Source organism: Triticum aestivum, chromosome 1A (assembly GCF_018294505.1).
Source record: "Triticum aestivum cultivar Chinese Spring chromosome 1A, IWGSC CS RefSeq v2.1, whole genome shotgun sequence".
NCBI classification, from domain to species: domain Eukaryota; kingdom Viridiplantae; phylum Streptophyta; class Magnoliopsida; order Poales; family Poaceae; genus Triticum; species Triticum aestivum.
The window spans coordinates 518377583-518520946 of NC_057794.1; the positions used below are offsets into that span (position 1 = coordinate 518377583).

The 143364-nt window shown below is 44.5% G+C and overlaps 9 protein-coding genes, 1 long non-coding RNA gene and 1 pseudogene across 11 annotated transcripts; 5 read left to right on the forward strand and 6 right to left on the reverse strand.

Moving 5' to 3' along the window:
- The first annotated feature begins 2157 nt into the window (after nucleotides 1-2157).
- LOC123061958 (photosystem II reaction center W protein, chloroplastic-like) lies at nucleotides 2158-2941 on the forward strand. Its single transcript, XM_044485253.1, has one exon. The coding sequence runs from the start codon at nucleotides 2317-2319 to the stop codon at nucleotides 2863-2865; it is 549 nt and encodes a 182-aa protein (XP_044341188.1). The 5' UTR covers nucleotides 2158-2316; the 3' UTR covers nucleotides 2866-2941.
- Nucleotides 2942-17461: 14520 nt separating this feature from the next.
- Nucleotides 17462-24631, forward strand: LOC123061969 (putative rRNA methylase YtqB). The gene is made up of 3 exons (XM_044485265.1): nucleotides 17462-17922; nucleotides 22350-22505; nucleotides 24254-24631. The coding sequence occupies exons 1-3, from the start codon at nucleotides 17888-17890 to the stop codon at nucleotides 24375-24377; spliced, it is 315 nt and encodes a 104-aa protein (XP_044341200.1). The 5' UTR covers nucleotides 17462-17887; the 3' UTR covers nucleotides 24378-24631.
- Nucleotides 20554-21870, reverse strand: LOC123061977 (uncharacterized). The gene is made up of 3 exons (XR_006429452.1): nucleotides 21778-21870; nucleotides 21226-21528; nucleotides 20554-20780 (listed from the first exon to the last, which is right to left on the reverse strand). It is a non-coding gene; the product is annotated as an uncharacterized lncRNA (long non-coding RNA).
- A 10581-nt stretch (nucleotides 24632-35212) lies between the features above and the next one.
- Nucleotides 35213-36219, reverse strand: LOC123170176 (agglutinin isolectin 3-like). Its single transcript, XM_044588042.1, has one exon. It carries the CDS (start codon nucleotides 36175-36177, stop codon nucleotides 35542-35544), a length of 636 nt encoding a protein of 211 aa, XP_044443977.1. The 5' UTR covers nucleotides 36178-36219; the 3' UTR covers nucleotides 35213-35541.
- A 5007-nt stretch (nucleotides 36220-41226) lies between these two features.
- Nucleotides 41227-42001, forward strand: LOC123041347 (citrate-binding protein-like). Its single transcript, XM_044464002.1, has 2 exons — nucleotides 41227-41517; nucleotides 41618-42001. The coding sequence occupies exons 1-2, from the start codon at nucleotides 41227-41229 to the stop codon at nucleotides 41999-42001; spliced, it is 675 nt and encodes a 224-aa protein (XP_044319937.1).
- Nucleotides 42002-47933: 5932 nt separating this feature from the next.
- LOC543215 (agglutinin isolectin 1-like) lies at nucleotides 47934-48945 on the reverse strand. The gene has a single exon (NM_001427951.1). It carries the CDS (start codon nucleotides 48909-48911, stop codon nucleotides 48273-48275), a length of 639 nt encoding a protein of 212 aa, NP_001414880.1. The 5' UTR covers nucleotides 48912-48945; the 3' UTR covers nucleotides 47934-48272.
- A 23155-nt stretch (nucleotides 48946-72100) lies between these two features.
- On the reverse strand, nucleotides 72101-75409 carry LOC123041454 (DNA repair protein RAD51 homolog 3-like; annotated as a pseudogene).
- A 2086-nt stretch (nucleotides 75410-77495) lies between these two features.
- Nucleotides 77496-81374, forward strand: LOC123061985 (NADH dehydrogenase [ubiquinone] flavoprotein 2, mitochondrial). Its single transcript, XM_044485281.1, has 10 exons — nucleotides 77496-77717; nucleotides 77813-77881; nucleotides 77975-78040; nucleotides 78450-78566; nucleotides 79383-79460; nucleotides 79540-79645; nucleotides 79765-79811; nucleotides 79981-80058; nucleotides 80673-80738; nucleotides 80848-81374. The coding sequence occupies exons 1-10, from the start codon at nucleotides 77619-77621 to the stop codon at nucleotides 80953-80955; spliced, it is 834 nt and encodes a 277-aa protein (XP_044341216.1). The 5' UTR covers nucleotides 77496-77618; the 3' UTR covers nucleotides 80956-81374.
- A 679-nt stretch (nucleotides 81375-82053) lies between these two features.
- Nucleotides 82054-88215, forward strand: LOC123061994 (multisubstrate pseudouridine synthase 7). Its single transcript, XM_044485292.1, has 20 exons — nucleotides 82054-82323; nucleotides 82412-82612; nucleotides 82697-82971; nucleotides 83226-83298; nucleotides 83390-83446; nucleotides 83833-83912; nucleotides 83996-84058; nucleotides 84374-84461; nucleotides 84552-84654; nucleotides 84743-84846; nucleotides 84952-85025; nucleotides 85461-85525; nucleotides 85687-85847; nucleotides 85929-85996; nucleotides 86098-86158; nucleotides 86557-86594; nucleotides 86818-86886; nucleotides 87089-87413; nucleotides 87777-87880; nucleotides 87967-88215. The coding sequence occupies exons 1-19, from the start codon at nucleotides 82153-82155 to the stop codon at nucleotides 87804-87806; spliced, it is 2106 nt and encodes a 701-aa protein (XP_044341227.1). The 5' UTR covers nucleotides 82054-82152; the 3' UTR covers nucleotides 87807-87880; nucleotides 87967-88215.
- A 138-nt stretch (nucleotides 88216-88353) lies between these two features.
- On the reverse strand, nucleotides 88354-91679 carry LOC123062004 (protein tesmin/TSO1-like CXC 3). Of its 2 annotated transcripts, XR_006429456.1 has the most exons (7): nucleotides 91379-91637; nucleotides 91197-91265; nucleotides 90063-90240; nucleotides 89873-89968; nucleotides 89734-89797; nucleotides 88993-89625; nucleotides 88354-88613 (listed from the first exon to the last, which is right to left on the reverse strand). XR_006429456.1 is itself a non-coding variant. In XM_044485305.1 (6 exons), exons 1-6 carry the CDS (start codon nucleotides 91576-91578, stop codon nucleotides 89114-89116), a joined length of 1119 nt encoding a protein of 372 aa, XP_044341240.1. In that variant the 5' UTR covers nucleotides 91579-91679; the 3' UTR covers nucleotides 88863-89113. The 2 variants fall into 2 exon arrangements, 1 of the variants encoding a protein (XP_044341240.1); XM_044485305.1 differs by lacking the exon at nucleotides 88354-88613 and having other exon boundaries at nucleotides 88863-89625; nucleotides 91379-91679.
- Nucleotides 91680-94258: 2579 nt separating this feature from the next.
- LOC123062012 (signal recognition particle 54 kDa protein 2) lies at nucleotides 94259-98010 on the reverse strand. Its single transcript, XM_044485316.1, has 9 exons — nucleotides 97633-98010; nucleotides 97421-97520; nucleotides 96536-96689; nucleotides 96304-96454; nucleotides 96073-96221; nucleotides 95508-95608; nucleotides 95275-95432; nucleotides 94838-94952; nucleotides 94259-94752 (listed from the first exon to the last, which is right to left on the reverse strand). The coding sequence occupies exons 1-9, from the start codon at nucleotides 97861-97863 to the stop codon at nucleotides 94418-94420; spliced, it is 1494 nt and encodes a 497-aa protein (XP_044341251.1). The 5' UTR covers nucleotides 97864-98010; the 3' UTR covers nucleotides 94259-94417.
- Between the last annotated feature and the right edge of the window lie 45354 nt (nucleotides 98011-143364).

Consider the following 143364-nt stretch of genomic DNA (forward strand, 5'->3'; position numbering starts at 1 on the left):
GACGACCAGTCCAGCGCCGGTGGCATCACGACCTGATCATACCGTCATATTCTTCTTCTGCCTGCCGGCCTCATGCGTGAAAGCTTTGCGTGATTTACCATCAACCTATGAAGCATGGATGAATATTGAATACCGAGCTATACTAATTATGGTATAGTAGTACTATGATGACAATGTTAAATACTACTTCCTCCGTTCTTAAATATTTGTCTTTCTAAACATTTCAAATGACTACTACATACGAATATACGTAGACATATTTAAGAGTGTAGATTCACTCATTTTGCTTCGTATGTAGTCACTTGTTGAAATGCCTAGAAAGACAAGTATTTAGAAACGGAAGGAGTAGTAACTAGTACTCCCTCCGTAAAGAAATATAAGTGCTCTTACATTTCTTTACGGAGGGAGTACCAGTTGCAGTCGTACTGGGTGTGACTTTGCAACGCGGATCTCCTTGCCACTATGCATGAAGCAAGTTCAGCGCTAGTAGCTGTATTAATCTATCGTCTAGTTGTGAGTTGTCACGGGCAAGGGTTGTAATAACTAGTTTAAGCTGTGTTATCACATCATTATACTAGCCCTGTCATCAGCAAGGACGTTTGTTTCGCTTCTTGGACAACAAGTGAGCTGAGCGCAGTTGGCAAGCTCCTACATCTCATAGCTGAGCTCGAGAGTTCGAGCCACCCCACACCCGAAAAAGACCATCGTTGTGATGAAACGCTCCGTGGCAACTTGGGTCGCCGCATGTACACCTGAATCTTCAGGTGATATTGAGCAAATCTGAACCTTGGTCTCTTCCTTTTTTTGTTTTTTTGTTTTGAAGGTCGTTGGTAGCTCCACTCCTGAAGTGGACTGGGGAAGTCTAAATTATCCTTTTTGTACCTCTGTCATCAGTTCCCACCTGCTCGTCCTGCCCCAGGCACTGATTTATTTTGGATTCAGAAATGCTATTCTCCTGCGTATACTTTTACAAAAACTTTTACGTATTCAAAGAGGGATAGTAATTAACCACCCTGGAGCTAGACATGGCAATAACCGTCATTCGATTGTACTGGTGCGTACGATTTTTGCAGATGGGTTACAAAAAATAGGATTGCTCTTTTTGATCTACGCCTGTAAATTTGGGTGTTGAAGAAATGGGAGTACCTTCATTTGTCCTTACACCAGTATGAACCACTCGGATAGAGCTGGGTACTCTATTCTTCATCTTTAAGAATCCACTAATATAAGATGTAAGAGCATTCACAACCGGACTCCCCATACCCGCCTCAAATGTCCGGATGGGCTGTTTGGTCAGTGTCCGGGCGCAAAAACGCCACCCATTCAGGCTCCCCACAACCGGCCCCAAAGCCGGGACTGACCGCCACTCCTCATATTCAGCCCAAATCTAAGCCGGATATGGGAACGCCCAGACGCGTTTGGGCACCTCCGTCACGTCGGATTGACCTGGAGGGCCCGTGCCAATTCGCCTGTATTTGTCCTCCCCTCCTTGATACTAAAGGTCAGCGCCACCGGACTTAAAAGAATTATGTGGTCATCAATGTACACTTTCAGATGAAGATGAAGATGTCGAAAATGATTAATAAACTTTTATAAAAGCAAGGCCATCTATGCTTGCTTTGTAAGGAACATGGACAGTCATGATGTATCTTCTCAGTTTATGAATAAAGAAGATTCATAGTGACAGTCTACAACCTTCAGAAAAGATATGTTGACGACCGAAGCTAACTGCTTTGGGAGGACTCGGCTATTTAAGCCGGCCGCGTCACTCCTCACCGCTCTGCGAGGTGGGACTAAATCCCCAATCAAGCCGGCCCAACACTGTTCCTGCAGGAGCATATAAGCTTGCGAGTAAATACCCCGAGTCCCTAAAAGTCCCTTTCTCAGCTCGAGCTCAAATGCTCCTGGTGTGAACACTAAAATATCAAACAATTCTACTATTTGTACCATTTCCGTTATCTGTCTTTCGTCGTCCATTGGTCCCTGTCGTGCCAAATCTATAGCGCTCTTGCTGTGCGTACCCTGCCTGCCAACCGTGCTGATTATACCTGACGCCCAACGTCCACAGTTGCTTATTCCGGGAGCCAGGTTGGTCGCGGTCGGACTCGTTTGACAGTGCGTGTTGCCTACCAATCTCCGGCGAATTTGCAACAGGAATCTGTAATGTCCAAATTCCAATGCAAGGTGGCAAGTAGCTAGTGACCCATGAACCATGATGATGCAATATATATACTGGACTGCCCTCTGCCTGGATACACATCCAAATAATTGGCTCTCTTACGATCAGAGAGCGCTACACATCTACAAGCATTAGCAATGGCAACCATCAGCGCCACGGCCGTCTTCGTCGCCGCCGGACCGCCGTGGTCTCCAGGTAAGCAAAAAGCTTGTCATCCCCGCAAAAATGCCGGCCATGTGCAACATGTTAAGTTGCTACTAACTGACAATGAGACGCTGCTGCGCACAGGGCTGCCTCGGCTGAGAGTGGCCAAGACCGCGAGCAGGCTGAGGTGCAGCTGCTCCAAGGACCTCAAGAATAAGGCTTCTTCGGCTCTGGCTATGGCCGTGGTCAAGGGCGCGCCGCTGCTCGCTGAGGCGAAAGCCATGGCGGTGGCGGCGGCCCCGGTGCTGGCCCTGGCGCTGGTTCTGGCGCTGGTGGACGAGCGGATGTCGACCGACGGCACCGGGCTGAGCCACGACCTGCTGGGGTGGATCCTGATGGTTGCCTTCGGCCTCGCCTTGTCCTACACCTACTACTCCTCCATCCTCAAAGACGACAACGACGACGACCACTCAGCGCCGGCGGCATCACGATCTGAACACCGCACCGCCATCTTCTTCTTCCGCCTGCATGGTTACCAGTGATATACGTATGAAGCATGGACGAATATTGAATCCTAAGCTACTGATTACGGTGGCCTGCCATGGGCATGTCATTGGATCTCTGTCCGATCTCGTCGCCGCTATGAAGCAAGCTAAGTTGTATTAATCTGTCCTCTCGTTGCCACATGCCCCGGGTTGTACTAATAATCAGTTTATGTTGTGCTTGTTAAATCATTATTACTGGCCCCGTTCAGCACAGCGCAGTAATGTACTGCCCATGATTTATATGGCCCTGTCACTTGTTTCTATGTTAGGTTGTTTGTGTGACATCAAAGTTTAAACAGCACAATTCTAGTGCTGTGTTGGCTTGAACCATCGTTGAATTCATGTGAGATTATAAGAGTATCTACAGCCGGGCGCCCCAAACTGGCCTCAAACGTCCGGACGGCCCGTTCGGTCACTGACGGGTCATGATTTTTTGACCCAGACGGATGCGTCAAACGGGCCTCAAACACCAGGTCTGAACGACACCCCTCGTATCCAGCCTATATATAGGGCGGACATGGGGTTGTTCGGGCACGCCCGACCCATCACCGACCCAGGGTTGTCCTACAAAAAAACCCATCCGAACTCATCGCACCGAAACCCTAGCTCACTCACACTCTCCTCTCTCGATCTGCCCTCTCCTCTCCTCGTACCAATTACGATCGAATCCGGCGCAATGTCAAGCTCCGGCAGCCGCTCTGACTCCAAGCTGGATCCGGACTATGAGCTTGCCCTCCGCATCGCCTTGGAACAGTCCAAGGTGGAGACCAGGGAAGCTCCGGATCTGCAGCCTCGCCGCAGACGCAGCTCAGACGTCGGCGCTGCCCCCCCCCCCCCCCCCGACCCGTGCGCATCTCTGACAGGCGACCTACCACAATCAACGTCTCCCCTACGCCGTCCCCTGCCCCCGCCTACTGCTGCTCCCCGATGCGGGCAGCAGTGGGTGCTTGTGCCCGCCCCGCCGGCATGGACGCGCACGCCGGAATCAGAGGCACGCGCCGCCCGCCGCGGGCGGCAGTGGAAAAGGAAGAGGAGGGAGGCGGAGCAGTCCGTGCGCCACCGCCGTGGGATGCAGGCGGAGCCCGACGAGGACGCACGGTCCTCGAATGGGTCTACCACCGATCGCTTACAAGCGAAGACGGGCGCACGGCGGCTCCGCCGGAAGAACGCCAAGGCGCTCCGGATTGCCATTGAGCAATCCGAGTGTGAGGCGGCGGAGGTGGCTCGGCTCACGAAGCTTAGGCGTAAGCGGGACAAGAGGATCTGGCGGCTGTAAGGGCTCATCATCCTCTCCTACACCTCCGCCGACGACCACCACCATGGCTCCTTGTCCGACGACTCGGACGATTCGCCACCAGCAGTCGACACCTACAGCTGCGCCGGCGACCGGAAGGGCAAAGGGCTGGCGAGGAAGTGGTGAATCTACGTTGTCTCCGTCTTCAGTTTCAAGTTTTTAGTAATCTAGTTTGAACTTGTCCGCTGTTCGTGTGAATTATGTGAACTTTGATGATCTTTTGCACATCCACTGGTGATCTTTTGGTGATCAAAATGTGCATTTCTCTGTCCGATTCTATGTTTGTGTGATGACCTATATTATTTTTTTCTATGTTGCATGCTAGTATGGATATGAGGGACCGGATATAAGATACACGGATGTGAACGACAGAATTTGAGAAGTGCCCAGTCGCGCCCGCGGGTGTTTGAGGGCCCGGGTTTGCAGATCAAGGCTGTAGATGCATGTAACATCTGAAGCTCGGGCATGCGTTGTACAGAAAATGAGGCACCGGCCGGCCTACATACGGTGAGGCAGCCAAACTGCAGTCCACAATATTAGCACGGAAGGCCGGTATGGATCGGTGTTACGTACGCGCCTATGCATTTCCACACTCGTGTAGGTCTGTTTGGTCTGAGGTGCAACTTGTCTAGTGGAATGGGAGATAAATAGCAGCCTGTGTCCCTACGTGTGCATGGAAATGGAGAGCAAAGCATGCATGATGTGCTTTTCCGTCTAGTTAAATTGGCCGTTCCCTTTAATCTTTCTGCATCCGTCGGTCCCCTGTCGTGCCAAACCTGCCTGCCAACCGCGTTAACTGTTCCTATACGTCGTGGTGCCAAACCTCGTTTCTTTCTTTTTTTTAGCATCAGTACAGACACAAGCGCTCATATACACGCGCATACACTCATCCCTATGAACGCACACACGCACACCCCTACCCCTATGAGCACCTCCGAGAGACTGAGCCGGCATATCATCTTGAGATTTACGAAGCCATCGTAGGCGCCTCGTCGTCGACGGGAACGTCTCCTCCCACTGAAAGCGCATCGCCGGAAATCCTGAAATAAATCCAGGAATAATGCGAGCACCAGAATTTGAACCCTGGTGGGTTGGGGATACCACTGTCCACCTAACCAACTCAACCACAGGTTGATTCGCAACCTCGTTTCTTTCTTTTGATGAGCCCGCCCTCTAACTCAATGTGGTTCGCTTATTTACTCTTTTTTCGATTTGGTTCAGTTGTTCAGATTTACTCATCATACCCTTTTGTACGCTTTTCTCCTCTTATTAATGAATGAAAACGGCGATGCTTTCTTTCGTCAAAATATGAAAATGAAAAGTGCGTGACTTTTCCAACGGGTACCTATGACAAAAAAGTAGCTTGGATGCAAATTTTGGTTCGTTTGGTTGCCTGAGTTACAACAACCTCTTGGCCCGCACGAACCTTGAAACATATCTAAGCCTGAATCTGGAGAAATGATCGAATCGATCATTTTTCCAGAGCCAGGCCCGGGCGACGCAACTCGAGACATTTGAGTGGAGGCGGCTGCACACGCGGGAACATGCGAGAGACGTCGGGTTGTTTCTCGAGGCGACACCGCAAATCCCCTCACGGCAAACTCTCCATGCTCTTCTCTCTCACATTGGCACCGGCGAGCGCAAGATTTGAACAACGAGCAGCGGAGCCAAGATCTAGACGACGAGCATCGGCTTCATCATTGCTCAGGCGGGCATTTGTCAATGGCGGTAAGCCCTCTGTCCCTGATGGCATTGATTTACGCATCGATTACCATGGTCGCATTCAATTTACGCATCGATTATATCGTTCATGAACTCGATTTAGGCATCAAATCAACTTCTAGGCTCTGATTTGGGACCAAACATAGCATATCCACTACGGATTTGAGCGGTTTGAATGAGATTGCATAGGATTTTTACTAACGGGGGTGGGGGGAGGGGGTTAAATCGAGTAGAATGCACTTACATCCATTCAAATCCAACCCAACAAGCAAGTAGAGCCTAGCCACAGTGAACCTGCTGGCTTTTTGATTGTGCCTCGAGAAAACATGAAAGGCTTTCTTTGTGACTAAAACCAAGATATGCAATGAAGTGTTGAACATTGCTGAGAAAGACACTTCAGTTGACTTGTGGCACAAGAGGCTTGAGCATATGAGTGAGAAGGGCATGCATGCCCTTGCTCGCATCGAGTACCTCCCTGAGTTGAAAGATACATCCTTAAAATCCTGTGCACATTGTTTTGCTGGCGAACAACATAGGGTTGCATTTTGTACACTCTCTTAACACCGTGCAGAAAATACTCTTTATATTGTTCACACTGATGTTTGCTCCATGATTGAAATGTGGTCTGGTCGACCTCACCTGCCGGAACGCGGTCTCCGGCTCCTCCTGCACCATGTCTGTGTAGTGGGTACATGCCTCGCCCATGGTGATGCTGGCATATGCACCTGCGAGGAGGGTAGCGCCCGTTTGTCCTCGGCTGCATCCTCCATTGGGACATCTGCAGCGCTGGCCTCCATCTACCAGCCGGCTGCAATAGCAGGAATCTCCTTTTTCTGCTTAGATGAGAGGTCGTCACAGACGGCTTTGGAGCTCGAGGAGGTCATGATAGGCGTGGTGCAGACTGTAGAGAGGAGGAAGGGAGCGGCTATGGTCGGGCCTACGGTTTATATAGCAAGGGGATGGCGATGACTTGACTAATGGTGGGTGGTATACGGACAGGTGGCTCGCCGTTCCTCGGCAACCGCACACATGCTTAATGTAGGCAGGCGGACAAGCAGGTTGTCGTTTGAATGCGGGGCACCCGCATGCACTGGGAAGTGGTGAGTGCGGCGCTCTCGGCGACGCACGGTGAGAGGTCGTGCCACTCTAAGCCAGCACGAATGCGACACTAGTGCTTTAGAGCGGCGCTGATCTTTTAGGGCAGAAAACCGCACGGTAGCAGGAGAGGGATTCGTGTAGTCAGGAATGGGCGTGGCAACGGTCCGAAACGCGGGTTGAAAATGCTCTTATTTAACAATGATGTTTGTTTCCCATCTAAAACACAAAGGGATGGTGACTCAATTGGCTAGGGATAGCTAAGAGCATCTCCAACAGCCGCGTCAAAAGACGCGCGCGCGCGGTAAATTGGCTTTATAGCGCGCGAGACGTTTACGCGCGCTCCAGCGGTGGCGCGGAACTACCGCGCGCGGGAAACGATTGCACGCGTGCGGAAAAAGGCGGCCGCTCGCGCGCTACATTTGGCGCGCCGCATCCAGCGCGCCTATAAATTGCAGCGCCTCCGCCGCTCTCTCCATCGCCCTTTGCCGCTCTCTCCGTCTCTCCATCACCCCCTGCCGCGCTCTGCCGCCGACACGCCACCACCGCGCCACGATGCCGCCTCGGCGCCGGGGAGGTACGGGCTACCGCGGCGTCCGCGTGCTTCCGTCCGGCACCTACTCCGCCGAGATTCGGTCGGGCGACGGCATGCGGCTCCGTCTCGGAACTATCTACGAAACTAAATATGTAGTAGAAGAACTATCTACGAAACCAAATATGTAGTAGAAAAAACTGAAATATAGCGCGCCTGCTGAAGCGGCGTGGGCGCGCTTTAATTTGCGGCGGCCGCTGGAGCCAGCGCATCGCTGCGCGTAAAAGCTGGCTAACCCGGCGCTGTATCGCGACTTTTAGCGTGCGACGTGTTGCACGGCTATTGGAGATGCTCTAAGCTTGCGATCCTGAACTCGAGAGTTCGAGCCTCTCTCGCCCCACCACAAAAAAATGGCCATCTGATGATGAAACGCTCAGCGACAACTTGGGTCGTCGCATCTCCACCTGAATCATCAGGTGTGAATCGAGCAAATCTGAACCTGGTCTATCTTTTTTTTCTCCCCCTACACCGGGGTTCAGCCGCCGCCGGCGTAGCAGCCATGCCTCCGCCGTCACTGATGCGCCCTCCTTTCTCCCTACTCCTCCGCCGCTCCCAAACTCCATCCCCTCTCTGACGAATCCCCAGATTCAGCCCGTCCCCTCTGCCCAAGCGGCGGCACCTCTCCCTCTCCGCCGCGCAGCTCGCGAACCCGCTCGTCGCCGCAGGTTCGTATTATCTATTTATTTTCCCCTTAAATGACGCGTGCCCGCCGTGCGATGTCGTGACCGGGATTGGTTTGCAGGGGTGGAGGAGGCGGTGGCGGGCTTCGTCGCCGGCAAGCGCAAGGCCACCGAGGTAGCCCACGCGTAGGTACTCGCTACTCCCCGCCTAACTTAACCCCGCTTCCGCTCCATTGCTGAAATTAGGCCAACTCCACCGCGCGACCCTAAGCGGACGTCCGTTTTGTCCTGTTTTTGTCCCTTTGGGTAGGGATTTGGGGTCGTGTCCGGGCCTGTCCTGGGATGCGGTGGACGTGCGCCCACCGCGCCGACGCATCCTTTTGCCCCATCCTGTCCACGTCTATTTTAAAAAAAGGGACGTTTCAAATGCCAAGCCCCAGTTCACGACCCCAGTTCATCACGCCGGCAACAAAGCCAGCGCCCTACACGACCATCGCCGGCAACACAGCCAGCGGCCGGCAACATAGCCAGCCTCCAAAATGAATAGTTGTCCTCGCCGGCAACACAGCCAGCGGCCGGCAACACAGTCGGCCTCCAAAGTGAATGTTTTTTCGCCGGCACACTGCCAGCGGCCCAGCGGGCGGGCGGCACCCATGCCAGCCTCCAAAAAGAACGGCCACGCCGATCGAACGACCTAGTTCAGGCCTTCGGCGTCGAGCATCTCCTTCTGCTTGGCCTCGAACCAGGCCCTCGTCTTGTCGCTCATCTTCGACAAGTCCACGCTCATGATCGCAAGGGTCACCTCCTTCGCTTTGGTGGCGGCATTGGTGGCCTCGATGTCGAGCTGCCTCTGCCTGGCCTTGACGTTGTCGGCCTCGATGTCGAGCTGCCTTTGCCGGGTGGCCTCTTCCATGTCGAGCTGCCTTTGCCGGGCCGCCTCCTCCATGTCTATCTTCCTCTTCTTGGCCGCCTCCTCCATCTCAAGCTTCTGTCTTTGGAGGTCTAAGCATTGCTTCATTTTCTCGTCCTTGCTTTGCCGCTTCTTCTAGTCCCTCAAATCCTTATGTGACATCATGCCATGCAAAGTCTCATGCAAGGCCATAGTTGAGGCGTCACGTATGTCGTCCACCTTGGAGTTGGTCTTGCCCCTCGGCCTCTTCAACGCCTCGCCATCCCCACCTCCGGTGAACTTGGCCGTTTTCTTGCCTCTCTTCCTTTGAAGTTCACGGTATTGATCCTTGAACTTAGGGCAATTGTTGATGAGCGTCCAACAATGTGTAAGAGTGAATGGCTTGTCATTGTGCCGGGCCTTGAATGCCTCCAAAGATTGAAATGCCTACACCACATGATCAACAACAAGTGAACATGCAAACATATACACGGCCGAAGTATCATGGCCGTAGCAAGGAAAGGGCTAGAAAGAGAAGAGCATACCATGTCCCCAACGCCGAGACCACTCACGGGTCGTGCTTCAACGCTCTCAAATGCGGCACAATACTTGTTGTACTCTTGTTGGATGAACAACCATCTTTTTTGAATCGAACCGATGCCATGGTTGCTTGTAATTTGGTAGGGCTCAAACATCTTCCTTTCATGGAATGTTTTGTGGACTCTCGTCCAAAAAGTAATGCCCTTTTGTTGCGTGCCGGTCCTTGGATCTTGGCTAATCTCCATCCAACATTGACAAATCAACTTGTCCTCATCTTGTGTATATGAACCGGTGCGAATGCTCTTCCGCTTCTTTTGTGCTTCCGCTCTTTGGGTGAGCTCGTCTATGAACAATGGAGCGCCACTAATATCAACATCATTGGCTTCATCTTCATCTTCACTTTCGACATAGATGTCGTCGTCTTCATGCCACGAATCACCATGGTCGTAGTCAGCACGGTCGTCGGCCTCCTCATCGGGCACGTACTGGGCGCGGCCATCCTGACTTTGGGTCTCCTCGGGGTCGTAGGCACGGCCATGCCCACCCTGGAAGATCACGTCCTCCATGTACTGGTTGTAGAAGGGGTCGTCCACCGTCGGCGTTGAGGTTGGCATTCCGTCAAACAACACGCGGGGGGCCGGCATGGTGCCCGTGAACGGTGCACGCGCCTGCTTTCTTTGCATCTCGACGGACGGCCGCCCGCCGCTGCTGGACCCAGGCGTGACGTTGAGATCGATGACGGCCGCGGGGCGTGGTGTGGACGGCGCGAACAAGCCCACGTCCGGCGACGCCGAGAAACGGGTCTGGCCGTCGTGCCTGGGCGGAGGAAAGCCGGGCGACATGGGCGCGGCGCGCGACGTCGGCGACTGGCAGTGCGTAGGCCGGGCGACCGACGAGCCTGTGCTCGCCGGGCCGACGGCCGCTGCATGGAACCCCGCCGGACGGCCCATGCCAAGCATGAGGATGGCGTGCGCTTTGTTGACGAGGTCCTCCTTCTCGTCGGCAGCGGCCTTGCACCACGCGGCCTCCAGCTCCTCGTGCTGGGCGGCGAACTTGGCCGCGGCGGCATTGATCTTGACGGCCGCTCTCCGTTCCCTCCTCTTCGCCGATTCCGCGTCCAACTTGGCGATCTCCTCCGGCGTGCACTCCGACCGCGGCTTCCTTGGCGCCTTCTTGTTCACCTTTGCGGTCGGGTCGACGGCCAGGCCGCCGGAACTCGGCGGGGCGTCGGCCATGGACGGGGGAGAGAGGGGGTGGCGGGAGGGACGTGGGAGGGTTTGGGGGAAATTGCGCCAAATGGGCGTGGGGGGGGGGGGGGTTGGTTTCTCCCACCGACAGGCGGGCCAGGGGAGGACAAGCGCGCGCGTCCCGCCCGTCCGCGCGCTGTCCGTTTCACCCCAAAACCGGCGCAACTTTGGACCGGGGATGGGTCGAAAGCGGACACAAAGCGGACAAAAGTCCGTTTGCGCCCGCGCACTGGACCGTCTCGTTTGTCTCTTTTACCCCAAACGGACGGGGGCGGACAGGATAGGGTCGCGCGGTGGAGTTGGCCTTAAACGCGTGACCTTTTCAACCTGAATCACCTTCTAGCAGGGCAGCATTCTCAAATGATGTGTTAGTGCTATGTACGTATGTCCCAGTTTACAGCCCTTGGAAGTTGAAAAATCATGTGGATTCCTTTGCAGAATTCGTTCAAGCAAGATGTGTTTTAAGCTATTTTTTGGGCGGTCTTGAGGTTACTAATTCTAGCGTTCTTGTCTGAGTAGGGTGTGGAGAAGTATCATTGGGAAAGGAGATGCAGTGGTTGATGCCACCTGCGGGAATGGCAACGATACGCTCGCTCTGCTCAAGATGGTGGCTGATGAAAGCGGGCGAGGGCGTGTTTATGGACTGGACATCCAAGAGTCCGCGATAGATAGCACTTCCTCTTTTCTGAAAATGGCCGTCGACAGCCATGAGGTATGCAACTGCAGAAAACGGTACAAATTGTTGCTGGTTTGAGTGGGGATTACCATATGTGGTTTCTCTTATTAGTTTCCTTTGGGAACGATTATTATGTTGTAGAAATACTCACATAAGATCACCGATATCACTTCTGCATTGTCATGTGGAGCTATTTTACAGTACTCTGGTACTCCAAAACCATACACCGGAGTACTAAGCATATCTGGCCGTCCATGGTCAAGGGCTGTTTAGTCATTTCTTCAAGGGTAATTTGTTTTTTTTTCATCCTCTGGTGGCTACCGTCCCGATCATTCAGCTACCAGAAGAAGAAAATCCTGGAAGAGTGGCGGTGCCGCCTTCTTTTTTTTTTTTGCGAAGGGAACAAAATCATTATTTAAATAGAGTTATTACACTCAAGTTGACATAGAGTCTCAACTTCCTCAGGCGCACAACGCAACCAGACAGCTGTTTTAGGGAGAGAGCGACCCATGCGAGCTAGTACATGACTAGCTTTGTTCTGGGCACGTCCTACGAGCTTTATTTCATGTGTTCTAGAGCTCAGTAATTGCTTAATGTCATTCACCATAGCAGCAGCCGGGGATCTATCAGGAGCTTGGGAAGTAATCATGCGTGCTGCCGCCATGCAGTCCGTCTCGATCAACAGTCGGTCTGTGCTCCTATCCAGTGCGATAGACACCCCTTCCATGATAGCTGCAATCTCAGCTTCAAGCCCACTTGCACAACGAGGGATGAAACGACATGAGGCAAAGATGATGGCCCCTGTACAGTCTCGAAGAATCATGCCAGCTCCACCTGTACTCTCCTCCTCCAACCATGACCCATCAGTGTTAAGTTTCACCGAGCCCAGTGGCGGTGGTGTCCATCGCTCAGGGGGTTTGTCTCGCAAAAGCATTCCATGTGATTTTTGCTTTCTGTCCCGTCCAGCATAGGAGATCACTGTCTTCCCTTTCTCCATATCAGCACTTGGGTGCTGCCATATGTGCAATAATGTATCGATGTAGCCACAAAGGAATCGGCAGGACGCATCAACCGACGGTGCTGGTTTACCATGGTACACCTCATTCCGAACGTACCAGTTTCGCCATAGCGTCATGATGATAGGAAGCCGAACTGCATCCTGACAGCCATCAAGCAAATGAATGATCCATTCTTTGCCTGTGTTGGCAATAGTGTCCACCTTAGGCATTCTCCATATGCCGGCCATAGCCTTCCATAGTCGCTGCGCCAAAGGGCATCTGCATAGGGCATGAAACGAGTCCTCGCATTCCATACCGCAAAGAGCACATGTATCAGAAACCTCAAGTTTTCTTTTCCGTTTGTTTTCAAGGGTGGCCAAAGAATTCGTCGCGACTCGCCAGGCAAAAACGCGTACCTTTGGGGGAGCAGGGCACCCCCACACTGCCTTCCAGACGGCACGGGTGCCGTCCGGTGCCCTGCTCGTGGCGCACGCGGTGGTGCGAGTATGGTCCTCCAACGCTAGCTTGTACGCGCTGCGGACACTGAAAACACCTCTCCTGTCGGGTGCCCAAGAGAGGACGTCCTCCAATCGACGCGGGCTGGCTTTGATCGCCAAGATGCATTAGACATCCGGGGCCAAGAAGTGTTGTTGCAGAAGATCCGTGCGCCACCGGCCATTTATGTCCAGGAGTTCAGACACCCGCCTAAGCCGGCATGTGCCCCTTGGTGTGATCGGCCGGTACGAAGCTGGCCGTGGTAGCCAAGGGTCCCGCCATATGCGGATGTGCTCGCCATTCCCCACTCGCTAGATGAGCCCTTTTTTAAGGAGCTCCAGGCCATGTTGTATGGCATGCCATGTCGGAGATGCGTTCCCTGAAAAAACAGTGTCCTCAAGGGAACCATTAGGGTAGTATTTTGCTTTTAGCACTTGGGAGCATAGCGAGACTGGGTTGATAAGTAGACGCCAAGCTTGCCTCGCTAGGAGGGCTTGGTTGAATAAGCGGAAGTCACGGAAGCCCAATCCACCCTTTCCTTTTGGCTCAATAATTTTATCCCATGCCAACCAGTGAGTTTTCCTCTGTCCTTCCTTTGATCCCCACCAGAAGTTCCTCACAAGTTGCGTGAGATCATCACAAACAGAGCAAGGTAATTTAAACACCCCCATCATATAGGTAGGTATAGCTTGTAGGACAGATTTTACCAAAGTTTCCTTCCCTGCCTGGGACAAAGTGTCTCCCCAAAGCATGATCCACTTAGTCAGACTAGCCTGCAACATTTGAAATTTCCCTTTGTTCATGCGACCATCTGGTGTGGGTAATCCGAGATATTTACCTTCAAAATCTGCAGTTTGAACTTGCAACACTTGTTTGACCTCGGACTGTGCCACCGTAGGACAATTATCACCAAACTGGATGGAACACTTTTGTGGGTTTATAAGTTGGCCCGTAGCCGCCCGTGCGTATCTATGGATAACGTCCTTCACATAATTGGCCTTGCTCAACATTAGCTTTGAAGAACAGTAGGGTATCATCAGCAAATAACAAGTGAGATATCCCCGGCGCTCTGCTGCAAATCTTGACCGGTTGGACAGCCTGTGATTCCACTCCCTGTCTCAGCAGTGCAGATAAACCATCAGCCACAAATAGAAATAAGAAAGGCGATAGGGGGTCACCTTGCCGAAGCCCTCGCGTCGGTGCAAACGAATCCAAGATGGCTCCATTGAATTTAACGGAATATCTCACAGTGGTGACACATGACATTATCCATTGTACCCACTGGTGAGAGAAGCCCAACTTGATCATCGCTTGCTCCAAGAACCCCCAATCCACCCTGTCATATGCCTTTGAAAGGTCCAGTTTGTACGCACAAAAACTATTTTCAGGGTTTTTCTCATGCTGAATAAAGTGCAGGCACTCAAAGGCTAGGAGCGCATTATCAGTAATCAGGCGCCCGGGGACAAAGGCACTTTGGTATGGTGATATGATCTCATCAAGCACGGGACGCAATCTGTTTACTAAACACTTAGCAACAATTTTGTAAATGACATTACAGAGGCTTATAGGCCTGAAGTCAGTGAGGCGAACTGGGTCGTCGACCTTTGGAATTAGAACAATTACTGTATCATTTACTCCTTGAGGCATGTTACTTCTTCGGAAAAACTCTCTGACAGCCATTACAATTTCCTCCTTCATCACTGCCCAGTTTTTCTGAAAAAACCTTGCTGGAAATCCATCCTTCCCCGGGGCTTTCAGTGGCCCCATTTGAAACAAGCTGTCAGATATTTCTTTTTCTGTGAACTCAGCACATAAATGATTATTCATTTCTTGTGACACTTTCTCTTCAAATAAAGACAAAAGCGGCTGCGGGTCAAGACTGTCATCACGAGTAAACAAGTTTTCAAAAAAAGAAGTGGCCATACCCCCCATTACCTTACTATCACCATGGCTGCAGCCCGCTGCATCAATCAGGCGTTTGACCTTGTTCCTGCGTGCACGCCATTTGGCTCAGTTCTGAAAAAACTTGGTATTCCGGTCACCATTTCTTAGCCAGTCAATACGGCTCCGTTGCATCCACAACATCTCTTCACGATATAAAAGTTCCTGCATATGATCAGAGACCTCTCGGATTTCATTACGGTCAGCATTCATATTCATCAATTCTTCCAACCGGCATCTACAACGTTCAAGCTCCTGTGTGATGTTACCAAATTTCTTTTTGCCCCAGGCATGCAGCTCAACCATGAGCTTTGTTAGTCCTGCCCGTACATCACCTAAACTGAATTTACGGCCAGCTTGCTCCCAGACTGCCGCAACTTTCTCAGGTAATGTAGGATCACGTTCCCAAAATGCCTCATACCTACGGAATTTGCATCGGATGTCAGGGGTATCTTCCTTTATACATTCCAGTATGAGCGGTGTATGATCAGAGCACGGCGATACATTGTGCACCACCCGCGCTTCAGAAAAGATGTCACGCCACTTGTTGTCCGCCACTGCACGATCAAGCCTTACACGCACATTTTTCCTTCCATGTTGTTTATTATCATATGTAAACGGTAAGCCAGAGAAACCAAGATCAACAAGCTCACGGACCTCCAGCATATCACGGAATGCCAGCATCTGCCCTTCATTGCGTGGTGTAAGCGAGAAATGTTCAAACGACCACATAGCTTCGTTGAAGTCACCTATAACACACCATGGCAAATCAGATGATTGTTTCAGAGTTCTCATTTGTGTCCACATGCGGTGTCTATTTTCCACACGTGGTTCCCCATACACACAAGTCAGCCGCCACAGAGGGTCATGCTCGGAGAGTCGCACATGCGCATCAATATATCTTTCACTAGCAGATTGAACTTCCACATGCAAACTTTTGCACCAAAAGAGGGCCAGCCCTCCACTCAAACCATCACTGCTAACTCCAGAAAAACCTCTTAATCCTAACCTACCACACAGACGTTTAACTTTTTCCGAACTCTGTTTGGTCTCACACAAGAAAACTAACTTTGATTTTGTAGCTTTTACCATGCCAACAAGTTCGCGAACTGTCGGTTTGTTGGCCACCCCCCGACAGTTCCAGCTTATACAATTCATTGCTCCTGACGGGGCGTCTCTTGCGACCCCGTCAGTTTACCGGCGGCCCCTGAGCCGGTTGCCTCCATGTTGTTCGATCCCATCTCCTCCGTCACCATAGGTACCGCATCTGCATCGCTTGTACCCTTGAGCTTTGGCTTCTTCGGCGTCCCCTCGACCCTCCTGTCTTCCTTGTTCACATTGGTGTGCAGCACCATGGCCGTGCCCTGTGTATCCTTCCACTCCGTAACTGAAAGATCAGGAGCTTTCCTTTTGTCATGTGCTCCTGGATTTATCTGCATGCCCAGGCATACATCATATGCATCATCGGCCACCTCCGTGGTCTTTTCTTCTCCCTGTGTAGCAAAGACGATCGCCGGGGCATTAGGGCTCGCCGCTGGCATGGCCGCAGTTTCCCCCTTAGAAGGCTTCAGGCGGGCGGCGGCCGCTATGGGAGCCCCTTTTTCGCCCCCACCAACTTCCGGGTTCACCTTGGCATTCTCTAGCACGCTAGCAGACGGCAGCGCGGGCGACGTCATCGCGGCCAGGCTTGTCTCAAGGGGAGATCGTCGACTGGTAGAACGACCTCGATCAGGTGGCTCTCGGGATTTGACGTGGATTGCAGCAGCGGGCCTCCATCCCTTTAGGTATGGGCAGGACGGGGCCTCCAACTCCAAGTGCTTGACGGAGGGGTTGGGGTTCGTAGCTCCATCAGACTCCTTCCTCCATATGAAAGATGCAGTCTCAATCTTTGTCTCTCCAATCTGGTGAGTAACTAGTCCGCCACGAGCACGCAGCCCCGGCAGAGAACAGGCGGACATGGCCGCAGCAGGTCCATAGCCCTCCCCTAGGGAGGACATGGAAACGGCGCCGGCGGCCTCGAGGACCGATCCGGCGAGTGGTGGCGGCGGCGCCAGGGTGCCGCCTTCAGCCGGATACACTTCTCCGCCGCACGCTGCTCTGCCCTCCAGCACCGATCGCTCAACTCCGCGGCTCGTATGGCATATCGTGTTGCCCTGGGCGTGCTGATTGATTTGTCTTCGTGACGCTTGCTTGAGATTGATTTCTCATGTGCTGACGTCTGGATCAGGAAAACTAGGAGTACAGATGAAACCAGGGGCAGCAGATTCGTCCTCAATTGATTGCTCCCGAATACTACTGAAGTTGTTAATTCATGTGTAGATGAACTAGATAGAATAATTTGTAGAACGAGTATGGCTGTGATGAAATAGCAGGCGAGACATTTTTCTACTAATTCGTTCATACATCCAACTTAAATTTCTCCCAGGAAACGATCAGCCATGGGGACCTGAACGGCGTCGATTATTTTCAGGTTCATCCCCGGCTCCTCGCCCACTACGGACATGCAGAAGCTGCCTTGGGACAGCATGCAAGTCGCTCCAACCCCAGGGTGGTGGTGCCGTGGTGGTGGCCGGCAATCCAAGCTCCGGCCGCCATGAATAAAATGGGGTTTGGTAAAAACGAATGACTTGTTTAGATGCTGAATACTCGGAGGTTACCGGTGGGAGAAAAAAGATCCAAAAAAGGTTTGTTATGATTACAGTTTTGCCCCTTGGATCAAGGTACTCCGTGACTTTTTTAGTTAGTACTCCGTCTGACTAGTGGTGGAGTACCAAATCACGATCACCATTGGATCGGGAGAAATTGACGGCCCATATTAGTTTCAGGGTACCTCACTTTGTGTCATGTGCTGTCTGACTTTTCTTGTTGCAGAGGGAGCTAGTCAAATTGTTTTGCATATGTCACAGTAGAATGGAGGATATTATTCCGAAAGATTCTACTGTCAGGTGATGAATTTCTTTTACTACTTCATTGGTTTTAATTATGGACCGTGATATTTGGCACACGTGTGCCACATAGCTAAAACTACCACACACCTCCTCTTTCCTCTTTAATTACATGCATAATTGCATTACTAGAATGAATCACCTTTTTTCACGTGCATTCATTACTCTAATTACATGCATGCACTAGAAGACAAAAAAGTTGATCTCATCCTAGATTCTCCTTATTCCGAAAACTCAAAATGTTTTGTAGCTCAAACCATCAGTCTGATGGAAAGATTGTTTTGACATAAAAGACTCGTCGCGACGAGATCTTCAAAACTAGATCCCATGTTGGTATGTTCCGACGATTTTTTTTTCAGATCAAAAGTTACCACGCCTCGGCTACATAAGTTATCACACATGTAGTATGCAACTTACCGTGGTATTTTCACATAAATTACCAAAGGAATAAACATTGTTCTTTTCACATAAATTACCAAAGGAATAAACATTGTTCTCACACCTTCTCCACATGCATATGTATGTATGCACTAGAGCACAAAAAAAGTTGATGTCATCTTAGATTCTTCTTATTCCCAAATTCAAAATGTTTTGTAGCTTAAACCATCGATCTGATGCAAAATCATTATGACATAAATGATTCGTCGCCACGAGATCTTCAGACCTATATCCCATGTTGGTACGCATGTTTCGACGACTTCTTTTTTTGGGTCAAAAGTTAACATGCCTCGGGTACATAAATTACCACCCCTGTAGTATGTAATTCCCCGTGGTATTTATACATAAGTTACTCGGGTTATATTTTTCAGCAATTTTTCCCACTTGGTCAAAAGTTACATCGGTGTTTGTACTTAAGTTATCAGGAATGTAATTCGTGTATTACCGTGCTATAATCACATAAGTTATCAGGGGGAGGGGGTTATGTTTTCAACAACTTTTTCTCTCCTTGGTCAAAGTTACCGCAATATTTGTACGTAAGTTATCAGGTACACGGTTCTTTAATTACTAAATTCTTCTTATTTTGAAAATTTAAAATATTTTGTAGCTCAAACCGTTGGTCTGATGAAAAATCCGTTTTGACATAAAAGATTTGCCGCGACGAGATCTTCGAAATTAGATCCTATGTTGGTATGTTCCGATAACTTTTTTTTCAGGTCAAAAGTTACCACGCATCGGTGACATAAGTTACCATGGCTGTGGATGCAACTTATCGTGCTATTTTCATATAAGTTACCGGAGGGTAGTTCTCCCACCTTCTCCACATGCACATGCGTGTATGCAATAGAGGACAAAAAAGTTGATGTCATCCTAAATTCTTTTTATTCTAAAAATTCAAAATGTTTGTAGCCCAAACCCTTTGTCCGACGCAAAAACCATTTTCATATAAAAGATTCATCGTGCCGAGATCTTTGAAACTAGATCTCATGTTGGTATGGTTTGATGATTTTTTTTCGAATCAAAAGTTACCACGCCTGGGCTACATAAGTTATTGGGGGGTCATGTTTTTCAACAACTTTTTCTCCCCTTGGTAAAAAGTTACTGCGGTGTTTGTACGTAAGTTGTTGGGTATGCGATTCTTATATTACCATGTTATTTTCACATAAGTTATGAGTGGTGTTTTTCCATAATTATTTTTCCTTGTTGATTAAAGTTGCCATAATGTTTTTATGTAAGTTATCAGGTATGCGGTCCATAAATTATCAAGTTATTTTCACATAACTTATGGGGGGCGGGGGGTGTTTTCAACAACTTCTTTATCTCATTGGTCAAAGTTATCGTGTTGTTTGTATGTAACTTCTCAAGTATGTGGTTGGTTTGTTACCATGCTATTTTCATATAAGTTATAAGGGTATGTTTTTAGCAACTTTTCCCCCTCCTTGGTCAAATTTTTGACGATGTTTGTACGTAAATTATCAGGTTCACGATGCTTAAAATATCATGTTATTTACACGGAAGTTATCGGGTATGTTTCATCAACTTTTTTCCCATGGGTAAGTTACTGCGGTATTTTTGACGTAAGTTATCAGGTCCGTGGTGTGTATATGACCATTCTACTTACATAGAAGTTACCAGGGGTATGTTTCAAAAAATTTGTTGCTCGACTCCAAGTTACCATGGTGTTTTCACCTAAGTTATCAGGTCTGCGGTGTGTATTTATCATCCTATTTACACAGAAGTTACCGAGGGTATTTTTTCAACAATTAGTTTCCACATGGTCAAAGCTACTGCAATGCTTGTACCTAAGCTATCAGGTATGTGGTGTGCATATTACCGTATTATTTACATAGAAATTACCTGGGGATCTTTTCAACAATTTTCTTTCCCATTTTTCAAAGTTACCATGGTGTTTTCACCTAAGTTATCAGGTCTGTAGTGCATATATTGTCATGCTACTTACATAGAATTTATCGTGGGTATGTTTTCAGGAACTTTTTTCTTGGGTCCAAAATACCAAGAAATCATCGGAGGTATTTTCAACATCTTTTCCCTCCGACTTAAATTTACCGCGGTGTTTGTACGTAAGTTATGTAGTTTGTGGTGCGTATATTACCAATGCTATGTACACAAAAAAACCAAGGTTATGTTTTTCAACAACCTTTGATGCGCATATTCAAGAGAGAAACATATAAACCCAGATTTGTGGATGCCATTGATCTTGTTAATATATCTGTGCTAAGCATGCAAATACAATATAACAAGAAAAGCATAATGAATTCCCTCATCTGATATACATATAGCTGTACTCTTACTTGTTTCCTTCGGATCAATATTATATGAAGAAGTGATCTTCTTCAGCGCCTCTAGAGGGGAAGCACAAAAACTTGCGTTGTCCAAATTTGGAAGAAAACTACCTGCATCTGAAATAAGAGTAAAAGGGTCATACTAAGAAATATCAAGAGGTTAAAAATACGGCAGGCATTCAGCTTCATGATGAAGCATGCATCATTAATAAAACACCATGCAGAACAAAATAAGACACAGAAAGCGCAGTGTAGAAGTGCATCTGTTAAATAATACCATTGTTGAGTTTACATTTATGATTTAGCCAAAGAGCAGCTCGCTAGTTCTAATGCATAGCTAGATGAGCATTGTTCTCAAGTTTCTTCTATTCCTGAAGGAAACCAGATCCATTGTTGTTGGGTTCATGTACTTGAAATTTTCTATCTGACTAGAGTGACATTGGTCAGCCTACTCGACCAGATTCTCTGGCATTGTGCTAGAAGAGCAGCAGGATCAACCACAGAAAAAAATCATGTGTAGTAAGTTCACTTCGAAGACTGCAAAACATGTATAGCAACTCACTTTCAGGGCCATTGCGGTGACCGACTGGAGCTGCCGAATTGTTCAGGCTTAGGATGTCAAGCGATCGAGGTGCCTGATCACCAACAGCTTGGCCGCCTGCGCCATCTGTGCCATCCTGGTTCTGCAGCCCTGCCGTCTGCTGCTGCCGCTTCTTTTGTTCAAAGTACTACCTCTGCCTGCCCACCATGCTTGTTCCGATAGTCAGTCACAGCGACATGAGAACACTAACTGTGCCGAAGCAACTTTCACAGCTTGAAATCGGTGAGCCTAACAAGGTTACCTGCTCTGTGTCGATTTCCTGGACTGCGCTCATTTCAAGCACCAACACGCCCAACGCAAAGCCGTCAGGTCCCCAAAAATGAATCAAATGTTAGCAATTCGTTACGAAATACACTGCTGCATGCTATGATTATTAGGTCAGCCAGCAGCCGCCGTTGCAATTGCGGCGCAGAAACTACCCAAATACAGATTTCAAACAAAAACAACCCGAATCATGCTAAATCCCCAAATTAAGCGCGGCGTAAACGGGGGGTGGGGGATCCGAGAACTCACGGCATACACCTGCCTCCTGGAGCCTCCCGTCCACTGCAGCATCGCGGGAAAGCGGCCGAGCTACCTCCCCGGGTGGCACGAGGAGGGAGGGAGGCGGAGAGAGGGGCGCGCAGGCGGCTGGCGCGGAGGGAGAGTGGCGGCGCCGCGGCGGGGAGTAGTCGGTTGGGGATGCGGCGTCGAGGCCGCGGCGCCGCAGGCGAGCGGCGACGGGGAGGCGGCGTCGGGTTTTGGGAGCAGGAGCAGCGCGAGCACGGCAAGAGGAGGAGCACGCGGAAGAGAAATGGGAAGAGTCGGGGAGCGTGGCGCCTTGGCACTCCCACTCGGCATCGGGTGGGAGACGGTTCGAGCGAAGCGGGCGACAGAGCGATGGCCCACACACCAGCGACAGACAAACAAAACTGCTCGCTGGAACGTTTCTCGTGCGTCGGATTTGAAATGGACGTCATCCAGGTGGTGTGGCGAATTTGCAATAGGGCACAGGGTTGCCAAAAACATTTTTCGTTTAATTATATGATTCCATTATCCTGAAATTGGCAGTTCAAGTAACTATGATCTTGAACATGTACTTTTAGGCTTGTAGCATTCAATCTGGGCTACCTTCCAGGAGGAGATAAAAAAATAATCACAGTACCTGAGACAACTGAGCTGGCACTACAAGCTGCCAGCAGAATTGTTGGCTCAGGGGGGCTCATAAGTGTCCTTGTCTACACTGGGCATCGGGGTGGAAGGTAAATATCAGTTGGCAACTGCTAATATTGTGTCGAAGTGATCGCTAGCTGTTAGCTTTTTCAGTGATTGCTGATTGCCAGTGTGTCTATCTATTATAGACTCTTTTTTTGAGGAATCGCCGGGGAAATAGATGGCCAAGGCCAGTTAGTTACATCATCAGAAGTAGACGAACAAAGATATAACCTGGAAGAGTCGGTGGCTACCTTGTGAGCCGGCTTAGTAAACAGATGCGACCACAGAGTAAAGTTGTTTAGCAAATTCCGGACAGTAGTGGAGCTGATCAATGCCGCGGAAGATGCACACATTCTTTGCATCCCAAATCTTCCATATGGCGTTGAGAAGTGCGGTATGCCATACTGTTGGTGGTAGAGGTATAGGCGGTTGCACCCATAGTTGCCATGTTTCCGGTACGGTGGGAACGAGGAACGGAAACGGGGGACGAGAGTCGGAGGCTGAAAAAAATAGGGTACAGCGGGGGTATACATCTCTAGAACGATTTTTGTCAAGCGGAAACGCGATCCAATCAATTCCGGTACGATGAATCCGGTACGGTACCATGGAACGAGGAACGTGAATCTTTACTAGTTGGGATGATGAACCCGGTACAATGGTGGATCAACCATACGAACGATGATAAGACATGATATATTTAATTAAAATTTCAGCACGAGTACTTAACAAAATACTTGACTTAACCAAAGTAGCAAACAAGAAAACAGATTGACTAAGGTAACAGACACAATCACTTCAATAGCAGCATCCAAGTGACTCATCTTCCAGGTTTCCAACCAATAAAGTTTCACCAACAGATTAACTCACCATGTACCTTCAATTAAAAGAGAACTATTAGTGACCATAGAATGTAAAGATTGGATTCAATATACTGAAGAGTTCAGATTTAGTACCGGACACTTCCTAGTGTTTCAAGTCCTCTGAATTTTGCGTGGTGGTTCAGCATCAGCTGCTTCATCCTCCAAGCTATCCCAACGCAGCTGCTCAAGCTTCAAGCTTGAATCCTCCAGCAAATCATTCTCAGGCTCAACATCCCACACTTGCACCTCCCAAGTAGTATTGATATCCTGTTGGTGTAGATCGATACCTAGGCGTTGCCAAATCCATGTGGCAAAAGGGCAGTGGAGGAATAAGTGTGCAGTTGGCATCTCAGGCAGGAGCTTGAGAGTCATGAAGAATAGGTTTAGCTTGGTGTTGAGGCGATTGCTGAATAGTAGCCAGCCAAACACCTTAACTTTGTTTGGCACCTTGCTTTGCCAGATTGAGGCGGCGTTTGGATCTATGGCCTCCTCGTGCATGAGGAGGTTGTAGGCATGCTTGATGGAGAAGGGCGCCTTTTTTGAGGAAGCGTCCGTCGTTACCAAGCTCAAACTAAAGTCCTGCAACAAAGACAAGAGAGACTGCAATTCGAGGGAGGCCATATGGATTAGGCGATTCCTCTGATTAGATACTGTCAGACATGATTGAGGATACCCGAATAGGCTTAGTGGAGTGAGAGAAAATATTTGGAAAAGCAGTAGTTGATGAAGCCAAGTATGTAGCCAGAAGAAGGTGGATCGGCCATCCTTCATCATGACGAAGGAAATTTTCGTAGTGTAGGTATTTGGCAATTAATAATATTTGATTATAGACTTGCTTTTAACTTGACATCAGAATCTTGTTGTTTAATATCAAACTCCAATCAACTATCATTTAAGACTGAATCCATTTATCTTCTTCGCTTTTTTATCTGTAGGGATGAACTCGATATTGTTGAATCATTTGCGTCAAGCTTGCCTGCTGATACATGGGTGAGCTGCAAGTTTGAAATGATTAACAGGCCAGTTGCTCCAGTACTAGTTCTCCTGCACAAGAAATGATTGCAGTCCCACTGAAGCTCCACAAGTTTGGGACTCCCTATTCTGGATTTCGGGTCGATGAATGAAATGCCGCAATGCATACTGTGATGCTGAATTTCTGATTATGGTTAATGAGTTAGAGAAAGAAATTCATATTGTTAATGAGTTAGCTGTAACCGGATGATTACGATGTTCTGGTGATTGCTGACAAGAATTTTACTCCACCAAATATCGTTTTGTTAAGGTGTTCCGTGTCTTGCTTTTTATGTACAATTTCTGGCCTGCTATGTTCACTGAAATGTTGTGTAAGTATATGTCTGTATCTTGAATATTGATATGTCATAAACCTGTGCTCCTTTTAAACAGTACCCGCGGTCCGTTGGTGTGACTGATAAAACAGATTGTTGGTTTGGATCGTTTCTGAATTGCCGAACCAAGGGCTGGCACGACCAAGTTGGTAGAATGACACTTCTCTTGTGTTCTTCTTGCATCTACCAATGGAAGCATTGATCTGTCCATTACTCCCTCCGTCCTGAATAATTCGTCTTAGATTTGTTAGACATTTTAGGACGGAGGTAATAGGAGTACTACCTTAGATTTGAACAAATCCGGGAGGTATTTGCGTATAGAATTTTGCAGAACTTGATTGGTTAAATTGAACGTTGACTCCAATAAGAAGAAGTCCATCTCGAATTCACCATGGACGCCCAACATAATTGAAAAAATATGCATCTTGCCTTTTCAAGTGCATGATCGGAAGAAATGTTCAACTGATGTAGGTCCCTGCCTTGGAATGGAAGTGATGTATCTTAGGATAAATATAATGAGGAAACAAGAGTTATTAAGAAATAAATCATCAATAATAATCAGGAAACAAGAGCAAATGTATGATTTGCATGGCGCATTGCACAAACAAAAGGGTGCTGGCGCAGTTGGCTAGCATAGCTAAAACAGATGCCATAGGTTGAGAGTTCGAGCCTCTCGTCACCCGAAGGCCAGCGTAGTGATGAAACGCTCAGTGGCAACTTGGGTCGCCGCATATGCATCTGAATCATCAGGTGAAATTGAGCAAGTCTGAACCTGGTCTCTATTTTTTTTTCTTTTGGTTTTTGTTTTGAGATAAAGGTGGCTCATAGCTCCACTCTGAACTGGACTGGGGGAAGTCTGAATTATCAGAACTACACTTTAGCTTTACGATGATTCCTCCATGTTGTTTCAGTTCTCATGGCACTGTCTACGCTAAGTGCAGAATTATGCTCCGATTTTATATGTTCTCTGACGGGTTGGCAACCGACGGCGGAGGATTCTCACACTTGTATGTAGTTCCTTTAACAGAGATTTGCTGTCCCCGCAAAAAAAAGAGATTTGCTGCTGTTCGGTTCGTGGTAAGTGAGCTGCCACAATGCATACTGTGATTCTGAAAATTGCAGATTATGGAGTCGCAAAAAAAAGGAAAAAAATGACTACGGTTATGAGTTACAAGACAGAGAAAATGTGTAAAGGCTACACATAGAACTGTTGTCAATTGTACAATTTTCTTAACTTCAAGCAAATTGGTTTTTACGGCATGGCATATAGTCTCGTTTTCACCTCCATGTTCTACAGAGTTGTTTTATTTCCCAACATGTCTCTGATACAGATTACCTCGAACCGGAACGAAACCCTTTATAACACGCCACCCAAATGTGTGTACATTGGGTTCTTCCATAATTTATTTCTTCAGCATTTGAGCATAAATCAATATCTTTTCGGTGGTAATCATTAGTGATCAGCAATACTGGAATGTCTAACCAATAATCCATAATTTATTTTCTTCATCATTTGAGCATAAATCAATATCTTTTCGGTGGTAATCATTAGTGATCAGCAATACTGGAATGTCTAACCAATAATCCATAATTTATTTTCTTCATCATTTGAGCATAAATCAATATCTTTTCGGTGGTAATCATTAGTGATCAGCAATACTGGAATGTCTAACCAATAATCCATAATTTATTTTCTTCATCATTTGAGCATAAATCAATATCTTTTCGGTGGTAATCATTAGTAATCGGCAGTACTGGAATGTCTAACCAATAATGTGTAGGCTGATCTTACCGTGTGCAGCCCATGTGTTTTCCCTTGCCAAGCCCACAGATCAGCACTCAATTTCCCAAGTCGAATTTTTAAAACTTAATTGGCATTCACATGCAATAAGTTACCCCGCAATGTCTTTGGAGTACTATTTAATTCTGGAACTTAATTGGTATCCAGAGACAAGCAAGAGTTTGTTGACATTGCAGAGACTATCTACAGAGGAGCTTGCAAGGGTCCTGGTGTGGCGGTTGCTGAGACTATGTTCAGTGAAATTGCCGCTACTCGGGCACGGTGACCCTTGATGCAACATCCGTCAAGTTTCAAAGCGTTGCGTAACTATATGCCGCCATGTTGAATATTGACTAGTAGAATGTTTGTGCGTTACCACGGGCTTTTGAAATATTTTGCCCATCGCCCCCTACCCGAGTTGCCGCCTCCCTCGCCGGCCAACCCTCTAAACCGTGCCACAATCTCTAGCGCCGGTGACCTTCCGCACCACAATCTCAATGGTTGGCAATATTATGAAGAAAAAAGAAGGATCAAGATGGTTCTCTGAAGAAGTCATACCATCTCTTGTTGCACATCATGTTCATGGATCATACACATGCTCTCTTCACTCGGCGTCATTATCATATTTTCAGACTACAAAATCTAACACTTGTGTTTTGAATAATCAGTAGTACAAATCAATTTCAAGAGCATGTCATGGGTGAATCATTTGGGTGCTATACTTTGAAAAATCATTTATGCATGGGAGAGATTTGGCAGGTTACACCGAATGCCATTTAGAAAGCCATACCCAATAGAGAGATCCAATTTTACTATAAAAGAACTATGTTACACACAAAAAATGTAACTTGTAAGCTCAATAAAACTACCTTCTTCTTCAAGTCTTCGCATTGATACTGCGGTTCTTGCTCACGCATACCAGTCCAAAGGAACATTTTTAAAATAAGGAGCATGCAATCTAGGCCGAGGATTATATGAAGTTCATGATTCATCATTATCTTTCTTCCAATGTCAATCTAGCCAAGACTGATGGTGGTTTTTGCATTGTTGAACCTTTAGATGCACTTGTAAGTACATATATAATGAAGCTGCAACAATACAAAGTTAAATTGATTCTTATAAAATGATTAAATAATCTACTCAAGGCATGTCTGAAGATGAAAATTATTTGCAGAAGACCCGTCCGAATTAGCTTTTCACATGTTTTGGTCCACAAAATCTTGTGCACCTAGCCTACAGCAACCCAATGCATCATAAACCAGCGAGAACAGCTCTGATGGAAAATCAACCTAACACCAAAACAGGACGGTACAGACCAGACATGGACCACATCAATTCCTAAGCATACTAAGCAAACATCCAAGCTAAGCATCAAAGTCATTTTCCCCCATTGCACAGCCAACTCTACAGTGCCTAATTAAGTTTTGCATACCCTTTGACCCCAGCGACAAGGAAAAGGAAAGAACGAATGAAAGGAGACGACAGAAGATCTCGGGGCAAAAAATTAAAATCTGCTCCATGTGCCATTATGCAACACTTTTTAGTCCTGTTTTTGCAAACGCCAGAAATAAGATTACACTGAGTTTTTTTTTTGGACCATGAAATTTGGATGTACCCTAACAATGTTCATCATACCTATTTCAGTTCTGCACTTTCATTTTCATCAGATGAAAGTATTTTCTGGTTGTTCTGAAAGCATGAATATTTTTTATTTTGAGGTGTTTTTTTAAATAAAAATTCAAGAATATTTTTTAAAAGGTTATCATTTTTATGGTGATGAACATTTTTTTGAAATATTATATTTCATTTGTAATTTTTTTTGCACTGTTTTTTGTGCTTATACATCCCACAAGAAGTTAAGCAGGCAACAATCTGAAGGCCAAATTGGCAGAGCACTAAGAGCAGCCCACCCGTACGAACCCGATTCCCAATTCTTTAACTTAGCTGATGCCTTACTACGGCGCCGGCCGACGACTCCAACCCTCAACTGGCCGGTGGGAGGAGCAGAATCCAGACTTCAGTATGCTTTTCCCCTGCTCGGTTACTCCCGACCTAGCTGCTGCAACGACGGTGGCGGCAGCGCCGCGGCCGACGGCACCACCAGGTCCATGCAGGGCACCAGCCACCAGCAAGCAAGTCTCCAGCCAAAACAATTAAAAAATCAGTATATAAAATAATTGGTTAGAAAGGTGATTAAAAATTTAGAATATAGAAAAAAAGTATATAATGAATATAAAAACATACCCAATATTTCATGTCCAGATAATGTATTTCTATCAATTGTTTTGTTTTTTGTGCGGTTTGGATGTCATCAAACATAATCTTCCGTACGACCAAATTAAAGCAATCTCGGTCCATGCCTCCATGGGTAAATCATCCTTTAGCATTCCTTGTATATTTTTGAGAGACAAACTAATTGGATATGGCTTTGAACTTGGGATCCATACTTTTCTTATAGTGATAAAATGAAGAAAATAAGTAAGAAATACATATGCCACCTTATACCTGTCTATGTGTTTACTGGACATTCTACTGCAAATTATCACATATCAGTCGGCATCAACAAGGCAATTGTCCCGTAGGTAACTACTAACTACATTTTGGTAGATGGTATTAGGCTACCAGCACACAAGTAGAGACAATACTAAAACCTATATGCTCAGAATTGGATGATGATATTCTAGAATTGTTGTTGTCTATGTATGAGAAACCAGTAATAATAATAAATCAACAGCAGCAGCAGATTTGGCGGTTGCTAAGGTGATATCTAAATTACACAACCAACTATCTTCAGCTTAGATATTCGCCTAAGAGGGAAAATCAGGGATAACCCATGAACTACTACTTCGTCCTTATTCATACAAACCTGAAAATGTTGGCAAAATGTGGTACTCTTGTTACCCCAGAAGTCATGGGCATTGACAGAAAACTGACTAAAAGATCAGTGCCACCTGTTTTGTTCATTTACTGACTGAAGTGTAGCATCCATGAATATTTCAAGCTTGAATCAAATAGGGAGAAACAGAACTTACAATCTGCACGTCGGTATCATCGAGTGTTACTGGTGGCATGTCCGAGAGCCAAACCTCCTTGGCCTTCACCTGAGTTCTATCAGACGCCTTTGGCACCTGCACGTGCACACACAACAGAGACATGACATCAAAAGGAATTATCCTACACTTGAACAACAACATTATAGTTTGCACGAAATTCTATCCATCGATGCCAAAATTCAGAACCAACATGCCCACAAAAACATAATACAAAATATATGATGCAGGCAAGACGCTGCTGCAGCTGAAGCTGGCAAGAGAAAACAATTCTTATTAATTAGTGAAGTAAACACATATGACTCAGCCATGCTAAACAATTAGCAGAAAACGAACTCTTAGCTAGACTGATAAACTGAAGCAATCAACCAGTTACGACTGAACCAATTTCAGTCAGCAGCAACATCAGTAGCGGACGGGATTCATGCATGGTCCCTGATCGACTGGTTCACACTGAAGCAGTAGGAGCAGCCACCGAGAGGATCTGAGCTGAATCACCAGAACAGTAAGGATCAGCCGCCGAGAGGATCTGAGCTGAACTCAACCAGAGCGCACGGGCACGAGCAGGAGCAACAAGGCCACGCACGGGCGTGCGAGCGACAGTAATGGCCGCGCATGGGCTCTCGAACGGCGGCAGCGGCAGTGCACGAGCGCGGCGGCAGCAGCAGCAGGGTTCAGAGAAATCTACTTGTCAGATCTAACTTCAGTGTTCAGAGTTCAGTACATCTCAGGATAAATAACGAGGAAACAAGAGTCATATAAGGAAATAAATCATCCATGATTTGTATTCGTGTCAATATAAAAATCAGGAAACAAGACCAAATCCATGATTTGCATGGTGCTGCAGCCTACAAGGGCGTCAGTTTCGCACAGCACACAACAAAGAGGTGGTGGTGCAGTTGGCTAGCATCGCTAGAAAACGCTCGAGGTTGAGAGTTCGAGCCTCACATCACCCAAAGGCCATCGTTGTGATGACACGCTCAGTGGCAACTTGGGTCACCACATTTACACCTGAATCATCAGGTGAAATTGAGCAAGTCTGAACCTGGTGGTTGGTAGCTCCACTCTGAACTGGATCGCAGTTCTAGTGAAGCTCTACAAGTCTGTGACTCCCTGTTTGGTTCATGATGAATGAACCACCAAAGTGCATACTGTGATTCTGTACAATTCATATCAAGAAAATTGTACAATTGACAAGAGTTCTATGTGTAGCCTTTACATATATTTTTGCCAAAGTGCATACTGTGATTCTGAGTTGCAGATTATGGTTATGAGTCACGAGAAAGAAAAATATATGTAAAGGCTACAGATAGAACTGTTGTCAATTGCACAGTTTTCTTGACATGAATTTTACAGACTTGTTTTGTTTCTCAACATGTCACTTAGGCAGATATGTTTTGTGTAGTCTCGTTTTCAGCTCCACCTTGTACAGAGTTGTTTTGTTTCCCAACATGTCTCTTTTACAGATTATCTCGAACTGGAATGAAACCCTTTATAACACGCCACCCAAGTGTGCGCACACTGGGTTTTTCGATAATTTATTTTCTTCAGCATTTGAGCATAAACCAATGTCTTTTCGGTGATAATCATTAGTAGTAATCGTCAGGATGCCAGTGTGTTGAATATTGATATGTCATAAACCTGTGGTCTTTGAAACATGACCTGCTGTCTGTTGGTGTGACTGATAGAACAGGTTGTTGGTCTGGATCATATGTGAATTGCTGAAGCAAGGGTTTGAACAAATCCAGGCCTGAGAGCTTGCTTTGTACTATTACACTTTTCAGTTACAGCGTTCATTTTGCTCCTAACTAATCCTGTGTCTCGTAGTACTTGTCGAGAATATTTTTTTTGAAAAGACAGGAGCCATCCATGATTTGCATGGTCCAGTTGCTTAATTAACATCGTTTGTATCGCTTGCAAAACAACAAGTGGGGTGGTGGCGCATCTCATAGCTGAGAGTGATCCTGAGGTCGAGAGTTCGAGCCTCTCTCACCCCACCTACAAACGGCCACCGTAGTGATGAAAAGCTCTGTGGCAACTTGGGTCGTCACATGGTCATCTGATTCATCGGATTGATTTGAGTAACTCTGAACATGGTCTATTCTTTTTTCTCTTTATTTATCACCGTAAATTTAACACTGATTTCAAGTTTTCTCGTCTAGTTTCGACGGCTGGTGGTTTGTTAACGCTGAACGTGAGTGGTCTGATCACGAGGGTTCAAGCATCCCATCCAAGAGCAAATGATGAAACTCGTGAGAGCTTCTTGGGTCAGCACGTCCCCATTTCAAAAGAAGTTGTGGACTTACGTATATATGAGCGCTTGCATCTATACTGTGTTAAAAAAAGTTTTCCAAGTTAATTAAACCACCTTCCAGTTTGGTCGACCCCGACCCCCCATCTTGTGTTAATGCAACTCGAAAATATCCCGTAAACTTAACTTCCAAATTCCAAATAATTGGTTATTAGGAGCGTCCCAACAAGAATCTAGGCATTGAAGAGGAGCTTTGCGGCATGGCGGCTGGCTGCTGGTGCTGGAACAATTTTAACAACACCGGCGACAAAAGGAAAGGAGATGGTGTAGGTAGCGGTTATTAGCGTGGAAGTTTCATCCACAAAACAAATCATTTTGCGAGGTATATTGAGGGTGAGCACTTTATCGCAAGTTTGCGAGTCCTTTTTTTGAACTCCCTTTTCTTGGGGGTTTTAAGTACCTTTTGGGAATTTGCTAGAGTGATCTAACTCTCAATAGTAACAATAGTATTTTCTGAGAGTTGAGGGCAGATTCCCAGGCATCGGCTAATAGGACTACAATTAGGAACTAGAGGTGCCCTTAATTTGACAACTAACAGACGAAATGTTCAGTGCGATGGTGACAATTTGTCCTAACACATGCGAGAGAAAAACACTGAAAGGATACGAACAGAGAAACTGATATTGACAAGGAAGGACACTAATTGGTAGCCATTCTAGAAGAGGATGGCTCTAACACTCGAAGTGACTGTGGGGTACGCTGGCTTTGCCATGATGCCATTACCGATCATGCACTCAGTTCTTCGTCAACTAGCTAAAAATGTGAGGGTTTTTACGGTACCCTATACTGCTACTGGGAAGCGAGCAGTATATGTGTGATCCCATCGTGATTTTTAAGGATAGTACTACATACATCTCTGATTCATAAGAAAACTTACGTTGAAAACTATTCTTGTTCATAAAGGGAATTGCTCTGGTGAGCCATCGTGCACGCCGATGACAACGGCGGTGATGACCAGGACACAAGCAGGTCGAGCAATATGCCTGGGTGAGCATTCTAGCACACGATGTGGTTGTCGATCTCACAGCAAAGGTAGATGAGCAGCTCCACGTCCCGCGAGATGCGGCCGAAGTAGAGCACTAGTAAAATGAAAAAAGACGACCATGGGCTCCGCAGAGGCAGAGCAAAAGTTGACGGGTGGTCTTCGGTCCCTCTCTCGCGCTAGGGTTCCCCCGCTCACCTCCCGCCGCCGCCGCCCCTCCCGCCGCCGCCGGCCCCGCCCCCCCGTCTCCGCCCCCTTCCGCCCTCCCCCCCTTCGTCTTGGCCGCCTCGCGTCGCCTCCCCGGGAGGTGGCCGGGGCGGAGCTCGCGCCCCTCGCCCGCGGGACCCCGCCCTCCCCATCTCCCCCCGCCGCCGTCGGTGGGCGCCCCCGGCGCTGGCCCGGGTGGTGCCGGCGGCGGCGGGCCTTCCAGTCCCCGCGCGCCCGTGCTCCCTTCCCGGGGCAGGGAGGCGCCGGCGGTGCAGCCCGGCTTGGCTGCGGTCCGGCGGCCCTGCGGTGGCGGCCGGCGGCCGGCGTGGTGACGGCGCCGCTCCTCGGCGGCGGGGCGGCGTGGTGGTGCCGGGTGGCCGTCGACGCGCCCCCGGCCCAGATCCGGGCACGTCGGGCCCCATCTGGGCCCCTGGGGGCCGGCCCCCCGGCATGGTCTCGTTGTCTGCGGCGCGGTGAGGAGGAGGAGCGGCTCGGACTTGGGGCGTCGGCGTCGATGGCGTGCCGGCAGCAGCGCGAAGGCGGGAGCTTTACGGGCCCACGAGGGCTCGGCCGGGCCTGTGGGCCTACGGGCCTGGTGTGCTCCTGCTATTGCGTCCGGACGGCTATTGTCGCTGACGGTGGAGGTGGGGCCCTCCCGCGTGCCGATGGTGCTGATGCCCTAGTCCCGGCTCTGATTCTTCGTCGTGTTGTTCTCACTTCGCGGTGCCGTGGTGAGACGGCGTGGAGGCCTCATGACCGCGTTGGCGTAGGGTGGTGGTTGGTTTGGTGGCGGGATCCGGAGCGCCCGAGGTGCGGGTTGGGATCGGGGGAAACCCCTGTCGGCGTGGCCGACCCAGGCGCGGTGGCGCCTGTGGGTGCCGCCTGACCTTCCGGGAGGGCGTCGGGGGCTACTCTTCCTATCGCCTCGTCGTGTACCGGGGGAAACCCTTGGCAGCAGCGTCGTCATCGTCGCGATCCTTCCTGGAGGTGTTGATTGGTGTCGGCGCTTCGGAGTCTTGAAGCCTAGTGGATAAGACTGGTGGGCCTAGCGATCGCGAGGCTTCTTCGTTTTTGTTGATCCGCCGTTGTCGGCATTTGTTTCTTTTGCTCTTTCTCTGTTGTTTCTTTTGGGCGTGACTGTACTGCTTCTGCCCCAGCATCTATCCCTGTATGACCCGGTTGGTTGCTTTGTATACAAAGCAGGAGGAAACCCTTTTTCGGTAAAAAGACGACCATGAGCCTAGCGAGGACAGGGTTAGCACGAACTAGCACGAGGTTCCACCACGAGCAATGATACACTTACAGGCAGTTTTTAACAGACTTAAGCTTACGGAAAGGGGTGTCATTAAAAGATTGGAGGGAATGGAGCCCCACCCCAGGATTTGAGGGGAGTGGGATGAATTAGTCGCTGCCACCTCGGTTCCACCACGCTCAGGCACTCACCTAGCCGCAGCTCTTCGGGCGTATCCTGACCTCGTCGTCAACGGCGGCGACCTCGTCCGCGACACAGGGTGGTTTGGCATGTGCTGCCGCCATGCATGAGGCACAGTAAGCGTGATGCTATGGGTGATGATGGGGTGCATGGCGACGGGCCATAACGTCATAACCGTAGAAGCATCTGTCCACGATCATGGTGGCGCAGCGGGCCGGCAGGCGTGCGGTCGAAGAGGAGACGAGCGGCCGGGGGCATCTGTCAGAGGTGCAGAGAGTCACCGATTTAACAAGGAGAACGGCTGGGTCAGGTTGATCAATCTCGCCGGGTGAAGACTGTGATCTCCCCATAATAAACTGCAAGCACATATACCGGTGGACGAGAGTACTGCTGATCCGGTTTCACCAGTACAGATATCTAACTATCCTTGGATCTTTGCCATTGGACGGCCTGTATTCAATACAGGGTACCATAAAAGAGCTCAAAAATGTATTCTAGTCGATCCCGTTATTTCTTTGCAGTGTGTTCATCTCGGAAAACCGCCACACTTGGGTGCATTTTCACCGCCGGTTTTCATGAAACCGGTTGTGATTGTGGAGGGGTCAAAAGTCCATTTTTTCAGTAGTGAAAGAATTAAATATTGCGAAAGTACTTTCCTACAGAAATTCATATGCAAGTATACAGCCTAAACATAAAAAATGTAAATATTTGTAGAGATATACTATACTAGTCTAAATTTCAAATTTTAACCTTATTCTTCCTGCAAAAGCGAGGGGAGTAATAATGTGAGACTCATGGTAATGTATTGCAACGAAATCATGAAGTACTTCAACATTACAACCGGGATGCATGCATCCTGACAACCGAAGGTAACAAGAAAAACTAAATTTGTGGCAACAATAGCACACCCTACATTGCCACACAGTACTTCTCACTGTAATATCTCCATGCATGTACTGCAGCAATATTTTGTTACTGCTGCAGTAACCTGCATGTCATATTGCAAGCTAGAGAATTATTAAGGACTAGTACTACTAAAAGTAACCGAAGGGAAACCGTAGGTGGCAATGAGACTACCACGGATTATTTGTCGTTGCAATACTGCCATGGCGAGATCATTCTTTGAGAAGCGTGGAGGTGGAGTTGGCGGCGATGGCCTCGGCGAATACAGCGCCACAGCCGCCGCTCTGGCAGCCTGCACCGCAGTAGGCCGGGCCAATACCGCAGGATCCCCACTGGCTACAACAATAGTTGTTTGTGCAAGCCCTGCCACCGGCGTTCTTGCCACACGGCTTGTCGGTGCTGCAAGCGCCGTTCTGGCAGCCGACGCCGCAGAACTCGGAGCCGAGGCCACAGTAACCCCACTGGCTGCAGCAGAGGTTGTTCGGGCATAGCTTGCCGCCGGCCTGGCTGCCGCACTTGATGTCGGCGTGGCAGGGGCCGCCCTGGCAGCCGGCGCCACAGTACTCGGAGCCGAACCCGCAGTGCCCGTACTGGCTGCAGCAGTGGTTGTTGGGGCACACTGCGCCGCCGGCCTGGCTGCCGCAGCGCTTGCTGGTGTAGCAGGCGCCGTTCTGGCAGCCGTTGCCGCAGTAGTCGCCGCCCATGCCGCAGTAGCCGTACTGGCTGCAGCAGAGGTTGTTGGGGCACTCCATGCCGCTGCCCTGCTCGCCGCACCTCTGGGCGTGCGTGGTCACCGTGAAGGCGAGGACGACAGACACGCCGAGAGCGAGGGCCCTGGTGCTCATCATCTTCTTCCTTTTTACTTCCTCTCTTGTCGATCTAGGGCTGGTTGTGTGCTTGTGTCTGTGGAGTAAACAGGTGATGATCCCCGCTTTATATAGGCGCTCTGAACTTCTCGTTACAGTCCAATTCGATGTGGCAGCTCTTGCCATGCAATTGCACGCATACACGTGTTTCACTCATTGTCAACGATCTTAACCTGATCGTCGTCTGACCGAGGAGATTGTTAATGGATGCGATGTGATACGATGCCGGATCCGTTCTTGATAGACGTGGCACTGCACTGTACGTAAGATTCGTAATGTTTATATGCTGTTTATGCTTGCATGGGACATGCATGGAGAGCGCGCTATTAGACTAATACTAACTTAGAGCATCTCCAACAGCCGCCCAATGCGCGGCGCCCAAAAAGACAGGTTTATAGCACGTAAGTAGGTTTTTTAGGCGCTAGAAGACGTTTGCTCCAACAAACGCTGCAAAATATGTTGTGCGCGCGAGTCCAACGGTCCCAATCAAGCGGTCTCATCTGCAGCAGTCCAGAGTTTGCAGCGCGCGCGACCGGACGCACTAAATATGCTGCGCGCGCTGCATTAGTTATAGCGCGCGCGTTTTTTGTGCGGCTGCTGGAGACTTCAAACCGGATCCGCGCGCGCTAAAATAGGTTTTTATACCGCGCGACGCTCATATAGCGTTTCTATTGGAGATGCTCTTAGAACTAATACGTACGCATACACATGTGATTACACCTCGTCGTCCCCATCCACAGAAGCACCCCAACGGACACGTCGCGTGCATAGCATCTGATCGATGCGAACGTTGTGCTCTGCGTCCATGATATTGATCATCTTATCTTCTTTTTCTTCTCATGAGAGCAAGTACTATGATGCGAGATGTTAGATGTAGTTTTGAGAGTCGTGTGGGCGTGACATGCATGGAGAGGAGAGCAATGCATGCACGTGACCAGTTAATGGAAAAAATGGCAGTGGCATCTCGCACCGGATATCCTTTGTTAGGAAAAATGGTCGGTTGTTAGGAATATTGCGATGGTAAGGCAGGCCTGATCCACATCTTGGTTCAGTCGATCGAACCATCGAAGTAGTAGTTGGCTACAATTTTTTTTCTCGGGAGAGTAATTGGCTAGAGTACAATTGAATATAAGCTCGAGTTTTTTTTAATATAATACAGACGCAAATGCCCATATACACACAGATACTCCCTACATCTATGATCACCTTCAAGAGACTGAGCGAGCACATCATCTTGAGATTGACGAAGTCATTACAGACACCTTCGTAGTTGGCGAGAACGTCTCCTCCTACTAAGAGCACATTGTCGAAAGGCCTGAAATAAATCCAGAAAATACTTAAATTCTGGTGGGCTGGGAATACCACTGTCCTTCTAATCATTCAACCACATGTTGGTTCACCAATATAAGCTCGAGTTAAGACCTCCTGTAGTGTGAGTATCATAGCAAGTACTCTCAAATTAATGGGTTCAAAATATTCATCTCTTTGGTTTACTCTACAGATCTCAAATATTTTCAATGCTTACTACTCCTTCCATCCCAAAATAAATGTCGTTGATTTAGTGCAAAGTTAGTAGAAGTTTGTACTAAATCAGCGACACTTATTTTGGGACGGAGGGAGCATATTATTACTATGCCCAAGACTTTGTTTTGCCGGGATTGCTTTTAACATGGATTTGCTTGGATTACCCGCTCATTTGTGTGTCCAGATGTATTATGTGTTGTCATATTGGTAACTAAAAAATACATTTGAGGCGAAACAAACAGTAGGTCTTGGCATACTGCATATTTTCCCTGCATTTTTAGTTAAATGTTAAATATAGAGGGTAAAAAGAGCTAACAAACTCTATTGTCTAGTTGACTAGGTGCAGAGTTGTACAAATAAGCACACATGTTAGATAAAGGTCTTGGCCCAATCAGAGAATTGTGAGTATGCTTTCCTTTCCTATCATTTTCAGCCATGTATTGTTAACTATTATTGGATATATTATCTCTAGCTTGGATTTTATGTGCCAATCAATATACATACAACATTGTAGCCAAAGATGCATCTCAAAGAAACATGGTAAATTTTGATAAAATAAACTTCCAATTTAAGTGTATCTTTAGGCTTTAGTCCAAAGTACTTATATTTAATGGCAAATTTATTTCATATAGTAACTTCTTTTATCACCGTTTGTGCTGCCATGCAAAATTATAGGCTTTGGTGATTATCTGTGCATTATATCCTGCCTCCTTGTCCAAAAGTATCCATTCTTCCATCAATATTTTTGATGAGAATTACTTTTCTTAATGTACTTTGCACCTGTGTTGCGCCTTCCCGCTTTGTCATTGTCAAACTAACTAAATTTTTGTGGTCCTACATCCTATGGCACCAAAGCATTTTGCCTAGTTTGGCTACTTAAATCTTGTGTATGTGTGGTCATGCTTTGTTCTATTCTTCAAGAATCGAAATTCAAATGGCTCTCCAATTTACTATCTCTTAATCAAGTGTTCCACCTCTCTAAATACTACCATCCTCAGATTGTTGCATCTCTTGACAATCATCAGTACATGTGTAGCAGATCTTATTTGAAGCCTGATCCTTTGCTACTCAACATGTGTCATGACTCACCACATGATCGGAAGGACAACTTGAGCATGGATGTATATTTGACGAATAAAAACTGAATTGCTATTTGAAAAACATTATGAATTTCATGTCTTCTTGGAATTCTTTTTAAAACCAACTAATTATTTTAGCTATTTGCGAAATAGAACTGTAGTACTCATCCGCCTAGTACATTGATCAAATTGTTCATTTCAAAAGTTAAATCCAATATTTAATTTAGGGAATCCAATTAAACTGATTTAATTGATCAAATGTTTAGGCTGGTCAAAACCATAGTAAAGGAGGTTTTTTTCATATTTATTGTTTAAAAACCGCCATGTGCCAGTCTTGGTAGCCCCATTATGTCAGATATGGCACACTTCTATAGTTTACAGAAGGAGACATGTGTTTACAAACCTCGTGATGCGATTTAGGGACTTAGAAAAACATTTTCTTAGTTCAATCACTAGATTGAACCATACTTAGAAGCCTTGTTTTGAGGAATCATGTGTGTGTGTTGGGCGGGGAGGTCCCCAACTAAAGATATTACTCAAGTTGGCCAAGGCCAATTTGTTACATCATCAGAAGTAGGCAAGAAGAAAGGTATAACCTCCAAGAATTGGTGGTGTCCTTGTGTTCTAGTTTCCTAAACCTATGAAACCAAAGGGTGAAGTCATTTAACATGTATTGTAATGTGGTAGAGCTATCTTGATCAATGTCACTGAATACAAGCATATTCCCAAATCTTTCGATGGGCGTTGAGAATAGCGGTGTTCCAGACTTGGTGGAGCAGAGGTATTGGCGGCTGGAATTCCCAAATACCATTGATATCTTGGACATTTAGGTCAATTCCCAAGTGTTACCATATCCTGACAGTAAAGGAACAATAGAGAAACATGTGCTCTGTTGACTCAGTTTGATGTTGACATCTTAGGAAAGAACTTGACACGACAATATGCTTGTGGTGGAGGTTGAGCTTGTTGTTGAGGCACTTGCAGAATAAGAGCTACACAAATACCTTCACTTTATTGAGCACATACCCAAGACTCCCGGATGAAGTCGACATTTTGATCTATGAACCCCTCGTGCATGAAAAGGCCATAGGTGTGCTTGGTGGAGAAGGGAGCGCCTTTGTTGAGGAAACATTTGTCTTGCCTAACACCAAACAGAAAGTCATGCAACTAAGACAAGAGAAACTATAATTTAAAGGAAGGCACTTGGGGTTAGGCGATTCCTCAGGTTTGGCGTTACATTGTTCAACATGACTGAGATACCCAGATTGTTTTGTCCAACGGAATGGGTGAAAAACAGGTTTGGTATCTAGCCCAAAGACGGTGTAGTGACCATCTTTCATCGTAACGAAATAAACCCATTGTAGTTTAGATATTTGTTGGTTAATAGTATTTGGAAGAAAAGAGTCATGATTCTGGGTGCAAGTGGCATTAGGATGCTGAAGTTGTGCCCAACACACCCAAGGATTGTTGGTAGGTAGGAGAAATTTAATGAAAAAATTCATGAGTATGCAGATATTCTATGTATGGATACCTTTTATTGTTAGACCATCAAATTATCTTAGTTTGCAAACATTATCCCACGCGATTAAGCATTGTCTGGGTTTTTGTTTTGGATTATGAGTTGTTGAAGGATGTCCGCAATTATGATGAATATGTAGGGGGGTGAAGTGGATTGCCCTGGTGTAGATCATGTTTGCAAGGGTAACAGATGCATGTGCATTTACCCCGCAAAAAAAAGCATGTGCATTTAACTCTAAAACGAACTCCACTTAGTCAAATCAAGACTTAGTAAAACAAACCAAATAATATGAAAACACTATATACACATTATTATAGCTCACCAAAGTGGATCATACGTTACACTACTTAATTAGTGACCAATTAGTTCGACAAATCATCTCAGTGCAACTGTCTACGCATTTTTTTGAGATAGTGTTCCGGAAGTTTACTCGACCAGATTCAGCTGGGGATATAACTCCAATGCTCGGAAAAGAGCACACAACGGAGCACCCAACAAAGTGTAACATCGTCACTCACAACATATATACAAAAAACCAGCTCCACTTAGTGAAATCCAGGCCTAACAAAACAAAACAAATCAAATCAAATTAGCAAAGCAGCGGAGCCGCCAATCTTACCTTGTAGGAGTACACTAGCGTAGTGAAGTCGACGGTATATGTTACACTAATTTAATGATCAGTTAGTCCGCCAAGTCCTCTCAGTGTAAACATCAAGAATATATTAGCTACTACGCTAATTAGTTAATGGTCACTTAGTCCGGCAAGTCCTCTTTAGTGTAAGCATCAGGAAAATATTATTTAAGCTTGCAGGAACACTATATATTCGGCAGGGAGCTTGGTTACTTGCAGTTCATCACAAGCCATTTACCTACACGGCTACACGTGTAGAATAACGCACGTACACACACATGGCTCCTCACGCTCTCTCTTGGATTAGTGTGTCTCTGCTCATCTTCTTGGCGTCGTCGTCATGCGTTGTGGCGAGGGGCGCTCGGGCACCCAAAACCAACGACCCGACGGCCGGGTTCACCGCGGTGAGGCTCGGCGAGAGCAACTTTGCGCTGCAGCGGCCGTTCGATGAGACAAGCGGCGCCCGGTACAGTTTCGACGGCACCGTCCGGAAGCTGTGGGTGCTCTCCTCCGACAAGCCCCACGCCCGCCAGAGCCATACCAGCCCAAGAACTGAGATCAGAATGGCAGTACGTGCCAACTATTACTACTTCTACTCAATATGTATTTGGGTATACATAAAATCAGAGATCTTACTGGTTGCTTTTGCTATTCTTCTACCTGCTGCAGGGATACGACTACAGCTCCGGCGTGTGGCAGTTTGAGGGCCACGGCTACGTCCCCTCAGGCACGACCGGAGTGTCCATCATGCAGGTGTTCGGCGCCGGCGAGACAGCCACCACCCTCATGCTGCACGTCTACAACGGTGCGCTGCGGTACTACGACCGCCAGGTCGTGGAAGACGACATCTATGACAGATGGTTCCGGCTTAACGTGGTCCACGATGTCAAGGCGTCGACGGTGACCGTGTACATCGACGGCAAGCAGAAGCTGCACGTCAATGGCCGTGGCGGCGACTCACATTACTTCAAGTTTGGTGTGTACGCGCAGAACCATGACTCCAGCTGCATGGAGTCTCGTTGGAAGGGGATCAGGATCCTCAAGAAAGACTGACGCTTTGATTCAGACTTTACTGCCGATTACATATTTTTCTCGTATATATTTATGTTTTCGCCTTATCATAGTGGCTGTGTATTGTTTGTGGACTTATGATATTTCTTTTGCGAGGTTGTGGACTTTTGATTTGTAGACATATGAGCCTGAGAATGTATATATGTATATCATCTGTTTGTGGTAATTTATTTTTCCTTTAATGTCCGGATGATGTTTTTTAGGGGAACCGGATGATGTTTGAGATGTGACGGATCTAGAAAATCTGTGCTCAATTACAAGGCGTATGAATTTTGTATGAAGTCAAACAGTGTAAATTTGACAACATTTTTAGTAAAAACTATCAACAACTACAACATTAATTAAATAGATATGAAATATATTTACTGTATATTTAATGATGTTATTTGGTACTACTGTAGTTTTAACCAAATCCTTGATGGAATATGCTTTAATGACCTCATGATATATGTGAAAAGAATATTCATCACAGTACGCATACACAATTACTATTCGTGCGGATGCATAAGTTAGTAAATAATATTCAAAATGGTAACAAATATTATTCCGGTTTCTAAGCAGTGTACATTAAAACTTTTGTGAAACATTCTCAAATTTTTACCACAATAAATTGGTGTCATCCGAGGAAACCATGACAAGTTCATGTTTTTCAGACTTCTTTTCATTTTTTGGAATTAAAAACCAATAACCTCCATGTTTGGGATCGAGTCTTGACACCCCATGTTTGGAATTCTTTTCCTTTTCTTGGATAAGGCCTAAACATAGATGAAAGAAAACAAACATGATTTTTTTTCAACCCAATATTGTCAACTTTTTTATGCACTTGCAGTTTGTATTCACTAAATTTCAATTAAATACACGTTTACTTCCCATTCGTGCCCATTTTTTCATACACCTGTACTTGGAATCTGAATTATATGCATTAAATGCCTAAAAAATACACTTAATGTCTTAAAAAAGGAAAGAGAGAGGGAGAAAGAAAATATAAGAAAAATAATGTAGAAAAGAACAAAGGAAAAATGAAAACAAATAGTGTACAAAAGAAATGAAATAAAAGAAAGGAGAAGAAAAATATAAATATTTTTTTTGCCGTGTACCGCGTGGTAGGAACTCGGCAAAGGAATGCCACGCCGAGTGCCACGCGGGCAACACTCGACTAAGCATGGCTTTTCCAAGTGTCCTATCTTTGCTGAGCTTTTTTCTGCAGTAAGTATCACGGACCTTTGTCGAGTGCCTGACATTATGCACTCGGCAAACACACTGGCACTCAACAAAGTTGCCGATTCTGGTAGTGCAACTACAATATTAAATAGGTATGAAAGTGTATTTTGTTATGTATTTGGTGATACTAATCCTACATACCTAAAAAGCCCATCCACACTATCTGATTTCTGCTTACATGCAGCCTATCCATGTCATCACATATGCCATGTAAGCGAGGTCAGCTAATCGACAATTTCCCTTTAGTTTCTTATGCCACCTCGGCAAAAAATTGTCTCTGCTTCTGTCACTTCTTCGCTCTTTCTCTTCTCCGTAACAAACAAACGGAAGACCTTACGTTGCACAACACCACTTCCTCTCCTCCACAATCTCTAGCAAGAAGGAACTAATGGAAGAATCGCGTAGCCCACGTCTAAAATTGATGAAGGGTCCAAGGGGACGTTTGTGCCATTAAAACCAATACTCAGCATGACTCTTCATCCCCATGGACCGTCGGCCATGCTCCACCCAATTATCCATTCGTCCTTCACCACGGCTGGACATTCCTTTTACTGCTCCTATATCCATGGCTCTGGTGTGCTACTGCTACATCTCTCCCTCCATGAGCTCACTTTTCCAATTTGTTAGCTACCAAATGATTTGGACAATACAACTGCCACTATTAATTCATCTACTCAATACCGTTGATGTGGTGTCGAGCTTTCCTCCGGGGGAGCAGGCTGGAGCTATGGAGGTCGGGAGGAGGAGGCTAGCAACGGCGTGGTCCGTGGAGAGAAGGAGCCGAGGATTCGACAACGTGAAGGATGCGGTGTCGAGATTTTTTTCCGGAGGAGCATGCAACAACTCGATGGAGCCATGGAGGTCAGGATGAGGAGGCCAGCGATGGCATGGTTCCGTGGAGAGAAGGAGCAGAGGACCCGATGACGTGAAGAAGAGGGTGGCCAGCGGCCTGCCCGCGTCTTGCGGCGAGGCGCGGGGCGTGCTATGAATTCGGTACTGCCTATTTGGGCATCGATTTCTCATGTGCATTATGTTTTTTAGGGAATCATGTGCATTATGTCCCTTCTTCACCTATGTTTATTTCTACTTAGGTTTATCATTTTACGATTATCTGATCTTTTTATTTAGGAAAAGATGCCAAGGTTTCTCTCTCTCTCTCTCTCTCTCTCTCTCTCTATCTATCTATCTATCTATCTATCTATCTATCTATCTATCTATCTATCTATCTATCTATGTACACTTACCAATATCTATTTGTGTTCTTATGCAATTCCATTTTTAATCTATTAGTTTTTTCTCATGTACTAGCCTTTTTCCTGCTCAACCTACGGAGCAATGGTGACACATGTAACACTATTTTTGCGGCCACAATTTTAGAGATGAGGCAGATTCCACATGTTTTTGTTGCTTATGAGGTACAAACAATAGTCGTTGCTAGATATTTTTTCTTTGAGAAGGAACACATTGCATTCCAATTACCTCGGAACAACCAAATCAGTGGTCACAACACAGGATGCATTTACAGGGAGCTTTGACAGCCACACGTGCTGAGCAGCCATTGCTAGATCTTCTAATATGTGCAATTGTTCCCTAAAAGTACTTTCGAAATCTGCCATGCATTCAGGTTTGTTATGTTCTTTACTTTAAGGGCTAATATTATTTATTCTTTTTTATATGGCTTAATATATTTTTTGAGTAATATAGCTTAATAACTGGACTAGAGCTTACACGCAGCTTTTTCCTTTTTTGCGTGATTTAGGCTATTTTATTTTTTATTATACTTTTATTGATCTCCAGAGAGAATTATTGAATTTTAGTAAATCACAAATGAATTTTGCATTCATCATCTAAATGTTCACATGTTAAATAAGCTCTCATGGGCACAAAACATTCATCAAGTCATACTTCACCATTAGCAATAACAAGAAAAGCACGAACAATATCCATCTTCAAGCAAAAAAGACTTCCATCAGCATTCTAATATGATAATAAGAGGACCACATCCTATTATCCAAATTAAACCAACATTGGCTACAAGGCCTAGTAGCTTTGCTCCATTGCACTATGTTTTTTGAACTTTTACTCTCTACAATTCCCCCTAAATGATATGTAATTAGAAATAAAAAAATAAGCTACTAGGGTTAGAAGGATAATCATTGCTAAAGCATGCATCATTAAGGGCTTTTGGAAGGGTCAAGATAAGGGACGCTACACCAACAACCACTAATTTATAGACTTCGAATTAAAGTTGTTGCATCATCTAGGAAGATCATCAAAACTAACAGGAATAGATGGCAAACTAAATGCACATCTAACTGTATTCTAGATATGTTTAGCCACTGCACATTGAAAAAAGAGATGATCATGTTCATCATTGATGTGGTGTTGTCTCCGTAAAGACATTGAACATTGTTGGTCTTTCCTCAGTGAGCTAGCACTGCACTATCTCCATGACGGTAGATCCTATTCCCCGAGTAGGTAGGTCCGGGAATAGAGATCAATCGCGTACCCCCAGGTGCCTCGTCCTTTGAATGGGTCGTCCCATTACGGGGTTTCCCCAACGGTTTTGGGAAAGTTCTTGAAGCAGGTTTTCTTTTTTTCTTCTATTTATTCTTTCTTTTTATGTTTTTATTTTTCTTTTATGATTTTTATATGTTTCTTCTCTTCATTTTTATTTATTTTCTTTACAAATTTCTAAACTTTTTAAAAACTTGCAACAAAAACATGAAATCATGAAACAATTTTCAACTCATAATTTATTTTTCTAAAATCATGAGCAATTTTCAAATTCACAGACATGTTTTAAAAGTTGTGAACATTTTTCGAATTCACGAACATTATTCACAAACTAACAAACATTTTTTTCAAAGTTGTGAATATTTTTTGGATTCGTGAACATTTTTTGAATTTGTGAACAGTTTTTTAATTTGCGAGCATTTTCTGAATCGGTGAACAATTTTTTAAATTCACAACAATTTTTAATAGGCAGCCATTTTTAAAAATTTGGGGAAAAACTGAAGCTCACAAACATTTTTAAAATTCACAAACAATTTTTAAACATGGGCAGTTTCCAAGTTCATGGACAATTTTCTAAAATTCAGGAACAGTTTTTTAGGTTCACGACCATTTTTTGAATCGGCAATTTTTTTAAACTGGGAACAATTTGTATTAATTTAACAAAAAAGATGAATCGGTGAAGTTTTTAAAAAGTTTGAAGCATTTTTCAAAATTCATGTTTTTTAAAAATTCTGTGAGCATTTTTATTTTATGAAGATTTAAATAGAAAGCGGGCCAAAATCTAAAAAACTGGCAGAAACCTCATTTCTGCAACAAAAAGATGCTGGAAAACCAAGCAAAAAAAGCACATCAGACAAGCTCGATAGCTCTCACTGTCCTAGTTGGTCTGGTCAATTCAGCTTTGCTGAGGGGGGGGGGGGGTGTGCATTTCCATGTTTCCCCTCATAGGTCGGAGAATACGAGGTCCCCTACATGACTTCTTTGGGTCATCACAGTGGCAGAGCTTCATGGGGTCAACCTGGGCCACCCACCCCCCGGCCCATGAAGAAATCTCCTAATACTCCTTAGTATTTGGGCCATAAGTGCCCCTAAAAAAATTGGTTCATAAGTGTAGTAAAAATAACCCAAACCTCATAATTTCGCCCACCCTCAGCCCATTACCCCTCCAGAGATTTGGCACTAGCTCCGCCACTAAGTCATCACATCTCTATATGAATCCATCAGATGGCTTGAGTAAATATTAATTGAACTTGTCCTCGTTTTTATCCCATGCTCTGGATCAACCCATCGCCTCTCCTCGTCGTGCCCAGGCGGCGACGCCTCTATGCGGTGCAGCTCCTCGCCGCATTGTATGGATGAAGGAGACAATGGTTGGCTTCACCACCGGCAATCGCAGGGCCACTGAGGTAGCCCACTGTGTAGGGACTACCCCCAATCATCATAGCGTATTGCGTGTACACAAAAAAATATCACCGTGATGCTAACTATTTCTCCCAGAACATCCCAGAGATAATAAGTGAATGAATTTGAACAAAGAAGTTGATATGACAGGGAATGACAGTAATGGGTTGCCATTCTTGAAGAGGAAGGTGTTAACGCGGGAAGTGACGATGGGGCACACCGTCATTGCCATGATGCCAATCCTGGTCGTGCAATCAGATCTTCCTAAACAAGCTTTAAAAGGTATTTTAGTCAGCCTCCTACTTATTTTTGTGCTCAATATTTTTTGTAGACCGTACATTTCGGAAAACTGCGGCATTTGAGGGCATTTTTGCTGCCGGTTTTCATGAAACTGGCTATAATAAAAGTTTTAAATAGCCGACTTTATCGGTTTGAACAGTGTGTCACTAAATAGTATTAATGTGTGATTGTTCTATAAAATTACAAAATAGCGACATATAGCCTCGCTATGGCTGCGCTATAGTTATTTGAGCAGGGTGCCGCTATTTGGCATAGCCTGCTATTTAAAACTATGGTTGTAGCGAGGTATCAAAATTCATTTTATTAGTACTAAAAGAACTACATATTGGGAAAATATTTTTATAAACTAATCTATATGTATACTTATGGTTTTCAAGTATGCAACCTAAACACAAAATATTTGAACATTTGTACAAATATCTAACAATACTTATGCAAGACTACCACTTTTACTTTTACTGAGCAAAGGGAGTAATGTCGTGAGAACCATGGTAATATATTGCAACGAAATCACGAAGTACTCCAACATTACAACAGCCATGCATGCATCCTGACAACAGGTCATAACAAGAAAACTAATTTGCGGCAACAATAGCACACCCTATATTGCCACACAGTACTTTCTCACTGCAATATTTCCATGCATGCACGACAGCAATATTTTGTTTCTGCTGCAGTAACCTGCACATCATATTGCAAGCTAGAGAATTATTAAGGACTAGTACTCTAAAAGTAAGTGAAGGGAAACCGTAGGTGGCAATGAGATTGCCACGGATTATTCGTCGTTGCAATACTGCCATAGCAAGATTGATCATCATTCTTGGAGAAGAGTGGAGTTGGCGGTGATGGCCTCGGCGAAGACACCATCGCAGCCGCCACTCTGGCAGCCTGCACCGCAATAGCCCGGGCCGATGCCACAGGATCCCCACTTGCTACAACAGTAGTTGTTAGTGCAAACCCTGCCGCCGGCGTCCTTGCCGCACGGTTTGTCGGTGCTGCAAGCACCGCTCTGGCAGCCGCCGCCGCAGAACTCGGAACCGAGGCCGCAGAATCCCCACTGGCTGCAGCAGAGGTTGTTCGGGCACAGCTTGCCGCCGGCCTGGCTGCCGCACTTGATGTCGGCGCGGCAGGGGCCGCCCTGGCAGCCGGCGCCGCAGTACTCGGCGCCGAAGCCGCAGTACCCGTACTGGCTGCAGCACTGGTTGTTGGTGCACGTCGCGCCGCCGGCCTGGCTGCCGCAGCGCTTGCTGGTCCAGCAGGCGCCGTTCTGGCAGCCCTTGCCGCAGTAGTCGCCGCCCATCCCGCAGTAGCCGTACTGGCTGCAGCAGAGGTTGTTGGGGCACTCCATGTTGCTGCCTTGCTCGCCGCACCTCTGGGCCTGAGCGGTCGCCGCGGCGAAGGCGAGGACGGCAGCCGCGCCGAGCGCGAGGGCCCTGGTGCTCATCATCTTCATGCTTTTTGTTTTCTTGGTGCTGGTTGTGCACTTGTGTGTGTGTGTGTGGAGTAAACAGGTGATGATCCCCTCTTTATATAGGGGTTCTGATCACAGTAGTCGAATTCGACGTGGCAGCTTGCCATGCATGGGGCGCAGACACGTGTTCGCCCATCGTCAACGAGATTAACCTGATCGAGGAGAGTACCTGTTAATGCATGCATGTGATATGATGCCAGATCCGTTTTTGATGGACGCGGCAGTACGACTACGTACTTGTGTATGAAGTTTAGCGCTTGCATGAGACATGCATGGAGCGCGGGCTATTAGAGTAGTTAGGACTAGTACACATATGTACATATATGAGTAATGCTACACGTACAAACAAGTTACAAGATTTTATAAAAAGGGTTAATTTAATTGGTTAATAGGTGGGGAGGCGGCCCACCCTCCCCTGAAAATCAGGGAGGACAAGTTTGTGATTGGTTAGTAGATAAAAAAAATCCTAGTCAACATGTAAGTGCGTGTAACTCTTTGTATGTTTAGCATTATTGGTACGTATATGTATGTGCATGTGATTACGTGTAAGAAACTTCATCGTCCTCATCCACGGAAGCAGCGCCCCAACGGACACGTCGCGTACATGTGCATAGCATCTGACCTGATCGTTGTGAACTCTGAGAAACGTTGTGCTCTGCGTCCATGCATTATGTGATCCAGATCTTATCTTCGATTTTCTTTTCATGAGAGCACGAACTATGATGCGAGATGTAGTTTTGAGAGTCGTGTGCGCGTGACATGCATGGGGCATGGAGAGCAATGCATTCACGTGATCATTCAATGGCAATGGCAGTGGCATCTCGCATCGGATATCCTTCTCTCCTTTCTTTTGCGGTATGAGAAATTAGCTAGGTTCTTATTATATTTCCTTACATTTTACCACATCCATCAACAAAAAGATGACCAAAGGCAAAAGAAAACTCGGTTTTGTTAGAGCATCTCCAACAAACACGTAAAAATATCGAGCGCTAAAATAGTTTTACAACGTCACTGTAGCATTTTTAGCGCGCCGTGGCCAACATTGGTTTTTCAGATGTCCAAAAACGCGCGCCAAAAAAAACAAGCGGTATAAATTATGAAGCGTGTGCGGTCCGGCTCCCCAAATTTGCAGCGTGGGATAGTGCTTTTTAACGCATGCTCTATACTTTTTTGCACGCGCACTTGTTTTACAACATCTGCTGGAGCATCTCCGCGCCCAAAAAGAACGGTTTTTAGCGCGCGGAGCAATTTTTGCGCGTCTGTTGGAGATGCTATTAGGAGTGTTGTAATGGCTAAGAGCAACTCTAGCGAAGTCGTCATATGGACGTTCGTCATCCGCCACATAGAGGTCATGGCGGGTGTGAGCAAACACAGAGTCGTCATAATGCGGCCTTCGTTTATTTGATTTTTTTTTGTTGTTGTCTTTATCAAAAGCAGGGACAATTTAAGCTCAAATTAGACATACAGGACGCATGTTTCAACATGATAGATTATAAACTATAAGAGTGGCCAAAATCCTTCGCATTAATTAGCGACTACAAATGTTGTTTAACGGCATTTTCAACCTAAGCAAGGTCGTTGTTCGAGCGACATTGCTATATATACTATCTACACTACTAGGTGGTCGGCGCCCTCGTGGTCGCCGTTGCTGTCTTCCTCCTCCTTCATAAATGAGCTATCCTCCATCCAGGCATAGGGGTCAGACTCACGAGCGGCAATCGCAAGCCGCCGTTGTTCCTCCTAGTCAATGTGTGTGGGCTATCCGTGTCACGGATGATATGTGCCTTGTTGCAAGCTTGGCGGGTAATGAGCTCGAGCACGGCGTTGATCGGGACCTCCGGCTCCGGTTGGGCCGCGACGAGGGTGGTGTCATTCACCCGGACGAGGGAGCAATTGGGCCGATGGGGACGGCGTCCTCCTCATCCTCCTCCTTCACCCGGACGAGGGGGCAGTCTCCCCCCACGGCCGTCGCCAAAAACCACTGGATGCATTGGGTTCACCGCCGCCGTGAGAGGAGGAGCCGATGGCTGCCATGGTTAATTAGTGCTCTGTGGGAGTGTTCGCCCCGCGGTTGCACGACATCTACGACAGGTCGTTCCACTCTGCCAGTGCATTCGGCCAGTAGGTTGCGTTCTGACGTGACAAGATTGCCGCTAAGAGAGGATCGGAGGAGATGATTAGAGGGGGCGACGAGAAGGAGATGGAGATGAGGGGAAGCGGCTAGGGCTAGGTGGATGAGAAGGCCTCGCTGTCGGGCTTTTATAGTCGAGAATGAAGTCGTGTGGCCATTCGAATGTCCACCTTGGGAATCGAGGGAAGCAGTGGCCACCATTAATGGCTCGATGGTTACCGATCACGCACCCCACTCACCAGTGATTAATTGGGACACGGATATGCGTGTATGGCGGTACCACGCTTCAAACCCGGATGTGGCACTGGGTGAAAGAAGCTGAAACTTTCCTCTCGCACTGACGGTTGTTTATGGAGCGAGCTTCATATTGGCATCCCAGCTTCCAAATATGGAGGCTGCAAGATTTCCGCAGACACTTCACAGCCAACTAATAGTCAACTAGTGATTGTGGTATATTTGGAACTGGCTCAAATTTTGAGTGGTGCACTTGGAGCCGGGACTTTTTTGAGTGGCGTATCTGGAACTGACCAAATTCTCAGTAGTATATATGGATTTTTCACTTGTTATTAATGTATCGAAGAGAAGAATGTGTAAAACGATATGGGAAGCGTAGAACCCTTTGTCTCGGGCCGCATGTATATATTGGGCGAAAGCCTTGGCATACAAGTTACAGAGAAAGAGATCGAGAGATTGACCAGGAAGGTCGTTACAGAGAGATAGGGGAGAAGAAGAGATAGGGATGAGGTACATGATACGTCTCCGTCGTATCTATAAATTTTTATTATTCCATGCCAATATTATACAACATTCATATACTTTTGGTAACTTTTTATACTATTTTTTGGGACTAACATATTGATCCAGTGCTCAGTGTCAGTTCATGTTTGTTGCATGTTTTTGTTTCGCAGAAAATCCATATCAAACGGAGTCCAAACGGTATAAAAACTGACGGAGATTTTTTTGGGAATATATGTGATTTTTGGGAAGAAGAATCAACGCGAGACGATGCCCGAGGGGGGCACGAGGCAGGGGGCGCTCCCTGGGCCCTCATGGCCACCCCGTAAGGCGGTTGGTGCCCTTCTTTCATCGCAAGAAAGCTAATATCCAAATAAAAATCGTGTCCAAAATTCAGCCCAATCGGAGTTACGGATCTCCGGAAATTTAAGAAACGGTGAAAGGGCAGAATCAGGGAACGCAAAAACACAGAGAGACAGATAGACAGATCCAATCTAGGAGGGGCTCTCGCCCCTCCGCCGCCATGGAGGCCATGGACCAGAGGGGAAACCCTTCTCCCATCTAGGGGGAAGGTCAAGGAAGAAGAAGAAGGGGGGCTCTCTCCCCCCCCCCCCTCTCCCGGTGGCGCTGGAACACCGCTGGGGCCATCATCGCGACAACGATCTACACCAACAACTTCACCGCCGTCATCACCAACTCTTCCCCCCTCTATGAAGCGGTGTAACCCCTATTTTACCCGCTTTAATCTCTACTTAAACATGGTGCTCAACGCTATATATTATTTCCCAATGATGTATGGCTATCCTATGATGTTTGAGTAGATCTGTTTTGTCCTATGGGTTAATTGATGATCGTGATTGGTTTGAGTTGCATGTTTTATTATTGGTGCTTTCCTATGGTGCTCTTCGTGTCGCGCAAGCATGAGGGATCCTCATTGTAGGGTTTGCAATATGTTCATGATTTGCTTATGGTGGGTGGCGTGAGTGACAGAAGCACAAACCCGAGTAAGTAGGTTGTTTGCGTATGGGAGTAAAGAGGACTTGATGCCTTATAATGCTATGGTTGGGTTTTACCTTAATGATCTTTAGTAGTTGCGGATGCTTGCCGGAATTCCAATCATAAGTGCATATGATCCAAGAAGAGAAAGTATGTTAGCTTATGCCTCTCCCTCAAATAAAATTGCAATAATGATTACCGGTCTAGTTATCGATAGCCTAGGGACAAATAACTTTCTTGTGTGACAAAAAGCTCTCTACTAAACCTAACTTAGTTGTGTCTTCATCTAAACAGTCCCTACTTTTTATTTACGTGCTCTTTATTATCTTACAAACCTATCCAACAACACTGCTACCTCTTGAGCACTGCGTTGGTTTTCCCTTGAAGAGGAAAGGGTGGTGCAGTAAAGCAGCATAAGTATTTCGCTCAGTTTTTGAGAACCAAGGTATCAATCCAGGAGGAGACTACGCGCGAGTCACCTCGTACCTACACACAAAAATAAGAACCTCGCAACCAACGCGATAAAGGGGTTGTCAATCCCTTCACGACCACTTGCAAGAGTGAGATCTGATAGAGATGATAATAATAAGATAAATATTTTTGGTATTTTCATGATATAGATTGAAAGTAAAAGATAGCAAAATAAAGTAGATTGGAAACTTGTATGATGGAGAATAGACCGGGGGGCCATAGGTTTCACTAGTGGCTTCTCTCAAGATAGCATAAGTATTATGGTGGGTGAACAAATTACTATCGAGCAATTAATAGAAAAGCGAATAATTATGAGAATATCTAGGTATGATCATGTATATAGGCATCACGTTCGAGACAACTAGACCGAAACGATTCTGCATCTACTACTATTACTCCACACATCGACCGCTATCCGGCATGCATCTAGAGTATTAAGTTCATAAGAACAGAGTAACGCCTTAAGCAAGATGACATGATGTAGAGGGATAAACTCATGCAATATGATGTAAACCCCATCTTTTTATCCTCAATGGCAACAATACAATACGTGTCGTTTCCCTTTCTGTCACTGGGATCGAGCACCGCAAGATTGAACCCAAAGCTAAGCACTTCTCCCATTGCAAGAAAGATCAATCTAGTAGGCCAAACCAAACTGATAATTCGAAAAGACTTGCAAAGATAAACCAATCATACATAAAATAATTCAGAGAAGATTCAAATATTGTTCATAGATAATCTGGATCATAAACCCACAATTCATCGGATCTCGACAAACACACTGCAAAGGAAGATTACATCGAATAGATCTCAAAGAGAATCGAGGAGAACCTTGTATTGAGATCCAAAGAGAGAGAAGAAGCCATCTAGCTACTAGCTATGGACCCGAAGGTCTGAAATAAACTACTCACACATCATCGGAGGGGCCATGGAGTTGATGTAGAGGCCCTCTGTGATCAATGCCCCCTCCAGCGGAACTCCGGAAAAGGCCCCAAGATGGGATCTCTTGGGTACAGAAGGTTGCGGCAGTGGAAATAGGGTTTCATGGTACTCCTGGATGTTTGCGGGGTATATAGATATATATAGAAGGAAGAAGTAGGTCGGTGGAGAAACGAGGGGCCCACGAGGGGCCCACGAGGGTGGAGGGCGCGCCCCCTGCCTCGTGGCCGCCTCGTTGATTGCTTGACGTCCACTCCCAGTCCTCTGGATCACGTTTGTTCCAAAAATCACGTTCCCGAAGGTTTCATTCCGTATGGACTCCGTTTGATATTCCTTTTCTACGAAACACTGAAATAGGCAAAAAAACAGCAATTTGGGTTGGGCCTCCGGTTAATAGGTTAGTCCCAAAAATAATATAAAAGTGTAAAATAAAGCCCATTAACATCCAAAACAAATAATATAATAGTATGGAACAATCAAAAATTATAGATACGTTGGAGACGTATCAAGCATCCCCAAGCTTAATTCGTGCTCGTCCTCGAGTAGGTAAATGATAAAAACAGAATTTTTGATTTGGAATGCTTCCTAACATATTTCTCAATGTATTTTTTCTTTATTGTGGCATGAATGTTCAGATCCGAAAGATTCAAGATAAAAGTTTAATACTGACATAGAAATAATAATATTTCAAGCATACTAACTAAGCAATCATGTCTTCTAAAAATAACATGGCCAAAGAAAGTTATCCCTACAAAATCATATAGTCTGGCTATGCTCTGTCTTCATCACATAAAATATTAAATCATGCACAACCCCGATGACAAGCCAAGCAATTGTTTCATACTTTTGATGTTCTCAAAATTTTTCAATCTTCACGCAATATATGAGCGTGAGCCATGGATATAGCACTATGGTGGAATAGAATGGTGGTTGTGGAGAAGACAAAAAGGAGAAGATAGTCTCACATCAACTAGGCGTATCAACGGGCTATGAGATGCCCATTAATAGATATCAATGTGAGTAAGTAGGGATTGCCATGCAACTGATGCACTAGAGCTATAAGTGTATGAAAGCTCAACAAAAGAAACTAAGTGGGTGTGCATCCAACTTGCTTTCTCACGAAGATCTAGGGCAATTCGAGGAAGCCCATCATTGGAATATACAAGCCAAGTTCTATAATGAAAAATTCTCACTAGTTTATGGAAGTGACAACATAAGAGACTCTCTATCATGAAGATCATGGTGCTACTTTGAAGCACAAGTGTGGAAAAAGGATAGTAACATTGTCCCTTCTCTCTTTTTCTCTCATTTCATTTTTTATTTTTTTATTTGGGCCTTCTTTTTTTCTTTTTTTCGTCCGGAGTCCCATCCCGACTTGTGGGGGAATCATAGTCTCCATCATCCTTTCCTCATTGGGACAATGCTCTAATAATGATGATCATCACACTTTTTTTACTTACAACTCAAAAATTACAACTCAATACTTAGAACAAAATATGACTCTATGTGAATGCGTCCGGCGGTGTACCGGGATATGCAATGAATCAAGAGGGATATGTATGAAAAAATTATAAACGGTGGCTTTGCCACAAATACGATGTCAACTACATGATCATGCACAGCAGTATGACAATGATGAAGCGTGTCATAACAGACGGAACGGTGAAAAGTTGCATGGCAATATATCTCGGAATGGCTATGGAAATGCCATAATAGGTAGGTATGGTGGCTGTTTTGAGGAAGGTATATGGTGGGTTTATGGTACCGGCGAAAGTTGCGCGGTACTAGAGAGGCTAGCAATTGTGGAAGGGTGAGGATGCGTATAATCCATGGACTCAACATTAGTCATAAAGAACTCACATACTTATTGCAAAAATCTATTAGTTATCGAAACAAAGTGAAAAAAATATGCCCTAGAGGCAATAATAAAGTTATTATTTATTTCCTTATATCATGATAAATGTTTATTATTCATGCTAGAATTGTATTAACCGGAAACATAATACATGTGTGAATACATAGACAACCAGAGTGTCACTAGTATGCCTCTACTTGACTAGCTTGTTAATCAAAGATGGTTATGTTTCCTAACCATGAACAAAGAGTTGTTATTTGATTAACGGGATCACATCATTAGTTGAATGATCTGATTGACATGACCCATTCCATTAGCTTAGCACCCGATCGTTTAGTATGTTGCTATTGCTTTCTTCATGACTTATACATGTTCCTATGACTATGAGATTATGCAACTCCCGTTTGCCAGAGGAACACTTTGTGTGCTACCTAACGTCACAACGTAACTGGGTGATTATAAAGAAGCTCTACAGGTGTCTCCAACGGTACATGTTGGGTTGGCGTATTTCGAGATTAAGATTTGTCACTCCGATTGTCGGAGAGGTATCTCTGGGCCCTCTCGGTAATGCACATCACTTAAGCCTTGCAAGCATTGCAACTAAGGAGTTAGTTGCGGGATGATGTATTACAGAACGAGTAAAGAGACTTGCCGGTAACGAGATTGAACTAGGTATGGGATACCGACGATCGAATCTCGGGCAAGTAACATACCGATGACAAAGGGAACAACGTATGTTGTTATGCGGTCTGACCGATAAAAGATCTTCGTAGAATATGTAGGAGCCAATATGAGCATCCAGGTTCCGCTATTGGTTATTGACCGGAGACGTGTCTCGGTCATGTCTACATTGTTCTCGAACCCGTAGGGTCCGCACGCTTAAGGTTACGATGACAGTTATATTATGAGTTTATACATTTTGATGTACCGAAGGTTGTTCGGAGTCCCGGATGTGATCACGGACATGACGAGGAGTCTCGAAATGGTCGAGACATAAAGATTGATATATTGGAAGCCTATGTTTGGATATCGGAAGTGTTCCGGGTGAAATCGGGATTTTACCGGAGTACCGGGAGGTTACCGGAACCCCCCGGGAGCTATATGGGCCTAAGTGGGCCTTAGTGGAAAAGAGAAGGAGCAGCCCAAGATGGGCCGCGCGCCCCTCCCCTCCCTTGGTCCGAATAGGACAAGGAGAGGGGGCCGGCCCCCCTCTCTCTTTCCCCCCCTCCCGCGAATCCTATTCCAACTAGGATTGGGGGGGGGATCCTACTCCCAGAGGGAGTAGGACTCCTCCTGGCGCGCCTCTCCTAGGCCGCCCCCCCCCTTGAGCCTTTATATACGGAGACAGGGGCACCCCAGAACAACACAAGTTGATCCACGTGATCATATTCTTAGCCGTGTGCGGTGCCCCCTTCCACCATATTCCTCGATAATATTGTAGCGGTGCTTAGGCGAAGCCCTGCTGCAGCAGTACATCAAGATCGTCACCACGCCGTCGTGCTGACGGAACTCTTCCCCGACACTTTGCTGGATCGGAGTCCGGGGATCGTCATCGAGCTGAACGTGTGCTAGAACTCGGAGGTGCCGTAGGTTCGGTGCTTGATCGGTCGGGCCGTGGAGACGTACGACTACATCAACCAAACACTTCTCTTGTCGATCTACAAGGGTACGTAGATCATACTCTCCCCTCTCGTTGCTATGCATCACCATGATCTTGCGTGAGCGTAGGAAATTTTTTGAAATTACTACAAAACCCAACAGTGGTATCAGAGCCTAGGTTTTATATGTTGATATTATATGCACGAGTAGAACACAAGTGAGTTGTGGGTGATATAAGTCATACTGCTTACCAGCATGTCATACTTTGGTTCGGCGGTATTGTTGGACGAAGCGGCCCGGACCGACATTACGCGTACGCTTACGCGAGACCGGTTCTCCCGACGTGCTTTGCACATAGGTGGCTTGCGGATGACAGTTTCTCCAACTTTAGTTGAACTGAGTGTGGCTACGCCCGGTCCTTGCGAAGGTTAAAACAACACCAACTTGACAAACTATCGTTGTGGTTTTGATGCGTAGGTAAGATTGGTTCTTGCTTAAGCCCGTAGCAGCCACGTAAAACTTACAACAACAAAGTAGAGGACGTCTAACTTGTTTTTGCAAGGCATGTTGTGATGTGATATGGTCAAAACGTGATGAGATATAAGTTGTTGTATGAGATGATCATGTTTTGTTGAAGTTATCGGCAACTGGCAAAAGCCTTATGGTTGTCTCTTTATTGCATAAGATGCAAGCGCCAAATAATTGCTTTACTTTATCGCTATGCGATAGCAATAGTTGCAAGAGCAATAGTTGGCGCGACGACCGTGTGACGACACATTGATATAGATCAAGATGATGGAGATCATGGTGTCATGCTGGTGACGATAGAGATCATGACAGTACTTTGGAGATGGAGATCAAAGGCGCAAGATGATGATGGCCATATCATGTCACATATTTTGATTGCATGTGATGTTTATCTTTTATGCATCTTATCTTGCTTTGATTGACGGTAGCATTTTAAGATGATCTCTCACCAATTATCAAGAAGTGTTCTCCCTGAGTATGCACCGTTGCGAAAGTTCTTCGTGCTGAGACACCACGTGATGATCGGGTGTGATAGGCTCTACGTTGAAATACAACGGGTGCAAAACAGTTGCACACGCGGAATACTCAGGTTATACTTGACGAGCCAAGCATATACATATATTGGCCTCGGAACACGAAGACCGAAAGGTCGAGCGTGAATCATATAGCAGATATGATCAACATAGCGATGTTCACCAATGAAACTACTCCATCTCACGTGATGATCGGACATGGTTTAGTTGATTTGGATCACGTAATCACTTAGAGGATTAGAGGGATGTCTATCTAAGTGGGAGTTCTTAAGTAATATGATTAATTGAACTTAAATTTATCATGAACTTAGTCCTGGTAGTATTTTGCAAATTATGTTGTAGATCAATAGCTCGCGTTGTTGCTTTCATGTGTTTATTTTGATATGTTCCTAGAGAAAATTGTGTTGAAAGATGTTAGTAGCAATGATGCGGATTGGATCCGGGATCTGAGGTTTATCCTCATTGCTGCACAAAAGAATTATGTCCTTGATGCACCGCTAGGTGACAGACCTATTGCAGGAGCAGATGCAGACGTTATGAACGTTTGGCTAGCTCAATATGATGACTACTTGATAAGTTTAGTGCACCATGCTTAACGGCTTAGAATCGGGACTTCAAAGACGTTTTGAACGTCATGGACCATATGAGATGTTCTAGGAGTTGAAGTTAATATTTCAAGCAAATACCCAAGTTGAGAGATATGAAGTCTCCAACAAGTTCTATAGCTAAAAGATGGAGGAGAATCGCTCAACTAGTGAGCATGTGCTCATATTGTCTGGGTACTACAATCACTTGAATCAAGTGGGAGTTGATCTTCCAGATAAGATAGTGATTGACAGAATTCTCTAGTCACCATCACCAAGTTAGTAGAACTTCGTGATGAACTATGATATGCAAGGGATAATGGAAACGATTCCCAAGCTCTTCGTAATGCGAAAATTGACGAAGGTAGAAATCGAGAAAAACATCAAGTGTTTATGGTAGACAAGACCACTAGTTTCAAGAAAAGGGCAAAAGGAAGAAGGGGAACTTCAAGAAGAACGGTAAGCAAGTTGCTGCTCAAGTGAAGAAACCCAAGTCTGGTCCTAAGCCTGAGACTAAGTGCTTCTACTGCAAAGGGATTGGTCACTGGAAGCGGAACTACCTCAAGTATTTGGTGGATAAGAAAGGATGGCAAAGTAAACAAAAAAGGTATATTTGATATACATGTTATTGATGTGTACTTTACTAGTGTTCATAGCAACCCCTCAGTATTTGGTACTAGTTCAGTTGCTAAGATTAGTAACTCGAAATGGGAGTTGCAGAATAAACAGAGACTAGTTAAGGGTGAAGTGACGATGTGTGTTGGAAGTAGTTCCAAGATTGATATGATCATCATCGCACACTCCCCTATACTTTCGGGATTAGTGTTGAACCTAAATAAGTGTTATTTGGTTTTTGCGTTGAGCATGAATATGATTTGATCATGTTTATTGCAATACGGTTATTCATTAAAGTCAGAGAATAATTGTTGTTCTGTTTACATGAATAAAACCTTCGATGGTCATACACCCAATGAAACAAGTTCATTGGATCTCGATCGTAGTGATACACATATTCATAATATTGAAACCAAAAGATGCAAAGTTAATAATGATAGTGCAACTTATTTGTGGCACTGCCGTTTAGGTCATATTGGTGTAAAGCGCATGAAGAAACTCCATGCTGATGGGCTTTTGGAATCACTTGATTATGAATCACTTGATGCTTGCGAACCATGCCTTATGGGCAAGATGACTAAAACGTCGTTCTCTGGAACAATGAAGCAAGCAACAGATTTGTTGGAAATCATATATACTGATGTATGTGGTCCGATGAATATTAAGGCTTGCAGCAGGTATCATTATTTTCTGACCTTCACAGATGATTTGAGCAGATATGGGGATATCTACTTGATGAAACATAAGTCTGAAACATTTGAACGGTTCAAAGAATTTCAGAGTGAAGTGGAAAATCATCGTGACAAGAAAATAAAAGTTTCTACGATATGATCGCAGAGGTAAAATATTTGAGTTACGAGTTTGGCCTTCAATTAAAACAATGTGAAATAGTTTCACTACTCACGCCACCTGGAACACCATAGTGTAATGGTGTGTCCGAACGTCATAACCATACTTTATTAGATATAGTGCGATCTATGATGTCTCTTACCGATCTACCACTATCGTTTTGGGGTTATGCATTAGAGACAGCTGCATTCACGTTAAATAGGGCACCATCTAAATCCGTTGAGACAACACCGTGTGAACTATGGTTTGGCAAGAAACCTAAGCTGTCGTTTCTTAAAGTTTGGAGTTACGATGCTTATGTGAAAAAGTTTCATCTCGATAAGCTCAAACTCAAATCGGAGAAATATGTCTTCATAGGATATCCAAAGGAGACAGTTGGGTACACCTTCTATCACAGATCCAAAGGCAAGACATTCGTTGCTGAGAACGGATACTTTCTAGAGAAGGAGTTTCTCTCGAAAGAAGTGAGTGGGAGGAAAGTAGAACTTGATGAGGTAACTGTACCTGCTCCCTTATTGGAAAGTAGTTCATCACAGAAATCTGTTTCTGTGACACCTACACCAATTAGTGAGGAAGCTAATGATATTGATCATGAAACTTCAGATCAAGTTACTACCAAATCTCGTAGGTAAACCAGAGTGAGATCCGCACCAAAGTGGTACGGTAATCCTGTTCTGGAAGTCATGTTGCTAGACCATGACGAACTTGCGAACTATGAGGAAGCGATGATGAGCCCAGATTCCGCGAAATGGTTTGAGGCCATAAAATCTGAGATATGATCCATGTATGAGAACAAAGTATGGACTTGATGGATTTGCCCGATGATCGGCAAGCCATAGAAAATAAATGGATCTTCAAGAAGAAGACTGACGCCGACGGTAATATTACTGTCTACAAAGCTCGACTTGTCGCAAAAGGGTTTCGGCAAGTTCAAGGGATTGACTACGATGAGACCTTCTCACCCGTAGCGATGCTTAAGTCTGTCCGAATCATGTTAGCAATTGCCGCATTTTATGATTATGAAATTTGGCAGATGGAAGTCAAAACTGCATTCCTGAATGGATTTCTGGAAGAAGAGTTGTATATGATGCAACCGGAGGGTTTTGTCGATCCAAAGGGAGCTAACAAAGTGTACAAGCTCCAGCGATCCATTTATGGACTGGTGCAAGCCTCTCAGAGTTGGAATAAACGCTTTGATAGTGTGATCAAAGCATTTGGTTTTATACAGACTTTTGGAGAAGCTTGTATTTACAAGAAAGTGAGTGGGAGCACTACATCATTTCTGATAAGTATATGTGAATGACATATTGTTGATCGGAAATAATGTAGAATTATTCTGCAAAGCATAAAGGAGTGTTTGAAAGGAGTCTTTCAAAGAAAGACCTCGGTGAAGCTGCTTACATATTGAGCATCAAGATCTATAGAGATAGATCAAGACGCTTGATAAGTTTTTTCAATGAGTACATACCTTGACAAGATTTTGAAGTAGTTCAAAATGGAACAGTCAAAAAGGGGTTCTTGTCTGTGTTACAAGGTGTGAAATTGAGTAAGACTCAAAGCCCGACCACGGCAGAAGATAGAAAGAGAATGAAAGTCATTCCCTATGCCTTGGCCATAGGTTCTATAAAGTATGCCATGCTGTGTACCAGATCTATTGTATACCCTACACTGATTTTGGCAAGGGAGTACAATAGTGATCTAGGAATAGATCACTGGACAGCGGTCAAAATTATCCTTAGTGGAATAAGGATATGTTTCTCGATTATGGACATGACAAAAAGGGTTCGTCGTAAAGGGTTACGTCGATGCAAGTTTTGACATTGATCCAGATGACTCTAAGTCTCAATCTGGATACATATTGAAAGTGGGAGCAATTAGCTAGAGTAGCTCTGTGCAGAGCATTGTTGACATAGAAATTTGCAAAATACATACGGATCTGAATGTGGCAGACCCGTTGACTAAATTTCTCTCACAAGCAAAACATGATCATTCTTTGGGTGTTAATCACATATCGATGTGAACTATATTATTGAATCTAGTAAACCCTTTGGGTGTTAGTCACATGGAGATGTGAACCAAACACATAAAGATGTGAACTATTGGTGTTAAATCACATGGTGATGTGAACTAGATTATTGACTCTAGTGCAAGTGGGACACTGAAGGAAATATGCCCTAGAGGCAATAATAAAATTATTATTATTTCCTTATATCATGATAAATGTTTATTATTCATGCTAGAATTGTATTAACCGGAAACATAATACATGTGTGAATACATAGACAAACAGAGTGTCACTAGTATGCCTCTACTTGACTAGCTTGTTAATCAAAGATGGTTATGTTTCCTAACCATGAACAAAGAGTTGTTATTTGATTAACGGGATCACATCATTAGTTGAATGATCTGATTGATATGACCCATTCCATTAGCTTAGCACCCGATCGTTTAGTATGTTGCTATTGCTTTCTTCATGACTTATACATGTTCCTATGACTATGAGATTATGCAACTCCCGTTTGCCAGAGGAACACTTTGTGTGCTACCTAACGTCACAACGTAACTGGGTGATTATAAAGGAGCTCTACAGGTGTCTCCAAAGGTACATGTTGGGTTGGCGTATTTCGAGATTAGGATTTGTCACTCCGATTGTCGGAGAGGTATCTCTGGGCCCTCTCGGTAATGCACATCACTTAAGCCTTGCAAGCATTGCAACTAATGAGTTAGTTGCGGGATGATGTATTACAGAACGAGTAAAGAGACTTGCCGGTAACGAGATTGAACTAGGTATGGGATACCGACGATCGAATCTCGGGCAAGTAACATACCGATGACAAAGGGAACAACGTATGTTGTTATGCGGTCTGACCAATAAAAGATCTTCGTAGAATATGTAGGAGCCAATATGAGCATCCAGGTTCTGCTATTGGTTATTGACCGGAGACGTGTCTCGGTCATGTCTACATTGTTCTCGAACCCGTAGGGTCCGCACGCTTAAGGTTACGATGACAGTTATATTATGAGTTTATACATTTTGATGTACCGAAGGTTGTTCGGAGTCCCAGATGTGATCACGGACATGACGAGGAGTCTCGAAATGGTCGAGACATAAAGATTGATATGTTGGAAGCCTATGTTTGGATATCGGAAGTGTTCCGGGTGAAATCGGGATTTTACCGGAGTACCGGGAGGTTACCGGAACCCCTCGGGAGCTATATGGGCCTAAGTGGGCCTTAGTGGAAAAGAGAAGGAGCAGCCCAAGATGGGCCGCGCGCCCCTCCCCTCCCTTGGTCCGAATAGGACAAGGAGAGGGGGCCGGCCCCCCTCTCTCTTTTCCCCCCCTCCCGCGAATCCTATTCCAACTAGGATTGGGGGAGGATCCTACTCCCAGAGGGAGTAGGACTCCTCCTGGCGCGCCTCTCCTAGGCCGGCCGCACCCCCCCCCCCTTGAGCCTTTATATATGAAGACAGGGGCACCCCAGAACAACACAAGTTGATCCACGTGATCATATTCTTAGCCGTGTGCGGTGCCCCCTTCCACCATATTCCTCGATAATATTGTAGCGGTGCTTAGGCGAAGCCCTGCTGCAGTAGTACATCAAGATCGTCACCACGCCGTCGTGCTGACGGAACTCTTCCCCGACACTTTGCTGGATCGGAGTCCGAGGATCGTCATCGAGCTGAATGTGTGCTAGAACTCGGAGGTGCCGTAGGTTCGGTGCTTGATCGGTCGGGCCGTGGAGACGTACGACTACATCAACCAAACGCTTCCGTTGTCGATCTACAAGGGTATGTAGATCATACTCTCCCCTCTCATTGCTATGCATCACCATGATTTTGCGTGAGCGTAGGAAATTTTTTGAAATTACTACGAAACCCAACACAAAGTACTACGCGCATGCTCCTATGGGGATAGATTGGTAGAAAAAAGACCATCGCTCGTCCCCGACCGACACTCATAAGGAAGGCAATCAATAAATAAATCATGCTCCGACTTCATCACATAATGATTCACCATACGTGCATGCTACAGGAATCACAAACTTCAACACAAGTATTTCTCAAATTCACAACTACTCAACTGGAATGACTCTAATATCACCATCTCCATATCTCAAAACAATCATCAAGTATCAAACTTCTCTTAGTATTCAATGAACTTATATGAAAGTTCTTATTATGCCTAAAAGCAAATTGCCATGTTGTTCTAAAGGACTCTCAAAATAATATAAGTGAAGCATGAGAGATCAATTATTTCTATAAAATAGAACCACCGCCGTGCTCCAAAAGATATAAGTGAAGCACTAGAGCAAAAACTATATAGCTCAAAAGATATAATTGAAGCACATAGAGTATTCTAATAGATTCTAATTCATGTGTGTCTCTCTCAAAAGGTGTGTATAACAAGGATGATTGTGGTAAACTAAAAATCAAAGACTCAAATCATACAAGACGCTCCAAGCAAAACACATATCATGTGGCGAATAAAAATATAGTTCAAGTAAAGTTACCGATGAACGAAGACAAAAGAGGGGATGCCTTCCGGGGCATCCCCAAGCTTAGGATTTTTGGTGTCCTTGTACTTTAACTTAGGGTACCATGGGCATCCCCAAGCTTAGGCCCTTGCCACACCTTGTTCCATAATCCATCAAATCTTTACCCAAAACTTGAAAACTTCACAACACAAAACTTAACAAGAGAATCTCGTGAGCTCCGTTAGCGAAAGAAAACAAAGCACCACTTCAAGGTACTGTAACGAACTCATTATTTATTTATATTGGTGTTAAACCTACTGTATTCCAACTTATCTATGGTTTATAAACTCTTTTACTAGCCATAGATTCATTAAAATAAGCAAACAACACACGAAAAACAGAATCTGTCAAAAACAAAACAGTCTGTAGTAATTTGTAACTAACGCAAACTTCTGGAACCCCAAAAATTCTAAAATAAATTTCTGGAAGTGAGTAATTTATCTATTAATCATCTGCAAAAAGAATTAACTAAATACGACTCTCCAATAAAAAATGGCAGCAATTCTCGTGGGCGCTAAAGTTTCTGTTTTTTACAGCAAGATCAAAAGGACTTTCCCCAGGTCTTCCCAACAGTTCTACTTGGCACAAACACTAATTAAACACCAAAAACACAACCAAAACAGAGGCTAGATAAATTATTTATTACTAAACAGGAGCAAAAAGCAAGGAATAAAAATAAAATTGGGTTGCCTCCCAACAAGCGCTATCGTTTAACGCCCTTAGCTAGGCATAAAAGCAAGGATAGATCTAGGTATTGTCATCTTTGGTATTAGGAAAGAAAAGAGAAAATTTCTTTTCTATAGCATTTATCTTTCTATTTTGAGATAGCACGTGGCCATTGATAGTGGAAGAGAGATTAAGCACGTTACGGAAATTGGCATCTAAGCTAGCCCTCATTTCTATGATAGTTTCATTTTGGTAAAAGCACAAAAGAGAGGTAGATTCAACCTTCTCACTCATGGGGTGCCCAAATATAGTTTTCATCCTTTCATAAGTATCAATGGGATCCCCCACAAGAAAACCTTCTTCAAAGATAGAATCTAGAACTTGCTTGAATGAAGAGGGTAAACCAATATAAAAGCTTTTCAGGTAAACCTCAATTTGATATTGGAGCACATAGCTAGCTCGAATTCTTAATAGCCTATCCCAAGCGTCTTTCAAAGATTCATCAAGTAAATAACGAAAAATTCCGGGATCATATTCATCAAAATTATTCAAACTCTCATTGATTACCCCAGTAGGTCTCTCCATAGCATCATTATTTATGAGCTTAGAGAGGACAGAGGGACTATCCAAGGTAAAACCCGGGAGAGAACCCTTAGCCCTTTTCGAATCGGCCATGGTACAAGAAAACAAATGGGAAAGAGATGAATAAAATGGCAAGGGTGAAGTGGGGGAGAGGAAAACGAGAGGCAAATGACAAATAATGTAATGCGAAGGATAAGAGTTGTGATGGGTACTTGGTATGCCTTGACTTGGCGTAGATCTCCCCGGCAATGGCGCCAAAAATCCTTCTTGCTACCTCTTGAGCACTGCGTTGGTTTTCCCTTGAAGAGGAAAGGGTGGTGTAGTAAAGCAGCGTAAGTATTTCCCTCAGTTTTTGAGAACCAAGGTATCAATCCAGTAGGAGACCACACGCGAGTCACCTCGTACCTACACACACAAATAAGAACCTCGCAACCAACGTGACAAAGGGGTTGTCAATCCCTTCATTGCCACTTGCAAGAGTGAGATCTGATAGAGATGATAATAATAAGATAAATATTTTTAGTATTTTTATGATATAGATTGAAAGTAAAAGATAACAAAATAAAGTAGATTGGAAACTTGTATGATGGAGAATAGACCCGAGCCATAGGTTTCACTAGTGGCTTCTCTCAAGATAGCATAACTATTACGGAGGGTGAATAAATTACTGTCGAGCAATTGATAGAAAAGCGAATAATTATGAGAATATCTAGGTATGATCATGTATATAGGCATCACGTCCGAGACAAGTAGACCGAAACGATTCTGCATCTACTACTATTACTCCGCACATCAACCGCTATCCAGCATGCATCTAGAGTATTAAGTTCATAAGAACAGAGTAACACCTTAAGCAACATGACATGATGTAGAGAGATAAACTCATGCAATATGATGTAAACTCCATCTTTTTATACTCGATGGCAACAATACAATACGTGTCGTTTCCCTTTCTGTCACTGGGATCGAGCACTGCAAGATTGAACCCAAAGCTAAGCACTTCTCCCATTGCAAGAAAGATCAATCTAGTAGGCCAAACCAAACTGATAATTCGAAGACACTTACAAAGATAAACCAACCATACATAAAAGAATTCAGAGGAGATTCAAATATTGTTCATAGATAATCTGGATCATAAACCCACAATTCATTGGATCTCGACAAACACACCGCAAAAGAAGATTACATCGAATAGATCTCCAAGAGAATCGAGGAGAACTTTGTATTGAGATCCAAAGAGAGAGAAGAAGCCATCTAGCTACTAGCTATGGACCCGAAGGTCTGAAATAAACTACTCACACATCATCGGAGGGGCCATGGAGTTGATGTAGAGGCCCTCCGTGATCAATGCCCCCTCCGGTGGAGCTCTAGAAAAGGCCCCAAGATGGGGATCTCTTGGGTATAGAAGGTTGCGGCGGTGGAAATAGGGTTTCGTGGTGCTCTTGGATGTTTGCAGGGTATATGAATATACATAGGAGGAAGAAGTAGGTCGGTGGAGCAACGAGGGGCCCACGAGGGTGGAGGGCGCGCCCAGGGGGTGGCGCGCCCCCCTGCCTTGTGGCCGCCTCGTTGATTGTTGACGTCCACTCCAAGTTCTCTGGATCACATTTGTTCCAAAAATCAAGTTTCCGAAGATTTCATTCCGTTTGGACTCCGTTTGATATTCCTTTTCTACGAAACACCGAAATAAGCAAAAAACAACAATTTGGGTTGGGCCTCCGGTTAATAGGTTAGTCCCAAAAATAATATAAAAGTGTAAAATAAAGCCCATTAACATCCAAAACAGATAATATAATAGCATGAAATAATCAAAAATTATAGATATGTTGGAGACGTATCAAACACCTACAAAGCACTTCTAGTTTCATACTTGTTCTAGGTAAAGCGAACATTAAGCGTGCGTAGAGTTGTATCGGTGGTCGATAGAACTTGAGGGAATATTTGTTCTACCTTTAGCTTCTCGTTGGGTTCGACACTCTTATTTATCAAAAGAGGCTACAATTGATCCCCTATACTTGTGGGTTATTAAGACCTTTTTCGGACGCCGTTGCCGGGGAGTTATAGCGTGGGGTGAATATTCTCGTGTGTGCTTCACTACTAGAGAAAACCCTAGCAGTAGCACGGGTATTTTTGCCTATCAGTAGCGCGGGAGGACGCGCTACTGATAAGGCGCTACAACTATTCCTTAGTAGTAGCACGTGCTACGTGCGCTGCTGCTAAGACATATAGCAGCAGCGTTTCTTCGCTCCAGCGCTACTGTTAATACAGCTAGTTGTAGCGTGTTTAATCTCCATCGCTACTAGTATTCTTTTTCTCATTTTTTTATTTTTAGTGTATTTATACGCCGTTATATAAATTTTGGTACAATACCAATTATGAGGTTATTATATCAATATGTCCATAACAGTGTGTCAAATGAAGGTGGATTAGGTTTAAGTGGAGGGAACATCTGGTGCATGTCAAAAGTATACTACTAATCCAAACTTGATCTAGTTTGGACTAGTAGTACTTTCAATGTGCACCACATGTTGCCTCCACTTGAATCTAATCCGCCAACACAAGCTATTTAATCATCATCATAGTCATTACCACCAACAGTAGCTATTTAATCATCATAGTCATAGTGCATCACACATCATCATCTTCAAACTCATTCTAGCTAGCTAATCACCATCAACACTAGCCGCGGTAGCTATCTAATCACCACCAACACTAGCTAATAATAATCATCATAGTCATTACCACCAACACTAGCTATTTAATCATCAGAACTCATTTCTAGCTAGCTAATCACTCCTACTGCTCTCTCTCAACTAAAATAACATAAAACATGTGTAGCACTCCTGCTTCATCAAGTTGGAGCATGCAGATGAACCTGTCTCCTAATCATGGGCTGCGCTTCTGATTGCTGCCCCCTAGTACTTCTCTACGATCGTTCACAATTTTACTTCATTCTTTCACTATTAAGCATTTCTCGCTATTAGAAATCCTGAATGCACTAAAGTGCATTGTAGGAAATCTTGGCAGTAAGCTAACAATTCTCATGCGACCTTTAGTCTCGATCCAATGAGGCACAACATTCATCGGGAGTCCCTGTTGAAGAACATCATATAGTAACATACTTAGCAATGAAGTTTAGCTTAAAAATAATGTATGCAAAAGATGCACTAAGGACAAATAGTAAAAATCTTACCATCTTTCCTAAATAGATGTGACCGTAGTTCAGTACGAACACTATTGGTCGCACGTTTTGAGTACTAAGATTTTTAAGTCCAAAAAAACAATTTGTCTTGACAGTATGAAGATCCTCAAGCCATGAAATATAATGACTTATCTCCTCGCAGTTTAGTTCAGCCCCGGGACAGTAGTAGGTCATGTCTACCAAGCGTTGGACAGGTTTGCTTGAACGGAAATAAGTTGTCAATAGAAATTAGTTGTCAACTATTTTTTAATAAACAATATCAAAGACATAAATATGGTTGAGAAACTCACATAATGGTATAACTGGAGGCGTCTGCACATCGACCCAGATGTCGATATTACCTTTAATATCATCTTCCGGACGAATATCAAAGGTGATAACAATATTAGGCTTAAATGCATAAGTCTTGCATAGTACTTGTCAAGTTTTGCATTCAAAATAGGTGTAGGTGTCTGCGTTGTATAATTTTGCGTGGAAAGTATAACCATGCTCGGTCTTCAAGTAAACTCTCTTTACCTCCATAGTATTTTTTTATAGAACTGAAACCTATCATATCCAAGACAAAAACTCTTGCATGGCAGGGGATACGCTAGTAGAATAGTAAAAATTTAAATTATAAGTTGAAGCAAATGAAGCAGATGTCATGCTTAATTACGAAAAAAGACTTGTCGTTGTGATTTACTGTATCCACTTCGAAGTTCTCGTCCAGCTTGATTCTGAAGCGCCTATCATCATCTAGGAAGATTCTGTCGTACAGGTCGTGCTCGTCTTCGTAGTATTCGCAAATACTGAAATCCATTTCGTCGTTTGACATTTCCTATGTTCATAGTTGAAACATTAATTGAAAATCGATCGAAGGCAACTACCAGGATACTCCCTGAGGAGCGAGCGTCGCTGGTGTTGTTGTTGAAACCGCTGCCGCCGCTGGTGTTGTCCCCTCCCCCACCAGAGCGAGCGCCATCTCCCTGAGGAGCGTCGCGTCCGCGCCCACCGCCACGTTGCCCCTGGAGGGCGGCCATGGGAGGCAGAGTTGACGGAGGATTGCCGAAGGTCGCCGCCATGGAGGAGGGTGAGGCGGGCATCAAAACTGAGCAGCTGGTTGTAGAGCTCCTAGACGATGATGGGCTCCACCCTGGCGGCGAGCGGAGAGACCAGCGGGTTGTACTCCATGTCCAGGCCGGCGAGAATTTTGGAGACGATCTCCGGATCAGAGAGCACCGCAGCAGTGCTTGTGACTTCATCGGTGAGGCTTTTGATCTTACCAAGGTAGTCAGCCATGGACATATTACCTTTCTTGAGGTTGGTGAGCTCGATGCGAGTGTTGATCGCTTGGGCTTAGCTCTGAGCAGCGAACATGGCGTGGATGGTGCGCCACACCTCGGCCGACGTCTGGAGCATGGCGATCTGGGCAAGAATCTCATGGGAAAAGGAACCCATCAAGTATCCTTGAAGTTGTTGCTGCTGTGCATACCAGAGGGATCTCGCAAAGTTGACAACTTGTTCTTCTTTGCCGTCCTTGGTGATGGTGAGAGTGGCCGGCGGTGGCGGGCTCTTCTCGTCTAGGTGGTGCTCCATCTATCCGCCGGTGGTCGTTACTCCTGGCGGGATCTAGACTGGCCCCACAGATCAATACTAGTCTTTTCTGCGCACTTTGTCCTCACTCGTGCGCACCCGGGAGCAACTTCCCGGTCGGTCACCCATCCTGAAACTACTCCAAGCTGAGCACGCTTAACTTTGGAGTTCTGTCTGAATGGGCTCCTGAAAAAGAAGAAATTCCTTATTGATATGAGTAGTCTATCATCCCTATTAAGCCAGGCTATCACATTGGCGTCATGGCAGCGGCGGTGGTGGACATGATCTCGGTCGCGGAGGTAGCTAGATGCAATCTCTTTCGATCTAATGAGGAAGATGCTCTGTTACCATGTAAAGAAGCATAGAACCCTTTGTCTCGGGCCGCATGTATATATTGGGCAAAAGCCTTGGCATACAAGTTACAGAGAAAGAGATCGAGAGATTGACCAGGAAGGTCGTTACAGAGAGATATGGGGAAAGGAGATAGAGATGATGTACATAATTTAAACAAACTCCTAACCCTATACATCTCCTATATGTTTATTCTAACAGAATGAAGCAGGATACAATAATGTACTACAAACTGATCAGGTAAAGGAGGCAAGTAATGAGAAATAGATGTGTTGTTGCCAAAGCATGCAAGAAACACCAGGTCATACCGGGACAGCAGCAGAGTATCACCCCAAAATGTATGTGTTCCTTGTAAATGCTGACATTTATGTGCATAGAAAAAAATCCATTTACTCGTACTGTCTCAGTATAAGATAGATCTCAATTAATTAATAGGAACTGCTATATGGTTTTCTCAACTCAACTAGCACAATTTTTCATAGTTTCAAGTTATATGCCTTTGAAAGCTTCATCAACTTCAATGATAATCCACTGAGCATTCTAGTCCTCAGAGCCAGATCATCGAAATCTTATCGAAAGTGGAAAGTAACACTATCAATAATAACTATCCTCACCTGTAAAGCATAAAGAAAAATAATGGTTATTTGGTAACACTCAACCAATTTTGGTAGATCCTACTAAGAACGGAAGGGTGGAAAACCATTTCTGTAAACATAGAACTGCCGGAAAACTCATCTTGGGGGAAAATAGAGGTGAGGGACAAAACATTGGACATAATTCAGGTGATTAAACTTTAAGACTCAGTTGTTCAAGAATACTCCCTCCATTCCAAAATATAGTGCGCCCGCGCTTCCCGAGGTCCAACTTTGACCATAAATTTAACCAACGAGACCAACTGCGGCGGGAGAAAAAAATATATAATTGAAAACTTTTTCCGAATACGAATTCACTGATATAATATTTGCTCCCGCCACAATCGGTCTTGATAGTTAAATTTACGGTCAAAGTTGAAGCACGGGGATAAAGGAAGCACTACATTGTGGAATGGAGGGAGTATTACATCTTTATGTTCTCCGAGGAATTTCTTCAGATAGTTCCTCACCACAATGTATTCAGTGTAGCTGCATCTATACCTCTATAAAAAGACCCAAAAGGGCAGATCCAAACCATCTCGACCATCAAATCATGTTATCTAGCGGTTCAAATCGCTTCAATGGTGAGCACCAAACACGTTTAATGCTCTAATTACCCACCACTGCCATTGGTTATAAACACGTTTTGACTCAACGATATCTCATGAAATCTGACATGTAATTAACATCCTACCATTTCCCGCGAAAAAGTAATTGATGCCTTACCAAATACCAACATGCAACAGATATATCTTACCTAATATAACGTGCAACTAATATCCTACCTAATATAAACGTGCATTATATGTACATTATTACTAGTATTCAGAAGTAGTAGATGCCTGCTAGGAAAGGCTCAGGCTGCAGATTTTCTTGTCCAGATGAAGCCTTGTCATGGTGGCACGGAAAAATACTCCATTATGTCACTGATACACCCTTCAGCAGTTTGATAGACACGTTCAACCATGAAACTGCCCTCTGTGTCTGTTACAATGACAGTAAATATTGTTAACAGTTTCTCAACAGACACATGACACAATCACTCTCTGTCAAACAAGTATACCAATATAAAATGCTTTGTCGCCAAGGCCACCATAGCGCACGAGAATTTGGACGTTGATTGCTAGCTGAATCCTCCAAAAGTTGGCACTTAGCACGGTAATTTTCTTCTGAAATTGCAATGATTCGGTAGTAGGAGCAACATACCCCAGTTGAGTTTTACCCATTCCTGGAACACCACCTGAATAAATCTAGTAGCTGATTAGTCTAGTCACCACAGATACATCAATGGACATGGCATTTTACATAAATAACTCAACAGAAAAGAATTGAAAGCCCTTACTCAACAGATTAGTCTAGTCACCACAGATACATCAATGGAGTATGAGATGTTGATGCACAAGTGAGAACAAGAGTAGAACAAAGACTCACTAACTTTACACGATTACTCAGAACAGTAGAAAAATTTGACAACACTATTGCTAGAAGACAGGAGACCAAGAAACAAGATATAGAAACAGAGCTGAATGATAAACTGACTATTATATGGTTATTAACCAAGAGTGCAATGCATTCCTAAAGCAAGAAAGGTGTTAACTATCTCAGTAACTTCCTTTCAATGAATCCCTCCACCAAGTATGTCGTTCAGGTCACCAGAGCCAGTAGTGATGTGTTTCCGTGATTGCTCCTCGGGCAACACGTCCCACGCCTTTTGGGCTGCTGTCACATACTAGTATTTGAGTGAGTGAGAAGCAGTGCTATTACAATCCGTTATCATATCAAGGATATACAAAACATGAAGAGAATTAAGAGCAACAGGTACAACGGTTCGCAAAGCTATCGAATCGCGTGACAAGTTACCAGCAGGACATATCACAGTTCACATATGGGTAGAAAATAAATTCACATGTTGTTAGCCAGTTAAGACAGATCAAGGTGAACTATATTGGCCTCGGATAAATCCACAAGAACATCTAAATAACTAAGACTAGAACATGAATGCAATTATATAAAATATATCATTATCATAGCTTCACAATTACCTTACTCGATTCCCAAAGGGATCTGCATGCAGGTGCGGGATCCCAGGCGCAGTCTGGCGCTGCATGCGTTCCAGAGGGATGGGTGGCCAACAACCACCAGGTGCGGAGCCCACTGGCCAAATCGATGCGGGTGGGGACGACTCGTCCGATTCCACGCACTCGCCTGCTGGGCCCAGCGGAGCCCGCGATGGGGTGTGCACGCCCGACCACGTCTCTGGCGCCACCCTGAGCGGCGCTCTTGGGCGGAGAAGTCCGAGGTCGATCTCACCTACGGCACATATGACCTTGGATCTGGCGATGGATGCTGGGGCTGATGTGTCAGGATCTTCTGTGGCAGGATCACCAGCTACAGAACCTGCCTCCTTTGGATCTTTTGTGGTGAGGTCTACAACAACACGAACAGCAGCACCCGTGCTTCCTCTTCGACATACAAGATCTCAGTCAGGCATTATAAAGGAAAAAAAGTACACCGATGGTACGGTCAGGTATGATAAAATCAAGCGTGCATTTTTTACTAGCACCGGTGAGCCAACTCATTTACATGATGCACTTGCTCATAAAGATTGGAAGAAGGCTATGGATAATGAATATGATGCACTTGTTAAAAACAAAACTTGGCATTTAGTACCACCAAAAAAGGGTGATAATGTGATTGATTGTAAGTGGGTTTATAAAATCAAAAGAAAGGCTGATGGCAGTATAGACAGATACAAGGCTAGATTAGTTGCAAAGGGTTTTAAGCAAAGGTTTGGTATTGACTATGATGATACCTTTAGCCCTGTTATTAAAGGAGCTACTATTCGATTTGTTCTGTCTATCGCTGTTTCCAGAGGATGGAGTTTGCGACAGCTAGATGTTCAGAACGCGTTTCTTCATGGTGTTCTTGAGGAAGAAGTGTTCATGCGGCAGCCACCAGGATATGTAAATAAAAGCACACCACATTATGTTTGCAAGCTGGATAAAGCTTTGTATGGGTTAAAATAGGCCCCAAGAGCCTGGTACTCAAGATTGAATACACAGTTGCAGAAGCTTGGGTTCACACCATCAAAGGCAGATACCTCATTATTCTTCTACAGTAAGAACAATATTACCATGTTTGTTCTTGTTTATGTTGATGATATAATTGTTGCCAGCTCAAATCCAGATGCCACTACTTGTCTACTCAAGGATCTGAAACTAGAGTTTGCTCTTAAGGACTTGGGAGATCTTCATTACTTTCTTGGAATCGAGGTCAAGAAGGTAACAGATGGCATACTTCTTACTCAGGAAAAATATACCACGGATATTCTCAGAAGGGTAGGCACGGAAAAGTGTAAGTCTGTTAGTACACCCATCTCTACTTCAGAAAAACTTACTGTTGAAACTGAAGAAGCACTTGGTTCAGAGGATGCAACAAATTATAGAAATGTTGTAGGTGCATTACAGTATTTAACTCTTACACGTCCTGATATTTCCTACTCGGTGAACAAAGTATGTCAGTATTTACATGCTCCTACTACAACTCATTGGACTGCAGTAAAACGGATCCTAAGGTATCTTAAATTTACAAAGGGACTTGGTCTTCAGACTGTCAAGTCTCCATCTCTTTTTGTATCTGCCTATTCTGATGCAGATTGGGCAGGGTGTGCTGATGATAGGAGGTCCACAGGTGGCTTTGCTGTGTTTCTGGGAACAAATCTTGTGTCATGGAGTGCAAGAAAACAGGCTACAGTCTCAAGGTCAAGTACCGAGGCAGAGTATAAGGCTTTAGCTAATGCTACAGCTGAAGTGATGTGGATTCAGACATTGCTTCATGAACTTGGAATTAAAGTTCCACAAGCTGCAAGATTGTGGTGTGACAACATTGGTGCAACCTATCTTTCAGCTAATCCTGTTTTCCATGCACGTACAAAGCATATTGAGGTTGATTTTCATTTTGTCAGAGAAAGAGTAGCACGCAAGTTGCTTGATATAAGGTTTATTCCAACAGGTGATCAACTTGCTGATGGCTTCACAAAACCTCTTACGATGAGAAGGTTAGATGACTTCAAATACAATCTCAACCTTGGTAAACTTTCATAGGGTTTAGATTGAGGGGGGGTGTTAGACAAGTTGTATAGGATAGGGACACTAGTTTAAACTTGTACTCTGTTCTATCCTTTCTTCTGTCCAAACTCTTCTGTAATCTTGATCGATCTGTCTACGATCGACTTCTTTCTTGTACGCCACGGCAAACCTTCTATATAATACAATGCGGCCCAGACGAAGGGTTCACGCTTCCACAAATCCTTACACAGGTCGCCAGAGCCAGCAGTGATGTGTTTCCGTGATTGCTCCTCGGGCAACACGTCCCATGCCTTTTGGGCTGCTGCCACATACTAGTATTTGAGTGAGTGAGAAGCAGTGCTATTACAATCCGTTATCATATTAAGGATATATAAAACATGAAGAGAATTAAGAGCAACAGGTACAACGGCTCGCAAAGCTATCGAATCACGTGACACGTTACCAGCAAGAGGTATCACAGTTCACACATGGGTAGAAAATAAATTCACATGTTGTTAGCCAGTTAAGACAGTTCAATTAGATGAACTATATCGGCCTCGCATAAATCCACAAGAACATTTAAATGACTAAGACTAGAACATGAATGCCAATTATATAAAATATCTCATTATCATAGATTCACAATTACCTTACTCGATTCCCAAAGGGAAAATCAACCGGGCAAGCATAACAAAACAGGGCGAGCGGAATCATAACACGTTTTACAAGCAAAAAAATAGCCAAGAAACGGCATCTTACAAGGAGTGCGTTTCTCTGAGAACGCCGCTAGGCTCCTCCGGTCCCTTGAACATATTAGACTTTTTTTTGTTGATAGCCTACCAAGATGACCACTTGGTTTGAACATATTAGACTTGGGGCAGCGGGCAGATAAATCAAGAAAGAGAGGTCACCTTCGGCAGCGGCGACCTGGCCATCGCGTCCAGCCGGGGTTGAGGAAGGAGAAGCTGCGAGGCGGGGGAGGGGCCAGGTGCGGCGGCCTGCACCGCGGCGCCTCCTCAACAGAAAGGGGCTGGCTGGTGGGTTCTATGGGCTAATAGGCCCAGCCCACTTAATTCCGTTCCTGTCCAATCGGAGCCCACTAAAGCAATGTCAGTGGGTGGGCTGGCTAGTCCCACTTTCACGTCGACGTGCCCTTGTTGTTGGCCGGTAAGGAGAGGTCGGTCTCTCACACACAAGCCAAGCGACCACCCGCCGATACCACCACCGCCGCTCCCTCGCTGGCCGCCATGCTGCCCCCGGCCGCCCGCCTCGCGGCCCGCCGCCTCCTCGGCCTCGCCTCCGCCTCCGCCTCACAGTCGGCCGCCCGACGCCTCTCCCCGTCTCCGGTTTGCGCGCCTCCTCCCCCTCCCCTCTCGAATCCATTCCCCTCCATTTCCCCCAAGCCGATCCCCTGATCCCGTTCGCCGAAATTTCCTTGCAGATCTCCTCCCCCGCGGCCGCGGCCGCCACGGGTTACTTCTCCCGGACCTTCTCTTCCGCGCTTAACTACGTGAGCGCTCTCGGATCCGCTTCTGCGGTTGTCTGATCTGTTTTGCCGCCGACGACGATTGAGCTAGATTTATATGTTGTGTTGTTTCTGTAGCACATCGATTCGCCGGACAACAACCCGAACATGCCGTGGGAGTTCACCAAGGCCAACATGGAGAAGGTACTGTTCTCCCCCCGGTCTGGGTCTGCGATGCGTGTGTAGCGGGGGACTGTTGGGGTCAATTGGCTGGATTTGAAATAACTGTGACATACCTTGTTAAATTGTGTGCTCAGATGTTCAGATATGGTTCTTAGGTTAATATTTGCACTGGTAATGCTGCATCCATTAGATAGATACTCTTGAATGATAGTCTCCAGTTTAACATCCTTTTTTTCGGCTAGTGCAACGGGGCAGTCTTGTTAATTTCGTTTATTCCTGAATGAACTATTGTAACAGCACTATGGGTCGTAATGTTCCATTTCTTACAGGAGAAATGGGCTTAGTGAATGCAGTTAATATGGCTCATCCGACTACTGACACGCTTCAAGTTTGTTATTACCTGGACTAATTTTCCGTTGAATTGTTGCAGGTTAACGAAATCCTATCTCATTACCCAAGCAACTACAAGCAATCTGGTATTATTCCAATGCTTGATCTTGCACAGCAGCAGCATGGTGGATGGGTCCCGGTTGCAGCAATGGACGCTGTAAGTTCAAATTCGCGCAAAATTGTGACCTTCCAACGTCAGCATGTTATGTTGTATTCCGTTTCCATATAAAGGGTGAAATTGTTATGAGTTAATGTACCTTCTTTAGTTAAAAACATGTGTCTTGTACTTGTAGAAACTATGCAAAACCTTATTGCCCCTTGTTTATCGTTGTATATGCTGTTCTTTTCTGCATACTCTTCTGTCCATACACTATGTCTGGAACACTAAATTATATTCTGTATAGGTGAACAGAAAGATATCATGTGTATATTGAGTAGTCGGTTTAGCTTATGACTTGCACAGGTTTGTTGGTCTTTAATTTTGACACCCTAGAATCAAGTTACATCTTGTAGAACAAAACATTTGGAAGTGGCAGTTACAACCATTGGGTAACTACAAATTTATCCTGGATTTGATAATCAAGAAAAATAGCTTTATTAGGAGACATGGGGTCCCTATTTTTAATTAAGAAAGAACATGTTTGTTTGTCGACATACTAGTTGAAACCTCTTATGATCATGTTTTTTTTTTCTTTTCTGATGAAGCTGATTTGATGGAAGTCTAATATATTCATCTGGCAGGTCATATTATTGATATAGCATATTAACATATAATGCATTCAAAGCTGCAGCATATCCTTTCTCACCATGACCATTATGTTCACAATTTTGCTTCAAGTATCATAGTCTTTGTTACACACTGATCTAATATATTTTATGCTTTCTTAAAATTTCTGTTGTTTTCCCCCCTATCTTGGAAAAGTGAACACTTGACATTTTCAGCGTTCCTGACAATAATTTGTCTTCTTTTCAGATTGCTAAAATAGTTGGAGTTGCACCGATCAGGGTCTATGAAGTTGCAACATTTTACTCAATGTTCAATCGGACCAAGGTACCTTGATGCACGACTGCCTACTCTGTACTCATTACTACCATCTTTTTTTACCATGAAGTCGTTTCATGCTATGTAGGTGGGAAAATACCACCTTTTGGTGTGTGGAACTACACCTTGTATGATTCGTGGTTCGCGTGATATCGAAGATGCCCTGTTAAAACACCTTGGAGTTAAACGGAACGGTTTGTATATTGCGTAATTATTCTGATATCTGTAAAATTGTTACCACAAACTTTGTCCTCTGAGCAAGAGCTTCTTATTCTGTTTCTGTGATGTAATTAACATTTTTTTTCATTTGCAGAGGTGACAAGCGATGGTTTATTTTCTGTTGGGGAAATGGAATGCATGGTAACACCGTGATCTTTAAATATTTGTTTTTACTTGAGTTTATACTTTCCAATATATAACTGTACCTTCTTCTTTGTCTGTAGTATGTTTGTAACGAATAGTTTTAAATGTTTGGTTATGATATATCCTTAAAACCACTTTTATTCACCTTCTGCTCGTTTGTTCACAGGGTTGCTGTGTGAACGCTCCCATGATTGCTGTGGCTGACTATACCAAAGGTTCAGATGGTTACACATACAATTATTATGTAAGTTTATTTTGCTCTTGATAATCATACAATTCAACGTTTCACTATTCTGTTATCCTAAATTGTATCCTCTAGTACTTGCACTTGCTGGTATTAGTCAGTATCAATGACTTTATGCTGGCATAATGCGGGGTGAACTGTGCCAGAAACAGCATGACACATCTTATAGGACAATTGGTTCAACGTGATCACTGATCAGAAACAAAAATTGGGTAATGGAAGAACGTAATCACTGTATAGGAGTATATTGTTAGGAAAGGGGTGATGTGATTACAAGTGGTGCATGTTTGAACAGTAGTTTTACTTCTAAATTCATGTATATGCATAGATCAGAACTTGTCTACTCGATACACTCAACTTGTATGTCATTGCTTGTTGGCTCTGTACTGTACCTTCTTCTTTGGGGACATTAGAGAGGTAGAAAGTTGCCGTAGTTATCTTTTAAACTAAATTTCTGTTCAATAGAATTACTGCATCACTAGAGACGTAAAGTTGCTAGCCTACCAGGATGGTTTATTAAAACTCGCATGCCTTTTGCTAATGGAAGAGGCTTTGAAGTAAACTTTTCTGTCTGATGTAACTTGAGCTTCTTTTTTTCTACTTGCCCTTCACAGGAAGACCTCACTCCCAAGCGAGTCGTTGAGCTTGTTGAAATGCTGAGAAGAGGGGAAACGCCCCCTGTAAGCTTTAGCCCAACTTAACAAGATTCTCTTACTATGTCTGGCCACATGTTTTATCTGGTCTAATTCCAATATACACCTGTTCTGACGATCTGATAAACATTTGCAGCGTGGCACCCAGAACCCAGAGCGGAAAAACTGTGGTCCTGCTGGAGGGATGACCACCTTGCTAGGCGAGCCAAAGCCTCCCCCATGCAGGGACCTAGATGCCTGCTAGGTTTGCTTTGAGTTGCAAGCACACAAATAAGTAGGCCCGGTTGCACTGTATGTTGCGGAAACCGCGAAAGCGATTTGATCTCCTGTTGTTCTCAAAGCTTTCTTGTGGCCAACAATGGACATGCGATTTGATTGATCTTGTTGTTGTCGAAGCTTTCTTTTGTCTGACAATTGGATGCGTCAACCTGTCACACACCATCTCTTCTTTTTTCCTTATCATCAGCTAGACTGCCCACTGATAAAGATAGTGCTCTTCTGAAGCTGCAGCTTTGTATCCGGCATAAGAATCTGGGGCACTGGATCAATTGCTGTTATGCTACTCCTGCAGTGTTATATTCCTGTTGTTCATGCATTAATGTTTGAATGAACACGGACCTGGTACATTGCTGATTTTCGGGGAGAAACTTTTTGATATACTAATTTTCTTATTCTGTCATCGTATTACGTTTTCTCTTCGATATAAGAGTGTTATAAACATCGATTTATATGGTGTGTACTGCACAATGCGCCCGGTGTCGCAAAGTCCCTGCTCTTTCCCATCTCTTCCCAGCACCTAGTGGACATTGTTTGACTGTTCTGACCTAACATTTTGCACCACTTCCTCTTTACAGCATGTAAGCATGCAGATTTAGAACCTTGAGGGTACCCTCCAACCCTCTTTTGTTCAACTAAATGAAATAAAATATTAGAATTCACTTCATCTTTGAAACTTAGTTCATCTGATTGAACTAAGTAGGTACCCTGAAGGTTTCAAATTTGCATCCCCAACCGCGTCCTTGTGTGCTCGCAACAGGTGATGATCCTTATTAACACTTCGCCTCAGATGAGCCCTTGAGCCTTCTTCTGTTGAAAGTGCTTGTTGGACCTCTAACCGGGTTCCCATGATAGCATCAAATGATTAATGGACAAATAGTTACATTGAATGATGATCAGATTTCAATCCCTCAGAGCGATAAACCGGCATTTGTGGCCACCCAAAAAACTAAAAAAGGGACAATATTGTTTTGCATCTTAGTTTTGTTTGGTTGCCATTCAATTGATCTAGGCCATCCACGATGATCCAACGGCAGAGAAGGTCGCCAGTGGCCGATGCGGCCCCACCTATCAGAGGTACAGCCAGCGGCTTTCCCCCCGGCTAAACCCTCTCCGCCATTTCCCTCCCAAAACCCTAGCCCCCAAATCAGCCCACCCCGCTCCCATGGCGCGCTCGAGCTCCGTCACCGAGGCCGAGGTCGGCATCGCCTGCTTCACCTCCGCCCTCCCGGGCTTCCGCGGCGTCCTCAAGCACCGCTACTCCGACTTCATCGTCCACGAGGTCGCCCGCGACGGCTCCGTCGTCCGCCTCACCTCCCTCGATCTCCCCGACCAGGTAGGTACTCGCGCCCCCCCCCCCGCGACGTCTGCTCGGTGATTCCGCGCGCCCGGTCCCGGTTTCACCCACGGCTCGTGCATTGCAGTGCGTGGATGCCAAGGAGGAGGAGAAGGCGGCGCCGGCGGCCGACGCCGACCACTCCAAGGCTCTCGAGTCGTTCAGCGGGCTCTGCGGCGAGGCCGACTGCCACGCGCTGAGGGGGCTTCTGGAGAAGGTCGCGGCCGGCGGCGAGGGCGAATTCTTGCCGGTCATGCTCTCGCCCGATGCCGACAAGGCTCATCGATCGGTGGGTTTGGTTCGGCGGTGCTGCTTGTCTTGTGTGGCTGAATTTGGGGGAACTGTCTGATTTGGAGTGTTTATTTGCTTGCAGGAGGTGCACAACTTTTTCAAAAGAAACTTCAAGTTCTTGGTCACAGACACAGTGGAACACAGCGACGGGGTTCAGAAATACATCAGGGTACGCGTGGGGTCTGAAGCTGGAGGAGGGCGGGGCCGTGGCGGTGGAGGGAGGGGCGGTGGTGGGAGGGGTGCTGGTGGCAGAGGAAGGAAGAGGAAGAACATGAATGGTTCTGATTGGGGAGACGACAGGCCATTTGACAGTAGAGGGTCGTCTAGTTGGCCAGCTCATGCTGGGAAGTTCCTGAGGTGATGAAATTCTGTTTGAATTGATCATCTGTTGTCCTACCCAAATTGTTATTAGTGTTTGCGCTATAACACATTCATTCCTCGTGTTTGGCATAGTTGACAGGCTTGTTTGAATTTGGTAACATGAGTAATGTAGCTATAACAACTCCTCTATATTTGTGTAGTAAGGAATATAAATGTAATGTTTGCGTCGTGTCTAGTTTTGCTGCTAACTAGTTCTGTAACTGGAGCTACCATTCTGTGACACTGATCAGGTTTCACCTTTGCAAAGAAAACAAGGACACCCAAGATGCATTGGGAGTAATAGGAAAAATGTTAGGACTCCAGGTACATCTTGGTTGCTATTTATCTCATTGATGGCATCATTCAGTAACCGTTCTTTGCCAACCGAGTAATGACTTGATTATGCTTTTTGCAGTCACGCTCATTTGGGTTTTCTGGAACAAAGGATAAACGTGCTGTTACGACGCAACAGGTGTTTATTATTCCTATGTAAACCATCTCTCTGAATTTAATTCATGTAATGATGGATTTGCGTTTTGGGATAAAATAGCTAAACTTTCATACATGGGTGTGGACGAAAAATACTTTAGGTGATTTTATCTATAGCTATAAGTGAACTGTATCTGTATGTGTAATTATGTATGCTATTATGGTGTTACAACCAGTTAATAATTTCGTGTAAAATTTAATATGCATTCGTTCTAGATTTTATTATTAGTATCATTGATCAAACTAGGTTATGTAGTTTGTTTCATGATTTTCTGGCTATTTGGTAGATTTGGTTATAATTTCTGTTTCATGGTTATGACCCTTTGCATGTAATTGCCTTGGCTACTGATCTAATTCTTTTCCTATTAGGTTACCGTTTTCAAGGTGCCAGCAAATAAAATCGCTGCACTTAATAAGCGACTATATGGCATCAAAGTTGGAAACTTCTGGTAGGTGATCAATTGATTTTTGTAGGATCACTGGAATATAGCTGTCCTAAGTGATACTTTAGCAACTAACGTATCCTCTCTAGTTATGTAAAGGAGGGACTTGGTCTTGGTCAACTCATGGGAAATCGGTTTACAATTACCCTGAGGTATCATATCTTCTCTTTTTTCCATATAATTTAGTATATAGAAGCGCTCCTGCTCCAATGCTCTTCTGAAAGTGTAACACAAAATTTAGTGCTATTGTAGGCCTGATTTGATTTGCATCTACACAGTAGACAGTACACACTACCTCACCACTATCAGTTATTTTATAGTTTTGCCCTTTGTGGTGTAGTATTAGTATATTTTTTGAAAATAGTAGTATTAATATATTACTTAAGCCCACATGCATGGAACCTTGTATATTTTGCTTTAACAAACTGAGAAAATTGGGTAACTTATGTTTACCTGCATTTCTTTAGAGGTGTTGTTGCAGAATCGGAAGACATGATAAAGGCTGCTGTGGATGGCTTAGGAAAGAACGGATTTATCAACTACTATGGTTTGCAGGTACAGGCCTAGGAACTTCTGCGTGTGCTCCAGAATTTATTTTGCTGTTATTTGTGAACCTTATTGAGTTCATCTATTTTGTATGGTTAGCGCTTTGGAAGTGGTTCAGTACCAACCCACCGTATTGGAGCTGCTTTGCTTAGAGGAGAATGGAAAAATGCTGTAAACTTGGTTCTTGATCCAAGGGAAGGAGATATCCTCAAATTATTTTGTTTGTATCTAATTAGGATTGCATGTTGTGCTGTGCCAACTTTTGTTCAACATAACTCGATACTCCGAACAGCGTGATGACATAAAGGAGGTGCGTGAACATTACAAGCAACATGGTGATATTGATATGGCTCTGAGGAACTTTCCTCGCCATCTTGTGGCTGAGAAGGCTATTGTAAGTGTAGTCCTTTATCATTTACATCAAAATATCCTTGTATTAGATGAATAAGTGCGCCTTTTGTGGAAATTAAACTAATATCCATCCATGCACTATTTTCAGCTTCAGTGTTTGAGGAAATGCCCTGAGAACTATCTACAAGCATTAAAGGGTATACCAAGACCGTTAAGAATGATGTATGCCATATATCTTTATCTTGTATGGATTGCTTTTTCTTGATATAACTAGTTACTTCAAATTAAACGACATTGGTGGTTTTCTTCTCCGAGAATATGATAATTGTAGAATGCAGAAAATTGTTTTATAGTAAGTATATACTCCCTCCGTCGCAAAATAAGTGACTCAACTTTGTACTAGTTTTAGTACTAAGTTGAGTCACGTATTTTGGGACGGAGGGAGTATATTTCTTTATAATCAGTCACTTTAGATGTAATCTGACATCAACAGTAGTACATCCACTTTACATGTTAGTCAACAGTATTGTGCTACTCTAGTTACATATCACTTGCTAAATCGAATATTTCTGCTATTCACTTTTCTGCGTTTTTTTGAATAATTCTACTTTGTTTCTGTCCTTTTACTTATTACTGATTACTGATTGGCTTCTGTAGGTATGTCCATTCTTACCAAAGTTACCTTTGGAATCATGCTGCCAGCATGAGAGTTGAAAAGTATGGTCAGTCTACTTCGTCCTTGTACAGTTACTCAGTTTCAATTGAATCATTGTACAATTTGATGTTTTGGGCTAACCGTTACTATTTCATGAGGTGTGTTATCCCGTGGTTTTTATGGTGGACTTCACGCTCCCTTTTTATATTCTAACTGGTGATTTGACAGGCATTTCACAGGTCGTAGAGGGTGATCTAATCTATACCAAAGAAAGCCATCCTGGAGAAGCAACTTCTGTGGGTACTTCAGAAGTTGATGGCCTTACAAATTCTTCTGAAATTGATATTTGTCCTGAAGCAATTCCAGAAGAAAATATCCAGTCTGTGAAGGTTTGCTACAAACCTACATGCTCATACACAGAAAATGTTCCTTCTCATATGCCTACTCCTGCACCTTTGTTTCTCTTGTAGCTAGTTGATTCTGAAGATTTATCGAAAGGGATCTACTCGTTTGAAGATGTCGTCCTTCCTTTGCCTGGGTAAATGACCAATTCCCTTATTCATATATTCATTTTGTTCCTGTCATGATTCCACTTGTCAAGAAAACAAATAGATTCAGCTTGTTATTGTTATTACACAGTTCACAAGCATTGTTCCCTGGGAATGAAGTTGCTGAGATTTACCACGAAATGGCTAAAAAGGTAAATACTACTCCCTCCGTCCCAAAATAAGTGTCTCAGCTTTGTACTAACTCTAGTACAAAGTTATACTAAAGTTGAGACACTTATTTTGGGACGGAAGGAGTATATTGCAGTGTGTATTTGGAGATTCTTGTTTGGTATGGTCAAAACTTGCGCACTGTTGAATTTCTGTTACAAGCATTCCCAGTTCCTATTTCATTGAATCAGATATTGCAATGCTGTGGCCTTTGGACTATGCTGACTAAAATGTGTTTGATTTATCCTTTTCCTTTGTGGATATTAGCTGTCATACTGTAATATCACTGGTTTTATTAGCAAATGTGTTATGAGTCACACAATTTCTTAGTGGCTTCTGCCATGACGAGAATCATAATGTTACTTTGGATTTCATGTCTCAGGATGGCATTAGCTTGACAGAGAATGCTCATGGTGTGAAGTAAGTTTCTTCATATTGCTCCCAGAATTCTTTCTAGCCTATGCATAGTCCTTGAATCAAGGGCAGCTGTAAATAGTGCAGCCTAATGCATTGAGCAATGACAATTTATTTTTTCTTCTGCGGTGTATTAATCATTTCATATACATTGCATCTACACATGCTTGTTTTACTGCTACATCATATCCTAATTTTTGCGCTGTATGATGCAAACACCATTTGTTAGGGAGTTCTCAATTACAAGCATGAAAGGAGGTTACCGTAGGGTGTTCCAGAAGCCTATTGATTTTGAGTGGTATGTGTATTTCCATCAATAGTTTACTGTGTTAATCCATCAAAGTCATTCTCTTAACTCTATCCATTGGGCTTGCTTGAAGTGTTAATCTGACCGCATGAGTTATTTTAGAGGAGTAACACTGCCGTGTATTAATTCTTATTCCTTTTTGTTGAATCTAGTATGACTGCACCATTTTGATAAAATGCTTTGATGACTGCAGGGAACTCATGACATACACGGATGACAGTGCATCTTTAGCAGAAACCGATTTGGATATTCTCTCCAAAAGCAAGCTTACAGAAGCAAAGGTAGCTAATGAGCCTGCTGCATCTAGTGAAAATTCCGCCTCCAATCCACCTGATTGCAAGATGGAAGAGCCATTGGAGACCTCCATGCCAACCAGTGAAACTAGCTTAGTAGAAAACAAGTCTATTGGCAGCTCAGATACATTGCCAAGCAAACTGGCCGTGAAATTAGCATTTACTTTACCTGCATCATCCTATGCTACAATGGCAATCAGGGAGTTGCTGAAGGATTCAACCTCGGTATGTTTATCCTCTGTCGATATATTATGCTTTTACGATTTAATTTTGAAGACTAGTGAGTCGACTGATGCCCATACTTATACAGTAAATTTTAGTTCATCAACTAAACTTGTGGTGCTTTCCACATGACCTGCTGTTGTTATAGTTGGGTTGAAGTTGTGTATAAGCATGGCTCTTGATGATTGCTGATAGATTCTTTGGTGTGTTTAGCCACTACGGTGTTTGGTTAATATAAAAATAAGGCATATACAACCGAGAAATTCATCAACTGAGAAACACTGCTGATAAAAGATTTCTATTTGTCGGTTATTTCTGGCACGACTTGTTACATTTGTTGCGTAACCTCCTTTGGGGTACCTGCAGGTTGCGTACCAGAAAACACTTGATTGCTAAGTTTCTCGCTGATGTCAGTTCTCAAGGGAAACTGATCTGTCATCTCACCAATTGAGGATGTGACATGGCTGAAGGTATGGTGCTTCGAAGACCCGATAACTCTGAATTAAATGGCACTGTTTATGGGCTCCTAATTCCTGCTTCTGTGTTTCTATTTTAGCTAGAGCTTCAGCTGGATCCATGAATCAGCAAACTGACCACGCGGCTGAGGCTCCCGCTTGGTGCATGCAAGCAATATGACCGTTCAAAACTATGTACTGAGCGCAAAATTTATGGTCCCTATTCTGTACTAGAATGCGCCGTGCCGCAATAAAGCTTGTATAACCCTATTATGACCTCTGTAATGAAATCGAGATATAAAATCGTGCTGTGTTGGTTACCTCGACGAGGCTGAGGTTTTGCTGGATGATTCGATGATTCCCCATCATTTTGTTTTGCATTTTAAGCTTCCTGCTTATCTCGGTTCTGTTTTTCGTTGTTTTATTTCGATTCTGCTGGACTTGGTCCGGCCACGGACGCCTGGACCTCTGAAACGTTCCATGGTCTGGTGTCGATAGGTGATCCACAGGAACTCCAGGCCCTGTTTGATACACGAGGAAAGGACATTCCATGTACACTTTCTGTATACAATTCTTATACTCCCTCTGATCCAAACTACTCCCTCTCTCATAATAAACGTTCTTATTATTCTTCATAATAAATGTTCTTATATTATGAGACGGAGGGAGTATGCTCTTATATTATGAGACTATGAGACGGAGGGAGTAATTGACGCAGCAGCTTTGGTACAACAACTTTGTACTGTGTCAATTAATTTGGATTGAAGGGAGTACATTTGGATAGGAGCCAAGAACTCTTCTAGATTTTCATTTTGTCAATTAATTTGGATTGGAGGGAGTACATTCCAACAACTCTCCTATATTTTCATAGGACCCTGCCAGACCACGAGAATATTCCTAGCTCTGTTTGACGCATATATTCCATGTTTCGTACGGAGAACTTCAACTCTAGACAGCATTTCATCTCAGACACAACATCACATTAGCTAAATACAGGTGCATAATAACAAATCATCAATTATTGCAACATGTCACCAGGTACTCAGCCGCTAAGCTCTCTACAACGACAGGCGGTGCAGATCCGGGATACACATCTCAGTATACAGGAAAAACCCTAAACATCCTGCGAATTCCAATCGGCCAGCAGGGCATCCATCACCATCATCATCTATAAACGCAACATCCAATGCTCCCCCTCAAACCTCACCCGGAGGCCCCAACAACACTAGAGAAAAAAACACTGCTGCCCTAAGTCAGGTGCTGGATCTTGCGCTTGAGCCACAGGGCGCGGACGTCGAGCCCCAGGGAGACGAATATCTCCCGGTTGCCCGGCTGCAGGAACACGTCGGGGGCCACCGACTTCTCCACCTGCGACAGCTCCACCATGCCGTTCAGGATCTGGACGCACCGCGAGATGCTGTAGGCGTCCTCCTGGACCTGGTGCTTCGCCAGCTGCCACTCGTGGCTCGAGCTCTTGTGGTTCTCTCCCGAGTCGTCGACCGCCCGGTGGTCGTTGCCCTGCCTCTTCAAGGACAGCTGCCATGAGCGCGGCTGCCACTGCGACAGCACCTGCGGCAGCAGGTGCGTGTCTCTGCTCGAGGCCTTGCTGCGAGGCGGGGTGTGTTGGAAAGAGGACTCCTTTGAGATGGGCGATTGCAGGCGAGGCGAACGCTCCACGACAAAGTCGTGTTCGTCCTCGCTATGGTCCAGATCCGCACCGGTGTATATAAAACGCTTGCTTTCGTCCGCCATAAAACCTTCTGCAGTAGGAGAGACAGTCATTAGCCAGCAAACGATGATATTGCACAAGGGGATATTTACACAGGTTTCACTGAAGAACGAAATCATCACAAGCACTCCGTACTTACCATTTTTCCCATAAGGATTCTTGCAATCCTCGCATCGACAAAATAAGGAGCATCCAGTCCCATCCTGTTCACACGAATCAACTTGAGAATAAATTTGCACCCGAAAGATATAGTAAAGTGTTTGGAGCTAAGATGGAACCTGGTAGCAATCACAGTATTTCTTTAGGCAACTTGATTTCTTGCAATTGCAACCTCGCCTTGGTGGAGTTGAAGAAGAAGAATTGTGTGCATCTTCCTGCAGGTGACAAAGACATAGTATGGAAATTATTGTTATGAGCCAAAGGGAACTTAGAAAATGCAACATCGTCTAACTGAGTCAAGAAAACAACCATAGTTTCAGCATTAGCCTCCAGTCTTCTATTAATTTTCAGAGACATCCGTTTCTGACGTGAAAGTAGCACCTTGCGAGTGGTCTGAACTGTCTCTGCAAAATCAGACTTGTTGAAACATGGCACGCATCCACATTTTTCAGAACAATAACCTCCACCAGCAAAACATGGACAATACCTGCATACGCAGATAATCATGATTTATGTTAATAGTTCGTTACAAATCTTAGCTCATAAAAAAATATCGGCACATACATGTATAGATACGATTTCATTTAAACTAATCATTAAAGAAAAAATTAGACCAGCAGGGGGAGGAGCCCCTGTGGTTTTTTAATTAAGGAATTTTGTGAGACACACGTCCAATACCGTGATATTAACCAGGATGGTTAAATGACGGCCACTGGGATCAAACCCGCGCCGGCGGGAATGCGCCACTGCACTCCCACCACTGGGGCTAGGAAACCATCCACATTTAAACTAATCATCATATACTGATAAACATTTTCACCAATATAATGTGTCCCAGTAGATGAGAAACGACTTGGGATTCTAAAACACTTCGATAGCAAAATCTGAGTCATTTTTTATCTACTGGAACACATTATAAGCTGCTTAGTCTGGCCACACAGATATAATCTGCTCCATGAGCTATGTTTCAAAGGAGGAATTGAGGTAACTTAGGAAGCGGAATCGCAGTATAATCAAATAGCGCACAAACGAATGCTAAAACAAGTGATGCACTCCCCATCATGAAAAACTAATTCTGAATTTGGGAACCTCTGCAGCAAGCACATATATCAGGAAAATAATTTCCTTAATTTCTCACTGCATGCTACGAGAGGCAAGCTGCTACGAGTTCACTAGAGAACCCAGCATACCAAAGGGATTTTTGAAACTGAAGCAGATATGTGACCAGGATATCAAATTAGACAGGATGATTAAACCATCCCACCCTCGCGCAGATGCCCCTCTCTAGCACCTAAACGGAAGCAAATCTGAGCAGCGAAACCGCACGGCACCCAACATTTCAAAATTGGCCGTCCCTGTCTAGAAACCCGAAGCACCGGAGGCGAAACAGGGCACATCCTAGGGCCCGGCGGCGAAATCGGGAGGGACAGGGGGGCTGCTTACAGCTTCAGGCATCTGGACTTTTTGCAGGCGCAATGCTTGCACCCATCCGCGGCGTCCTCCAGCTTCTGCCTGCTCAAACAACAAACGTCCGCCTCAGTCAGATCAGCCGGCCGGATAACCCCCGGCGAGACGCCGGAACCGGGGAACGGAGACGCACGGGGCCGGGGCGGGGGGGACCTCACCTCTTGGGCGTGGTGGCGAGCGCGAGCTGGTTCATGCTGGTGGGATCCGGCAGCGCGTCGGGGCCCTCCGGGGCCGCCGCCACGGCCGGCGGCGGCGAGGGCGGGGGCTCCACGGCCGAGAGGGGCACCGCCGCCGTGAGGTGCGGGGGCGGGGGCGGGGGCGGCGAGGGGGGCTTGACGGAGATCGGGGTGGCCTCCATGGGCGGAGCACGGGGCGAACGAGGGCACACGCGGGGTCCGGCTGGGGGCAGGAGGGTGGCTCGGCTCTTTTGAGTCTGTGGCGCGGGGCCCCCGCCTTGAAGAGCCAGGAGCCTCCCTGTCCCTGCGGGGTTTTTGTTTTGTGGTTTTTTTGGTGGTTTCTGGAAAAGGTTTTACGGTTTCGAACGAAATCCGGGGCAGTTTCGTTCGGACTCCTTTTTGATGGATGGATGGGTGGGGGTTGGTGGCCAGAGGAGATTTTTTTGGTTTGGGCAGGGTTTGAGATTTGAATCCGATGTGGTTTGTGGGTTTTAATTTTTTTTAATGGGTTTTTATTTACTAGAGGCTTTGTTTCAGTGCTGGATTAGAGGTCAGTTTTTTTTTTAGTTTTTTGCGCTTTTAGAATAGTCTGCTTCCTATCAACCAAACTATTTTTTTAACAGTCTTGCTAAGTCTCAGTCGATGCTATACCCGTGAGATCTTACGTTGATTCATGCAAAAAATTATTTTTAGTTTTTCTTTTTCTCTATTGCATGTTATGTTACTTGACTGAGACTTTGTTAAATCTCAGGCGACTGAGACCTAGTCATACCCTTTTTTTAAGGCTACTAGTCAAGTCTTAATAAAGTAGGCTTGTGACATAAATAAATTTTGTCGGGCTTTTAAAATAAACTGGTTAGGGGACGACTTACGTCAACTTATTTTAGATGCCAACAGAAGAACTGGCCCAAGGAAAATGTTTGTAGTTTGACAAAACTACTCTAAACCTCGTCGTTGTCGTTTTGTTGTGACACACGCCCAGTCAGCTAGAATGCACCGAGTCTAATCTACTGTATCGTAGATATTGCCCAATTTAAATTTTGCTCGAGCGCGTGTTATTCTCTTATCCTTATGTACTCTGAAACACTTCGCTTTACTCCATGCCATTATGTATGTTAGATACAATTCTTCTTCCATTTCTTTCTTCCTATACAAGAAAAGCTCTTCTCCTCTCGTCGGCGCCGCCCCCGCCCCCGCCGGTCCGCCCCCATCTCTTTCCTCCTCTAGAGATAAAGAATGTTTCCCTAAAAAACAATATGGTGCCTTACTATTGTTTCTCCCCCAGCATGAAACGTCTCTTACAACGCACGCATGTAAAATCTAGGCCTAACAGTCCTGAGATGTTAGTTCATCTGTGCGCCCAACTTATCAATATAGTGCACTGACTCACACAGAACTTCATTCTCCTCTTTGCACTAATCGCCAAAAAGTAGGAACTTTCAATGTGAAACGCTCTAGCATTAAACGGCACAACGATTGGATTTCAGACTTAAAATTTTAACTCTGGATTTTAGACTTCAAATTTGAGTTCAGACTTATTTTAGAGAGAAATATGTGGGTTTGTTAGTTAAATGAGAAGTGATTTATGGCACCGTGATGAATCTAGTCGTGTGTCATCGCTTTGTAAAATGGTTCGATAAACACAAATCAAGGCATGGTTTTCTATATAAACAAATAAATTCCCATTTAGCAAATGAACTATCCCCATCGAGCAAGATATTCTGATTTGACTAGACATGTTTGCAAAAATAAATAAATGAATAGATTAAACATAGCAAGTCGTTTTCTATGGGAATGCTCACCAGCACACTTCATTGCAAATTTAACATAGTTACATCGTTCCACAAAAGAGGTGAAACGGAACTAGGAGGATCATCCTCCCAAAACAATTTTCGACTTAAAATCATATGAGTGTCTAGCTAGCTTGCGCGCCACCCTGTTGGCCTCCCTTGGACAGTAACGGATGCCACTGAACCAACCCTGGCAAATTTCATTAACTCCTTCGTTTTCTCAAAGTAGCAAATTTCATGAACTCCTTGATTTTCTCAAAGTAAAAGAGGCCGTCGGCAAATTTCACAAAAATAATCAGAGATAACTAGTGACTAATTGTGAAATTGGTGTGCATCAGACAAGTGTCTCTTGAGTGGAGTTAAAAGGCATTGTGCAGTGTATGTGTATGTAGCTTTACGTTTTCTTTAGCGCAGTTAGTGTCATGTCGCGTGCTTTATTTTGCAGTAGTAGATGGTAAAGCATGGTGCCTTACTAAACATACTAGTACCAGAGATAAAGTCTATGTTTCCCTCAGAAAAAGTATGGTGCCTTGCTGCTGTCTTTATTACTAATTTCGCCCCCAGCATGAAACGTCTCTTACAACGCACGGCAATCCCAAAGTTGGCACTAATTAGGCAATCATGTGCTGTTAAATCTAGACCTAAAAGGTCTTGAAACATTAGTGCGTCGAAATTATCAGTACACTGACTCACATAACTTCATTCTCCGCTTTGCACTAATCGCCGAAAAGTACTCCCTCCGTTCCTAAATATTTGTCTTTCTAAAGATTTCAACAAGTGACTACATACGAAGCAAAATGAGTGAATCTACACTCTAAAATAGGTTTACATACATCCTTATGTTGTAATCATTTGAAATGTCTAGAAAGACAAATGTTTAGAAACGGAGGGAGTAATACATTAAACAGTGAAACGCTTTAGACTTCAGACATCAAATTTTAACTCTGGGTTTCAGGCTCTCCAGATCCAGAAGACCGCATGATTCATAAAACAAGTATACCAAGCGAGGAACGCGACGACGCAACAAATTCACAGAAGCTACACTACCTGTAAATTTGATGACCTTACTAGATGTTAGTTCCAGAGAAATTTCAAATGATTTTTTCAAGAGTTGAGGACTATATTTGTCAGGATGGGAAATCTTTTGAGATCTATATAAATATAGCAAACTCTGACAACGCAGCAAGCACACCACCTATGCCCAGAAGAAACTCTACCTACATTTGCCAGGCTAATCACCGCCCAGTCCCATGCCACCGAGCATTTTGCTCATGTCCTTGCCGCCCATCTGCTTCATCAGGGCCTGCAGGCCGCCCATGCCGCCCATCTGCTTCAGCACTTGCGGCGGGAGCGCCTTGGTCATCTGCTGGATGTTCAGGTTCTGGGACAGGTCGCTCATCTTTCCATTCTTCGGCATCTTTAGCCCCTTCATCTTGCTCCACATCTTGGCTAGCCGCTTGTACTCTTCCAGCATGTCCATCACGTCTCTGATTTGCCTGCCAGACCCCCGAGCGATCCGGATGATTCGCGACTCAGTCATCAGCTTTGGGTTTGTACTGTCGAGCTCTGAAAAGTAGATCAGGGTTGGGATAAGTTTCCGAACGTCGCTCTTGTGTTGTACAAAGGAAAGCCTTGATCTAATCTAGCTCACCTGCTGCTGTCATGGAATCCATAATCGTCATGTACCGCTTAATCTTCGCTTGGCCTTCTTTCTCATGTCCTTTTGGCATCAACTCTGAACTAAATCCAGGCAACATGGAGAAGACCTGCAAGATAAACAAGACGACGCAGGCTTAAACAAATGATATCAGAATTATAGTTGTGGGGTCTTGCTTGTCTTGTTGGATGACTTCGTGTGAAAATCAAATACTCGATATAATGTATCATACGAAGGTTAATCAGACGTTAACATGATAAATACTACTCCCTCCGTTCACTGTTATAACATGTCCTAACTTTTCTTCTGATTCGTATGTATATAGACGCATTTTAGTGTGTTTGTTCACTCATTTCAGTTCGTATGTAGTCCATAGTGAAATATCCAAAACATATTATATTTGTGAACAAAGGGAGTAAAAGATAGTTAACCTGGCCAATAGGACCCATTTTCAGAAGATTCTGGAATTGCTCATACAAAAGTCTGAGAGTGAAGGTTCCTTCAGCCAGCTTTGCCAGAAGCTCAGGCTGTTGATCAGCAGGCATAACATCCTGGATCTTGTCCATTAAGCCAGACAAGTCTCCCATACCTGACAAATACATCATTAGGTAAACTAGAAAGAAGAAACACCAAGCTACACACAATATTAAATGTAGTTGCTAACCTAGCAGACGGCTGACAAATGGTTTCACATCAAAAATCTCAAATTCATCAATGTGTTCTCCAGTTCCAATAAATATCACTGGACTTTTTGTAGCTGCAACCCTGGGGAAAAAAGAGGCAAGGATGTAAAAAAAAAGTTCCTCTGATTCTTCACCTGTTTACTCTAACAAACGGTATCCTCGCCTACTTGTAATAAACACAATAAAAAAAGAAGCTAAAACAGGATTTGAGAATACAGCTGAGCAGATAAATAACAATCTTAACTGCTTCACAGATACACTAAACATATGTGCAACCATTCAGATTGAAGTGATCCTAAACCAAGTAGCATTTTCTTGTTGAACTAAAATAACATGGATGATATGTAACCTGGTAAAATGAAATTCAACTCTAGAAGGACATATTAACCAGAGGGGGAAAATCCCACAAGAAGAATTATAATGAAGAAATTTTACCAAAGAACAAACTAAGCTAACTTAGATTCTTTGTAAATAATATCGCTCATAAGCAACACGATACAGGAAATAGCACCAGGAAGAACAAGAAAAATAAAAAGTAATACTAACGCGCTAAGTGCACCGCCTCCTTTTGCATGACCATCCAATTTCGTTACGATGACAGCACCAACAGAAGCACTTTGTTTAAATGCTTGTGCCTGATCAAACGCAGCCTGACCAATACTGCCATCCATCACAAATATCACCAGGTCTGGTTTCTGCAATGAACCATGAAAAGGTGGGTGAAAATCTCGACATTACAGGAAAAATAAGGGTGCAAGACTATGACAGTGTAAATACCGTTGCTTCTGCAACTTGACGCATTTCTTCTAAGAGTGCAGCCTCTTGCTTATGGCGTCCACTTGTGTCAATAATGATGAGATCAGAATTTTCTTTCCTGAACCTTTCCAGACCCTCAACAGCAATTTTCACAGGATCTGACTCCATGTAGCTGCAAAGAAGGCAATTTTATTTAGTGCAAAATTTGGAGAGAAGCTTTTAACCCACAGGTAAATCTATCAATGTAGAGAACCTTCCGTAAAACGGTATCTTTGCCTTGGTTGCATTCTGCTTCAACTGATCAAAAGCACCAGCTCGGAATGTATCGGCACAAACCAGAGACGGTTTAAATCCCTTGCGCTGATGATAATATGCGTATTTGGTACATGTGGTAGTTTTTCCAGAACCTACAGACATATATAGTTATTCAGTGAACGTTACATCGCAACTATATAAAAGAGAAGGAAAACGATAATGAACACAGCACTGGATGTTTTGACTCTGTCAAAACTAGGACAGGAAAATGGAGATATCTCACAAGTACGAACAACTAGGAAAATGAAGCAGGAAATGGTGATGATTCTCAAGGCTTTAGATATAGCACCTACAGCTACCCCCTGAAATGCCTGGGTCATTATAAGTTATCCACAGAACAATTTATCTACCTTGCCATACTTCTCAAGACAGAATTGAGAAGACCATTGAGTATAATACTGATTCCTATTCCTATAGTTGCTTGTCATCACAATTCACGAATGAAGCACATGGATAGAGCAAAAGATTACATCAACAAACTAAACAAGGTCTGCTTCTATTGGTGACAGGTAATTGATGACCCTAACCGCAATTCTCCTCCCAATAATGGCCTAAATTTACATCAATTTATTCAACAAGGTTTGGAGCTTTCGATTTTGCTCGCCTATCAAGATAACCAGGAAAAACATGAAACAAACAGTTCCTATGAGACCATCTCTGGTGGTTAAACAACGCACTCATTCTAGGTGGTCTAGTAATGCTACACGCAGACTGGTAGATATATACAGCTATAATAAGCAATCACATGTAGCGAGTGGAATTCAGGTAATAGGCGTAGAACAAAAAACAGAGCAGGTAAGCGAGGTTAGTCAGTGAGACTGACCCTGCAACCCGACGAACATGACGACGCTGGGCTTGCCCTTCTTGGGGGTGAAGGCCGGCTTCCCGGGATCGAGCATGTTGCAGAGCTCCGTGAAGACGGCCTGCAGCACGAAAAATGAAAAACAAGGGCATCAGCATCCTCCCGCCCAGTCCCCCCTGGATCGATCGAACTAGCGCAGGAAATGAATGGAGGGCCGGAGCGGGGGGCGGGACCTGCTGTATGATGCGTCGCTTGTTGGTGCCGGCGGCGAGGGTCTCGAGGTTGACGATCTTCCTGATGTTGGTCTGCATGTCGCGGACCATCTTGAACTGGACGTCGGACTGCAGCAGCGCGCGGGAGATCTCGTTGAGGCACTCCCCGAGCACCTTCTCGTCGATCACCGTGGCGTTGCTCATCTGCGCGAGCGCGCGGGAGATGCTCCCGCCCAGCTGCGCGAGCACCATCTTGGCTGGGCCCCCCGGGGGTCGGACCTCGTCGGCGGGGTGGGGTTCCGGCGGCGGTCAGGGGCGGCGCGCGGCGCGATCTGGAGGCTGGGGTGGGGAAGGGGACGGGAGAACGGAACCGGCCGGGGGAGATGGGGAAGATTTTGGTTGGGGGGTGGGGGATTGGGGAACGCGGCGTGGTGGGTCGGGTCGGTAGCGGCTCGGCTGGCTCGTGTGTCGTGTCGTGTCGTACGCGGGGAGAAGGTTCGTGTGGTGTGTGGCGTGTGAGTCGAGCCGACGAGCGTTCGCTCCGTGAAAGCTGAAAACTGACTCGTATTTCACGGATCTCATCGCAACGGCTTTCATCGCGATGATCATCGAGCATCCCTCTCAATTTCGATTGTATCAATCAAATTCAATTTTTTTTTGCAGGTATCAGGCTTGGGTAGGGCCGGTCTTGGGGTTTTGGAGACGGCGGGCCTATGACTTGTGTATCTCCTTTTGCAAGCAGCAGAGGGCCTTTCGTGTCTTTTAAAATTCAGAATTAGTCATCTAGCCTTGTGGGTATACAAGTGGCCTCATCGGCTTCACCGGTGAATCACTTGTTTGCTTACAGATGACAGTCTGCTGTTCTTTAAAGCAACTAACGAGGGGGCGGAAGAGGTTTTCTCCTTCTGAAAACTTATGCTCATGCTTCTGGTCAAAGAATAAATAAGAAAAAATCTTCAATCTTCTTCAGCAAGAGGTGCTCTAAGGAGGTAAGAGGTGTGATCAAACATATTTTGAGTGTACCTAATGAGCAGCTGAATGAAAAATGTCTAGGGATGCCTTTGGGTGTGGGAATGTCAAGAAATGGAGCTTTTTAAATACCTTAAGGACAGGTCGTGGAATAAAATTCAGGGTTGGATGGAGAAACTTTTCTCTGCAACGGGCAAGGAAGTCTTGGTGAAATAAGTTGGTCAAGCTATCCCGGTTTATTCAATGTCATGTTTTAAATTACCAAGGGGCTTGTGCCAGCAATTAATTTCTATGATGAAAGCCTTTTGGTGGGGTATCAAGCAAGGTCAGCGCAAGCCATATTGGCTGTCTTGGGATATTATGTGTATGCCGAAATATATGGGAGGCATTGGTTTTTTGAAATTTTTAATCTCGCCCTCTTAGCCAGGCAGACTTGGATAATATTAGAGAATCTGGAATCATTGAGTGTAAGACCACTGAAAGTGGTGTACTCCCCCAACACTGATTTTTCTTACCGCTGAACTTGATACCACCCATCCTAGATTTGGCGATCGATTGTGCAGATCCGTGACACTTTGAAAACAGGCCTTAACAGATGCATTGGCACAGGTAACAATACTCATATATGGGATACGAATTGGATCCCTAAGCGAGAAAACACGAGGCCTATAGTTTCTCTAATTCCCAACCCATCGCAGCTGGTATTAGACTTGTTGGACTAAGGTAGTGCCAGATGGAATGCATAATTAGTTGCACACGTTTTCTTACCTTTTGATGCAGCTGCCATTCTTCAGATACATGTATGCACCAGGGTGATCAATGGTTTTTGGTCGTGGAATTTTGAGAAAAATGGCATCTTCTTTGTCTGTTCTGCTTATAAAATGATTGTGGACATTAAAAAGCGCCACGAAGATTGGTTAGAAGAGAGGGTGGGAGCCTCAAATAATTCTGAAAATGAGAAAGTATGGGTTACACTTTGGAAGGTTTCGGTGCCAGCAAAAATTAAGATGTTTCTTTGGAGACTGGCGAAAAATTCAATCCCAACCGAGGATGTCCGCAAGCATAGGAAAATGTCCCACCATGATGATTGTTTTGCTTGTGGAGCACAAGATTCTTGGCGGCATAGTCTTCCCGAGTGTATGATGGCTCGGTGTGTGTGGACTTTGGTAGATCACGATCTTCTGGAACATATGATTGCAACACAACAACCATCAGCGAAAACATCACTATTCTCTATGATGGAAGTGTTGCGTCACGAACAGTTGATCCGAATGTGTCTAATGCTATGGGCTATCTGGCATGCTCGCGGGAAACTTATACATGAGGTAATTAATCAAAGCCCATATGATACACTCTTTTGTCACAAGATTCATATCAGAGCTTGATCAGCTAGACACACTACTGGATCCACATGCAATATCAGCACCAGTACAAGCTCAGTCTAGGCGCTGGATTCCCCCGTGCTAGGCAATGTTAAAATAAATGCCCATGCAGGCGTCTTGGTGGATCATAATGTGGGCACTGCAGCTTCTATCTGCTGCGATACATATGGTTTATATCTGGGTTCTTCTGTTCTGGTCATACATGGACTCATCGACCCTCCTGGCATGTAGGGAAGCTATTTCCCTGGCACAAGACCTTGCGATGCAACACATTCAGGTGGCTTTCGACTGCAAGCAGATTGTCAATCACATTCATCAGCAAGCTGGAGGGAATTATGGTGGTATTATCAAAGAGCTTGTAGAGACTGCGAGTGTTTTTACCTATTGCAATTTAGTGTTTGAACCTCGAGCTTCAAATTTCAAAGCTCATAACATAGCTAGATATGGTGTTCTTCTTCCTCATGGAAAGGCATCTGTGGTTGGGACCGTTATGACCTAACAATTATTCATGTAAACATTGTTCTTGATCAATAAAGACTAGATATGTTGATTTTTCTATAACATACTATAAACAGAATTATACAATAGGAATTATGGACATTTTTTACATAATTTTTTTGGGACAATTGTGACGTGGTATATCGGTCCGCCTTCCAATTAATTGCTACCGATTAATACTCATGATAAATAACGATTTGCTCTCATGGTATATGTTGAGTACTTATGTATTGTACGTACTGCCTTGTAAGTAACGATTTGCTCTCGTGGTAAGGTAAAAAAACATCACTATGAGTAATGTGAGTGGATGGTTGCCAAAAAGTTCAAATTTCCGGCTACCAGCTTGGGTGCCTTTCATTTTTGAAATTTTGAAGATACTGCTCCATTCACACTCAAATCGTATTTGATATTTGCTTTTGCGGCTTCGTCCTCATTTCCGGCCTCGTCCGCCATGTCTAGGAGCTTGAGAATCTTTTTGCCGTGGAACTGGGCGGGGGGATCCAGGACATTCTGTGACCTTGTGACACTCAATCAAGTGCATCACCCTCAGTTCATATTCCTGTGCGAAACGACACAACAACAAAGAGAAGGTTAGACAAATGGAGACAAAACAAGTGCACTGATAACCCACAAGTATAGGGGATCGCAATAGTTTTTGAGGGTAGAGTATTCAACCCAAATTTATTGTTTCGACACAAGGAGAGCCAAAGAATATTCTCAAGTATTAACAGTTGAGTTTTCAATTCAACCGCACCTAGAAGACTTAATATCTGCAACAAAGTATTTAGTAGCAAAGTAGTATGGAAGTAACGGTAACAGTGACAAAGATAACAGTAGCAGTTTATAGCAAGCGTAACAGTGGCAAAGGAAAGATAACTAAGCAAAGATCAATATGTGAAAAGCTCGTAGGCAATGGATCAGTGATGGATAATTATGTCGGATGCGATTCCTCATGCAACAGTTATAACACAGGGTGACACAAAACTAGCTCCAGTTCATCAATGTAATATAGACATGTATTCCGAATATAGTCATACGTGCTTATGGAAAAGAACTTGCATGGCATCTTTTGTCCTACCCTCCCGTGGCAGCGGGGTCCTATTGGAAACTAAGGGATATTAAGGCCTCCTTTTAATAGAGTACTAGACCAAAGCATTAACACTTAGTGAATACATGAACTCCTCAAACTACGGTCATCACCGGTAAGTATCCCGATTATTGTCACTTCGGGGTTAACGGATCATAACACATAATAGGTGACTATTGACTTGCAAAATAGGATCAAGAATACACATATATTCATGGAAACATAATAGGTTCAGATCTGAAATCATGGCACTCGGGCCCTAGTGACAAGCATTAAGCATAGCAAAGTCATAACAACATCAATCTCAGAACAAAATGGATACTAGGGATCAAACCCTAACAAAACTAACTCGATTACATGATAAATCTCATCCAACCGATCACCGTCCAGCAAGCCTACGATGGAATTACTCATGCACGGCGGTGAGCATCATGAAATTGGTGATGGAGGAAGATTGATGATGACGACGGCGACAGATTTCCCTCTCTGGAGCCCCGAACGGACTCTAGATCAGCCCTCCCGAGAGATATTAGGGCTTGGCGGCGGCTCTGTATCGTAAAACGCGATGAATCCTTCTCCCTGATTTTTTTTCTCCCCGAATGTGAATATACAGAGTTGGAGTTGAGGTCGATGGAGCACCAGGGGGCCCACAAGGCAGGGGGCGCGCCCAGGGGGGTAGGCGCCCCCACCCTCGTGGACAGGGTGTGGGCCCCCTGGCTTTGATTCTTTCGCCAGTATTTTTTATATATTCCAAAAATATTCTCCATTGATTTTCAGGTCATTCTGAGAACTTTTATTTCTACACAAAAATAACACCATGGCAATTCAGCTGAAAATAACGTCAGTCCGGGTTAGTTCCATTCAAATCATGCAAGTTAGAGTCCAAAACAAGGGCAAAAGTGTTTGGAAAAGTAGATATGATGGAGACGTATCAACTCCCCAAGCTTAAATCTCTGCTTGTCCTCAAGAAATTCAGTTGATAAACTGAAAGTGATAAAGAAAAAATTTTACAAACTCTGTGTTACTCTTGTTTTTGTAAATGTAAAGCCAGCATTCAAGTTTTCAGCAAAGATTATGAACTAACCATATTCACAATAACATGTAGGTCTCATGTTTACTCATATCAATGGCATAATCAACTAGCGACCAATAATAATAAATCTCGGATGAAAACACTTTCTCAAAACAATCATAATATGATATAACAAGATGGTATATCACTAGCCCTTTCTGAGACCGCAAAACATAAATGCAGAGCACCTTTGAAGATCAAGGACTGACTGGAAATTGTAATCCATAGTAAAAGAGATCCAGTCATACTCAATGTAAACTAATAGTAATGCATGCAAATGACATCGGTGCTCTCCAACTGGTGCTTTTTAATAAGAGGATGATGACTCAACATAAAACTAAATAGATAGGCCCTTCGTAGAGGGAAGCAGGGATTTGTAGAGGTGCCAGAGCATTGTAGGCGGTTCCCAAACAACCGGGATATCTTGATATCTTCCATGCTACACACATTATAGGCGGTTCTCAAACAGAATGGTAAAGTTTATACTCCCCCTACCACCAACAAACATCAATCCATGGCTTATCCAAAACAACGGGTGCCTCCAACTAACAACAATCCTGGGGAAGTTTTGTTTGCAATTATTTTGATTTGATTTGAGCATGAGACTGGGCATCCCGGTTACCAGCCATTTTCTTGTGTGTGAGGAGCGGAGTCCACTCCTCTTGAGAATAACCCGCCTAGCATGGAAGATATAGACAACCCTAGTTGATACATGAGCTATTCGAGCATACAAAACAGAATTACATTTGAAGGTTTAGAGTTTGGCACATACAAATTTACTTGGAACAGTAGGTAGATACCGCATATAGGAAGGTATGGTGGACTCATATGGAATAACTCTTTGGGGTTTATGGAATTGGATGCACAAGCAGTATTCCTGCTTAGTACAAGTGAAGGCTAGAAAGAGACTGGAAAGCGACCAGCTAGAGAGCGACAACAGTCATGAACATGCATTAAAATTAATCAACACTGAATGCAAGTATGAGTAGGATATAATTCACCATGAACATAAATATCGTGGAGGCTATGTTGATTTTGTTTCAACTACATGCGTTAACAGGTGTCAAGTCAAGCCACTCGAATTGTTCAAAGGAGGATACCACCCTATCATACCACATCACTACCATTTTAATAGCATGTTGACACGCAAGGTAAACCATTATAAACTCCTAGCTACTTAAGCATGGCATGAGCAACTATAATCTCTAATTGTCATTGCAAACATGTTTCATTCATAATAGGCTGAATCAGGAATGATGAACTAATCATATTTACAAAAACAAGATAGGTCGAGTTCATACCAGCATTTCTCATCTCAATCAGTTCATCATATATCGTCATAATTGCCTTTCACTCGCACGACCGAACGATGTGGATAATAATAATAGTGCACGTGCATTGGACTAAGCTGGAATCTGCAAGCATTCAATAAACAGGAGAAGACAAGGCAATATGGGCTCTTTTGTCAGATCAACAATAATGCATATAAGAGCCACTTCGACAATTTAATCATGGTCTTCTCCTATCGACCCCAAAGAAAAGAAAAGAAATAAAACTACTTACATGGGAAAGCTCCCAACAAGCAAAAGAAGAACAGGAAATCTTTTTGGGTTTTCTTTTTAATTACTACTGCAAGCATGGAAATTAAAACTAGCTAAAAACTACAACTATTTTTTTTGGTTTTTCTTAAGGTTTATCAAACACACAAGAAGAAAGCATAAAAAAGAAATAAACTAGCATGGATGATACAATGAAAAAGTATGAGCACCGACATCTAGCAATGAGTGTGTGAACATGAATATAATGTCGGTGAGAGATACGTACTCCCCCAAGCTTAGGCTTTTGGCCTAAGTTGGTCTATGGCCACGGTTGGCCTGGCGAATATCCATAGTAATAGTTGGGGTCATACTGAGATGCAGCGGCTATCGCCTCCTGAGCTGCAGCGTGGCGACGAGCGGCCCCCGCCCTCCTCTTGTACTCATCTGCCTCCTCTCTGGTAATAACATATCTTCCTTTTGCCTGATAATCAAAGAAGGCAGGAGTAGGGAGAGTAATACGGACAGCACAACGTCTATCAAAGATTAAGCGATACTGGAGAGGTGATTCATTCCTCTCGACAAACTGGTAGTGAACCATAGCATTAAAGTCTAGGTAAACAGGAGGCAATTCAATATCATCATTACGTATGGTCACACCAAGAAAATCAGCTAAGCGTGTTGCATAAATTCCACCAAAGAAATCTCCATTAAATCTATTAAGATGCAACCTACGTGCAACAATGGCTCCCAAATTATAAGATTTATCTCCTAACATAGCACTCCTAAGAATACTGAGGTCAGGGACACACATGTGACATGCTTCATCTTTACCGTTAATACATCTACCTATGAAGAGAGCAAAATAATGTATAGCAGGAAAATGAATGCTCCCTATGGTAGCTTGTGTTATATCTCTAGATTCCCCCATAGTTTTGTGAGAGGTGCTTTGAGCAAGGAGATCGAAAATGACAGCAAAATGAGCTTGGACTCGGGTATGAATTGTATATTCGTGTTTGTGGGAGAAAGAAGAAGTGTGTGGGTGCAGGAATAAGTGGAGGAGGTCCACCATGGGCCCACGAGGCAGGGGGCGCGCCCAGGGGGGGTAGGTTGTAACGCCCCGGATACAACTTTCCACATTTGTACTCCGATTCTTGCCTTTTCCGGAGATGCGATATTTCTTTCGTGGTTGGATTTTGACTTTGTTTTGCTTTTTGTCCATGTCATGCATTTCATATCATGTCATCATGTGTATCGCATTTGCATACGTGTTCGTCTCATGCATTCGAGCATTTTCCCCGTTGTCCGTTTTGCGATCCGACACTCCTATGTCCTCCGGCGCCCACTTTTGCCTCTTTTCGTGTGCTGGTGTTAAACTTTCTCGGAATGGACCGAGATTTGCCAAGCGGCCTTGGTAAACCACCGGTAGACCGCCTGTCAAGTTTCGTGCCATTTGGAGTTCGTTTGATACTTCAACGGTTAACCGAGGAACCGTAAAGGCCTTGTGTGTGTTGCAGCCCAACACCCCCTCCAAGTCAGCCCACAAACCCATCCAGATCCCCTCCATCCTCTCGGCCGTTCGATTACGATCGCGTGGCCGAAAACCGTACTTCATTTGGACTCTCCTAGCTCCCTCTACCTATATATATGTGTCTCCCTCCGAATTTCGCGGTGCAAACACTAGATCTTCCTCCTCCGCGCGCCGGACATGTCCGCCGGCCACCTCACCCCGACCTATCATAGGCCGCCACGTCGCCCCGCCGCCGCTCTCCTCAAACCCGCCACCGCCACGTCATCGGCCGCCTCCCTCTCTCTCCTCCACGCCCACGCCGGCCCGCCGGGACCCGGATCTGGCCCTCTGGGCCCGATCCGCTTGACCCGCCCGAGCGCCTCCTGCAGGTGCCCGCGCGCCACCCGTGGACTCCGCTCGCCACCGCCAGGGGCTTTGCCCGCCGCCACACTGCCCTATGCCTTCGCTGGAGATCGGCGCCACCACGCCGCTCGCCTTCGTCGCCGTCGCCTGTCTCCGCCGGCGCGCGCCACTGCCCGCACGTCGCGGGCCCGCAGCTCCATCTCCTTGTCGGCGAGCTCCTCCGTCCTCTCCGGCCACCCGAAGCTCCCTCCTCCGGCCTCCTCCATCAACTCCCGCCAGAACTCCGGTGAACCTTGAATCACGCGCACCAGATCTGAATCCAAAAGGTTGACCCTGAAAATATCCTAAGTCCCTGTTTTCTAACATTCTGGAGCCCTGTTCATCATGCCATAACTTCATCACCGTAGCTCCGTTTCATGCGCATGTCATATCAAATTGTTCATCTGGATGTGCTCTTCATTTTGTTCCATTGTGACATGCTTGTTTGAGTCCATCCTGATGCCCAAATTGTTGATGCAAGAGTGCTATGAAATGTTAGTTCCTAATTCTTATCAGTTTATAAGCATTTGTCATTTTTGCCATGATTATTGTGTGCTGCATATGGTCATGAGCTCTACATGTGTTTTGGGCTATGTCATGCCATATTTACAGGGGCGTATGCCATGTATTTTTGTGATCAATATGGTGAATAGCACAAGCATGCAAAGTAGCTCTCATGATGTTGCTGATTTCAGGGACTTAGAATTTCACTAGTCATTTCCCTGCTGTTATTTTTATGCCATGTGTTCATGTTGCTATAGAGAGATCCATGCTTATTTTGAGTATGTTCAGTAAGGATGATTTTGACATATGGTTATGCTCTATCCATCCATGTCCCTGTTTGCATTTATGGAGTACCCTAGCATGACTCAATCTTGCTCTACTTTTGCTATAAAATGTTCCTAACAGATTGTTTACGTGTTAATCAATTTTGCCAAGGTTGTTGTAGTTGATCCATGCATGCTAGGAGTTTGTTCTTGCTTTGCTTGGCTTCTTGATCATGTCTTCTTTCTGGGAGTATGCTTAGCTTGTCATGCAATGCCTTGTGTTGAGTGAATCGGGCTCGCAAACATGCCTTCATAACTCTGTTTTTGCCATGTCCAGTTTTCTGCTAAGTCTGAATCTGTTAACATAACTTGCTATGTTTACATGGGTTCCATCATATCTTCTGATCCTTTTTGGCTTATGGTCAGTAAGGGACTTTTGTTATGTGCTTTGAGTAGATTCATGCCATGCCTTTTTTTGCCACGATATGTTCCTGTAGCATGTTGTTATCTTGCTCTAAACATTGCTTCCTGATGTTAATTCCTGGCATGTTAGTATTTTCACTAAGTCTGTGATGCTGATATCTTTTGCACTTTCGCCATGCTTGTTTGAACTTACTATTGTGTGATTTAGCCGTAGCTCAGTGTTCATCTTTTGTCAAGTGCTACGTCTTGAGCTTGCGTTGGTTTTCCCCGAAGAGGAAGGGATGATGCAGCAAAGTAGCGTAAGTATTTCCCTCAGTTTTTGAGAACCAAGGTATCAATCCAGTAGGAGGCCACGCTCAAGTCCCTCGTACCTGCACAAAACGATAGCTACTCGCAACCAACACGATTAGGGGTTGTCAATCCCTTCACGGTCACTTACGAGAGTGAGATCTGATAGATATAATATTTTTGGTATTTTTGGTATAAAGATGCAAAGTAAAAAGTAAAGGCAAAGTAAAAAAGCAAAGCAAGATTAAAGTGATGGAGATTGATATGATGAGAATAGACCCGGGGCCATAGGTTTCACTAGTGGCTTCTCTCAAGAGCATAAGTATTCTACGGTGGGTGAACAAATTACTGTTGAGCAATTGACATAATTGAGCATAGTTATGAGAATATCTAGGCATGATCATGTATATAGGCATCACGTCCGTGACAAGTAGACCGAAACGATTCTGCATCTACTACTATTACTCCACTCATCGACCGCTATCCAGCATGCATCTAGAGTATTAAGTTAAAAACAGAGTAACGCCTTAAGCAAGATGACATGATGTAGAGAGATAAATTCATGCAATATGAAATAAACCCCATCTTGTTATCCTCGATGGCAACGATACAATACGTGCCTTGCTGCCCTTTCTGTCACTGGGAAAGGACACCGCAAGATCGAACCCAAAGCTAAGCACTTCTCCCATGGCAAGAACTACCAATCTAGTTGGCCAAACAAAACGGATAATTCGAAGAGACTTGCAAAGATAACCAATCATACATAAAAGAATTCAGAGAAGATTCAAATATTATTCATAGATAGACTTGATCATAAACCCACAATTCATCGGTCTCAACAAACACACCGCAAAAAGAAGATTACATCGAATAGATCTCCACAAGAGAGGGGGAGAACTTTGTATTGAGATCCAAAAAGAGAGAAGAAGCCATCTAGCTACTAACTATGGACCCGAAGGTTTGAGGTAAACTACTCACACTTCATCGGAGAGGCTATGATGATGTAGAAGCCCTCCGTGATGACGGCCCTCTCCGGCGGAGCTCCGGAACAAGCCCCAAGATGGGATCTCGTGGATACAGAAAGTTGCGGCGGTGGAATTAGGTTTTTGGCTTCGTATCTATTCGTTTGGGGGTACGTAGGTATATATAGGAGGAAGGAGTACATCGGTGGAGCACCGAGGGGCCCACGAGGCAGGGGGCGCGCCCTAGGGGGGCGCGCCCCCCACCCTCGTGACAGCCTCTTTGACTCATTGGAGTAGGGTCCAAGTCTCCTGGATCACGTTCGGCGAGAAAATCACGTTCCCGAAGGTTTTTTTCCATTTGGACTCCGTTTGATATTCTGTTTCTTCAAAACACTGAAATAGGCAAAAAACAACAATTCTGGGCTGGGCCTCTGGTTAATAGGTTAGTCCCAAAAATAATATAAAAGTGGAAAATAAAGCCCAATATAGTCCAAAACAGTAGATAATATAGCATGGAGCAATCAAAAATTATAGGTACGTTGGAGACGTATCAGGCATCCCCAAGCTTAATTCTTGCTCGTCCTCAAGTAGGTAAATGGTAAAAAGAGAATTTTTGATGCGGAGTGCTACTTGGCATAATTTCAATGCAAATCTTCTTAATTGTGGTATGAATATTCAGATTAGGAAGATTCAAGAAAAAATTTCATATTGACATAAAGAATAATAATACTTCAAGCAAACCAACAAAGCAATTATGTTTTCTTAAAGTAACATGGCCAAAGAAAGTTCATCCCTACAAAATCATATAGTTTAGTGATGCTCCATTTTCGTCACACAAGAATGCTCTCATCATGCACAACCCCGATGACAAGCCAAGCAATTGTTTCGTACCTTAATAATTTTAAACTCATAAACTTTCACGCAATACATGAGCGTGAGCCATGAATATAGCACTATGGGTAGAATAGAATATAATAGTGGGGGTTATGTGGAGAAGACAAAAAAGGAGAAAGCCTCACATCAACGAGGCTAATCAATGGGCTATGGAGATGCCCATCAATTGATATTAATGCAAGGAGTAGGGATTGCCATGCAACGTATGCACTAGAGCTATAAATGTATGAAAGCTCAACAAAAGAAACTAAGTGGGTGTGCATCCAACTTGCTTGCTCACGAAGACCTAGGGCACTTGAGGAGGCCCATTGTTGGAATATACAAGCCAAGTTCTATAATGAAAATTCCCACTAGTATATGAAAGTGATAACTCAAGAGACTCTCTATATGAAGAACATGGTGCTACTTTGAAGCACAAGTGTGGAAAAAGGAATAGTAGCATTGCCCCTTTTTATTTATTTTCTTCTTTTTGGGCCTTTTTTTTCTTTGGCCTTTTTTGGGACAATGCTCTATTAAATGATGATCATCACACTTTTATTTATTTACAACTCAATGATTACAACTTGATTCTAAAACAAAGTATGACTTTATATGGATGCCTCCGGCGGTGTACCGGTATATGCAATGAATCAAGAGTGACAAGTATGAAAAAAATTATGAACGGTGGCTTTGCCACAAATACTATGTCAACTACATGATCATGCTAAGCAATATGACAATGATGGATGTGTCATGATAAACTGGATGGTGGAAAGTTGCATGGCAATATATCTCGGAATGGCTATGGAAATGCCATAATAGGTAGGTATGGTGGCTGTTTTGAGGAAGATATAAGGAGGTTTATGTGTGAAAGAGCATATCATATCACGGGGTTTGGATGCACCGGCGAAGTTTGCACCAACTCTCGATGTGAGAAAGGGCAATGCATGGTACCGTAGAGGCTAGCAATGATGGAAGGGTGAGAGTACATATAATCCATGGACTCAACATTAGTCATAAAGAACTCATATACTTATTGCAAAACTCTACAAGCCATCAAAAACCAAAGTATTACGCGCATGCTCCTAGGGGGATAGATTGGTAGGAAAAGACCATCGCTCGTTCCCGACCGCCACTCATAAGAAGGACAATCAAATAACACCTCATGTTTCAAATTTGTTGCATAACATTTACCATACGTGCATGCTACAGGACTTGTAAACTTTAACTAAAGCACTTCTCAAATTCACAATTACTCTACTAGCATGACTTTGATATTATTGCCTCCATGTCTCAAAACAATTATCAAGCATCCAACTTTTCTTAGTATTCAACACACTCAATTTGTTGCTATTGCTTTCTTCATGACTTATACATGTTCCTATGACTATGAGATTATGCAACTCCCGTTTACCAGAGGAACACTTTGTGTGCCACCAAACGTCACAACGTAACTGGGTGATTATAAAGGTGCTCTACAGGTGTCTTCGAAGGTACTTGTTGGGTTGGTGTATTTCGAGATTAGGATTTGTCACTCCAATTGTCGGAGAGGTATCTCTGGGCCCTCTCGGTAATGCACATCACCTAAGCCTTGCAAGCATTGCAAATAATGAGTTAGTTGCGAGATGATGTATTACGGAACGAGTAAAGAGACTTGCCGGTAACGATATTGAACTAGGTATTGAGATACCAACGATCGAATCTCGGGCAAGTAACATACCGATGACAAAGGGAACAACGTATGTTGTTATGCGGTCTGACCGATAAAGATCTTCGTAGAATATGTGGGAGCCAATATGAGCATCCAGGTTCCGCTATTGCTTATTGACCAGAGACGTGTCTCGGTCATGTCTACATTGTTCTCGAACACGTAGGGCCCGCGCGCTTAAGGTTTCGATGACAGTTATATTATGAGTTTATGAGTTTTGATGTACCGAAGGAGTTCGAAGTCCCGGATGAGATCGGGGACATGACGAGGAGTCTCGAAATGGTCGAGACGTAAAGATCGATATATTGGACGACTATATTCGGACATCGAAAAGGTTCCGAGTGATTCAGGTATTTTTCGGAGTACCGGAGAGTTACGGGAATACGTATTGGGCCTTATTGGGCCATACGGAAAAGAAGGAAAAGGACCTCAAGGGTGGCCGCACCCCTCCCCTTGGTCTGGTCCAAATTGGACTAGGGAAGGGGGGCGCCCCCTTCCTTCCTTCTCCTTTTCCCTTCCCTTTCCTTCCCTCCTACTCCTACTACTTGGAAGGGCTCCTAGTTCTACTAGGAAAGGGGGAATCCTACTCCCGGTGGGAGTAGGACTCCCCTAGGGCGCGCCATAGAGAGGGCCGGCCCCTCCCCTCCTCCACTCCTTTATATACGTGGCCAGGGGGCACCCCATAGGCACAACAAGTTGATCTTCGTGATCGTTCTCTTAGCCGTGTGCGGTGCCCCCCTCCACCATAATCCTCGATAACACTGTAGCGGTGCTTAGGCGAAGCCCTGCGATGGTAGAACATCAAGATCGTCACCACGCTGTCTTGCTGACGGAACTCTTCCCCGACATTCTGCTGGATCGGAGTCCGGGGATCGTCATCGAGCTGAACGTGTGCTAGAACTCGGAGGTGCCGTAGTTTCGGTGATTGATCGGTCGGGCCGTGAAGACGTACGACTACATCAACCGCGTTGTGCTAACGCTTCCGCTTTTGGTCTACGAGGGTACGTAGACAACACTCTCCTCTCTTGTTGCTATGCATCACCATGATCTTGCGTGTGCGTAGGATTTTTTTTGAAATTACTACGTTCCACAACAATGGCATCCGAGCCTAGGTTTTATGTGTTGATGTTATATGCACGAGTAGAACACAAGTGAGTTGTGGGCGATATAAGTCATACTGCTTACCAACATGTCATACTTTGGTTCGGCGGTATTGTTGATGAAGCAGCCCGGACCGACATTACGCGTACGCTTACGCGAGACTGGTTCTACCGACGTGCTTTGCACACAGGTGGCTGGCGGGTGTCAGTTTCTCCAACTTTAGTTGAACCGAGTGTGTCTACGCTCGGTCCTTGTGAAGGTTAAAACAACACAGACTTGACAAACTATCATTGTGGTTTTGATTCGTAGGTAAGAACGGTTCTTGCTAAGCCCGTAGCAGCCACGTAAAACTTGCAACAACAAAGTAGAGGACGTCTAACTTGTTTTTGCAGGGCATGTTGTGATGTGATATGGTCAAGACGTGATGAGATATAAGTTGTTGTATAAGATGATCATGTTTTGTTGAAGTTATCGGCAACTGGCAGAAGCCTTATGGTTGTCTCTTTATTGCATAAGATGCAAGCGCCAAATAATTGCTTTACTTTATCGCTATGCGATAGCAATAGTTGCAAGAGCAATAGTTGGCGAGACGACCATGTGACGACACATTGATATAGATCAAGATGATGGAGATCATGGTGTCATGACGATGTTTTGGAGATGGAGATCAAAGGCACAAGGTGATGATGGCCATATCATGTCACATATTTTGATTGCATGTGATGTTTATCTTTTATGCATCTTATCTTGCTTTAATTGACGGTAGCATTATAAGATGATCTCTCACTAAATTTCAAGATAAAAGTGTTCTCCCTAAGTATGCACCATTGCCAAAGTTCGTCGTGCCCAGACACCACGTGATGATCGAGTGTGATAAGCTCTACGTCCATCTACAACGGGTGCAAGCTAGTTTTGCACACGCATAATACTCAGGTTAAACTTGACGAGCCTAGCATATGCAGATATGGCCTCGGAACACTGAGACCAAAAGGTCAAGCGCGAATCATATAGTAGATATGATCAACATAATGATGTTCACCATTGAAAGCTACTCCATTTCACGTGATGATCGGTTATGGTTTAGTTGATTTGGATCACGTGATCACTTAGATGATTAGAGGGATGTCTATCTAAGTGGGAGTTCTTAAGTAATATGATTAATTGAACTTTAATTTATCATGAACTTAGTCCTGGTAGTATTAGCATATCTATGTTGTAGATCAATAGCTCGCGTTTAGCTCCCCTGTTTTATTTTTGATATGTTCCTAGAGAAAACTAAGTTGAAAGATGTTAGTCGCAACGATGCGGATTGGATCCGTGATCTGAGGTTTATCCTTATTGCTGCACAGAAGAATTATGTCTTTGATGCACCGCTAGGTGACAAACCTATTGCAGGAGCAGATGCAGATGTTATGAACATTTGGCTAGCTCAATATGATGACTACTTGATAGTTTGGTGCACCCTGCTTAAACGGCTTAGAATCGGGACTTCAAAGACGTTTTGAACATCATGGACCATATGAGATATTCCAGAAGTTGAAGTTAATATTTCAAGAAAATACCCGAATTGAGAGATATGAAGTCTCCAACAAGTTCTATAGCTAAAACATGGAGGAGAATAGCTCAAGCAGTGAGCATGTACTCAGATTGTCTGGGTACTACAATCGCTTGAATCAAGTGGGAGTTAATCTTCCAGATAAAATAGTGATTGACAGAATTCTCTAGTCAACATCACCAAGTTAGTAGAACTTCATGATGAACTATAATATGCAAGGGATAATGGAAACGATTCCAAGCTCTTCGTGATGCTGAAATCAACGAAGGTAGAAATCAAGAAAAGCATCAAGTGTTGATGGTAAACAAAACCACTAGTTTCAAGTAAAGGGACAAAGGGAAGAAAGGGGAACTTCAAGAATAACGGCAAGCAAGTTGTCGCTCAAGTGAAAAACCCAAGTCTGGACCTAAGCCTGAAACTGAGTGCTTCTACTACAAAGGGACTGGTCACTGGAAGCGGAACTACCCCAAGTAATTGGCGGATAAGAAGGATGGCAAAGTGAACATAGGTATATTTGATATACATGTTATTGATGTGTACTTTACTAGTGTTTATAGCAACCCCTCAGTATTTGATACTAGTTCAGTTGCTAAGAGTGGTAACTCGAAACGGGAGTTGCAGAATGAACAGAGACTAGTTAAGGGTGAAGTGACGATGTGTGTTGGAAGTGGTTCCAAGATTGATATGATCATCATCGCACACTCCCTATACTTTCGGGATTAGTGTTGAACCTAAATAAGTGTTATTTGGTGTTTGCGTTGAGCATAAATGATGAGGCACGAACTAGCGAGATGCTAATTCGCGCGTGTAGATGGTCCGATCTTTCACGGCGATGCTTGATCAACAGTTCGTCCCCTTGTTCCTCCTTGCAACCTTCAAGATAATTTTCACATGTGTACGAAAATACACAAACGAAAATAATGACCTCCTCGGATCAGCACTTAGGCGTCGATGTGATGATCAACCCTCCGTCGCTAGTAAATTTCCACGATGGAAAAATCATAGATAATACACAAGATATGTCCACCCGTAACTCAAACGTTTTTCTGTATATCTCATACTCGAAAATAAAACTCACAACTCATCTCCCCTGTTACAATGGCCGTGGCCCGTGATAAATAGCCATCTCCACGTGACTGCTCCACTAAAGGGAAAAAAAAGAATTAACACCTAAACAAGTCGTGCAAGACTTGGACTAGAATAAGAAACAAAAATCCTAACCAATCACAACCGTAACTACTATTTAAGAAACTTCCTAATATAATATTCTTGCTAATTAGCATGCATGTATTTATCTAGCACGTAACGTGCGTTCCTTATTCCATGGGATTGAAACGAACATGCCTTTATCCATTGAGGGGGAGTTTTGAACGTGGGGATGATCTTCTCTAGTTTCGGCTCCTGCCCTTGGTTTTCTTGTTCAAGGGTCAATCCATGCATGGGTCCACAACTTCTTCTTCTCTGTTCTTTGCATGATATATCAGAAACATCAAGGCTGCTCCACACTTTCCTCCGTTGCCATACATGCTGTATTTGCGACTTTTGTTTCGGTCGTTTGGCTGTAACAATATAGGTTGATCTTGAACTCGACACAATACTAATTCCGGGGCCACATAACAAACGCATTCGCCCATCAATGCCTCGATGTTTTTCAGTAGCATGCACTAAATTTGTTCGCACAAGTTCTGCTTTGCTTGTCATCTATTTAGTTGGTTTGACTTGAGTGGTGACGACATTTGAAGATACACCAGGCATTACATTGGTCGTATCATCCTCCCTTCCTTGAAGCAAAACCGTCCTCGGTTTCAAGTCTATTTCAAGCTTGATTTTAGACTCGGGAAATTGGAACTCTGTTTTTATTGCACTTTCCGTCATTGGTTTCAGCACGTGTCGTCTTCCATCGTGCATGAATGTATATGTATTAGATTTACCTGCATGCACAGCGTCATGGTCATACTACCATGGTCTTCCCAACAAGAGCTGGCACGCATCCATTGGCACAACATCGCAGTCGACTTTGTCAATATATTCACCAATAGAAAATGTCACACGTACTTTATGTGTAATTTTTTATTTTCCAGAATTGTAAAGCCACTCAACATGGTGCGGTTTTGGGTGCCGCCACATGGACAAACCCAAAGCCTGCATGAGATCTTTACTTATGGCATTGGTAAAACTGCCACCATCAATTATCATCTTGCATGCACGATTCTTGATATTGCACTGTGTTTTAAAAACACTCCACCGCTGCCCCTTTGCACCACTATCATCTTGCACCTTCTCCACCAAAAGATTCAGCCCCTTCGTTGGTGCATCGACTTCTTCCTTTATATATTCTTGCTCTTCTCTTCTTTTAAGCAAACGACTTTTCCAATCTGCAGTGTACAGATCCACTGGCATAGGAATAAAATAAATCTGCTGGCCCTTCCATGATAGAGAGTAATTATTTTTCTTGAAATTCCGAATAGCGCCAACACGTTTGCACCATGGATTGCCAAGTAGTAGATGGCACGACACCATGGACACAGGACAAACGTGAAAAAATTCCGCACAACAATATTTTCCCAGATCAAAAAATAGCAAAATCCGATGCGTATTGATTTCACCTTTGAACCACTTCAACGTGTACGGCCTTTCAAGAGGTGCCATCTTCAACCCCAATTTTTTCACCACCTCCATGCACACTATATTGACTGCGGTACTCTCATCGATCGTCAGATTGACACCTCGTTTGTTCATGACGCAACGAGTGTGAAAAAGAGTGACCTCGCCAATGCCTTCCTCCTCCATCAATACGTTCCTGCTCAACATGTTGATGCTTGACTCCGTAGATGATATTGCAAACTGAGTTGCCGTGGCTAACCTTTGCTCTGATACCACTTGATGAGACACGGACTAGCGAGATGCTAATTCGCGCGTGTAGATGGCCCGATCTTTCACGGCGATGCTTGATCAATAGTTCGTCCCCTTGTTCCTCCTCGCAACCTTCAAGATAATTTTCACATGTGTACAAAAATACACAAACAAAAATAATGACCTCCTCAGATCAGCACGTAGGCGTCGATGTGATGATCAACCCTCCGTCGCTAGTAAATTTCCACGATGGGAAAATCACAGATAATACACAATATATGGCCACCCGTAACTCGAACGTTTTTCTGTATATCTCATACTCGAAAATAAAACTCACAACTCATCTCCCCTGTTACAATGGCCGTGGCCCGTGATAAATAGCCATCTCCACGTGACTGCTCCGCTAAAGGGAGAAAAAGAATTAACACCTAAACAAGTCGTGCAAGACTTGGACTAGAATAAGAAACAAAAATCCTAACCAATCACAACCGTAACTACTATTTAAGAAACTTCCTAATATAATATTCTTGCTAATTAGCATGCATGCATTTATCTAGCACGTAACGTGCGTTCCTTATTCCATGGGATTGAAACGAGCATGCCTTTATCCATTGAGGGTGAGTTCTGAACGTGGGGATGATCTTCTCTAGTTTCGGCTCCTGCCCTTGGTTTTCTTGTTTAAGGGTCAATCCATGCATGGGTCCACGACTTCTTCTTCTCTGTTCTTTGCATGATATATCAGAAACATCAAGGCTGCTCCACACTTTCCTCCGTTGCCATACATGCTGTATTTGCGACTTTTGTTTTGGTCGTTTGGCTGGAACAATATAGGTTGATCTTGAACTCGACACAATACTAATTCCGGGGCCACATAACAAACGCATTCGCCCATCAATGCCTCGATGTTTTTCAGTAGCATGCACCAAATTTGTTCGCACAAGTTCTGCTTTGCTTGTCATCTCTTTAGTTGGTTTAACTTGAGTGGTGACGACATTTGAAGATACACCAGGTATTACATTGGTCGTATCAATAAATATGATTGGATCATGTTTATTGCAATACGGTTATTCAGGTAAGTTAGAGAATAATTGTTGTTTTGTTTACATGAATAAAATCTTCTATGGTCATACACCCAATGAAAATGGTTTGTTGGATCTCGATCGTGGTGATACACATATTCATAATATTGAAGCCAAACGATGCAAAGTTAATAATGATAGTGCAACTTATTTGTGGCACTGCCGTTTAGGTCATATTGGTGTAAAGCGCATGAAGAAAATCCATGCTGATGGGTTTTTGGAATCACTTGATTATGAATCAGTTGATGCTTGTGAACCATACCTCATGGGCAAGATGACTAATACTGATGTATGTGGTCCGATAAATATTGAGGCTCATGGCAGGTATCATTATTTTTTGATCTTCACAGATGATTTGAGCAGATATGAGTATATCTACTTGATGAAACACAAGTCTGAAATATTTGAAAAGTTCAAAGAATTTCAGAGTGAAGTGGAGAATCATCGTAACAAAAATAAAAGTTTCTACGATATGATTGCAAAAGTAAAATATTTGAGTTACGAGTTTGGCCTTCAGTTAAAACAATGTGAAATAGTTTCACTACTCACGCCACCTGGAACACCACAGTGTAATGGTGTGTCCGAACGTCATAACCGTACTTTATTAGACATGGTGTGATCTATGATGTCTCTTACCGATCTACCACTATCGTTTTGGGGTTATGCATTAGAGACAGCTGCATTCACGTTAAATAGGGCACCATCTAAATCCATTGAGACGACACCGTATGAACTATGGTTTGGCAAGAAACCTAAGCTGTCGTTTCTTAAAGTTTGAGGTTGCAATGCTTATGTGAAAAAGTTTCAACCTGATAAGCTCTAACCCAAATCGAAGAAGTGCGTCTTCATAGGATACCCAAAAGAAAATGTTGGGTACACCTTCTATCACAGATCCGAAGGCAATATATTCGTTGCTTTGAATGGATCCTTTCTAGAAAAGGAGTTTCTCTCGAAAGAAGTGAGTGGGAGGAAAGTAGAACTTGATGAGGTAACTGTACCTGCTCCCTTATTGGAAAGTAGTTCATCACAGAAATCTGTTCCTGTGACTACTACACCGATTAGTGAGGAAGCTAATGATGATGATCATGTAACTTCAGATCAAGTTACTACCGAACCTCATAGGTAAACCAGAGTGAGATCCGCACCAGAGTGGTACGGTAATCCTGTTCTGGAGGTCATGTTACTTGACCATGATGAGCGTACGAACTATGAGGAAGCGATGATGAGCCCAGATTCCGCGAAATGGCTTGAGGCCATGAAATCTGAGATGAGATCCATGTATGAGAACAAAGTATGGACTTTGATTGACTTGCCCAATGACCGGTGAGCCATTGAGATTAAATGGATCTTCAAGAGGAAGACGGACGCTGATAGTAGTGTTACTATCTACAAAGCTAGAATTGTCGCAAAAAGGTTTTCGACAAGTTCAAGGTGTTGACTACGATGAGAGTTTCTCACTCGTATCTATGCTTAAGTCTGTCTGAATCATGTTAGCAATTGCCGCATTTTATGAAATCTGGCAAATGGATAAACAAAACTGCATTCCTTAATGGATTTATTAAAGAAGAGTTGTATATGATGCAACTAGAAGGTTTTGTCAATCCTAAAGGTACTAACAAAATATGCAATCTCCAGCGATCCATCTATGGACTGGTGCAAGCATCTCGGAGTTGGAATATACGCTTTGATAAGTTGATCAAGCATATAGTTTTATACAGACTTGCGGTGAAGCCTGTATTTACAAGAAAGTGAGTGGGAGCACTACAGCATTTCTGATAAGTATATGTGAAAGACATATTGTTGATCGGCGATAATGTAGAATTATTTTGCAAAGCATACATGAATATTTGAAAGGAGTTTTTCAAAGAAAGACCTCGGTGAAGCTGCTTACATATTGAGCATCAAGATCTATAGAGATAGATCAAGATGCTTGATATGTTTTTTCAATGAGTACATACCTTGACAAGATTTTGAAGTAGTTCAAAATAGAATAGTCAAAGAAGAAGTTCTTGCCTGTGTTACAAGGTGTGAAGTTGAGTAAGACTCAAAACCCGACCACGGCAGAAGATAGAGAGAGAATGAAAGTCATTCCCTATGCCTCATCCATAGGTTCTATAAACTATGCCATGCTGTGTACCAGACCTATTGTATACCCTGTCCTGAGTTTGGCAAAGAAGTATAATAGTGATCTAGGAGTAGATCACTGGACATTGGTCAAAATTATCCTTAGTGGAATAAGGATATGTTTCTCGATTATGGAAGTGACAAAAGGTTCATTGTAAAGGGTTACGTCGATGCAAATTTTGATACTGATCTAGATGACTCTAAATCTTAATCTGGATACATATTGAAAGTGGGAGCAATTAACTAGAGTAGCTCTGTGCAGAGCATTGTTGACATAGAAATTTGCAAAATACTTACGGATCTGAATGTGGTGGACCCGTTGACTAAAATTCTCTCACAAGAAAAAACATGATCACACCTCAGTACTCTTTGGGTGTTAATCACATAGCGATGTGAACTAGATTATTGACTCTAGTAAACCCTTTGGGTGTTGGTCACATGTCGATGTGAACTATGGGTGTTAATCACATGGTGATGTAAACTATTGATGTTAAATCACATGGTGATGTAAACTAGATTATTGACTTTAGTGCAAGTGAGAGACTAAAGGAAATATGCCCTAGAGGCAATAATAAAGTTATTATATATTTCCTTATATCATGATAAATGTTTATTATTCATTCTAAAATTGTATTAACCGGAAACATAATACATGTGTGAATACATAGACAAACAGAGTGAAGGAAATATGCCCTAGAGGCAATAATAAAGTTATTATTTATTTCCATATTTCATGATAAATGTTTATTATTCATGCTAGAATTGTATTAACCGGAAACATAATACATGTGTGAATATATAGACAAACAGAGTGTCACTAGTATGCCTCTACTTGACTAGCTCGTTGATCAAAGATGGTTATGTTTCCTAACCATAGACATGTGTTGTCATTTGATTAACGGGATCACATCATTAGAGAATGATGTGATTGACATGACCCATTCCATTAGCTTAGCACCCGATCGTTTAGTATGTTGCTATTGCTTTCTTCATGACTTATACATGTTCCTATGACTATGAGATTATGCAACTCCCGTTTGCCGGAGTAACACTTTGTGTGCTACCAAACGTCACAACGTAACTGGGTGATTATAAAGGAGCTCTACAGGTGTCTCCAAAGGTACATGTTGGGTTGGCGTATTTCGAGATTAGGATTTGTCACTCTGATTGTCGGAGAGGTATTCTGGGCCATCTCGGTAATGCACATCACATAAGCCTTACAAGCATTGCAACTAATGAGTTAGTTGCGAGATGATGTATTACAAAACGAGTAAAGAGACTTGCCGGTAACGAGATTGAACTAGGTATTGAGATACCGACAATCGAATCTCGGGCAAGTAACATACCGATGACAAAGGGAACAACGTATGTTGTTATGTGGTCTGACTGATAAAGATCTTCGTAGAATATGTAGGAGCCAATATGAGCATCCAGGTTCCGCTATTGGTTATTGACCAGAGACATGTCTCGGTCATGTCTACATTGTTCTAGAACCCGTAGGGTCCGCACGCTTAACGTTACGATGACAGTTTCATTATGAGTTTATATATTTTGATGTACCGAAGTTCGTTCGGAGTCCCGGATGTGATCACGGACATGACGAGGAGTCTCGAAATGGTCGATACATAAATATTGATATATTGGAAGCCTATGTTTGGACATCGGAAGTGTTCCGAGTGAAAACGGCATTTTACCGGAGTACCGGGAGGTTACCGGAACCCCCCGGTAACCTAATGGGCCTTAATGGGCCTAGTGGAGGAAGAGAAGAGGAGGCCTAGGGGCTGCCGCGCGCCCCTCCCCCCCAAGTCCGAATTGGACAAGGAGGGGGGCGGCGCCCCCCTTTCCTTTCTTCCCTCTCTTCCTTCTTCCCCAAGTCCTAATCCAACTAGGGAAAGGAAGGGGAGTCCTACTCCCGGTAGGAGTAGGACTCCTCCTGCGCGCCTCCTCGTAGGGACGGCCGCACCCCCTTGGCTCCTTTATATACGGGGGCAGGGGGCACCCCTAGACACACAAGTTGATCCTCGTGATCATTTTCTTAGCCGTGTGCGGTGCCCCCTTCACCATACTCCTTGATAATATTGTAGCGGTGCTTAGGTGAAGCCCTGCGACGGTAGAACATCAAGATCGTCACCACGCCGTCGTGCTGACGGAACTCTTCCCCGACACTTTGCTGGATCGGAGTCTGGGGATCGTCATCGAGCTGAACGTGTGCAGAACACGGAGGTGCCGTACGTTCGGTACTTGGATCGGCCGGATCGGGAAGACGTACGACTACTTCCTCTACGTTGTGTCAACACTTCCATTGCCGGTCTACGAGGGTATGTAGACAACACTCTCCCCGCTCATTGCTATGCATCACCATGATCTTGCGTGTGCGTAGGATTTTTTTTGAAATTACTACGTTCCCCAACACAGAGTGTCACTAGTACGCCTCTACTTGACTAGCTCATTGATTAAAGATGGTTATGTTTCCTAACCATAGACGTGAGTTGTCATTTGATTAACGGGATCACATCATTAGGAGAATGATGTGATTGACTTGACCCATTCCGTTAGCATAGCACTTGATCGTTTAATTTGTTGCTATTGCTTTCTTCATGACTTATACATGTTCCTATGACTATGAGATTATGCAACTCCTGTTTACCAGAGGAACACTTTGTGTGCCACCAAACGTCACAACATAACTGGGTGATTATAAAGGTGCTCTACAGGTGTCTCCGAAGGTACTTGTTGGGTTGGCGTATTTCGAGATTAGGATTTGTCACTCCGATTGTCGGAGAGGTATCTCTGGGCCCTCTCGGTAATGCACATCACCTAAAGCCTTGCAAGCATTGCAACTAATGAGTTAGTTGCGAGATGATGTATTACGGAACGAGTAAAGAGACTTGCCGGTAACGATATTGAACTAGGTATTGAGATACCGACGATCGAATCTCGGGTAAGTAACATACCGATGACAAAGGGAACAACGTATGTTGTTATGCGGTCTGACCGATAAAGATCTTCGTAGAATATGTGGGAGCCAATATGAGCATCCAGGTTCCGCTATTGGTTATTGACCGGAGACGTGTCTCGGTCATGTCTACATTGTTCTAGAACCCGTAGGGTCCACACGCTTAAGGTTTCGATGACAGTTATATTATGAGTTTATGAGTTTTGATGTACCGAAGGAGTTCGGAGTCCCGGATGAGATCGGGGACATGATGAGGAGTCTCGAAATGGTTGAGATGTAAAGATCGATATATTGGACGACTATATTCGGACATCGGAAAGGTTCCGAGTGATTCGGGTATTTTTCGGAGTACCGGAGAGTTACGGGAATACGTATTGGGCCTTATTGGGCCATACAGGAAAGAAGGAAAAGGGCCTCAAGGGTGGCCGCACCCCTCCCCTTGGTCTGGTCCGAATTGGACTAGGGAAGGGGGGCGCCCCCTTCCTTCCTTCTCCTTTTCCCTTCCCTTTCCTTCCCTCCTACTCCTACTACTTGGAAGGGCTCCTAGTTCTACTAGGAAAGGGGGAATCCTACTCCCGGTGGGAGTAGGACTCCCCTAGGGCGCGCCATAGAGAGGGCCGACCCCTCCCCTCCTCCACTCCTTTATATACGTGGCCATGGGGCACCCCATAGACACAGCAAGTTGATCTTCATGATCGTTCTCTTAGCCGTGTGCGGTGCTCCCTCCACCATAATCGTCGATAATATTGTAGCGGTGCTTAGGCGAAGCCCTGCGACGGTAGAACATCAAGATCGTCACCACGCCGTCGTGCTGAAGGGAACTCTTCCCCGACATTCTGCTGGATCGGAGTCCGGGGATCGTCATCGAGCTGAACGTGTGCTAGAACTCGGAGGTGCCGTAGTTTCGGTGCTTGATCGGTCGGGCCGTGAAGACGTACGACTACATCAACCGCGTTGTGCTAACGCTTCCGCTTTCGGTCTACGAGGGTACGTAGACAACACTCTCCTCTCTTGTTGCTATGCATCACCATGATCTCGCGTGTGCATAGGAATTTTTTTGAAATTACTACGTTCCCCAACACAAGGATGATTGTGGCATACTAAAACAAAAAGACACAAATAATACAAGATGCTCCAAGCAAAACACATATCATGTTGGTGAATAAAAATATAGCTCCAAGTAAATTACCGGTGGAAGTGGACGAAAGAGGGGATGCCTTCCGGGGCATCCCCAAGCTTTGACTTTTTGGTGTCCTTGGATTATCTTGGGGGTGCCATGGGGATCCCCAAGCTTAGGCTCTTTCCACTCCTTGTTCCATAATCCATCAAAAGAATTCACCCAAAACTTGAAAACTTCACAACACAAAACTTAAAGTAGAAAACCCGCGAGCTCTGTTAGCGGAAGAAAAGAAAAGACCACTTCAAGGTACTGTAATGAACTCATTCTTTATTTATATTGATGTTAAACCTACTGTATTCCAACTTCTCTATGAGTTATAAACTATTTTACTAACCATAGATTCATCAAAATAAGCAAACAACACACGAAAAACAGAATCTGTCAAAAACAGAACAGTCTGTATTAATCTGTTGCTAGCGCAAGATCTGGAACCCCAAAAATTCTAAAATAAATTGCTGGACGTGAATAATTTATCTATTAATCATCTTCCAAAATAATTAACTAAATATCACTCTTAAAATAAAAATGACAGCAGTTCTCGTGAGAGCTAAAGTTTCTGTTTTTTACAGCAAGTTCAACAAGACTTTCCCCAAGTCTTCCCAACGGTTCTACTTGGCACAAAAACTAATTAAACACAAAAAACACAACCAAAACAGAGGCTAAATAATTTATTTATTAATAAGCAGGAGCAAAAAACAAGAATAAAAATAAAATTGGGTTGCCTCCCAACAAGCGCTATCGTTTAACGCCCCTAGCTAGGCATAAAAGCAAGGATAGATCTAGGTATTGCCGTATTAATAAGATAGATTGGTGAAACTCATTTCATATTCTCTATGTTCGGCAGCAATTTTCTTTGAGGCAAGCAAAAGTAATCAAAAGGGCTAAATTTAATAGGACAGAAGTCCCCAAGATCAATTTTAGGAGGTATAGATTCCTCTTTCGGCCCTTCGTATTGTACAACCAATTCACCATTATAAGCATTCTTTTGACAGAACCTTGTGAGCCTAAACTCAAGAGAGCACCCTAGCTCGTTATTTCGAATAGCCAAATCATCATTAAGTTCAGATATTCTATCAATTAAAATATTGATTGGTACCTTTTTTCTAAGGTTTTCATTAAAAGCAACATAATCAAGGGATTGAAAGCGCATAATTTCTTCTTGATCGAAGAGGATAGATTCCATGGGAGGACGACCAGCGTCCACCCTATAGTGCGCAAAGATTTCTTTGGATTCTCTTATTGTAAAACTGAATTCATGAGCCAAAAAGATAGTAGTGGCACGCTTAACAGAGGAATGCTCGATATTAGAAAATTCTAGGAAAACTCTTTGTATAGATGGGTGCATATGCATAAATTGTCTTTCAAGTTCAACGATAAGCATGGCAATAGCATCCGCAAGACTACTAGTTCTATGGAGAATAGAACCGCCCATAGAGGGCAAAGCACCGGCACAAGTAAAGAAATCTTGAATAACTCATTTTCCAATAATATTACCACTACCGATTCGAAATCTTTTTCTATGGTAGGTAGGGGGTTCTTCAGCAGGAGCATCAGAATTTTCCATGATATTGTTATCGCCCATATTGGCGATAACTTCCCCAATTTCAGACATAACGACAAGCAAGCAAACTAGCACATGAGGAAACAAGAGCAAACGGGCAAAAGAGAGGGAGGATAGACAGAGAGAGGGCGAATAAAACGGTAAGGGTGAAGTGGGGGAGAGGAAAGCGAGAGGCAAATGGCAAATAATGTAATGCGAGAGATAGGGATTGTGATGGGTACTTGGTATGTTGTCTTTTTGCGTAGACTCCCCGGCAACAGTGCCAGAAATCCTTCTTGCTATGTCTTGAGCTTGCATTGGTTTTCCCCGAAGAGGAAGGGATGATGTAGCAAAGTAGCGTAAGTATTTCCCTCAGTTTTTGAGAACCAAGGTATCAATCCAGTAGGAGGACACGCTCAAGTCCCTCGTAACTGCACAACACGATAGCTACTCGCAGCCAGCGCGATTAGGGGTTGTCAATCCCTTCACGATCACTTATGAGAGTGAGATCTGATAGATATAATATTTTTGGTATAAAGATGCAAAGTAAAAAGTAAAGGCAAAGTAAAAAAGCAAAGCAAGATTAAAGTGATGGAGATTGATATGATGAGAATAGACTCGGGGGCCATAGGTTTCACTAGTGGCTTCTCTCAAGAGCATAAGTATTCTACGGTGGGTGAACAAATTACTGTTGAGCAATTGACAGAATTGAGCATAGTTATGAGAATATCTAGGCATGATCATGTATATAGGCATCACGTCCGTGACAAGTAGACCGAAACAATTCTGCATCTACTACTATTACTCCACTCATCGACCGCTATCCAGCATGCATCTAGAGTATTAAGTTAAAAACAGAGTAACGCCTTAAGCAAGATGACATGATGTAGAGAGATAAATTCATGCAATATGAAATAAACCCCATCTTGTTATCCTCGATGGCAACGATACAATACATGCCTTGTTGCCCCTTCTGTCACTGGGAAAGGACACCGCAAGATCGAACCCAAAGCTAAGCACTTCTCCCATGGCAAGAACTACCAATCTAGTTGGCCAAACCAAACGGATAATTCGAAGAGACTTGCAAAGATAACCAATCATACATAAAAGAATTTAGAGAAGATTCAAATATTATTCATAGATAGACTTGATCATAAACCCACAATTCATTGGTCTCAACAAACACACCGCAAAAAGAAGATTACATCGAATAGATCTCCACAAGAGAGGGGGAGAACTTTGTATTGAGATCCAAAAAGAGAGAAGAAGCCATCTAGCTACTAACTATGGACCCGAAGGTCTGAGGTAAACTACTCACACTTCATCGGAGAGGCTATGATGATGTAGAAGCCCTCCATGATGGCGGCCCTCTTCGGCAGAGCTCCGGAACAGGCCCCAAGATGGGATCTCGTGGATACATGAAGTTGCGGCAGTGGATTTAGGTTTTTGGCTCCGTATCTATTCGTTTGGGGGTACGTATGTATATATAGGAGGAAGGAGTACGTTGGTGGAGCACCGAGGGGCCCACGAGGCAGGGGGCGCGCCCTAGGGGGGGCGCCCCCACCCTCGTGACCGCCTCTTTGACTCCTTGGAGTAGGGTCCAAGTCTCCTGGATCACGTTCGGCGAGAAAATCACATTCCCAAAGGTTTTATTCCGTTTGGACTCCGTTTGATATTCTGTTTCTTCGAAACACCGAAATAGGCAAAAAAACAGCAATTCTGGGCTGGGCCTCCGGTTAATAGGTTAGTCCCAAAAATAATATAAAAGTGGAAAATAAAGCCCAGTATAGTCCAAAATAGTAGATAATATAGCATGGAGCAATCAAAAATTATAGATACGTTGGAGATGTATCATCAAGCATCTTGAGTAGATCCCTGCCATGTGCTTTGTTGCTATGTTGGAGTGCAGTAGCTTAGTTTATTGTTGCATTCTAGATGGCATCGTGCTGTTAGTCGCAGAATTGTGCCATTATTGTTTTGCTTGCCATTTGCAAACCGTGCATCCGATTCCGGTGATCTTTATATCGATTTCGACCAAAATCAACTCATCTTTCCAGCGGCGCACTTAGTTTTCCAAGTTGATGCCTGGTTCAATCTTTTCCTTCCGAAGCACGCGTATGCATTGCATATCACATCCCGCATATCATGCCATGTTTTGCATCATGTTGCTTGCACATTGCACCGTGGTTGATTGTGGTTTCCTTTGCTTGTGTTCTTGCCTTGGGTAGAGCCGGGAGACGAGTTCGTGATCAAGGAACCCATTGAGTACGCTTACGAGGATCAGGTTTTCGTCAACTCGGAGAACTTTGCAGGCAAGATGACCATACCCTCGAAATCACTTCTATCTTTGTTTGCTAGTTGCTCGCTCTATTGCTATGCCGCGATACCTACCACTTTCTATATCATGCCTCCCATATTGCCATGTCAAGCCTCTAACCCACCTTTCCTAGCAAACCGTTGTTTGGCTATGTTACCGCTTTGCTCAGCCCCTCTTATAGCATTGCTAGTTGCATGTGAAGATGGAGATTGTTCCTTGTTGGAACATGATTATTGTTGGGATATCATTATTATATCTTGTTTACTTTAATGCACCTATATACTTGGTAAAGGGTGGAAGGCTCGGCCTTATGCCTGGTGTTTTGTTCCACTCATGCCGCCCTAGTTTCCGTCATACCGGTGTTATGTTCCTTGATTTTGCGTTCCTTACACGGTTGGGTTATAATGGGAACCCCTTGACAGTTCACCTTGAATAAAACTCCTCCAGCAAGGCCCAACCTTGGTTTTACCATTTGCCCCTAAGCCTTTTTCCCTTGGGTTCTGCGGACTCAAGGGTCATCTTTATTTTAAACCCCCCAGGCCAGTGCTCCTCTGAGTGTTGGTCCGAAACGGGCAGCCTACTGATATGTCTCCAACGTATCTACTTTTCCAAACACTTTTGCCCTTGTTTTGGACTCTAACTTGTATGATTTGAATGAAACTAACCCAAACTGACGCTGTTTTCAGCAGAATTGCCATGATGTTGTTTTATGTGCAGAAAACAAAAGTTCTCAGAATGACCTGAAACTCCACGGGATATCTTACAATAAATAATAAAAAATCCTCGCCAAAGATGAAGACCAGGGGGCCCACACCCTTGTCACGAGGGTGGGGGGCGCCCCCCTAGGGCGCGTCCCCTACCTCATGGGCCCCCTGGAGACTCCCCGACTCCAACTCCAACTCTATATAACTGCTTTCGGGGAGAAAAAAAATAAGAGAGAAGAAATCATCGCGTTTTACGATACGGAGCCGCCATGGATAAATGATGGATAATTCATCAATGTAACAGTCATAACCTAGGGTGACACAGAACTAGATCCAATTCATCAATGTAATGTAGGCATGTATTTCGAATATAGTCATACGTGCTTATGGAAAAGAACTTGCATGACATCTTTTGTCCTACCCTCCCGTGGCAGCGGGGTCCAAGCGGAAACTAAGGGATATTAAGGCCTCCTTTTAATAGAGTACCGGACCAAAGCATTAACACATAGTGAATACATGAACTCCTCAAACTACGGTCATCACCGGTAAGTATCCCGATTATTGTCACTTCGGGGTTAACGGATCGTAACACATAATAGGTGACTATAGACTTGCAAGATAGGATCAATAACTCTCATATATTGATGAAAACATAATTGGTTCAGATCTGAAATCATGGCACTCGGGCCCTAGTGACAAGCATTAAGCATAACAAAGTCATATCGACATCAATCTCAGAACATAGTGGATACTAGGGATCAAACCCTAACGAAACTAACTCAATTACATGATAAATCTCATCCAACCCATCACCGTCCAGCAAGCCTATGATGGAATTACTCACGCACGGCGGTGAGCATCATGAAATTGGTGATGGAGGATGGTTGATGATGACGATGGCGACGGATTCCCCTCTCCGGAGCCCCGAACGGACTCCAGATCAGCCCTCCCGAGAGGTTTTAGGGCTTGGCGGCGGCTCCGTATCATAAAACGCGATGAATCCTTCTCTCTGATTTTCTCTCTCTCCGAAACCAAATATATAGAGTTGGAGTCAAGATCGGAGGAGCTCCAAGGGGCCCACGAGGTAGGGGGGCGCGCCCTGGGGGGGGGGGAGCAGGCGCGCCCCCACCCTCGTGGCTAGGGTGTGGGCCCCCTGGTCTTCATCTTTTGCAAGGATTTTTTATTATTTCCAAATAGACGTTCCATGAAGTTTCAGGTCATTCCGAGAACTTTTGTTTCTGCACATAAATAACACCATGGAAATTCTGCTGAAAACAGCGTCAGTCCGGGTTAGTTCCATTCAAATCATGCAAGTTAGAGTCCAAAACAAGGGCAAAAGTGTTTGGAAAAGTAGATACGACGGAGACGTATTAGGAGCTCACCACCTTCGGTGGAATTTTATTTATATGATGAGCATAAGGAGATGTCACTTCGTGACTTTTGCCGGATTTGTTTGATCCCTTTTGAGGGCAGTGTGGAGGAACCACATTGTGACGATGTGGAAGGGTTTATTGATACAATTGCTGTAGGGGAAACGAGGAAATTTTTCGATGCAAGAATCACTAGCATACATTTTCCTGTTTTACGTTACTTTGCAATATTTGCTAGTAGATGCTTAATTGGTCGCGGAAACCGTGGCAACCTTAGTGCCCCTGATATTGTTATTTTGTGCCATGCCTTGTTCCGTGATGACACATTTAGTATGGGCACTACTGTTGCAAAGCCTTTAAATCTTAACCTACTAAGGGCCCCATCTTGGGAGGTATCTTTGCCTCGCGCCTCGCTGCATACTTTAACATACCTATTAGGCATTATGAGAAGGAAGAGAAGTTGCTGCCTCCTATTTTTCTAGACTATAAGAGTATGGTAACACATGATTTTATCATTAAGAATAAGGAAAACATGCTTAAGTACAAGCTGATATTTGATAAAAATCACCCCAAGACTATTACTTTGCCCGCTCCTTCCTTATTTGACTTATCTGCAGGCAAGTACCTTGATCCGTCGGAGGCCATTCACGCCTACCGAAAACACCACACCAGCTACAGAGCCAGAGCCGGAACCACAATTTGATCCTCACCGGCAGTCTATTTATCAGTGGAATCCGAAAGAGACCGCCTACCAGTGGCACCAGGGGGATCCATCTCAGTACGACCCCCGCTACAACTTTGTATATCCGCCAGGCCAGGCGTGGCCATAGACCAACTTAGGCCAAAAGCCTAAGCTTGGGGGAGTACATATTTCTCACCGACATTACATTTATGTTCACACACTCATGCTAGTTCTCGGTGCTCATACTTTTTCACTGTATCATCCATGCTAGTTTATTTCCCTTTTTATGCTTTGTTCTTGTGTGTTTGATAAACCTTAATAAAAAAACAAAAAAAATTAGTTGTAGCTTTTAGCTAGTTTACTTTCCATGCTTGTAGTAGTAACTAAAAACAAAACCCAAAAAGATTTCTCGTTCTTCTTTTGCTTGTTGGGAGATTTCCCGTGTAGTTTTATTTCTTTCTTGTTCTTTGGGGGTTGACAGGAGAAGACCATGATTAAAACATTGAGTTGCTCTCATATGCATTATTGTTGATCTAACAAAGAGCCCATATTACCTTGTCTTCTCTCTTGAATTGAATGCTTGCAGATCCCAGCTTAGTCCAATGCACGTGTACTATTATTATTTTCCACACTATTCGGTCATGCAAGTGAAAGGCAATAATGACAATATATGATGGACTGATTGAGATGAGAAAAGCTGGTATGAACTCGACCTCTCTTGTTTTTGTAAATATGATTAGATCATCATTCCTGATTCAACCTATTATGAATAAACATGTTTGCAATGACAATTAAAGATTGTAGTGTCTTATGCCATGCTTAATTAGCTAGGAGCTTATAATGGTTTATGTTGCGTGCCAACATGCTATTAAAATGGTTGTGATGTGGTATGATAAGGTGGTATCCTCTTTTGAATGATTCGAGTGGCTTGACTTGGCACATGTTCGCGCATGTAGTTGAAACAAAATCAACATAGCCTCTACGATATTTATGTTCATGGTGCATTATATCCTACTCATGCTTGCATTCGGTGTTGATTAATTTTAATGCATGTTCATGACTGTTGTCGCTCTCTAGCTGGTCGCTTCCCAGTCTTTTTCTAGCCTTCACTTGTACTAAGCGGGAATACTACTTGTGCATCCAATTCCATAAACCCCAAAGTTATTCCATATAAGTCCACCATACCTGCCTATACACGGTATCTACCTGCCATTCCAAGTAAATTTGTATGTGCCAAACTCTAAACCTTCAAATGAACATCCTCTTTTATATGATCGAATAGCTCATGTATCAACTAGGGCTATCTGTATCTTCCATGCTAGGCGGGTTATTCTCAAGAGGAGTGGACTCCGCTCCTCACTCACGAGAACATGGCTGGTCACCGGGATGCCCAGTCCCATGCTTTATGCAAATCAAATCAAAATAACTTCAAACAAAACTCCCCCAGGATTGTTGTTAGTTGGAGGCACTCGTTGTTTCGAGCAAGCCATGGATTGGTGCTTGTTGGTGGAGGGGGAGTATAAACTTTACCATTTGTTTGGGAACCGCCTATAATGTGTGTAGCATGGAAGATATCAAGATCTCTCGGTTGTTATGTTGACAATGAAAGTATACCGCTCAAAATATTATTCATATCTATTTCAAAACCGAGCTCTGGCACCTATACAAATCCCTGATTCCCTCTGCGAAGGGCCTATCTATTTACTTTTATGTTGAGTCATCATCCTCTTAATAAAAAGCACCAGTTGGAGAGCACCGCTGTCATTTGCATCCATTACTATTAGTTTACATTGATTATGACTTGATTGGATCTCTTTTACCATGAATTACAATGTCTAGTCAGTCCTTGATCTTTAAAGGTGCTCTGCATTTATGTTTTGCAGTCTCAGAAAGGGCTAGTGAGATACCGTCCTGTTATATCATATTATGATTGTTTTGAGAAAGTGTTGTCATCCGAGATTTATTATTATTGCTCGCTAGTTGATTATGCCATTGATATGAGTGAACATGAGACCTAAATGTTATTGTGAATATGGTTAGTTCATAATCTTTGCTGAAAACTTGAATGCTGGCTTTACATATTTACAAAAACAAGAGCAAACAGAGTTTGTAAAAGTTTTTCTTTATCACTTTCAGTTTATCAACTAAATTGCTTGAGGACAAGCAAAGGTTTAAGCTTGGGGGAGTTGATACGTATCTGTTGTATCTACTTTTCCAAACACTTTTGCCCTTAGTTTGGACTCTAACTTGCATGATTTGAATGGAACTAACCCGTACTGACGTTGTTTTCAGCAGAATTGCCATGGTGTTATTTTGTGCAGAAATAAAAGTTCTCAGAATGACCTGAAAATCAACGAAGAATAATTTTGGAATATATAAAAATATTGGAAGAAAGATACACGTCAGGGGGCCCACACCATGTCCACGAGGGTGGGGGCGCGCCCTACCCCCTGGGCGCCCCCTGCCTCGTGGCCCCCTGACGCTCCACCAACCTCAACCTTGACTCCATATATTCACTTTCGGGGAGAAAAAAATCGGAGAGAAGGATTCATCACGTTTTACGATACGGAGCCGCCGCCAAGCCCTAAACTCTCTTGGGAGGGCTGATCTGGACTCCGTTCGGGGCTCCGGAGAGGGGAACCCATCGCCATCGTCATCATCAACCTTCCTCCATCATCAATTTCATGATGCTCACCGCCATGCGTGAGTAATTCCATTGTAGGCTTGCTAGACAGTGTTGGATGAGATTTATCATGTAATCGAGTTAGTTTTGTTAGAGTTTGATCCCTACTAGTATCCACTATGTTCTTTTAGGAGAGAATTCCTTATTTAACATTGTCTTAAAATTTGTTGCCTTATTTGACACTGAAAACCTTTTTCTTCCTTATTTAACATCGAGTCTAAATTTTATGCCTTTTACAACACTTTCGCCCATTTTTAGTCTTAATGGTGTTAAATGACACCTGAAAAGACCTATTTACCCTTTCATATGGTATGTGACAAATTTTTAGCTTATACTATGTGTATCAGGCCGATTCGTTTTGTGGCGTTGTATCCGAGTGCTTGCCGGCCCAAGAACTTTTTTTTCAAGTTGTTGATTGTTTTTGAGATAGCTAACCGCTTATTCCAAGCGGTAGCCCGAGAACTTTTCGAGCAAATGGTTCCGTACACATCAAGAATCAAGCAGGTGGGCATGTGGATCAATTCTAGCTGGACATGCACTGATATATATGTAGTAGAGGAAGCTAACTAGCACCGAGTGTCGCCAGTTCTTGTGGGCATCAACTCATGACTCACGTGCATGTGTTTCTCGCATGTGGGGATCAGCCATCAGCGTCCTGCACATGCGTGTCTAGCCAGTGGCTAAATCGATCAACTAGTTAGCTTTTTCCTCGAAAAAAAACTAGTTAGCTTTTGATGTGAGAATTCAAAGCCAGCTTCGATGTGTACGTCAACCCCAATCGCCACGGCGCCTGCACCCCTGCCTGTCCGAGCGAAGGGACTCTATCTCTATGCATCGTTCGTATCAACTGCCATCAGTTTAGAGCACAAGAAGCTTTGTGGCCAGCAGCATCAGAGGCCAAGAGGTGCGAGCAGCACCAGTACGCGCGGCGGCTGCGTCCAGCCGTACGAATTGTCCTCGATGCTTATCGGTGACGTACACAAAACGAGTCGGCCGAATACACACATAAACGTAAAATTTTGTCACATGCCACATGAGGGGTAAATAGGTCTTTTCAGGTGTCATTTAACATCTTTAAGGCTTAAAATGGACGAAAGTGTCGTAAAGGGCATAAAATTTAGGCGCAGTGTTATATAGGGAAGAAAAAGTTTTCCAGTGTCAAATAGGGAATCAAAATTTAAAACAGTGTTATATAAGGAATTTTCTCTTTAGTTGATGTTGCTATGACTTTGCTATGCTTAATGCTTGTCACTAGGGCCCGAGTGCAATGATTTCAGATCTAAACCTATTATGTTTTCATCAATATATGAGAGTTCTTGATCCTATCTTGCAAGTCTATAGTTACCTATTATGTGTTATGATCCGTTAACCCCGAAGTGACAATAATCGGGACCACTACCGGTGATGACCGTAGTTTGAGGAGTTCCTGTATTCACTATGTGCTAAAGCTTTGGTCCGGTACTCTATTAAAAGGAGGCCTTAATATCCCTTAGTTTCCAATAGGACCCCGCTGCCACGGGAGGGTAGGACAAAAGATGCCATGCAAGTTTTTTCCATAAGCACGTATGACTATATCCGGAATACATGCCTACATTACATTGATGAACTGGAGCTAGTTCTATGTCACCCTAGGTTATTACTGTTACATGATCGATCGCGTCCGGCATAATTCTCTATCACCGATCCATTGCCTACGAGCTTTCCATATATTGTTCTTCGCTTATTTACTTTTCCGTTGCTACTGTTACAATCACTATAAAACCCAAAAATATTACTTTTGCTACCGTTACCTTTTGCCACCATTACCACTACTATCATATTACTTTGCTATTAAATACTTTGCTTGTCACAACCTAGCTAGTCATGCATTAGAGTGTTGCATCATGTTTACTCTTTCATCAGAAACTTGAAATGGGGATGACAGAACCCCCAGTCCCCTCTGAAACCAACTAGGGTTACTAAAATAATTTTTCAATGAACCTGAAATGCCCTTCTAAAATGCCCATCATTTTTGTCTTGGTTCAGAACCTCTGCCAAAAATGGTGCACATTTTCCTAGGCCATCCTAGGGTTTTTGAATTAAATCATAAATATTTGAATTTGGGCATTTAAAATAATATAAAATATTTAAATGCTCAAATATCTCCAAACTAAAATGTTTCATGTTGGAAATAATCCAACTATGGGCCAGGAATAGTTTGGTGATTTTTGAACTTGCCTAGGTATTTTATTTAATTCAACAAAGTTGCAGATATATTAAATAAAACAGAAACAAAAATAAAAAGGGAGAAAACTTACCTGGGCTCCTCCACTGTGCGGCCCAGCCAGCTGGCCGGCCCAGCCAGCAGCGGCCCAGCCCACCACTGCAGCTCTCCGTCGTCTTCCTCCCCTCGCCCCGAAGCTGCTGCGTGCTCGCGCGCGCACGGCCGCGCGGCCACCTCCTGCTTGCCGACGCGCTCCTGGCCGCGTGGACGACTCCCGCAGGCCGTCCCGATCCCCCCTGCTCTCTCTCACTCTCCCCCGGCTCTCCCCTCCTCTCCCTCGCTCTCTCTCTCACACGGCCGAACACCACCGTCGCCGCCGTTCGCCATAGCAGCCATCTCCGGCCACCCCTCGCTCCCCCGACTAGCTCAGGAGCTCCGCCTCGACTCCCTCTTCCTCCCCACCGCTCCACAGCTCCCCGGAAGCCCTGCATCGCCGCCACGTCGCCGTTCCCCTCTTCGGGCTCCGACCACCGTCGCCGTCGAATTCGCCGTCTCCAGCGCGTCCCCGAGCCCGCTTCGACGCCCACTGCAACCGCGGTGAGCTACGCCACCGTTTCCCCCTCTCCTTCCCCTCGTTCCCTCACCGTAGCCGTCGACGCAGCTCCGGTGACCATTTGGTCACCCCGGCGAGTCCAACGAGTTCGCAAGACCCCGTAGAGCATCCCTAGCGCCTCGCTTTGCTCGACTTCGAGCTCCAGCACCGTTCCCGTGCACGACCGAACCCCGGCGGCCGCAGCCGAGCTCGCCGCCGTCGACTCCGGCCACCCCGACCCCAACGGGCTCCGCCAAGAGCTGCGGGTTGGCCTCAGCTCCACTCCGGTGGTCTCCGCGGTCCGTTTGGTGGCCGAAATGACCAAAACCACTTCCGCCGCCGCGTCGGGCTCGCCGGCGACTAAACGCCGGCAGCCGACATTAACTTTGACCACGGGTGGGCCCTGGTTGACTCCCCTGAGTCAATGACAGGTGGGGCCCAGCCCTGTTATTTAAACAGGATTAGTTTTAATTAAGTTTTAATTAAAATAATCACCCTGACATGCGGGACCCACTGTCAGGTTTGACCTGCTGACGTCACACTGACGTCAGGCTGACGCAGTAATTGATTTTCTGGATTTAAATTAAATCAGGAAATTCCAGAATATTATTTAAACTTCAAAAATTCATAACTTTTATTCTGTAACTCCAAATTGGACAAATTATATATGAAAAATGATCAGAAAAATCCAATCTATCCATCTGTACTATTTTCATGCATGATCAAACAAGTTAAATTGATGTTTTAAGCAGAACAAGGAAAAGCACTTTAAAAGGCCATATTTGAATTTGAAATTTGAATCTTTGATTCAAATTTGTTCAAACCCTTCTGGCTTTAGTTGCATTAGCCCAATACACTCATATTGCCATGTTTCATGCATGCATCATATTGTTGCACATTGTTTGGTGATGCTTGTGTATCGATGCCCTCGCGACAGGTTCTGTCCCCGAGGAGTACCGTGATTACCCTAACGAAGAACCGTATCCGTGCATCGAACCATCAGGCAAGCAACCAACCATTTGATCATATCGATACAATCCCATGTTCTCGCTCCTGCTCTCTTTTACTGCATTAAGACAACGCGATTCAAACTGCTGTGTGCTACGGTAGTTGAACCCATTTCCTCTGCATGACCTGTCATTGCCACAGTAACTAGATGAAACCCACTAGCATGTGTAGGAGTTGCTTGAGCCATATGTATGTGTTGTTCCTACCTTGCTATGCCTGCTATGCTTAGAGTCGTGTCAGGTCTGGTTCATCTGGGTGATGGGCTGGAGTGAAATGATTATGTCGGTAATGAGAGTGGTGTGGTGAACACGATTTGGTAAAGGTATCGATGAAAGGCCATGTAGGAGTACATGGTGGGTTGTTTCATTGAAGCCGACCTTAAGCACTGAGATATGTATGTGTGATTTAAGAATCAGCTACTACCATGCATTGGGCCCGAAACCAATGGACCCTCTCGGCTTCTTATTCACCCTAGTTCTCCGTCCAGGAGTTGCAAGTAGTTTCTGGTGTTTGTAGCCTACTGGAGGCCGTGGACAGCGCTGACCGTAGGGGTGGGCTGTGATGCGGTAGGTACGTGGCCGGGTGTACCGAATACCCGTTAGGTATCTCGGGAACCCTGTTCACATCGTTCGGGGCCGTATGGGAAACCTCGGCCGGACTCCCTGCGGATGGAACCTGAATAGGCGATAAACCTGGACTGGAGGCTTAGGTGATTAGGTAGGTCGTGGCCGACACCCACGTTGGGCTTCCGCTTGAAGGTTGCCGAGTACATGTCGTGTAAACGACGGTAAGTGGTGAGAGCGTGTATGAAGAAGTACCCCCTGCAGGGTTAACATGATCTATTCGAATAGCCGCGTCCGCGGTAAAGGACTACTTGGTTGCCTATACAGTTCATAGACAAGTAAATGGAAACTATTAAAAACCTCAAGATAAGTGTGAGTGCCGAGGATGGCTCTTCCGTAGGAAGACGGAGGCGGATCCTCGGTAGTGTATTGAAGTGGTGAGTAGTGGACTCGTGTGCGCAAAACCATTTCAAGTTGGAGTATCGTAGGTTAGCCTAGCCAAGAGTCAAAGCTGGCTTGCTGCAATAACTCCACCAACCCTTCTTGATACTATGCATGTATGTAGGATCTGATGTAAGTCTTGCTGAGTACCTTTGTACTCATGTTGCTATAATCTACATTTTTACAGAAGACGCTGCAACCCCTTCTGATGGGTTCTATGTAGACGTTGACATCAACGAGTAGGCTAAAGACCCAGGTGGTGACCCTGAGCTTGTGAAGGACCACATAGTATAGCTAGGCTTTCCAAGCCTCTTTTATTTTACTAGTTGTCTGTACTCAGACAAGTTACTTCCGCTGCTGGTTTGTATGACTGTATGACTTGTATGTGGGGTCATGAGACCCGTACCTTTGTGTATGTTATGTATGGCTCACTGAGCCTTAAATAAAGTACTTGTGTCATAGAGTCATGTTGTGATGCTTCGTTGTATTTGCACATATCGAGCATATTGTGTGTATGATTGAAATGCTTGGTATGTGTGGGATCTGACTATCTAGTTGTTTATCTTTGGTAGCCTCTCTTACCGGGAAATGTCTCCTAGTGTTAACGCTGAGCCATGGTAGCTTGCTACTGCTCTGGAACACTTAGGCTGGCCGGCATGTGTCCTTCTTCGTTCCTGTGTCTGTCCCTTCGGGGAAATGTCACGCTTTGAGTACCGGAGTCCTGTTAGCCCGCTACAGCCCGGTTTACCGGAGTCCTGCTAGCCCAGTGCTACAGCCCGGACCCACTTGCTGATGACCGACACGTTCGAAGCTGGGTCATGGATGCCTGTCCCTGTAAGTCTGTGCCACTTTGGGTTTACGACTAGTCATGTCAGCCCGGGCTCTTTATCATATGGATGCTAGCGACACTATCATATACGTGAGCCAAAAGGCGCAAACGGTCCCGGGAAAAGGTAAGACGACACCCGTGGGGATACCGTGCGTGAGGCCGCAAAGTGATATGAGGTGTTACCAGCTAGATCGATGTGACATCGAGTCGGGGTCCTGACAGCGTTGGCATCAGAGCCGGACTGCCTGTAGGTTCTCCAAGCCAAACTGGTCGATGTTGAGTCTAGAAATTCTTTAGTTATATGTAGGGGAATTGTTTGTGGGTTGGAACGTAAGGCTCTTTTTACTCCTTATACCTTATGACTTTCTGATCTGAGTCAGTCCATTCTTCCACCGGGGGTTAAGGAATTAGGATCTGTTCTCTCTATCAGGATCACGAGTTACTAATCAGTAGTACCTTATAAGTTTGATGGTTACCAGCCTAGTTCAGTTCTACTACCACATTATGTTGCCAGAATGGTTTCAGAACTTTGATATGATGATGATGAGTGGGTACGAAATCCTTTGTCAAATGTCTCAAATCCTTTTTGAGCATTTACAGCTGTTATGCTGCCGAAATTTTGCTAGAAATTCTAATGCCTTTGCATTATGATTGTGCTTTCAGATGGCCACTCGCGACCTCAATCAAGTGGTTCGCCTGACTCGATGCCTAGATGTACCCGGCCATACTGCTAAGTTGGTCAGGGTAATGACTGAGGCTGGATACCGCTGGTATCCCGAGTACACGGTCGAAGAGCAATTCCGAGATTTTAATCAAAGCCAGTATCTCTGCACTGTCAGGATATTTCCATCTTATCCTGGATCTACCGAGCCTCTTCACTGCTCCTATGGACTCGGGGTTACTATTGAGATGGCTGTGCAGGACGCCGCCTACTCTATGATGACCATTATGCGAGTCAGATCTGGGTTATTTCGGGACTCTGATTTCCGGTATATGCCAGGATCACTTCCGGGAGCGCAAGGGTATCTCCGGGCTATCTATGCTGACCCCACTCAGGAGGATTCACGGACTCGCACCACTGCTGAGATGCTCGAGGATAAGGACCGTGAAAATCGGGCCTTAAGGCTAGAGCTCTTCAACACCCGTGCTGACCACTGGGCCACTTTGACTCGGTTCGCACCGGCGGTGCAAGCTGGATATTCAGATATGCGCGATCTCTATCCTGTGAGGTCCGCTCTGCCAGACATGATGGTTTGGCGTGATGTAGGAGGCATCACCCCACCTCGCGGTCCCCGCAGGCCACCGTTTGTTGGTCCAAGGCCTCATCCTAGCCCCTATGGTCCACAAGCTCCGCGAGACCGTCTGTTTCCAGATGATCATGTTGAGCTTCCGGGCTATGGAGGTGACTTCTACGAGGACTACTACGGATCGGTCTAAGTTAGTGGTAGTATCACTAGTTCGCACTAGCTGTGTCGTCTATCGTCCCGCGTGACTCGTGGGATATGACCTAGTTGTACTCTGTCCGGAGATGTAGAAAAATAATGTATAGGAGCTTGGAATGCCTCCGATGAGATGTAATCCTCTTTTCACCGTAATAGTACTTTGTTTGGTCTTGTACTAAACCCTGTATGGTGTGTATGACGATGGAATAAAAGAAGCAGTTTCTGTATCTACCATGTCATACGGATGATCATCTTGCATTCCGAGTTATTCCTTACATTATGTATCCTATGTCGGAATTTTACCATCCTGACTAAATCATTGTCTTGTTTACCTAGGATGGTCAACACGCGCGCTAACCCTGCTTCTCAAGAGCAGGCCGAAGGCAGTGAAGCTAGGGATGCAAATCTGCCTCATCCTCCTTCACTAGCCGAGGTTATGATGGAAGCTGAGAGAAACAAGCGGGAGACAAACCGTTTGTTGGAGCGTATTGAACAGAATACATCACACCATCAGAGGGCTAACGTGGTGTCACTCAGTGATTTTATCAAATTGCATCCACCCACGTTCCACCACTCCGTCGAGCCCCTCGACGCTGATGACTGGCTTCGCAGTATCTCTCACAAACTGCGTTCCGCGTTGGTAGCGGAGGCTGACAAGGTCACCTTTGCTGCATATCATCTTGAAGGCCCCGCCAGTCTATGGTGGGAGAATTATGGAGCTATGCGCCCAGCGGGCCATGTCACAACTTGGGCTGAGTTCAGCGATGCTTTCCGTGAACATCACATTCCGGAGGGTCTCATGGACCGTAAACGTGAAGAATTTTGCAGTTTCACCCAAGGCCGACTTTCTGTGGATGCCTATAGCAGGGAGTTTGGTAATCTCGCCCGATATGCAACTGAGGAAGTGTCTACTGACGCCAAGAAGCAAGCAAGGTTTCGTAAGGGCCTTAGTCCTGAGCTTCGCCGCGACCTCCGTCTGCATGAGTGCACATCTTTTTCGAAACTTGTCAACAAAGCCATCAGTGCTGAAACTGGTCAGACTGACTATGACGCAACACGCAAGCATGGACGTGACATGGGTTCCTCATCCGGTGCTGGTCCTCAGAAGCGCCGCGTGTGGGTACCCAACACCGCCCTGCCACCCAGGTTCACACCGAGGCCATCTTTCCAGGCGCCTCGCCCTGTTCAACAGTCTGCTCCAGCCAAGCCCTATGGGGGTTCAACTAACAATGCTCCTCCACGTACCAGTTCCGTGACTTGTTTCAAGTGTGGGGAATCTGGTCACTATATGCGTGAATGCCCCCAGACCAACCCCAATCAATCTGCTAAAGCTGTTGGCCGTGGCAAGCCGACAGGAAAAGTATTCCACGCCAAGCCGGTCACCGCTTCACGTGGCCATGTCAACTGTATCTCTGCCAAAGAAGCTCAAGAGGATCCCAACGTCGTTCTCGGTACGCTTCTTGTTAATTGCCACCCGGCATCTGTTCTTTTCGATACATGAGCCTCTCATTCTTTTATATCCGAAAGTTATGCTCGTCTGCATAATGTTGCATTCTGTGACATGCCATCCACTATGGAAATCTCTACCCCTGGTTCTAGATGGCACCACTAGAACTAGCCGAGCTTAAGAAACAACTCGATGAGTCTTTGAAAAAGGGTTTCATCCGACCTAGTTCATCTCCGTGGGCTTGCCCCGTCCTATTCGTCAAGAAGAAGGATGGTACGGACCAGATGGTTGTAGATTACCGACCTGTCAATTTGGTCACAATCAAGAACAAATATCCACTTCCCAGGATCAACGACCTGTACGATCAGCTCGCTGGATCCTCAGTCTTCTCCAAGATGGATTTGAGGTTGGACTACCACCAAATCAAAATCAGGAACGGGGACATTCCTAAAACGGCCTTTGTTACTCGTTACGGCCAATACGAGTACACCGTCATGTCCTTCGGATTAACCAACGCTCCAGCCACCTTTTCTCGGTTAATGAACTCAATCTTCATGGAGTATTTGGATAAATTCGTCGTGGTTTACCTCGATGATATACTCCTCTACTCCAAGAAACGAGGAAGAACATGCCGAACATCTAAGGCTAGTGTTGCAGAAACTTCGAGAGCATCGCCTTTATGCCAAATTTTCTAAATGTGAATTCTGGTTGTCAGAAGTGACCTATCTGGGTCATGTAATATCTGGTAAAGGTATTGCTGTTAACCCTGAGCGAGTTCAAGCCGTCCTTAATTGGACTCCACCCGAATCGGTCAAGCAAGTTCGTAGTTTTCTGGGCTTAGCGAGCTATTGTCGTCGCTTTGTCGAGAACTTCTCCAAAGTTGCCAAACCTCTAACCGAACTCCTCAAGAAAGATAAGAAGTTCGAATGGACTCCACAATGTGAGCACAGCTTTCAGGAACTGAAAAGACGCCTGACTTCTGCTCCCGTACTGGTACCGCCAGACTTCTCCAAGGACTTTGTTATCTACTGCGACGCTTCGCGACAAGGACTAGGTTGCATTCTCATGCAAGATCGACACGTAATTGCCTACGCTTCACGGCAATTGCACCCACATGAGGAGAATTATCCTACTCATGATCTAGAGCTTGCAGCCGTAGTCTATGCACTTAAGACCTGGCGACATTACCTCCTCGGTAATCGTTGCGAAATATTCACTGATCACCAAAGTCTGAAGTATATTTTCACCCAACCGGATTTGAATCTCAGGCAGAGACGTTGGGTTGAATTGATCACCGACTTCGACTTAGGAATAACCTACACCCCAGGGAAAGCCAACGTCATGGCTGATGCGCTAAGTCGTAAATCTTATTGTAACAACCTGATGTTACAACAAAGTCAACCGCTTCTCCATGAGGAATTTCGGAAGCTTAACCTTCATATTGTTCCTCAAGGTTTTCTCTCCACCATGGTGGCAAAACCTACCCTTACGGATCAAATTATCAAAGCACAGAAGGTAGATCCGGGAATCTCCCGCATCAAGAGGAACATTCAGAAAGGAATTGCGAATTGTTTCTCCATTAATGATCAAGGAGTCGTATACTTCGGG

Bases quoted from the DNA above. Each gene is read 5' to 3' on its own strand.
- LOC123061969 (XM_044485265.1), top strand. From the start codon at position 17,888: ATGGAGGATATTATTCCGAAAGATTCTACTGTCAG. The intron at 17,923-22,349 runs GTGATGAATTTC...ATGTACTTTTAG, and splicing joins CCGAAAGATTCTACTGTCAG to GCTTGTAGCATTCAATCTGG. The intron at 22,506-24,253 runs GTAAATATCAGT...TTTTATCTGTAG, and splicing joins ACTGGGCATCGGGGTGGAAG to GGATGAACTCGATATTGTTG.
- LOC123062012 (XM_044485316.1), bottom strand. From the start codon at position 97,863: ATGGTGCTCGCGCAGCTGGGCGGGAGCATCTCCCGCGCGCTCGCGCAG. The intron at 96,222-96,303 runs GTATTTACACTG...GGTTCATTGCAG, and splicing joins GTCAAGTTGCAGAAGCAACG to AAACCAGACCTGGTGATATT. The intron at 94,753-94,837 runs GTGAGCTAGATT...TCTACTTTTCAG, and splicing joins GGATTCCATGACAGCAGCAG to AGCTCGACAGTACAAACCCA.
- LOC543215 (NM_001427951.1), bottom strand. From the start codon at position 48,911: ATGAAGATGATGAGCACCAGGGCCCTCGCGCTCGGCGCGGCTGCCGTC.
- LOC123041347 (XM_044464002.1), top strand. From the start codon at position 41,227: ATGGCTCCTCACGCTCTCTCTTGGATTAGTGTGTCTCTGCTCATCTTC. The intron at 41,518-41,617 runs GTACGTGCCAAC...TACCTGCTGCAG, and splicing joins GAACTGAGATCAGAATGGCA to GGATACGACTACAGCTCCGG.
- LOC123061958 (XM_044485253.1), top strand. From the start codon at position 2,317: ATGGCAACCATCAGCGCCACGGCCGTCTTCGTCGCCGCCGGACCGCCG.
- LOC123170176 (XM_044588042.1), bottom strand. From the start codon at position 36,177: ATGATGAGCACCAGGGCCCTCGCTCTCGGCGTGTCTGTCGTCCTCGCC.
- LOC123062004 (XM_044485305.1), bottom strand. From the start codon at position 91,578: ATGGAGGCCACCCCGATCTCCGTCAAGCCCCCCTCGCCGCCCCCGCCC. The intron at 90,241-91,196 runs GTAAGCAGCCCC...CTGCGTATGCAG, and splicing joins AAGTCCAGATGCCTGAAGCT to GTATTGTCCATGTTTTGCTG. The intron at 89,969-90,062 runs GTTGTTTTCTTG...TGTCACCTGCAG, and splicing joins AGGCTAATGCTGAAACTATG to GAAGATGCACACAATTCTTC.
- LOC123061994 (XM_044485292.1), top strand. From the start codon at position 82,153: ATGGCGCGCTCGAGCTCCGTCACCGAGGCCGAGGTCGGCATCGCCTGC. The intron at 83,299-83,389 runs GTACATCTTGGT...TGCTTTTTGCAG, and splicing joins GAAAAATGTTAGGACTCCAG to TCACGCTCATTTGGGTTTTC. The intron at 84,059-84,373 runs GTATCATATCTT...GCATTTCTTTAG, and splicing joins CGGTTTACAATTACCCTGAG to AGGTGTTGTTGCAGAATCGG.
- LOC123061985 (XM_044485281.1), top strand. From the start codon at position 77,619: ATGCTGCCCCCGGCCGCCCGCCTCGCGGCCCGCCGCCTCCTCGGCCTC. The intron at 78,041-78,449 runs GTACTGTTCTCC...GAATTGTTGCAG, and splicing joins CCAAGGCCAACATGGAGAAG to GTTAACGAAATCCTATCTCA. The intron at 79,461-79,539 runs GTACCTTGATGC...CATGCTATGTAG, and splicing joins CAATGTTCAATCGGACCAAG to GTGGGAAAATACCACCTTTT.